We start from the raw sequence: 144,179 nt of genomic DNA, 5'->3' as shown, positions 1-144,179 counted from the left end.
AAAAGAGAACAATTTCTGTTCTTCTGAAATGTCTAATGATACATTAAGTGATTTCGTAGAAAAGAAGGAGCAGTATCCATAACCTGGCCAAAGGCAGGAATTTTAATCTCAGATTTTATTTAGTCAAGCCTCCAAGAATAGTATGCCTTTCCTAGGAACTGAAGTGCATTACACATATTTTATATTTCTATTCTTGTAGCAATTTATAAACAAGAAAAGACAAAAAAGTCCTATAAATGAAGTATTTGTCTGGCATGATATTGTTGCCTGCATTGAAACTTTTGGACTGTCTGGGAAATGGATGTCACTAGCGTATCATCTTTTGATTTGCATTTCACATGAACAAAGAAAGTTATGTCCTTTTTAATGTTCAAGGTGTGAGGAAGGACTGACTGTGAGGAAGCAACATTAGAGTTGCTTTTTGCGTAGAATTAGCCTTGTGTGCTGATTGAAGAAGACCAGCCATCTCCCAGTTTAATGACTAGCCTAGAGCCAAGGTAGAGAGGGACTCAGAGAAACAGTGGGCTGCCAGGAACAAGGGGGCAGTTTGAGTTCAGACAATGGGAATTACACAGATGATAGCAGAAATTCAGTGTTAACTGGAATTATGTAGCTGGTGACCTGTACTACCTTTAAATGAAAAATAAATAAAATTTAAGTAAAAAGAAAAATGCCCCAAGGCAGGTTTTGATTCACTGAAATCAGATATCTGAGTTAGCTTGGTTGGTTGTGTTCAGAGCTGAGTGAAATCAAGGAGCAGGGAAGGAGGACCTTGTACAGGGCAAAGCGTTCAAAAGGCTTTCATACAGCTTGGAATCTTATTAAATTTGTGTCTTTCAAAACATGTTTATGGCAATAACAAGAATGGCTGGAAGAGATGCTAGGTAGGAAGCAGAGTACGAAGGATATAAACATTAGAACAGAAAACAGCAGAGTGAGATTCAGCATACTATCTCAGCTTCATATTAATAACACTGCTATAAGATGTTTCTTGACTGACACTGTACATTGAAAAAAAATCTAAGATTTAATATTCTTTAGGGCAGGTGAGGGGTGTACATGCTAGATACATTTTAAGAGATCTAGCCTAACTTTACACCTAACAAATCCCACTTTGTTATGTAGTGAAAGGCAAACACAAATGCAGTATTACATTTGTTACCCCAAGGTCCTTATAGCTACGTTTCAGTATCTAAAGGGGACCTACAGGAAGGTTGGGGACGGACTTTTTGGAAGGGCTTGTAAGTGATAGGATGAGGGGTGGTGCTTTGAAACTGGAGCAGGGTAGATTTAGGTTGGACATAGCAAAGAAGTTCTTTACAATGAGTGGTGAAATGCTGCAACAGGTTGCCCAGGGATGTGGTTGAGGCCCTGTCCCTGGAAACATGCAAGATCAGACTTGATGTGGCCTGGCAGCCTGGAGGTGTCCCTGCTCTCACTGTAGGAGTGTTGAACAAGATGACCTTTGAGCGTCCCTTCCAACCCAATTCAATCTGTGAATCTGTAAAATTATAACTAACAATTCTGCTAAACAATCCCATTGAGAAAGCTCCCAAGCAGACAATGCAGTCCTCTGCGGTAGGTGTGCAAAAACACTAGGACACCGATGGAAACAGTGAAAATATGTAACTAGCATTTAGCAAGTGAAGGGTGGAGTTATTTGTCTCTTTCCAACCACGTCTCCTTCCTTGAAAGGGTTAAATGTCCCAATTTGAGACCATTATGTCCAAAGAGAATTGCAATCAAACTGTAAAAAAGAAGCAAAATCATAACCAAACAAGCACAACCACAAAAGAGAAAAAAACAACAAATCAGACCAGACTCATTTCTTGAACATTGGGGATATGGTGAGCAGCAGATTTTTCCTGCAGAAGATAGTTCCCTTATCTGAGAGAGGAGGGAGGTGGAAGCCTCTGTAAGGCTGTGGAGAGGTGAGCACGAGCCAGAGATACACCGCCTTCATGAGCTCTACTTGTGACAGAAAACTGGGTTTGCTGGGCCCCTGACTTTCTTGCACTCCACTGCGGGGATGGAGATGTTCCCCCTACAAGAGACATGGAAAGTTGAAGGCAGAAAACTGATGTCTTCGCTTACATCTTCCCTCCTGAGAGTGGATGGGGCTTGCAGAGAGTTGTGGCACTGATGGGACCAGCAGAGGCCAGAAGGCAGGCCAGGAGCAGCCCTTTCAGGTGCTGCCCACTGGAGGTATAAGGAGACAGTATCCTTATCCTGGGTTTCCTAGAAATGGGTTTCTTCCCCGAAGACTGACCTTGGTGGAGAGTGATTTTCTTCCTCAATAGAAACAGCATAAAGAAAATGTTCATGCAGTTGACTCTATGACCTCCACAGTCCTGCTTTGTCTGTGACTAGGGAGATCAACTCACTGCACAGTCTTGGAGGAAAGGACAGAGCTGCCAGAAAGCTCACAGTGAGGGGAAGAAATGGTAATAAAGGGCACAGTAACCTCAGCCATCTGACTCATACCCTGTCCATATTTTCCTGAAAAAGCTCATTTCATTCCATGGTAACAAGCAGGGAAACTGATACAGCTGGGGTGGAGAGTTAGTAAGGCATGGGGAAGGTAGTCACTGCTCAGTGTATTTGGTTTAAGAACCTATTCTATGTTGCACACAAACATGTTAGTTTCACTGTCTGTACCAAAATGCTCCAGCTGATGGTACATCCTGGAAACTGAGGCACAGTTATGAAAGAGCTATCTTTGCACACCTCTGCTGCTGAGGAGTATCTGTAAATGCCCTCCAAAGTGGGCATCCTCAAATCTCAGTGATGCCAAATGAGCAGAAGAGCCAGCAGAGGCTAGCTAGTAGAACTGCTGTTGTTGTATACAAGATATTGTTAACACAAATGCTAATGCCCAAATTAGTTCATTTCTAAGGAACCTTCATGTCCCATCCTTACAGCACTGATTAGAAGTGTTCTGCAATACAATTTTGTTGTCCTGCTCTGCATAATAGATACTGAAGTAAGCTGAGGAAAATTTGAGGTAGAACAGGCAATGGAGGATTTGTAAATGTGGTCAATAAATAAGCCATATCCAGTAGAAGTGAGAAACAGAAGTATCTATTTCTGATTTTAATTGATTGCTCTTTGCAATCAAAGTAAAAAACAACCTTGAAGATGTCTTCTTAATGTAGACATGTCTTTGTAATGATGTAAGAATAGCGTTTTCTGGAATGTGATGCACAGCCTGTGTTAGTCATAGATTTCACATTATTCTAATTTGACATTCATGAACAAAAACTGTGCCTGTCTATAGTATAGATAATTCATGATGTTACTTTAATTACACAGAACCATAGTGGAGGTGTGTGCATGTGTTAATCAGCACAGACAGGACACACCCAAAGAACAGCCACAAACCCCAAGATGAAATGCAAAGAGTAAATTAATTTTTGTTAGTTTGCCAGCCAGTGAAACTCCAAAGCAACACTCAATCAGAAGCACACAAGGGAGGATGAAGGCAGTGCTGAGCTCAGTCCATCCTAGAGGATCCCCTGGTAGATGAGGTAATGAGAATAAATTTACTCTTTGCATTTAGTCTGTGGGTTTGTGTTTGTTCCTGTGTCCTGCCTGTGCTGACACACATTTGTTGTAGTCAGCAGGGTGGCAAAAACATCAGGGACTGGGTAAGCTCAAACAGGAGCTCCTAGAGGCACAGGAACTGGCAGTTCCCACATGCCGTAAGATGAGCCGGCAGGGAAGACGACCGGCCTGGATGAGCAAGCAGCTCCTGAAGGATTTAAGGGAAAAAAAGAGGGTTTATCGCCTTTGGAAAGGGGGGCAGGCAACTAGTGATATGTTTAAGGATGTTGTTAGATCATGTAGAAGAGAAATTAGAGAGGCAAAAGCACAGTTAGAAATTAAACTGGCCGCTTCCGTGAAGGACAACAAAAAGCATTTTTATAAATATATTAATGCTAAAAAGAGGGGCAAGAGGAGCCTCCACTCTTTATTGGACGTGGAGGGTAACATTGTGACTAAGGATGAGGAGAAGGCTGAGATTCTAAACACCTTCTTTGCCTCCATTTTCAACAGTAAGGCAGGAGGACTTCAGGATAACTGGACTCCTGAGCTGATCGGTGGGGTCAAGGAGCAGTGTTGTACTCCTGAAATCCATGTGGAATTAGTTCGAGACTTGTTGAGTCACTTGGATATTCACAAGTCCATGGGACCTGATGGGATTCATCCTAGGGTGCTGAAAGAGCTGGCAGATGAGCTGGCCAAGCCTCTCTCCATCATTTTCCACCAGTACTGGCTCACTGGAGAGATCCCAGAAGACTGGAAACTGGCCAATGTGACGCCCATCCACAAGAAGGGACGGACAGAAGAACCTGAGAACTACAGGCCTGTCAGTCTGACCTCAGTGCCAGGGAAAATCATGGAGCAGATTGTCTTGGGGGCAATCACTGCGCACCTGAAGGATGGCCAAGGAATCAGGCCCAGCCAACATGGATTTAGGAAGGGCAGGTCCTGCCTCACCAACCTGATCTCCTTCTATGATCAGGTGATTGCCTGGTGGACGTGGGAAAGGCTGTGGATGTAGTCTACCTGGACTTCAGCAAGGCCTTTGACACTGTCCCCCACAGCAAACTCCTGGCCAAGCTGTCAGCCTGTGGCTTGGACAGCAGCACTCTGCACTGGGTTAGGAACTGGCTGGAGGGCCGAGCCCAGAGAGTGGTGGTGAATGGTGCCACATCCAGCTGGCAGCCTGTCACTAGTGGTGTCCCCCAGGGATCAGTGCTGGGCCCCCTCCTGTTCAATAGCTTTATTGATGATCTGGATGAGGGGATTGAGTCAGTCATCAGTAAATTTGCAGATGACACCAAGCTGGGAGCAGATGTTGATCTGTTAGAAGGTAGAAGGGCTCTGCAGAGGGACCTTGACAGGCTGGACAGATGGGCAGAGTCCAACAGGATGGCATTCAACAAATCCAAGTGCTGGGTGCTCCACTTTGGCCACAATAACCCCATGCAGAGCTACAGGCTGGGGTCAGAGTGGCTGGAGAGCAGCCAGGCAGAAAGGGACCTGGGGGTACAGATTGACAGCAGCTGAACATGAGCCAGCAGTGTGCCCAGGTGGCCAAGAAGGCCAATGGCATCCTGGCCTGCATCAAGAATAGTGTGGCCAGCAGGAGCAGGGAGGTCATTCTGCCCTGTGCTCAGCACTGGTTAGGCTGCACCTCGAGTCCTGTGTCCAGTTCTGGGCCCCTCAATTTAAGAAGGACATTGAGAGACTTGAACATGTCCAGAGAAGGGCAACGAGGCTGGGGAGAGGCCTCGAACACAAATCCTACGAGGAGAGGCTGAGGGAGCTGGGACTGTTTAGCCTGGAGAAGAGGAGGCTCAGGGGTGACCTCATTGTTGTCTACAACTACCTGAAGGGAGGCTGTAGCCAGGAGGGGTTTGGTCTCTTCTCCCAGGCAACCAGCACCAGAACAAGAGGACACAGTCTCAAGCTGCGCCAGGGGAGGTTTAGGCTGGAGGTGAGGAGAAAGTTCTTCACAGAGAGAGTGGTTGGCCATTGGAATGTGCTGCCCAGGGAGGTGGTGGAGTCACCATCCCTGGAGGTGTTCAAGAGGGGATTGGACGTGGCACTTGGTGCCATGGTTTAGATAGTCATGAGGTTTAGGGTGACAGGTTGGACTCGATGATCTTTGAGGTCTCTTCCAGCCTTCTTGATTCTATGGTTCTATGATTCTAAGCTACAATGGTTACTTCCCATATTCTGGGATGGCCCAGTACTGAGTGCTGAACCTCTGTGGCTGCTTTCTTGGCTACACCGGCCTGAAATAAATGCTAGGGGTGTGGTTACTCCCCAGGCAATTAAAACAATTGGAAACAGCTATGTGCAGATTGGCATGGGAAGTAGTATTGAAATCATCTTGCAAGTTAGCTACTGGTTTTGCAGCTTGTGATGATAAAGTTGTAGGATCCCAGAGTAAAAAGAGCGAGCTGGAAAGAGAAGTCAAGATTTTATGAGATGCAAAGGCATCTTACGCTCAAGAAGTAATTACCATGCTATCACAGTGGTGCCATGGGCTGAGGTACTGTGAAGTGGTTGGTAGCACATCTTGCTAATAGACAAAGGGACAGAAACAAGTAAGGTTTCAATTTCCCAAGTTCATGCTTTCACCACAAAACTTTTTTTTTTGATCCCAAGGAGTGATCTGGAGTGAATGTTTGGACTCAGAAGTTGAATATGAGTTGGACTTAGAAGGCAGGGAGGTGGCAGAAGAATGACCCTGCATATAAATGAGGGGGAATGGGAACAAATGGATGGGGGAGTGCAGATCACAGGTCCTTGTATTCCAAAAGAGTTAACGGAATTTTTAGAGATCCAACAGCAAAACAGAAGAGCTGATGATTTTCCAGCCTGGACTGATCTCAGCAGTGCCTGACTTCTTGCTTGTATGCCCCTGCCTGAGTGACTCTTTGGGGATTCCTGGTGTGCAACACAAAGAAAAGTCCCAGTTCCAGTATCCAGCTCCTGGATCTGGTTCCTGTCTGCCACTGAGTCCAGTCTGGGACTTCCTGCATGCCTGCCTACAGCATTAATGGTGATGGTGATGTAACTGCTATCAGGAGGGCCGAGTTCAATACTGGTTTTGCATATGTTTGTATATATATTGTTTTATTATTAATATTGTCATTAAAGCTGTTTTATTTTTCTTTTCCAATTCGTAAATCTCTCTCCTTTATTGTCTTTCTTTTCCCCTTTGGGAAGGTAAAGGGGCTAATAGCGTCTGCCCTGCCCTAACCCTTGACGCTTGCAAAGGCTACGTGTTTCTTCTATCTTCATTCCAGCTCTCCAGGCAACTTTCAAATGACACATTTATTGCTCCACCTAGTGACCAAAACAACTATCTCCACGCTCCAGGATTCCTCACTTACGGAAACTATTGCAGATCGTGAGGCTCCTGAATTGAAGGGTCACAAGAAGCTTGTTAGCTGTTTAGATGCTCTAAACTGCACAAAACCACAAAGCAAAATTATGAACTTTTTCAAACATCACTTTTGGATTATATAGAAAGTGTCTGCACAAAGGACAGTGGTGAGCAATGAATCTAATGCTAAACTGCACAAAATTGAAAACTCTTTGTTTCATCTCAGTGTGGGATGCAAGCAAACTTTGAGATTCTTAAAAGAGAAGGAATTGTCTCCAGTGGATTTCTAATCCAGGGACAGGATTAGGTTTTATTTGCTGTGTAAACTACTTCTTCAGTTTCTTTCTAGGCATCTTTCACTCCAACCCTAGGACCAGTCTTCTAAATAATAATAACTAATTCAAAACCTGTCATTCACAAGTCTTGTTAGGATCATTGCCCATTACCGTATGGTTAAACTAGCAGAGCCTAAATGTTTGTTCACCTTGGGGTGATTTTTGACTCCTTTAAAGTGTTATTTCTAGTCAAGAGATACCACTTGGTTCTTCTACTACTGCTGCATACTTAGAAATTTGAATTCACATTAGTAGTCCTGGTTCAGTAATAATCTCCAGTTACTGTAGCTTAAACCAGCTGATCTACACTGTCCTCCTCTTTAGAAAGTCTTCTGCATTCCTTCAGATTTTCTTAAGCATATGTAACATATTTGTGCCAGAAGATAACAGCCATACTTCCTAGAACAGTCTTGCTTTTTGTCTCCAAGTAAAGTTAAAGAAAGCACAGTTATTACCTTCTGCTTCTGAACTTGAATTCTCTACTCAGTTCAGGTTAATCTTTTGTCAAAGAGGAAGCCAAAGCTCTGCATTCTCAAGATTCTTTATAAAGTTTGTGTGTCCAAGAAATTATTGCCCATTTCTGGATGGCTCTGTGGTTTTCAGTCTGAGTTACCAAGTCCTCCATCTGTGCACAGATGCAAAAGTGAACACTCTATCTCCAGTTTCTAATGCTGTTCCAAATGCTATGTTTTAAAAGATATACATCATATTCAAGTAAAGCTAGCTACTCTGTTTCAAGGCAGTATTGAATAAGCGGAGGTTTAAAAGCCTTCCCTTCTTAAAACTTAAAAAAAAACCCTCTTGTCTAGCAAACAGGTTCATCTTGTGAATCCTGTGTCAGTGTCTCAGAGAAGAGAAAAAAATATCTTTTATTGCAGTGCTTAAAAATATCAGTTGTATTCAGTTACTTGATGTAGAAGAAAATCTGTGCTGATAGATTTAAGAATAAAAAAAATGGAAATGAAGTGTCATTTTAAAAAGTAATTTAAATTCTAAGTGTAAGTGAAACTCCACAACTGTTAGCTGTTCCAGGCTAATTCATAAACATCAGTTATGGAATTACAATGAGTAAAGAACATCTTTACATGTTCAAAATATTATGTATGCCTGGTATGAAAGTCCTAGAGAAAATACTAGGTCTAAGATTAATGATTCCAAGGAGACAACCATCTTAATATATAGACATCTTGAGAACTATCTACATAAAAACTTCCTACGTATTTTTGGTTCTGTTCCCAGAGTTATCCTAGCGATGTCTTGATTTAGGGTAAGTAATTGCAAAAGGGTAATGGTAAAATTTCAAAAAGCAGAAGCAGATGAAAATGCAGAAATCTGTTTTTGCAGTGATAGTCAAATTGCAGCTTATCAAAAGCAAAACACAGGAAAAGACAAATTAAAAATCTCATCACTCAAGTAGCAGAGAAGGGTTCCCTCTCTTTTATTCCCTTTTTAGATGAGTTCTGCCAGTAAGCACAACTTGCATTCCCTACATCTTTAATCTTTGCCCTTCCATGCTCCCATGGAGCAGACCACCAAGGAGTTTATCTTGACTTGAGTTCATCCTGAAGCAAAAAGCTTCTGAAGCTGGGAAGCTACCCTGATAGATTTCCCTGAAAAGATCTAAATCTTAGTATCTTTAAAATCCAGTATAGCTGATGCTTCCAGGGGCCTGAGGGGCAACTGGGGCAGGGATGACCTGAGTGCATTGTGGTATAGAATCATAAAATCATACTTTCATTGTATTACTTAAGTAAGTACTTAAGTAAGTATTACTACTTAAGTAATTAGTACATTAATACAATATTATTTAAGTAAATAATACATACTTCCAGTTTGTTTAATGACATATTTTTTCCTTTATCCTGAGAAAGTTGTTTAAAAATTACCTTTTGGTTTTGTTTGTTGGTTGGTTAGTTTTTTTGGTTAATTGTTTGACTTATATATGTGAAACGTTAAGTGCAAAAGCATCCATTTGTATTGGGTTAAGTAAAATATAGCATCAACATCCTATTGTGAGAAACAGGAAAAAAACCCACAGAAAACTGTTACTTTGAATACTTGCTAGGTTTTTTCAGACAAAGATCCTAACTGGTGAAACCTGATGGTCACTATGTGGAATAGCCTTTGCCTTTAGGCTGACAAAAACATGGAAACATGCTAGGAGTTGTCTGCTTTAGTGGTTAAAACCTTCCATTTTATCATTCATTACCAGTCTCATGCCTTTTTTCCTGCATTTTGTTGTCCCTCTCCACCCAAAGCTGCCTGCATGTTGCTCGTCCCTTTTCAGACTGAACAGCTCAAAACCTGTCAGATCCTCAGAGAAGAGTAACTCCATCTTTCTTTTACTGATGTTTTACATAGAAACTCCTCCTTATGGCTGAAATGATTGGGGGCTAGCTTCATCAACACGTTCACAGTGAAGTGGGCAAGAGGAATGTCCTACCTGAATGTGTTCTTCAAGTGTCAACTTGTGGCAAAATAAGCAGCAAGGGTTGTGGTGGTGGTGGTGGTGATGGTGGTGGGGAAATGTTGGTGCGACCCGCGGAGAGAGAAACGCCAGGGCAGCGGAGAGACCCGACAGGCGGCTCCTGAAGCCAGGCAAAGGAGGCCTAGGGGTTGCTAGGGCAACGGCGGGAGGTTTAAGCGCTCTGCAAGGGGAACTAACCCTCAGTCGCCGAGAGCGCCTGCTCGACAAGCGGGCCTGCCAACAGCGGAGAGAGAGATCTGGGCCTATAGAGGGGTTCCTGGGGGTTTCTCTCGGTAAGGAAACGCCTGGGGACAGACACCCGTAGGAACCGGCAGCACTCACGGGACAGGCTGAGGAGGCCTGGGCCTTGCCAGGGCAGCGGAGGGAGGCTTAAACGGTCTGTAAACGAAACTAACCGCCAGGCGCGGGAGCAGCTGCTTCGGAGCCGGCCCCGAGATCGATCATAGAATCCCTGAATGGCCTGCGTTGGAAGGGACCTCCAAAATGTCCAACCCCCTCTGCAGGAATCGGGGCCCAGAGTCCTGTCCAGCCTCACCTTGAATAGATGTGGGTGCCCTGCGGTATCCCCAGGGTTTCTCTCGGCTGGGAAACATCAGGGGTAGTAGAGAGCAGACAGCAGCCGACAGCTCTCGTGGGGACTGTCTGAAAAGGGCTGGCCATTGCTAAGGCATGGGAGGGAGATTAGAACGCTCTGGAACCGGAACTAACCACCAGTCGCCGAGAGCAGTTTCATTGGAACCGGCCTGGCCTGCAGCGAACAGAGAGATCTGGGGGTCTCCAGAGGGTTTCTCTCGGTCGGGAAACGGCAGGGGAGCGGAGACCTGCCGGCAGCTGTGGCGGGGACCGTCTGACAAGGTCTAGGCATTGCCAAGGCAGGCCTAGCCGCCAGGCGCGAGAGCGGCTGCTTCGGAACCGGCCCTGTCAGCAGCGGAGAGAGAGATCTGGGTGTGCAGGGGTTTTCTCGAGGGAGGGAAATGCCAGCGGTGCAGAGACCGGCCAGCAGCTGGCAGCTCTCCCGGGACAGGCTGAGGAAGCCTGGACATTACAGGGCAACGGCGAGATTTAAATGCTCTGTAACCGGAATTAACCGCCTGTCGCCGAGACCAGTTTCTAGGGAACCGGCCTGGCCATTAGCGGAGAGAGAGATCTGGGTGTACAGGGGGTTTCCTGAGGGAGGGAAATGCCGGAGGAGCAGAGACCCGCAGGAAGCGCAGCTCTGGCGGGACAGGCTGAGGAAGCCTGCGCGTTGCTAGGGCAACGGCAGGGGAGTGGAATGGTCTGCGATCGGAACCAACCGCCCGTCGCCGGGGCAGTTGCTTTGAAACCGGGGCGGCTTCTGTCTTTCATGTGGGTCCCTCTCCCGGCGTGCCTTACGCCAACGTGCACAGAGAGCTGAGGTATTTTGATTTTATTACATGTTTGCAAATATGGGCACGCAAGGTGCCCTTCCCCTTGAATACGCGTTCATTACTATTCGAGTCTTCTATTGGTTAGTCCATCCCCCGCTTCGACTTAGAGGTGTAGTATAGCAGGCACAATAAGCAGGCGGAGTCTGGTTTAAGGAGGTGGGTATCTTAAGAGAGGCGGTGTATCAACTAGATGTTAATCACATTATAATGAGTGTAGTTTGCACAAGGTTCATCTCTAGCTAGTGTATATGTAACAAGTAAACCTGCTTAGTTATATGCTCTGTTCAAGGCTTTTTTTACCTTGTTGCTTCTGAAGACTTAATGGTCTTTAAGCAATTATTCATTGTTTCTTAAGACCTATGGTCTTTTGACTGTCATTGATTTATTCCTATCCTTGACATTTTCCCCCTTTGAGACTTACAAAGCTTTACATTTTCAATGTGTCTCATTCTTCCTGCTATGAATAATCGATGCATATAATGTTGATGTACAGCAGACAATTACACTTTTAAGACATTCAAATAAAATGCACACAATCAATAAAATAACAAAAAATTACATGGTTTGTAATAAGCTTTGCAAGCATCCAGTTGGGGGTGGGGGGCAAATCCCATTCTGTGTGATATTTTATTTAGTGATAGAATCATAGAATGGCCTAGGTTGGAAGGGACCTAAGAATAATCTACTCCAACCCTTGTGCCATGGGCAGGAGCACCTCAACTAGACTTGGTTGCTCAAGGCCTTATCCATCTGTTTTCTATGCCTGTTCTCAAATCTCAGCTTGATCTGTCTACTTGCTGAATTTTATGAATTTTTTGGTTCAAGTGTTCTATCACATTAAGGATATGAATACAGCATCTAAGGTCAAATGAATTTGAGGGGCCATTCTTGAGGTTTCAGGTAATCATATATTCAAAGCGTGGAATTCTATCCTTGTTGCATTTGCTAGTGCCTCAATCTGTTCTGTTAGATTGTGTAATCATAAGCAATTCTGAAATAATTTGAGGGTTAAAAATTTATTTTAATACCCATCCTACTACCATTCCAGTCAAAGGCCACTGCCACAGTGGTACACAGATCAGTAGTGTCTCTTAATTTTCCCCCATAATTCAGATACTAATAGTGTCTTTCTCCATAAAAGGCACAAAGTTAACATTCCTGAGGTGATTTACCTTCTCAGACTGGTCAAAGGTAACTGTATGGCCCAAGTTCTAGCACTATACAGTATGTCACATTGGAAGTACTATTTCTTTTTCACGGTTTATATGTGTCTCTTTTATCATTGTCTCCTGAATAAGAATTGAGTAATTCTGGCATAAGCATACTGGTCATAAAGCTCTGGCTGTTGGCTCTAGTCGTTGGACTTCAGAAAGGTTAGTGGGAACACAGCTGTAAATCTGTGTACAATTCCAGTTGTAAACTTCAGGGGCTTCTTTCCTAGATTCATTAATGTTCTCTAACAGAGTAATTTGTTTTCAACTGTCCTGTGTTGTTTTTTTCCTATCCAATACACCAAGGTGTAGGCTGCATATAAAGCTATCTGCCATCTTCAACTGTTTTCCATACCTTTGGCAGCTGTATTCCTCAAGGGAATTGGTTATAACATTATGAACTTTTTGTTAGTTCTTTAATGTGGGTATTATTTACATGCCAACATGAATTTTCACTTCCATTTCCAAACATCATTTTTCTACCCAATACAGGTATCTTTTCCAGCTTGAGATAAAATTCTAACATGCCTGATACATTCTTTAAAATTGCCCTCCATGTTCAATTTAGATCTAGGGTTAAGATTCCCCAATCTGTTGGTAAGGGTGCTGCTTGGGGCAATGAGAGACAAGCAGTAAGTGGACTAATGTGGATTTTCCCAAAAGACTGGATGAGTTGCAGTATTAAATTTTCTTTGCTTTTAGCCTGCATAAAGCAGATTATAAAGATAACTACTTACTTCATAGTAACAGGGACAACTTAAATAGCCAAATAGTAAAACAACTGGTAACCAAAATAAGTATTTCTAAGCACAAGAATAGTTGATTCTGTCAACTATAGTTGACTGTCAGGGCACACAAATGGTGGCTGCTCCATCTGGGCTGGAAGTGGAGACCTGGCAAAGGCCAGGCTGTGCTGCAGCAAAGGGGCAGTGCCACAAGCAGTAGAACCAGGTGAGCAGGGCTGGATGGTGACAGCAGCAGGTCTCATCAAGGACAGAAACAAGCCAGGTCAGCAAGGGCTGTCAGTACCCCAGAGCCCTGGTACTAGGCAGAGGAGGAGACATAGTCTGATGTACATAGAGAGGTGAAACACCTTTCACCTTCCATACACAGCTCTGGATCAGTGCAAAGATTAGTAGGTACACATGGTATATTACCCATGAACAATGGGCCGGTGTAATGTCATCAGATTGTTCTGCATCAAATGGCATGGCTTATCCTTCCTTTTTCTCCCAGCATGCATCCTACCTGGCGCCTCCACCAGTTCCAAAGCATGCTATGAAAAGTTTCAGCTTCTTTATCCCATTTTGATATGGCTGAGTAATGTCTTCCTGACTGTAAATTTGGTTTAAAAATTATTATTGCAACACTGTGTCTTTGTTCACAAATCAGTTCAAACTAGTAAATATTGTTAGGAAGGCTTTCAGTAGTCCCAGTACTGTCTTATCAGACAATAAAGCAGATACATGTTTACTTAATAGATCTACTAAGATGTTACAGTCTTTTTCATGTTCCACTAGAGGGTTCTTCTCAGTAAAATAAATTGATTCCTAGCCTATATTGTGAAAATCTCTGGTGAGTTTAACATCAGAAAAAAGGACATTTATTCTTTGGCTCAATCTTTAGGCTATGAGGGCATTGCCTGAGCATTTGCTAGCATGACAATTCTTTATCAGTGGGGAAAGATTTGAGACCTGTTTGCTGATCTGTGATGCTAACTGCTTTGTGTATCAAGCCAGAGTGCTGCTTCGAGTGAAGTTTGGTTTTGAAAGGGGTGTTTGGGGAGGGGAAAAAGAGGGAAGACAGAAGTGGGGTTTTGTGTTTGTTCTGAAGTGCAGATCAATGTTATTGAAATACTGCAATGACAAGATGTCATGGGCTTAGGCCAGATAGAGGTCAAACTATCCTTCAAGCAGAAAAGCACAGAAGAGGGGGATTGATATCACAGTTAATTTTGCAAGGCATGTGATTTTTTTCCATAAGGATTCTTTCCTTAGGATGAATGAATGACATGCTCTATAAAGCAATGGGCCCACACTCTTGTTTAAATCTCACAATGTAATTAGGGCTGATTTCTTTAAAACTGTCTCACTCCCCCTCCCTCTGCCCCATTTTAAGGAAAGTGCCCTGAAGAGCTTGGAACTCCCTTGATTGACATGCAGTTTTGTCCCCTCAGCTTGTGTTTGGAGGGGCTAAGCAGCCTTGTAGCATTTGAATCAGGAAGCAGGAAAAGTAATAAGCAAACCGCATACACAAACTTCAGTGGAGTCAGGTTATGAACTGTTAAGCATCTTGGATCCAAGGGTAGCCATATCTTTGTGACAGAATACATAAGCACAAAGCGAATCAGTCATGGAATTTGTTCTACTGGAATAAATATTTTAAAATAATTGATTATATATTTATAATATAGGCCTTTATATCAACAAAAGTAGTAAAAAACTGTAAGTGCACAGTCTCTGTAGAGCAAATGCTAGTATTAACAAATTAATTACAAGCAAAGCTTAATTATAATAAAATAATTTTCTAGATTGTATTTTCTCTTTCTCCTTTCAGTTTCATGCTCAAATCCTGTGCGGTGGTGGTGGTTTGGTTTTTACCTCTGAAAGTGGCTGTTTTCTCCAGAGCCAGATTGCTTTCTATGTTCAACGTTTCAAAAAGTGTTATTTTCCAAATCGTGATACTGAAATAAGGAAAAACCTGATACAGAAGATTTTGCTGCTGACTTCAGTGAAGTTAATTTTTTTTTCTGAAGAAAAAATCAATTCAGCTTCTTATAGAATTCAACAAATATAAGCATGCATATGCATGCATACTTTTTATCCTCAAAAACACATAAAAATGAAGATACCAAGCCAATGTCTACACATTAGGGTTATTATCTCAGTCATCAGTGAAATACTCTAAGGCAAAATAAAACAATATTACTGCAATGGAGTATAAGTAGAAATTATATTCTGTAGATGGGGCAGAAGTCATAAGCTCCTCTAGAGAAATGAGTGGGGGGTGCCTGGTCATCTTGAGCACTGCAGTTAAGAAGCTATGTAAACCTAGTATCTTAATGGCATTATTGATGTAATTTTTTAAAAGGTACACTGCAACTCAGGAGCATGTCTGGTATTCACCAAACTCTATTAAAAAAAAAAAAAAAGGTTTAATTATATAAATTCATTTATTTTCAGATTTTATTTTTCTTACATACAAAAAACAAATCAACCAAACCAAACAAACAAAACCAAAACCCCAACCCAACAAAAAAAAGGTGAAAAAAGTACATTTTATGGACAAAAAATTATTACTTTCTCTTGCACCGATTTTAAAAACAAGCAAGAGAGTAAAAGCATTCATCACAAAACTAGCCTGAACAACGCTGAACAGGTAACAGTTCAGATGCAGCTGCTTTGGAGAAGCAATGCTACTCGAATCTAGCTCTTGGTCAGCTTGTGTTCTAGTGCCACCTGCTGAAATAACAGCATTTTTCCTCTTGCAGCCAGAGCTAATACTCAGTTTAAATGAATCCACTGTGTTAGAGGGCAGCATATAAAGAAAGATCACAAAGAAGATGAGTTGCTCAAGTAATCTAAGTGCACATCCAGAGTGCCATACACTGAACCCAGTAAACTGAGAACCTTCTCTTGAATGATGTCAACCTGCTCTGAAGGGCAATAGTCATCCAAACTTGATCTGTAACAAGGAATTGAAAAAGCGTTAAGAGTTATCACTGCCATCACAACATTTTGTAATCTTGCAATACTCTGTGTCCAGGCTGAAGCTAATTTCAAACTGTGATGAGTTCTACCTCCCAGTATCCCTTCCAAAGCATACTGTTGTATTTCTCCTCACTACTTGCAGCAGTAAACAGTTTTCCTTGAAGCTGACTAGAAAGTCTGGAGCAGATGAGGAATTTAACCTACTCATCCTTCCAAATCTACTCTCTTTCTGACTGATACAGAACATGTTGGCAGTTGAAACTCAAGCAAATGATCTGATTAAAGGACTGACGGAAAATTAAGATTGAAAAACTCAAATGCTACCAGCAAAATAGGTAGGAAAACCTGAAAAACAAATCTTTACAATCCCTGAGATAGAACATAATTTACAGTATCTATTAATGAGCTGTAAACAGATACTAGTACAAAAGTAGAGCTGACACTTCCTGGATCTTATACCTGTCAAGTCCACATAAATTATTCTGGGGTTTTGGCAGCAGTGGATGTTAATTCTGCAGCTGGCACAGGAAATAAAGCTTTCTTTTATTGCAGGTATTAAGCCATACTATTTCTTGTTGACAAGAAGAATTTGTTTGCTAGTTGCCAAGAGCAGCTGCCTCGGAACCAGTCTGCCCAGCAGTGGAGAGGTAGATCTTGGTGTACAGAGGACTTCCTGAGGGTATCCGTTGGTAGGAATTGCCAGGGAAGCAGAGATCCTCCAGGAGTCTGCAAGTCTTGCCAGACAGGCTGATGAGGCCTGGGCACTGCTTCCTTCCCTAGTGCAGCCCTCAGATTGCTGTCCACTGTTAATCGTTCAGGTAGGCAGCAATGAAGTATCAACAGGAAGTTCAAGGGCAATGAAAAACGATTTCCAAGCCTTGGGATTTCTGGTTAAGAGATCAGGAACACAAGTAGTGTCCTCCTTTATCGTTCCAGTTGTGGGCAGTGATGAGGGAATAAACAGGAAGAGCCAGCAAATCAATGCCTGACTCGGAGCCTGGTGTCAGGAGCATGACTTTACGTTCTTTCATCATGGCTGGATTTACTAGACCCCAGGCCCAATGGCAACAGATGGAATATACCTGTTACAGTGGAAAAGGGATCCTAGCCCAGGAGCTAGCAGGGCTCATGAAATAGCTTTAAACCAAGATTTCAAAGGGTAAGGGCACAAAACTGGCCTTGCTAGAAATAAACCCAAGGGCAGCACACCAACATTTGAAGGAATGTGTGCTAAGTGAGGTCTTTCTGTCTGCTGTGTCAGTGGGAAATGGAGACCTGTGTAGCAGCAAAGACAAAAGGGTTATTGATGGGTCAGTAACCAATCAGTCAGGTAGGAACTAGGACTTACCCCTCCAAAAAGGCAGCAAGACCAACTGAAGTGCATCTACACCAACACACAGCATGGAAAATGGGAATATCTGGCTGGAAGCCATTGTGCATTGGAAAAACTATGATCTAATGGCCATCACAGAAACATGGTAGGATGTCTTACATAACTGCAGTGCTGCAATCAATGGCTACAAACTCTTCAGAAGGAAGGGATAGGCAAGGGAAGAGAAGTGGTGAGGTGGCCCTTTATCTCAGCAAGTGTTTTGACTGCTTAATGATGGTGATGATAAGGTTGAGTATTTACAGGTAATAATCAGGGGGAAGGCTAAAAAGGCAGATGTCCTGGTGGAAGTCTGCTATATACCACCCAACCGGAATGAAGACACAGACAAAATATTCTTTAGGCATCTGGCAGAAATCTCATGATCAGTAATCCCTTGGCCTCGTGGGGACTTCAACATCCCTGATGTCTGCTGGAAGTATAACACAGCAGAGAGGGAGCAGTCCTGGAGGTTCCTACAGTGTGTGGAGGATAACTTCCTGGCACAACTTGTGTGGGAACCAACTAAGGAAGGTGTCCTGCTGGACCTGCTGTTTGTGAACCGAGAAGGATTTGTGTGTGATGTAAAGGTTAATAGCTGTCTCAGCCACATCATTTTTGCCTCAATTTTCAACAGTAAGGCAGGAGGACATCAGGATAACTGGACTCCTGAATTGGTAGTGGAGTCAGGGAGCAGTGTAGTACCCCTGACTTCCATGAGGAATTAGTTCGGGACTTGCTGAGCCACTTGGATATTCACAAGTCCATGGGACCTGATGGGATTCATCCTAGGGTACTGAGGGAGCTGGCAGATGAGCTGGCCAAGCCTCTCTTCATCATTTTTCACCAGTCCTGGCTCACTGGAGAGGTCCCAGATGACTGGAGGCTGGACAATGTGATGCCCATCCACAAGAAGGGCCGGATGGATGAACCTGGGAACTCCAGGCCTGTCAGCCTGACCTCAATGTCAGCGAAAATTATGGAGCAGATTGTCTTGGGGGCAATCACTGCGCACCTGCAGGACGGACAAGGGCAGGTCCTGCCTCACCAACCTGATCTCCTTCTATGATCAGGTGACCAGCCTGGTGGATGTGGGAAAGGCTGTGGATGTAGTCTACCTGGACTTCAGCAAGGCCTTTCACACCGTTCCCCACAGCAAACTCCTGGCCAAGCTAACAGTCCCTGGCTTGGACAGGAGCACTCTGCACTGGGTTAGGAACTGGCTGGAGGGCAGAGCCCAGAGAGTGGTGGTGAATGGTGCCATATCCAGCTGGCAGACAGTCACTAGTGGTGTCCCCCAGGGATCAGTGCTGGGCCCCATCCTGTTCAATATCTTTACTGATGATCTGGATGGTGGGATTGAGTCAGTCATCAGTAAATTTGCAAATGACACCAAGCTGGGAGCAGATGTTGATCTGTTAGAAGGTAGAAGGGCTCTGCAGAGGGACCTTGACAGGCTGGACAGATGGGCAGAGTCCAACAGGATGGCATTCAACAAATCCAAGTGCCGAGTGCTGCACTTTGGCCACAACAACCCCATGCAGAGCTACAGGCTGGGGTCAGAGTGGCTGGAGAGCAGCCAGGTGGAAAGGGACCTGGGGGTACTGGGTGACAGCAGCTGAACATGAGCCAGCAGTGTGCCCAGGTGGCCAAGAAGGCCAATGGCATCCTGGCCTGCATCAAGAATAGTGTGACCAGCAGGAGCAGGGAGGTCATTCTGCCCTGTACTCAGCACTGGTTAGGCTGCACCTCGAGTCCTGTGTCCGGTTCTGGGCCCCTCAATTTAAGAAGGACATTGAGAGACTTGAACATGTCCAGAGAAGGGCAATGAGGCTGTGGAGAGGCCTCGAACACAAGCCCTATGAGGAGAGGCTGAAGGAGCTGGGACTGTTTAGCCTGGAGAAGAGGAGGCTCAGGGGTGACCTCATTGCTGTTTACAACTACCTGAAGGGAGGCTGTAGCCAGGTGGGGGTTGGTCTCTTCTCCCAGGCAACCAGCACCAGAACAAGAGGACACAGTCTCAAGATGTGCCAGGGGAAGTTTAGGCTGGAGGTGAGGAGAAAGTTCTTCATGGAAAGAGTTGTTAGACGTTGGAATGTGCTGCCCAGGGAGGTGGTGAAGTCACCATCACTAGAGGTGTTCAAGAAGGGATTGGATATGGCACTTGGTGACATGGTTGAGTAGTCATGAGTTCTTGGGTGACAGGTTGGACTTTGATGATCCTTGAGGTCTTTTCCAACCTTGGTGATTCTGTGATTCTGTAATAACAAAATGACAGAGTTCTTGATTGTTGCAGAAGTAAAGAGCGGGGTCAGCAGAAATGCCACCTTGGACTCTCAGCAGGCAGGCTTTAGCCTGTTTTGGAGACTGGCTGACAGAGTCCTGAAGGGCCGAGGAGTCCAGGAAGGCCAGACATTTTTGAAGAAGGAAGTCTCAAAAGTTCTGGAACGGGCTGTCCCCAGGTGCTGAAAGACAAGTCAGTGGGAAAGAAGGCAAACCTGGCTGAATAGAGATATTTGGTTGCAACTTAGGTAAAAAAGGAGAGTTTATGTTCATTGAAGCAGGGGCAGACCATTAGGGAGGACCACAAAGTTGTTGTGAGGCTATGCAGGTAAAAAATTAGAGGGGCCAAAGCCCAACTGGAAATTAATTTGGCTTCAGCTGTTAGAGTAAGAAATGCTTTGTCAGCTCAATTACTGACAAAAGTTTGGATGCAAGGAGGAAAACAGTGGTAAAGGATGAGAAAAAGGCTGGGGTACTCAATACCTTCTTTGCCTCAGTCTTTAGTAGTAATACCAGTTTTGGCTGGATACCCAGCTCACTGAGCTGAAAGATAGGGATGGGGAGCAGAATGAAGCCCCCATAATCCAAGAGGAGATGGTTAGCAACCTGTTGCACCACTTAGACCACTTAGTCTATGGCACACAACCAAAGGTACTGACAGCTCACAGAAGTGCCAGTTTTGGGCTCCCCAGTTCAAGAGACAGAGACCTGCTGGAGAGAATCCAACAGAAAGCCAACGAGAATGATTAGGGGACTTGAGCATCTCCCCTATAAAGAGAGACTGAGAGGGATCTGATCAAAGTCTATAAATATCTGAGGGCTGGGTGTCAAGTGGAGGGGGCCAGGCTCTTTTGGGTGGTTCACAGTGATAAGACAAGGAACAATGGGTTCAAACTAGAACATAGAAGATTTCACCTCAACATGAGGAGGAACTTCTTTACAGCGAGGGTGACGGAGCACTGGAACAGGCTGCCCAGGGGTGTTGTGGGGTCTTCTTCTCTGGAGACTTTCCAAACCCACCTGGATGTGTTCCTGTGCAGACTACCCTAAGTGATGCTGCTCTGGCAGGGGGGTTGTACCTGATGATCTCTTGAGGTCCCTTCCAACCTCTGATATACTGTGATACTGTGCTCACTAAGCCACTTTCCATCATTTACCAGCAGTCCTGGCCAGCTGGGGAGGTCCTATCTGACTGGAGACTGGCAAATATGACCCTCATCTACAGCTGGAAAGACTGAGGGAACTACATATCTGTCAGTCTGACCTTGATACCAGGGAAGGTCACGGAGCAGATCATGTTGAGCGCCATCATGCAGCACATAGAGGGCAACCAGGCCCAGTCAGCATGGTTTCATGAAGGGCAGGTCCTGACTGATGAACCCGACCTCCATCTACAATAAGGTGACCCATTTAGTGGATGAGAGAAAGGCTGTGGATGCTGGTTACCCGGGCTTTAGTAAAGCCTTTGACACTGTCTCCCACAACATCCTCCTGGAGAAACTGGCTGTTCATATTTTGGATGGATGGGTGCTTCTCTACCTAAAAATCAGTCTGGACAGTTGGGCCCAGAGAGTGGTGGTGAATGGAGTTAAATCCAGTTGGCGGCCCAAGTGGTGTTCCCCAGGGCTCAGTATTGGGGCCAGTTCTCTTTCATATCTTTATCAATGATCTGGATGAGGGAATCAAGTGCACCCTCAGTGAGTTTGCAGATGACACTAAGCTGGGAAGGAATGTTGATATGCTTGAGGGTAGGAAGGCTCTGTAACTCAAGCACTTGTGAGGCCACACCTTGAGTACTGTGTTCACTTTTGGGCCTCACACTACAAGACATTGAGGTGTTGGAAGGGGTCCAGAGAAGGCGAACAAAGATGGTGAAGGGTTTGGAGAACAAGTCTGATGAGGAGTGGCTGAGGGAACTGGGGCTGTTTAGCCTGGAGAAAAGGAGGCTGAGGGGAAGCCCTTCTTGCTCTATACAACTACCTGAAAGGAGGTTTTAGCAGGGTGGGTGTTGGTTTCTTCTCCCAAGTAACAAGTGATAGGACAAGAAGAAATGGCCTCAAGCTGCGCCAGGGGAGGTTAGGTTGGATATTAGAAGAAAATTCTTCACTAAAAGGGTTCTCAAACATTGGAAGAGGCTCCCCAGGGCGGTAGTTAAATCCCCATCCCTGAAGGTGTTTAAAAGATGTAGAGATGTGGTCCTAAGGCACATGGTTTAGCACCAGATCTGGCAGTTAGATAATGGCTGGACTTGATCTTAAAGGCCATAGTCATAATGACTATGATTCTATTGTTGTTATGATTCTATAGTATATTCTGAAGTGATTAAGTTACAATTTGTGAAGAGATATGCTGTGGTCTTCAAATAAGTTTTCTCAGGACAAATTCCTGGTTCTCCCAGGTCCCTGGCCTCAAACACCATCCTGTTCTCCATTACAGAATACTCTTACAGTCCTGGAAGCATTACTTTTATCCCATCCAAAGCTTTACTAGAGCTTTCTAGAACACAAACCCCTTTCATCTTACTAGATGAAAACCACTTCCATTAGAAGTTTCACTGAAAATAAAAATACTGTCTGTACTACCATAAATCCTAGAGCAAGGGAGTAAGGAAGGTGTGATCTCAGCAGTCTGTGCAAACTAGCCTTGTCTAACTAGCACAAGTAATAAAAGTAGTGGAGATGAACCCCAGTTACAGCTATCCGTATCTACATACACAAGGCCTCACCACAGGCTTTCTATAACCTGTGCTGAAGCTCATTAAATTATCTTTTGAAATCTGTGCTAGCTACTCTAAAGGCCACTAAAAGTGGTCATCAGTGCAGAACCTTCTGTTACCTGTGCAGATACTGTCAGTGCCTTATGATCAACATTTTCAAATGTCTATTTCCACTACACTATGCATGTGCCAACCAGTTGCTATATTGACAGAATCATCTAGCTTCGTAAGCATAGTCTGAGGTTGTAAAGTGAAAGTGTCTACATAATCTTACCGGGCAACTGTCACAAGTGTGGGCTTAGGCAGATCTTTCAGTAGAGCTTTAATGGATTGTATGAGGCCTTCGATCTCCTCTTCAGTGCTAACATGGTGAGGAAGCTCCATATAATCACAGGTCAGACCTGCCTGATGGACCTATATGTAAATTAAACATACTTAATTTCTGTTGATGAATAGTGATGCAGCTCATCTGTGTAAAAAATCTCTTAAGATATTATGCCTAGCCCAGCAGGTAACTTAACACTTCAGGCAGTAAGATGTTTATTTGTTTTCCTAAACTTGTCAAACCCAAAGAATAATATTCTGGCGGCTGTATGGATTGTTTTACTATCTACAGTACACTGGACCTCTCATATGAATTCAGAGCATGTTGTAGCCCTTGATGATAACTCTGATCTTTTACAAGTAGGTTACTTCAGTTCTATAGATTCTGTCAACAGTCCCTCGTGAAATGAAACCTTCCTTCACAGGAAGCTACCTGAGACATCAAAGTTCTGGAAAGATCATATTAATGTTGCCTAAATACAGATAAGCAGAATATAATTTTAGAATATTTAAAAAGAAAAGCTTGCTTAAGTAATAAGGTATTAAAAAATCCAAGAAAACTACCAAAATCTGACAAAGTCTTGAATGAAGAAAAGTCTGAAATGAAGCAAGATCTTTTCCCTCCCTGTTGAAGCTATGCTTCTGAAATCTGTCTACTTTGTGCTTTTTAACCTAGTCACCTACCATTTCGTAGTCTGGGCTTTCCATCCTGGTTTTCAAACTGTGAACTAGTTGAACAAGTGAATTCATTCTGGAGTTAAGACAAAACCAAAACTTGTTACATACGCAGGTGGAAACACATGTATTTACCCTGAGTGATTTTTGAGAGAGAAATTAGAAGTTATCACGGCCCCTCTGTGTCACCTTGCAACAGAGAGCACTTGTTATTATCAACACTGTTGTACTATTTCACTACGTCTTTCGTAGAAAGCCCTACACTCACACCTGCCTCTGGCAAGACCACTTTGCACTGCTTTTAGGGCAGATCTGGAGAGAAGCTGTTGTAGCTCAAACTTGTATGAATGGGCTAGGAAATGTCTGTGTTCACTGTTACCCAGTGACAGTAAGCGCTGCACTTAATGGGGAAAAGGAGTGGATGTCCTATCAAGGGAAAGCTCAGACTTTTGCTGCTGCTTTTCAGCTGAAAACATTTAGTTTAAAAGCATAGCTGATGCTGCTGAGATGTTCTCTGGACACTTGCTCAGGTACAGCCTTTCATTTACTTCCATTTTTCCACAGAAAGAAGAACCTTTGGGAGCACCAAAGATATCCTCCCTATGTTCTTGCTTTTCTGAGAGCTCTGCTTCACACAGATCGGTAAACTTTCAGTCACCAAACCTGCCTCCCTCCACAGACAACAGAATTTGCATGAAGCTGTACAGGGCTGATCTTAAAAGGCTTACCATGGCATGAAGAGAGTAGGCTACCTTTCCTTTTGTTTTGTCTGACTCTCCTCTAGCACTAAAGAAAAAATGCTAGCCTTGCATAGATCCTATCCAGCTTCTCTCCTTTTGTTTGCAAAGTGCTGGGCTAAGCAGTTCCAAAACTACTGTTTTCATTTTGAGGCATTTAGAAATCACCTACCCAGGATATGAAGCCCACTTCTGTAGGGTCTCTTCATCATCATTGTCACACAAATCTGCAAATGCTGCTTCCAGATCTTCTAGCTGATGAACACGGCTTTCAACACAATCCAGCAAGCTCTCCTTTAAAGAAGCACATATAAACCGTGTTAGGAAAAAAGGAGGTAAGAAAGTCATGGCTTACCCTATGATTTGAATTCTGACATGAGTGATCCATTTGGAAGTTAGGAATCCACAAGAACTGATTCATTACTACAGAGTATCTTTTCAAGAGGATCAGAATGAATTCCTGCAGAATAAATGGTAGACCTTCAGAATAAATCATGTCCTTTTGCTTTGTCTTTCCCACAACAAATTTTAAAAAGCCACTGTGGAGAGCTAAGAAACTGTGTAAGACCAACTGCTACAGCACTGGAAGGCTCAGATGAGTATGAGCTTTATATTTTAATATTGAAAGGAAAATTTTATTTTTAATTTTTTTTTACCAAGAGTATTATTAAATAAATATTTGCTGAAAAACAAAACTAATTTTGATGTTTTGAGGTTCTTTCAACTCTGCATGTCTCAAGAGACAAGGAATTAATGTCAAATGTCAGTTATTCCTCTTACCCTGCAAAAGTTTATGTCCTTTCTTAAAAATTCAGACACATAAAGAGGCAGTCTTCTTGGAGTGAGGCTCCATACACTAATACAGTTGTGCATGCAAATATTTGCTGAAAGAGATCCTACATGTCAAATCAAATGCAGTGCTTGGCATATTTAGTATTAAAAATACTGAGGGCAACAGTGTGTGAAGGAAATTAAAAACCCCTTGGGAATAGAGGGATAACAATTAAAAGCATATAAATTCCTTCTTGGGATTTTGCTGGCTGTATCATATAACAGCCACTGCTTCTTTAGGTGAGAGATGTCAGCTTTGGGCCATTTTTACGAGGAGCTCAGAAGGTATCAATCATTCATGAAGTACAACTTTATGATCCTGTCCTGGGGTATGAATAAGACACTTTCCTAAGCATCACCAGCAACTAACCTTGAAGACACTGCTGCTCTCCCCATCTAAAACCAAAAGCAAGCAAAAAATCTCCCAATGGTACATCTTGTTGTATGATTTAACCATGCAGTATATTTAACCATACTCTGGAACTCTAAGACATGTAGGACATTTTCTGAAACTTTGAAAAATAGAAAGTTCACTGTTTTCTACCTTCAAAACCTTTAAATTGACTGTCACTATACAACCATCCATGAATCTTGCCTAGTTCAGTTCTATACCTATCTATTACTGTCTGCTAACCATTTGAATTGGATCCTGTAATTTTTTTGGCTTTTGTAAATAATTTATGCCCTGAACTCATATTGGGAACTTAAATCACAAGTGTTTACCCTTTCCACATTTATCTACCTTTTCAATAGGCAACTGCTTTTATTGCCAACTGAATAAGAAATATGAAAATAAATTTGACAATCTTCCACATATCTCCATTTCTTTATACACACCTTAATTAGGATTACACTGTGATAATTATATGTGTTGAATAGCATTCAGATGAGATTATGACTGCAAAAACAAGGCCATGTTTAGAAATAATTTGCTGTAGTGACCTTCAACATGGCTTTCTCCATGGTATGACTATATTGGTAGTTACAGAAAAACGACACCATTCTGTGATTCAGAAGCATACAATGCATATAAAAATACATTTGGTGGTATAATAGAGGCCTTTCCACACCTAAATAAATACCTAAAATACCAGCTAGGCACTCAGCACAGCTCTGATTATGAAGGAAGAGCAGTTATGGCAAAGAAGGGGAGAGCCTGGAGGGAAGGACAAAAAAACCAAGGCCACAAACCACCCCCCAAAAAATCCTCATAACAACAACAAAAAACCCGCCCCCAAAATCCTATGGAGCTATAAAAATAAGATTGCAAATAACTTAGTGTGTTTTAATTTCTTCCTTGTCAATTACCACTTGTTTACTCAAATTCATTTTCACACTCTTGCTAAATATTTATGTAGCTTAGATGTTTAACTAAAACGTTTAATAGGAAAGAACTCCTAAGATGCAGCTGATTAGCATTCAGCGTGCTACATAGCTTAATTGGAGACCACTTCATTAAGCACCTTTCATAGGTTCCTTCCTTGTTGTAACTCGTTTTTATTGGGTAAATCAAAAGAATCATTCACTTCTACATCCCACAAGGAAATACCATACCTCTGTTGCATTTCTATGAGGCTTCTTGAAATTGTACAACTCTTGCAAAAGCTCATATTCTGCCTTTGAAAAAGACAAAAGAAGGAAAAAATTAGGCTCTTCAAATGAGAAACAAAATCCTCAAAGCCCTCTTTCAAAAATTTTAATCACTAAGACCATTCTACAACTCAATTAATGCAGATAGTTCGCTGTAACTGCAGCTGAGGAAGAGACTGTGAGGCTTGAAAAAGCACTATGGCACGGCCTCAGCCAAGCACTTTGCAGTTGTTTAACTTTAAACCTGACTTCAAACATATAGCTTTAAAAGCTAAGTGCAGTCTGTTGGAGTCTCTGAAATTAACCATGCATTTTGCTGAACTATAGTCTCAGTGAAATGATGAGTTAAACTCAGATGGCAGATCTAGGCAGTTAAAACCATCAGAAGAGTATGATTGTAAACGAAAACCAGACAGGTAAAGACTTCAGGCTGGTTGGCCAAGTTCAAAAGTAAAGCACTATAGGGGCTTGTCATTCCTAGTCCTTGATAATATTCAGGTTTAATTAATCAAGGACAAATGATTTTCGTTATTTATTTAATAGCATTCCAGAGGTGAACACTCATGAATTTTTCAGGAGTACAGGCAGAACGAGTAGATGAGTCAATTTTTAAAGAAATACATCTTTCAGGGCAATGTTTTGGATTTTAGGCTTTTTTTGGGTGGAAAACGATGCTCTTGGTATTGGAGAAACGTATTTGCTTTTTATTTTTTCCTTGTACACTTACATTCCAAGTGTTAACTTGTGAAAAATTATTGGATGGAATTACTGTCATTTACTATAGTGGGAAATACTAACTGCAAATGAAATGTATCAAAAAAAGGTGCACTGCACCACTTGTGAAAGCTGTTCCTAGAACTGAGAACCTATCATAGCACATAACCCCCCAAAAAGGCACAAGAAACAAAACAAAAACACCACCAACCCTAATCTGCTAATTGAGCTTAGATGAAAGTTTCTCCATAGATATAAATGCTAGGACTTGTGAATGCTAAGAGGCCTCTCCATTGTCATGCTTACCTGTGTGTACATTTCTTTGAAAGGATTTTTAACAGAAAAGAAATCTAAGTCAATGTCTAAAACATATGGGTCCCCTTTCTGAAGTACTTGGCAGACATCTTTAATAACTTCCCTTATTGGGCATTCACTGTTTCTGAGAAGGCTTGAGGCTGAGCACTCTGACAATGTTTCTGCCTTGTTCGGGGCACTTGCATTTTGTACATCCTTTTTCTTCAGTCTTGGGGTGCTGTGATCAAGGTTACCAGGAGCCACTGATGAAGAGGCAGAAGAGGTGCTTGCTGTGTCATCCATATTTAGTTTCAATCTCTTAGCAGCTGCTACTTCACCATTTTCATCCTGGCTCTTTGATGCTTCAGTAGGATTGATCAGAATGACATGTAAATTTAAAGGCTTCTGATTTTCTAGCTGGTCAGCAGGGACGTAAAGACCATCACTTAAAAAGTAATGATCTGTACCTGTAACCCTGCAATTGACAATAACTCACAGTTAATATACATAGAATCATAGAATGGGTTGGGTTGGGAGGGACCTCCAAAGGTCATCTAGTTTGACCCCCTGCAGTGAGCAGGGACATTCTCTATTAGAACAGGTTGCTCAGAACCATGTCAAACCTGACCTTGAAGATCTCCAGGGATGGGGCCTCACCTACTTCCCTGGGCAACCTGTTCCAGTGTTCCACCACCCTCATGGTAAAGAACTCACTCCTAACATCCAATCTAAATCTACTCTAATTTCAAGCCATTGCCCCTCGTGCAATCACTACAGGCCTTTGTAAACAGTCCCTCTGCAGCCTTCTGGTAGGCCCCCTTCAGGTACCAGGTATCAAGTCTGTTCAACCTTCTCTTCTCCAGGGTGAACAACTCCAGCTCCCTGAGCCTGTCCTCATAGAACAGCCCACACCTTTGCAAAGAGTTTAGGAAAAAGCATGTACACTTAAGGGAATCTGAAAAGAGCGAAGAGATGATTGATGGGCAAGAAAAGCAATAAACTTGTGTATATGAAATTATTCAGGGCCGGGTTGGATGAGGCCTTGAGCATCTGAGTCTAGCTGAGAGGCATCTCTGCCCACAGCAGGGAGGTTGGAGTAGATGATCTCTAAGTTCCTTCCAACCTAAGCCATTCTATGATTCTATTTATTTTCATACACAGGTTTTTAAATACAGGTTTTAATACATTTAAATGCACTCTTTGTATTTTGATAGCCCAACGAGGTTTCTAACTGATAAGACGAAGGTTCCACATTAGGTATCACTAAAACTAATTTGCCATTGAATTGCATTTTAAAGATGAAATTCAGAATTTAACATGATATTATCAATATTGTGGCATGTGAGACTGCGAAGCTATGGGTATCCTGTCTTGGATTGCCTGTTTCTAAAGGAAAGTTCTTAGTTGTTAGTTGTTCTTGAGAATTAGCCTGAAACTCATGGATATTGATTTAGTAGAAGTAAAATATTATTAACTAAAATGGTAGCATTCCACTTTTCTTTACCACTGATACAGATTCTCTGTTCTAAGTTGCCATGGTCTGAGGCTGGTGCCTTTAAAAAAAACATGAAAGAGTTGAGTCCTCCAGGAGGACCAGAAAGGTCCAGGGATGGACTGGAAAATTCTAAATTGTTTATTCTATCCCATAATTCTGCTCTCTCTTTATAAGCGGACTGTATAATTTGTTCTCTTTTCTCCCTCCTTTCGGCTCTCTGGAGGGAGTCTGACATGGGGATGAGGCCTGTTTGTGGCCTTCAGAGGCTTGGCTAATGTTTCTCTGTGCATCTTGGCCTGCTTAGGCCTAATGGAAGGGAGGCATGGTGGGGGAGAAAAGGAGCACTGGGGCTTGGGGTTTAGTCTGGTGACCTAATTGATGCAGACCTAACTTCAAACCTAGATGAGGATGTCCAAGGCCTTGTCCAAATGAGTTTTGATTTTATCAAAGAATGAAGAACTCTCTGCCTTCGTACCTGTTTCAGTGCTTAGCTAGTAGATTAACTTAAAAGAAAAAATACACAACAAAACCATCCAATCAAACAAACCACCAAACCAGACAAAAACACATACACAAGACAAACAGAATCATTGAGGGAAGGGGAAGAGATTTCACCTCTCATTCAGCACCAGTGAGACATACTCTGCCCAAATCTGGGCCTCCAGAACAAAAGGGATGACAACAAACTGAAGAAGGGACACTAAAGTGATTAAAGGACTGGAGCATGAGAGGGAAGCTGAGGGAATAGGGTTTGATTTGTCCTTCTAAGGGAGGACTGAGGAGGATCTAAATGCTACTCTCTGTTACCCAAATCAGTTGTTAAAAATTACTGCTTTCTGAGATTTTTTACTTTAATGAAGAGAATTAATTTAAAACTTGGGGAGCTGAAGTGAAATGTGAATAGGTAGAATTATCTATAATAAAAAAGAATTTATAGCACATTTTTAACTGTATCCACTCATGCAAAAAAAAAAAAAAAGGAACTCAAAAATACAAAAGATTTTTTTTATCCAAGAAAAGAAAAAAACATCCATTAAAAGCTACAGAAATAGCATATGATAGCAGAGTTTACCTGATTGTAGTTGTTGATATGTCTTTCCCAACTAAAAATTGATGTTTTCCTTCTGAGATCTGCTGAGCCCAGGGTGGGTGAAGCCATAGTACTTGAGAAATATGGCCAGCATAAACAGCAGGCATTATCCAGTTCTCAATACTTAATTCACTGAAATGGAGAAAGACTGGAGATAATACTGTTACTTTTCCTGTAAGCAAAACACAATCAGTTAAGAATACAACGAACATCTTCCACACCTTGAAAGTTCCCAGACAAATCACCTGAAATTAAGACTCTCTGTAAAGTTCACATCAAAGAAACAGAGATGGAAATCTTCATCCACAAGACAGACCAAAAATGTCTACTGTAGAATTTAAAAAGTTAGGACTATAAATTGCTATCAGCTTCATGCATTTTGATTCTAAACTACATTGATGTGTTGTCCTTTTTCTCTCGGTATTTCACACAGAGAAAAGTACAAGAAGCATCACCAACACTGTTATAAATAACGTCAATCTAACCTCAAGGAAATATTTTACTGTAAACTGCTCTCAGAAGATTTAAAATATAATCTCAGCAATTAAACTGTAGAGTCAATCAGCACCTACAGAATAACAACTTTCCTGATTATCCACGTCCCAGTTTTTAGGTGTACGATGTAGCCCACAAAACTTCTTATTCATTCAACAAACTACGAGTAGCATGATACAATTACTTGCATACCAATTACATAATTTTATCATTGCTGTACATCACTATAACACTGAAGTAATCAATACTTATTTTAAAACAGGAAAAGAAAGAAAATACCAACAATCACTCTGTGGCTTGATACCTATCTGAGAAGTTGGGGGAAAATATTGGTCTTAACAGGAAAAGCTTGTTTAACTTCCCATGTTCACTGTTCTCTATTCAAAGATAGTATTTCAATCTTAGAGTCAGTTTTCAGTGTGAAGAGAGAAAAACTGGTTTAAAACAACAGCTCTTCACACAGAAAGCACGCACTCAGGGTGCTGTCCTGCTACTCAGAGGAACTACTAGTTGGCCTAATAACACAATATGCTACAGAACGAGTAAACAAAGTAAACACATCTTAAATGAATTGATATGTGGCTTAAATATTTCACCACAATAGTAAATACAAACATAACCTTTTTCATCAAAAAAAGTGTTCAGCAAAAACGAAAAGACAGAACACAGCTTCAAGCTGACTGACACCTCTTTTGTTCACACCTCCTACAGAGTCATACCAATATCCACTGTAAAGTCTTGACAGGGCTCTGGGGCAACCTGATCCAGTTGAGGATGCCCCTGTTTACTGCAGAGTGCGTTGGACTAGATGATCTTTGGAAGTCCCTTCCAGTCCAGACCATTCTGTGGTTCTACAAATCAAATGCAGCAGGAAGCAGAAGGGTTGAGAGAGACCTCTAGAGATCATCCAGTCAAGTCACCCTGCCAAAGCAGGATCACCTAGGGTAGGGCACACAGGAATGCACCAAAATGGGTTTTGAAAGTCTCCAGAGAAGGAGATTCCACAATCTCTCTGGGCAGTTCTCTGTCACCCTCACAGTAAAGAAGTTTCCCCTCATGTTGAAGTTGAACCTCCTGTGTTCCAGCTTATACTTGTTGTTCCTTGTCCTATCACTAGACACCACCTTCATTTCGACGCCCACCCCTCCGATACTTATAGACCTTAATGAGATCCCCTTTCAGCCTTCTCAAGACTAAATAGCTCCAGTTCTCTCAGTCTTTCTTCATAGGAGAGTGTCCCTTAACCATCCTCATAGCTCACCCTAGACCTAATATATTCTGATACAGTTCCCAGGACTTACCTAAAAAGAGCTTCTTTGTCAAATACAGTGTCTGCAGGCATATTCACAGGAATAAGAAGGTCTGGATGGGAATCAAGATGAACAAAGCTGATGTTACTGGCAGGAAGATGCTTTGAACCAATGGCTCGATAGATGAAAGGCAGCACCTACAACAACACAAATATATCCACTGCAATCAGTGATCTTAAAGATGCAATAGGCTTTACAACAAAATCAGTAGTTCCACTATTATTCCTTTAGAATTCGGGTTAGAAGGAGAAGGAGGTAGAAAACAGTACAAAGGACAAACCTAGTGGCAAGACCTCATGAACTGTAACCATTATGAGATGAAGTGTTCCACATGAGAAGCTGATGAAGAAGCACAGTTCTACTACCACATTCCTTTATAGGAAGTCTTGATGACAGAAGCTCTTCTCACTAATTATTTTACTCAATTCCGACTTTTTTTAATTACAACTAAGGCCCAGGAATACCTTTCTTCTTCAGCAGAACGCTGCCGCTGCATCGCCTCCTCACCATGCATGGGTGCCGTGGAGATAGACATCTTGTGTTTTGTAAGTTAACTGGTAGTGAAAACTGACCCCACCATAGTTTAAACTATAGCTCATCTTTTAATCTACCCCCCTTGAAGAAAAAGTCTTCATTCCTAACCTCTACATGATTTAGTGGCTGTAATATAAAGACTACCTTTCTCAACTGCCCAATCTTATCCCCTGCTGAAGGTCTTCTCTCAAAGTGGGAAAATCGGAGATGAGGCAACTCATCAATTTGCAGTATAGCAAACCCCTGAAGTGCAATAATGTTGGGTGGTAAAATGAGAAAGCTGATGGCTGATTCATACCGTACAGTCAGTTGCAAGGACATGCAGTCCCTCCCACAGGGACAGGATAGTAACTGTCTTAGCTGCCAGAACAAATCCAGCAAGGACTAGCGGGGGGACACTACACCAAAGATCCACCGGACACCTCCCTTCGCTTCCACCTACCAGACTAAGCTTCCACACTGAGGAGAAGGAAAAAGCAAGCAAGCAATGAAGAAACAAAGGAAGCTACTCTACATGCACCACCCAAGGGTCTCCTCATTCCACAGCCCCACCGCCCAGCACCGGGCACTCACGTCCTGATGGTCCTCCACCACCCACACCGGCAGCACCGGATAGGTCCGCTGGCAATCCCTGTGGGACCAGCCCCCGCCGCCAACCACCGAAGCCTCGCCGTTCATGCCGCCGCGGCAGCTACAGACCGGGCAGATCAAAGCGCGGCCCAGCTTCCGCCCCCTCTCCCGGAGGACGGTGCTTCCGCTCCCAGCGCCCTCCCAGCGCTTTCCTCTTCCGGAGCCGGCGCTACGAGCCGGGCCGGCCTCGGCGGCGGGGCCCCAGGTGGGCTCAGGGGTCCGGCTGGCTGCTGGGGGTGCCGCGGGACGGGCGGTGGTTTCCTTGGGGATGTTCGCGGTGCTGCGAATCTTCGCGCCGCGGGGGGGTCTGGAGCCGGGGCGAACGGCGAGGGCAGGTCCCTGGGACGGGGGAGCTCCATAGTGCTGACCGGGGTAGGGGCGGCGGGACCAGGAGGCTGCTGCCAGTAGTGCCTCCTGCGGCAACCGCCTGTCTGGCCTACGGCTAAGCAGATCCCCCTGTGTGGAGCGGCGCCGTGCGGCGGGAAGGCAGCGCGACGGAGACCGCCCCGTCGGATGGCGGGCTCACCGCTGGTTTGGCTCCGTTGTGTTTTCTGCCGACCCTTTGGAGGCCGTTACAGACCGTCGGGAGGCGGTGGTCGGGGGAAGCCGGGTCTCGGCGTGCTGTTGATCTTAGCTGTGTGACAGCAGGGTTAGAAGAGGTTTTTCTGTGTGTCTTAAGGAACGTGTGTTACTTTCGTGTGTGATAGGAACAAACAAATTGCCTGTTCTAGGTGATAGGAGAAGGAGAATTTGTAATTTCCAGTGTTTTAGAACTTATTTCAGTTTAAGTGACAATTGAGTGTGACCGAAGTTTGCAGCAGAGGGAGCTTTTAAGTAATTTGGGTGTTAAAATTCATTTCATGTATTGTTTTGTAGCTGTAATTCTGTGCATTCTGAAACAGTGAAACCAAGGTGATAGAAATAGAGCAGTTCTTTGGTGCTCGAGAAGTCCTAGAGCTCTAGAGCAGAGAAAGCTGCTACACAGGACCTTTTGTTTGAATGCCATGACAAGTTAAAAAGAAACATGCTTTAAGGCAAAGCACAGTGGTACAATGGCCTTTGCTTTATTTAGGGTAATAAGCGTCTAGCTCAGACTGTTTAAATTAAATATGTATGTAAATGTCAAAGTATAAGCCTTTTTTTTTTTTTGTTAGGAGCCTGAGCTATGTAAGATCATGATGGAGAACCAAAGCAAAATTGATTGAGCACCTAATGGATTAGAATTAATAACAGGAAAAAGTTTTGATACTGCCAGACAAAATACCTTTTTTTTTTTTTTGAGGGTCTTTACACAATTGGAGACTACAGCGCAGGCACAGGCTGCTCAGAAAGAACATATCACTTGGGATATGGATCAATGCCCACGGTAATGTTAGGTTGGCATTTGGAGTCAATGATCAAGGAAGTCTTTTTCAACTGAAATAGTTTTGATTCTATGCCTGTTACCTCCTAGAAATGTGGAATTCTCATTCACATTAGCCTTTGGTTACCCTGGAGAGGGAATGAATGCTTCTGCCACCAATTACAGTGTTTTTCACGAAGCCCTGCATATGTAAGGAGAGACTTATGATCCTCTTGGTTCCCCCTCCTTAATGTCAGTCCATCGCCCCTTCATTTCTTTTTTCCTTCTAGTTCCAGAAGTGTTTGGCTGTCTCTCAGCAAGCTACATCATTTGCAGCAGTGGCACTAGAATGCAGCTGAACGCAGTGCTCTGGGCAGTCTAGGTTGGCCATATTGCACGTTGGCAGGTGGGAGAGTATTCTGTGTAAACTCCAGCATCAGCAAAGCCTCGGTAAAAAGGAGGCTTTATTTTCTTTATTTGGTGATCTTTCCAATGACATGTATGTCTCCTTTCTTTCTCTTCCTTCCCTTTATGGAAAACTGGATTTGATTTCTGTGCCTGCTTAACTAATTTGACTAAACAGCACAGTTTACATAATTTTTTTTCTGTAAGATTTTTTTCTTGTAAGATTCTCATTCCACAAAAATATACCTACCTAGCTTAAAATACTTTGAAGTACGTGTTCTGTCATTTACTAAATGGAGATCTCAATTATGAATGTAAAATTTTAAATTTACATGATTTGTTGGATCGGGTAACTTACAATGAGGTAAATTAAGAATGCCTGAAGTTTAGAATAATGTTTTAGAAAGGACTCTTCCTTATGGGACTTTGGATGACAATTGCAGTTGTTAAAGTGAGTGATTCCTTTGGTGTGGGCTTTTTGAAGGCTTTATATCAAAGTGTCTAGATGATACTAACAGAGACACTTGTATCTTTGGCAGTTATTGTATCTGTTATTTGAAATAGACATTGCCGTTGTCAGAGAGTGTGGTTCAATTTTGGTGTCTGGATTAAAGACAGTAGAGTGCTCTCGTGGATTGGAGGCTTAAAGTAATCAAGAGGACATAAATCACCTGTACTAGAGGTCCAAGGAGCACAAAGCTGCCAGTGAGAGTCAGTGGACATTGTTCACTGCTTCTGCTAAAAGAAACTGCAATATCTCAGCACTTTGGGAGCAGTTCTTGCAAATGCATTAAGGATATTCTACAGAAATTGTGTGATCTTTATTTTCCTCATTAAAGGTGAGCCATGTCTTTCCATTCTGGGCGAGGATGTCCCCGTGGTCAAGGGGGACCAGGAGCAAGAACTTCAACACAGACCTACCGCCCTCAGAACCTGCGGCAGCTTCACCCACAACAGCCGTCTGTACAATACCAGTATGACCAGCAAACTGCCCCTCCGACAACCTATTCAAACCCTCCAGCCACAGGTTACATACCTCCCAGGCCAGACTTTGTGCCCTATCCTCCTCCAGTGCCCCCCTCCACACAAAATCCCATCGGCCAGTGTACCTTGAGGCCACCATTTCCAAACCACCAGATGAGGCAGGGCTTCCCGGTGCCTCCGTGCTTCCCTCCCACTCCTCCACCAGTGCCAAATCCTGGCAACACTCCTGTGCCAGGAACTCCTGCTGGCCAAAGCACCTTTCCTTATATGATGCCTCCTCCAACAGTACCACATCCTCCCCCACCACCAGTCATACCACAGCAAGTCAACTACCAGCCTGTGTACTCCACAGGATATTCACAGCAATCATTCCCACCACCTAACTTCAATAGCTATCAGCACAACTCTGGCTCCTTTCAGAGCAGCGCTGCCAGCAGCGGTGGTGGCAGCAGCCATTTCCGGCATACCGGTCAGTACCAGGGAGAGAAGTCACAAGGTGATCGACGGTCCCCAGACAGGAGCAAGCACTATGATGAGCACAGACATCGCGAACACAGTCACATCCATGGCGACCGGCATCGGTCTACTAACCATGGGGATCGTCGGGATCGAGGCCGGAGTCCGGACAGGAGGAGGCAGGAAAGCAGTCGGCACCGGACAGATTATGACAGAGGAAGACTATCGCCTCATCACAGAAGTTATGAACGTAACAGGTAACTTGAGGTGTTTCCTTCCTGCAGAGGGAGAGCTGTCATCATTGTCCTGTAGTATTTGCCTCAGTGCTCTTCCCTCTGCCTTGGTTTTCCCTCTAACTTGGGAGGTAGCCAGTACTTGGGTCTGATGGGAAGAGCTACTGTTTTGGCACCTTTCAGGTAGACTCCTTCTGCCTCACTTTGTGAGCTGACAGACTTGTTGCTCTTGTCTGTGGAGACAGCTGGAAGCAAAGTTCTTGTATGAAAATCAGATTGCTGTGCAGTGCTCTACTGCTTTGATATTTACCATAAAAACTTGTGCACATGTGGCATTTGAGTAGACTTGGCACAACTTTGTGCTAAAGACTGGGTTCCAAGTTGAGCCTTACAACTGCTTAAGAGACAGCACTTCAAGATTTAAGTACCAGAGTTAGGATTCCAGGTTTTGCTTGAATTTGGCCTTTCTTTGAGGAAGTCCTGTGTTTGTAGAGAACCAGCACTTTGTGTTTGTGTGTGTGTTTATAGTCTGATAGGTGCACATACCTAATCCCTGCAGTGAGGTGTTTTAGTGAAAAGCATGTTGCTCAGTGTTCTTCCATCCTGCTCTATGGGAGACCAGCATGGATGTGTGCAGATTTCACAGGACCTCCCAGTGAATGCTTAGACCTACCTGTGTGATTCTGTTCAGCATGAAGACCTCAGCAATCCATCCTGTAATCTCAAGGTGAAAATTAGTATACACCAGGTAAAAGAAATAGACAAATTATAGGCTATGTTGACATCTTGTGATTCTTGTTCTGTCACTTGTGGCTTGGTAGAGGAGACATCCCATCCCATCTCACTACATCCTCCTTTCAGGTTGTAGAGAGCAAGAAGGTCTCCCCTCAGCCTCCTTTTCTCCAGAATAAACAACCCTAGTTCCCTCAGATGCTCCTGATAAGAGCTTGCTCTCTAGATTCTTCAGCTTCGTTGTCCTTCTTTGGATGTGCTTCAGCACTTCAATGTCTTTTGTGTAGCGTTGGGCCCAAAACTGAACACAGAATTTGAGGTGTGGTCTCACCAGCGTTTGAGTTACAGAAAGGCAATCGCTTCCCTGGTTCTGCTGGCCACACTGCTGCTGATACAGGCCAGGATGCTGTTTGCCTTCTTGACTACTTGGGCACACTTCTGGACTGTACTCAGACAGTTGTTGATCAATGTCCTTTTCCACCAGGCACTTCTCTAGTCTCTTCCCCAAGCCTTCAGTTAATTTAAAGTTCTTTTACCCTGGAAATATGTTTGCATGGTCAAGTTCTTTATATGTATGCAACAGAAGAGATTCATAATTCCGGCATGATCCAGATTTTTTTGTCTTGTCAATATTTTTTGTGTGCTTGAGGTGACTGTCAGAGAGGGCTTGCCTGAAACACTCGAGTGACTGGTATGCTTATAAAGCTATTGTGCCATGGAAAAGGTTTGTTTTCTGTTTCCTGAGGCATTAAGAATAGTTAAAGATGCAGTAATCCTAACCTTTGCCATTTATAACAGGAGAAGAGGAGGAATGGCAGCAAGTCCTGTGGTGAATTTATAGGTGTTATGTCTGGGTGGTAGGAGTGAACCATTGCATTGAGATAATTGGCTTCATGGCAAAGGTGGAGAAGACAAGGGACTGTCTTTTACAAATTTCTTGAAGGCCAGCGTTAAGAATGTCTGAGTTTCTAGTGGTCAGCAAGTGTGTGTCATATTTCATAACATAATCTCAGCCTGCTTCTGTGTTCCTTTCAGGTGTGGAATGTATGAAATGCCAGATTTCTCATTTAATTTATGTTTTGAACTCTCCAAGGGAGCGAGAGAGGGAGAGGCATAGACACCGCGACAGCAGAAGATCACCATCACCAGACAGATCCTACAAAAAAGATTACAAGAGAGCAGGAAGGTAAGGAAGATTACATGTGGTCTCTTACATGTCTGAGATTGTGAATCAACACATACGAGTTTTTGCCTATGTGTATGTGCATGTATGCCTGGTTTGAAACTCAGAGAAGATGAGTGTCTTAAATTTATAACCATAGGCTTAACACTTGCAAATCAAATCATTTAGGTTGGAAAACACTTTCGATGTCAAGTCCAATCATTAACCATACTCTGCCAAGTCCACCCTAAGCCATATCCCCAAGCACCACATCTACATGACTTTTAAACACATCTAGGGATGGTGATTGAACCACCTGCCTGGGCAGCCTGTTCCCATGCCTGACAACCTTTTCAGTGAAAACAATTTTTCCTCATGTCCCGCCTAAACTTCCCTGGTGCAGCTTGAGGCTGTTCCCTCTTATTCTATCTCTAGTTACTTGGGAGAAGAGACAAACACTCACCTCATGACCACCTCTCTTCATGTCACTGTAGAGAGCAATAAGATCTCCCCTCAGCCTTCTTTACTTCAGACTAGACAGCCCCAGTTCCCTCAGCTGCTTCTTATAAGACTTGTTCTCTAGGCCCTTCGCCAGCTCAGTTGCTCTTTGGACCCGCTCCAGCACCTCAATGTCTTTGTTCTATTGAGAACACAATACTCAAGATGCAGCCTCACCAATGCAGAGTACAGAGAGACAATCGCCTCCCTGGTCCTGCTTGCCACATGAGGTCTAATACAAGCCAGGATGCCGTTGGCCTTCTTGGCCACCTGGGCACACTGCCGGTTCATATTCAGCCACTTGTTAAATAATATCTTCAGTTGTCTTTCCACCAGGCAGCTTTGCAGCCACTCTTTCCTAAGCCTGTAGCACTGCATGGGAGTTTTGTGGCCCAAGTGCGGGACCTGGCACTTGGCCTTGCTGAAGCTCGTGCAACTGACCTCAGGCCATTGATCCAGTCTGTTCAAGTTCTGTAGAGCCTCCCTACACTCAAGCACATCAACACTCCCACTCAACTTGGTGTTGTCTGCAAGCTTGCTGAGGGTACACTCTATCTCCTCATCAGGATCATTGAAAAGATGTTAAACAGAAGTGGTCCCAATACTAAACCCTGAGGAATGCCACTTGTGTAATGTCAGTTATCTCAAGACCTTGTAGAGTTAGAAACAGAATTAGTCTCTGGAGAGGGCTTCACTGTGTATCCTTAAGACTTCTTTTTATTCAAAGTCATTATGGTTAGATCATCTTTGGGAGCCTTTTTTAATATTGATGCTCTTTTCCTTCTGAGTCCTGGATAGTCAAAATCAGAGCAACATTATTTGCTTTGTAGGTATAGGAAATAAAAAGTAGGTTTCCTACTTTCAGCTTTTGAAAGCATTGATCTTGCATTACGTGTTTCACAGATTGTGTTGTCCAAAGAAATGCCAGAGGCAGAGTAGCATGAGCAGGGTGGCTTCTGTGGAACCCTTCTATTAAAACCCTAATTATTTTCTCATGCAATTAGTTTGTGGGTTATGTATTAGAACTTTATATTGGAACTTCTAGTTGTGGGTGATGTGACTTGTAAATTTTAGTGCTGAGCTTCCAACTTTGGAACAAAATTAAAAGAAAGTCACAAGTAGGGATTTTAATGTAAAATACTGTTTTTTACTCTAAAATATTTTTTCATTTTACATTTAATTCTTGACTAAATTTTAAAAGCAGTTTCAATTTTAAGTTTTATAGTAGGTCAAAGCTACTAAGTGCTTTACTCTCTATCGTGCAAGCTAAAAGCAGGAAGAGGTAATTGGATTTTGCTGCAATTTATGTGGTAAAATGATTTACTGATCTGAAGGAAAACTATTTGCTTTTCATTACAAAACTCTCACTGTTGAAATAATGAAGATAATTGCTCTCATTTGCTTTCTCCCACTAAGCCGATCTCCAAGCAGAGAAAGAAAAAGACCTCGATGGGAGGAGGACAGGGAAAGGTGGTCTGAGAACCAGAGCTCCACTAAAGAGAAAAATTACATTGCTACCAAAGAGTCAGAGGAGAATGCATCTGAAAAAAATGAAGAGGAAGATGAGGAATTACTGAAGCCAGTCTGGGTTCGCTGTACCCATTCTGAAAGCTACTATTCCAATGACCCTATGGATCAAGTGGTACGTTTGTCAGGGAACTCTGCATTGCTGTACACAATCTTTTATTGATTATTTGATTAATATGAACGTTTCAGCAGGATCATGTTTCACATCATTAATCCTTCTCTCCTCGCAAACATCTCAGCCTTTCAACCCTCTTAAGAACTTTGATTTTTTGGTATTCTCTCTTTTCATCAAATTCCTCTGTCTGCATTCGGAGCAGTGGTATATGGAAGAGGGCTACTTTTTAGTCTGTAGGAGGGAAGGGTGGATTCTTTCCATTATACCTGTAAGTGAGCAAAGATGCCTTGAGCACCATCCATTCCCACAGCTTTGGAGACATTTTGGACAGAAGCAGGAAGTCAGGATTCGTTGTACTTTAACATAATACTTGGTGATGGAGTAGTGATAAGAGTAAAAAGTTTCTGGGATCTTGTGTGGGGGTTTTTTGTGTTTATGCCTGGTTGTAGGTATGTTTTTTTGAGAATAATATGGAGAATTAATTCATGGAGATTCAAAGCAGGCAACAAAGTGAACTGGGTTTTGTGTTTATTGTGTATGATAAAATTCTTTTTAATTGCAGAATACTTTCACAGATGTCCTGTTTCTTGTAAACCTTGTTAAAATACAATGCTGAGCTGTACTAAATTTGCTTAGCTGTAGTTCTGCTTCATTAGGCCAAAGGTCTGATGATAATGCACCAGCAAATGAAGTAATTTCTCTGCTAATTCAGCTGGTGGAGCAATGTAATGGTATGCTAAAGTCTTCCCAAGTATTTCCATGTTCTGTGAACTACACAGATCCGTCTTTTCCCCCTCTTGCTTTTCATATCACAAAATGTTGGTACATTGTGTTCATGTGTTGTTTCAATGCTGTCTTTTTGTTGTTGTTTGGCTTTTAATTAACAGGGGGACTCCACTGTGGTAGGAACAAGCAAGCTCCGAGACCTGTATGAAAAGTTCGACGAGGAGTTAGGAAAGCGACAGGCAAAGGCCAAAGCAGCCAGGCCACCATGGGAGCCACCAAAGACCAAGCTGGATGAAGATTTAGGTGGGCAGAAATTACAACAAATCTTTGAAATGGAATAAGCTATGTGTATTTAATAATATTGGTGGGTTAATCTGTATTTTTTAAATCTTCCTTTATATTGCATATCCATGGAAGTTTTCCTGTTGATTTTGACTGATGTGGAGATAGATTCTTTACCCAGAAAGCCCAGAGGAAAATGGAGAGTGTCTAGCACTGCCTTATGCTGAAGTCTCTTCCATAGCATAAAAACACCCTAATTATGGTCTGATAGGTCAAAGCCTAGATCATAGAAGTTTGGATTGGAAGGGACCTCCAAAGGTTGTCAGACCAACCCCCCAGCACTGAGCAGGGATGTCCTCCACTAGATCAGGTTGCTCAGAGCCTTGTTGAGCCTGACCTTGAATATCTCAAGGGATGAGAGATACTACCTCCCTGGCAAACTTGTTCCAGTGTTTTGCCACCATCATGGTAAAGAAGTTGTTCCTAACATCCAATCTAAATCTGCTCTTCTCTGATTTCAAACCATTGCCCCTGGTCCTATCATTTCAAGCCTTTGTAAACAGTCCCTCTGCAGCCTTCTTGTAGGTACCCTTCAGGTACTGGTCTCCACACTGGTGACACATGGGTTTGATGGGTGGACCACGAGATGGATAAAGAACTGGCTTGATGGCTGCACCCAAAGAGTGGCTGTCAATGGCTCCATGTCCCAGGGGAGGCCAGTGACAAGTGGAGTCCCTCAGGGATCAGTCCTGGGACCAGTCTTGTTCAACATCTTTGTTGGTGACATAGACAGTGGCATTGAGTGCACCCTCAGCAAGGTTGCTGATGACACCAAGCTGTGTGGTGCAGCAGACAGGCTGGAGGGAAGGGATCCATCCAGAGGGACCTGGACAGGCTGGAGAGGTGGGCACAAGCCAACCTCAGGAGGTTCAACAAGACCAAGTGCAAGGTCCTGCATCTGGGTCAAGGCAATCCCAAGCACAAATCCAGGCTGGGCAGGGACTGGCTGGAAAGCAGCCCTGAGGAGAGGGACTTGGGGGTGCTGGTGGATGAGAAGCTCAACATGAGCTGTCAATGTGCACTTGCAGCCCAGAAAGCCAACCAGATCCTGGGCTGCATCAAGAGAAGTGTGGCCAGCAGGTCGAGGGAGGTGATTCTCCCCCTCTGCTCAGCTCTGCTGAGACCCCACCTGGAGTACTGTGTCCAGTTCTGGAGCCCCTATTACAAGAGGGATAAGGACATGCTGGAATGTGTCCAGAAAAGGGCCACCAGGATGATCAGAGGGCTGGTGCACCTCTCCTATGAGGACAGACTGAAAGAGTTGGGGCTGTTCAGTCTGGAGAAGAGAAGGCTCCGAGGTGACCTTATTGTGACCTTCCAGTATCTGAAGGGGGCTACAAGAAAGCTGGGGAGGGACTTTTTAGGATCTCAGGTAGTGATAGGACTAGGGGGAATGGAATAAAGCTGGAAGTGGGGAGATTCAGGCTGGACATGAGGAAGAAGTTCTTCCCCATGAGAGTGGTGAGAGCCTGGAATGGGTTGTCCAGGGAGGTGGTTGAGGCCCCATCCCTGGAGGTGTTTAAGGCCAGGCTGTGTGAGGCTCTGGCCAGCCTGATGTAGTGTGAGGTGTCCCTGGCCATGGCAGGGGGGTTGGAACTGGCTGATCCTTGTGGTCCCTTCCAACCCTGACTGATTCTATGATTCTATAAGCTTCTGTAAGGTCTCTCTGGAGCTTTGTTCAGGCTGAACAACCTTATCTCTTTCAGCCTGTTGCAGACATCTGCTATCCACAGCATTTGCTGTCAGTTGTAATTAAAAATGCAGTTGCTGTCCCTCTTTTTCTTAGGGTGAGTGTCACACACAGTTTTAATAACTTCCAGTATGCGCTAGTTAGCTATGTCACGTTAAAGAAGGCATTCCTGTTGGATAAGGGTGTGTGAAAGGGGTTTTCAGCTGAATTTATTTTTCTTCTGTGAATCAGAGAGTTCCAGTGACTCAGACTGTGACTCTGAAGACGACAGCAGCTGCTCCAGCAGTTCAGATTCAGATGTTTTTGACGTCATTGCAGAAATTAAGCGTAAAAAAGCACACCCTGATCGTCTCCATGAAGAACTATGGTACAATGATCCAGGACAGGTACAGTGCAAGGAAAAACTTACTGTGTGTCTGAGAGTTTTCTCCCCTGTAGAATATAAATTCTGTAATGTTGTCAAACATACTGAGTGACATCTATTCCAATATGCCTTTTTCTTTTTTTTCTTTTTTAACCCCCCCCTTTTCCCCTTGTCTCCCTCATCTGCTTAAATCACTTTTTATTTCAAGGATGTGCTTTCAGCTCATGAATTCTGGGGGTTATTTAGCTGGAATCCTGTCTGCCAGTGTTAGTAAAACCTGAATTGCTAGCAGTGTACTAGTGCTGTCCTCTTAGCCCTTAGATAAAGGTACACAGATGAAGTCTGGAATGGAGAAAGGCTATGTATTTACCTCCTTTACAAATTTATCACCTAAAAGCTCATAATGATAAATAACGTTTTAAATATGCAGTTAATGGTCCTAATTTCTTGTCTAATGGTTCTTTTGAAATTGCATGGAAGCTGTGGTTCTCGTTAAATGTAATTGCTAATCTTGTGAAGTGTTGTTTTGAATGTATACATTGCACAGAAGACTAGATCGCGTTTGCAAATTTGCCATCTTCATCTTTCTTACTTAAATATTTTACAGTGTATTCTAACTCATTGTCAAATGGCACCCCAGCAAATTTATTGTTCTGGCACTTTGTGATGCATGAGTTTAGCATGCAGCAAATCATGGTGTGAAGACCTACTGAAATGCTTATGGCCACTGTGGTAATTCAAAGGTCTGTTGAATATTCTATTACAGAATCATTGGTACTTCTAGTTTAAAAAAAAACAAACCAAACAACAAAAAACCCCAAAAAACTGAGCATAGTTAGGTGTTTGTAAGGAAAACAGAATTAGCATACTTGGTATTTAACTGAATCAATTGGCTAGCTCCTGGGCACACTTCAAAGTCACATTCTAGGGCAGAATAGCAGCTAAATAAGACATAAAATAACTGTAGGATTAATAGATTTAGGAATGTGTGGTTTATGAATTTCCTGCTGAAAATCTTTCTTTACTGAAACCTTCCTTGAGACTGACTCTTCATCTTTCTTGAAGGGGCTGACATGAGATCATGGTGAGCTTGTCAGTGCTGTACTGAGTAGGTTTTATTTGAAAACGTTTGAGGTTTTTCTAGTTATTTATCTGCTATGCCAAAAAGCTCTCTAACTATCACTACATAAACCAGGAATGATTGCTTTGCACGCTGGCATGTACAAGTACACAGTCTGACACAGAACTAGATTTTTAGGATGGATCTTCCCAACCCCTCAGTCTAAGCAGTATGTTTCTTACTTTGGATAATCTCCAACAGTGCTGGCAGTTTCTAGAAAATAAATTGTTAAAGCTTGATGCCACTGTATTGGCCTTTTCCTTACAAATGTTACCTGTTTGTGTTGCCCTGTTGGACCGAGAAAGTTAGAAGCCACTACCTATGTAAAATTGTGGTCATCTAACATTTTATCATCACTTCATGGTTCTTTTTCTGCAATTGTTTCCAAGACTAGTGTCATTAGGGACAAGGTAGGTACTTGTTTCTTAAGTCCTGGGTTTCACAGCTCTCGCAGCTAAAGCCTGTGCATTTGATGTAACAGAGGCAGTATTAGTGCTCAACTAGTGCTCTAGTGCTTAGTTAGAGCTAAAGATTAAGGATAAGATTTTCAAAAATAAGTGGTGATAATTTTAATAGCCACAGTAGGCCTTTATTTTGGGGGGAGTCATGAGCAATTTGCCATTGATTGCATTTTTTAATTCTTTTTTTGGTTTGTGACTGTGGCAGCCAGTGAAGAAGTATGCTTTTACCTGTAAACATGGTTCAGTGTCATTGAGCCTGTACTTTCCTCAAGGAAAAAAATGTCTGAACAAAATTCCATCATGCCAACTCTGTTAAGATTGCATGACTAAGTTCTCCAAGCAGTAGAGAAGTGCCCTACTTGTTACAGTCCTTTGCCAGGATGACAGCATTAACCTAGTATGAATACAGAAAATTAGCAGCAAATCTAAAAAGTTGCATTCCTCTCCAAACTGTAGACTACATTAGCAGCAGTTTGGTGGCTTTTGCTTCCTGAGATATCTTCATATTGTATCTTTTGTGTGGTGATACCATTTAACCCTAATATGGATGCTGTTTACATTTTGAAACTTCTTGTAATGGCATGGAAAGTTCTGCTGCTTTTTGTATTACACTGCAAAGTTGTTTGGTTTTGTGTGGGTTTTTTTGTCTTTAAAAAAATGTTTCATTTCTTGGATTCAGACTTCAAAAAACTCCATTAAAGTTGGGAATTCTACTTGTTTCTCTGGGCTTTTAGTTGCATTTCTATGATGGGCATGATGTTAAGAATTGTAAGCTTTAGGGTATTGCAGTAATTTATAGTCTGCATTGAATTTGTTGTAAAAGTGAAAAGAAAGACACTAGATTTATATTATATGCAATGGCTTTTCTGGGTATAGCTACTTGATGTACCCTTACAGAATACTCAAGTGGATATCTTGATATTTTCCCCCCTCTTCCCCCCCTCCCCCCCCCTTTTCTTTTAACTGATCTGTTAACCAGGATGGACTTAAAGTGCTGCTATTAGTTCTTTAAAGCACCAAGTGAAATCTTCGAATTATCTGCTTTGCATCCTTCTGATAATAGCCTTGCTACATGGCAGAGGGGTTAGGATTTCAGCTGCTGAACCTAATGGAACTTTTTGCAGCATGAAAATACTTGTTAGTGCATGCTTAGGGCGTGAATTTCCTTAGGCAAACAACCATGGTGGTTGTATGTATAAGAAATAGAAAAGATGTATATGATAGAGTGGTACAGTTCTGCTGAGAGTTTTTCCTTCTTGTGCTTCTGGAACAGTGCTGAAGTTCTAATGCTATTGTGCATTTTTCTTACATTAATCTATACTGTTTTCAGTTTTGTTGGTCTAAGAACATCCACTTAATCTAAGCATGACAGGCTTTTAGAAGCATCAGCACTTCAGGCATTAAAACCAACATACTTTTCCAAACCTATTTCTCAATAGAAACAGAACCCTATTTTGTTTTCCACAGATGAATGATGGACCTTTGTGCAAGTGCAGTGCTAAAGCCCGACGAACGGGAATAAGACATGGCATTTATCCTGGTGAAGAGGTAAGTAATCCTAAGAATTGCAATTATTAATACAAACTTGCTGCTGTAAACTCATACTGTGGTTGATGTGAGGATTTTTTCCCCCATGATTTACAGGTTGAATAAAAACTCCTGCGCAACATTAAATCACTTAGTTCTGTAACTTTGCATTTAAAACGCGCTACCAGTAATGAAATCCACCTGAAAACTATGGAAAACTTTTGCCTGCGTTTGGTTAGTTCTAGATACTCTTTTAAATGTTCTTGAAATACAATGACATTAATAAAAAAGAACTTAAGGTCAGAGATCTGAAGTGGGTCCAGAGGAGGGCCATGAAGATGAACAGGGGGGCTGGAGCACCTCCCCTGTGTGGGGACAGAGAGCTGGGGCTGCTCAGCCTAGGGAAAAGGCAGCTTTGGGCAGACCTTAGAGAGGCCTTCCAGTACCTGAAAGGGACTTACAAGAATTCTGGGAAGGGACTTTTTACAAGGGCCTGTAGTGATAGAATGAGGGGCAATGGCTTTAAGCTTGAGGAGGGCATATTTAGACTGGAATGTAGGAAGAAATTCTTTACAGTGAAGGTGGTGAGACACCGGAACAGGTTTCTCACAGAGGTTGTGGATGCCCTCTCCCTGGAGGTGTTCAGGGCCAGGCTGGATGAGGCCTTGAGCAACCTGGCCTAGTGGAAGGTATCCCTGCCCATGGCAGTGCAGTTGGAACTAGATGGTCTTTAAGGCCCCTTCCAACCCAAACCATTCTGTGAATCTTGAAGTGACTGAGTGTATGATGGGATTGCTTTGAAAGTAAAAGCAAAAGTAAAGAAATAGTAATTCCGCTGCTGACAGGAGCAGAGAGCTTGTCAGGAGGTGTTCTTGCCTTAGCACTAGAGCCTATCTGCACTGTGAACTGTAAACACTGTTCAGTTCTCCATGTCATCAGAAAAAATTACTGCATTTTAGAATGGTAGTGCCTTTCTTTTGAAAACCATTTTTGAAGTACTGTTTGTTTATTCTCCTTAGAAATATTCATTTGTATAGAGCATGCTTGATGATCAGTATTGCTTCTGGAAATAAAAATAGTGCTCAGGTGACCTCAAGCTTTTTTTTCCTAAAAACCTTTGTTCTTGTGAAAGAATCAGAGAACATAAATACATAGGGTTTACAATTTAGCTTTGTAATTTTTCTTAAATAATTTTATTTTTCAATACCTTTTTTTTTATTTATGTACTGAAACATTATTTTATTTGGCTGCATCTGAGGATTTATGAACATTTATGGAAATTATTACAGTTCAGAAAAATGGCTTTGGCCTGAAGCTTACTGTAAATCACTCCACTTCATTATCAATGCCTTCCTAGATTGTCTCTATTGGTTGTGGGGTTTTTTTGCAGGGAGAAAATTTAGGAGGAAAAAGCTGATATATCAGACTTCCTGCATGAATGCAGCTGCTTCCTGGTGCAAAGCCAGTTAGGAATTTGAGGTTTCAGAAAACCTCCTAGGAATTGTTCTGTGTAGCTTTAACTAGCTGTTTTGTAACTGTCTTGTTGCAGCAATGAGAAGCTTAGCTTGGGGTTGACCAGCCAGAGTAATTACCCTACTTATTCATAGATTCATAGAATGATTTGGATTGGAAGGGATCTTAAAGATCATCTGGTTCCAAGCCCCCTGCCATGGCCAGGGACACCTTCCACTTAGACCAGGTTGCACAAGGCTTCATCCAGCATGAACTTGAACACCTCCAGGGAGGGGACTTCTATGACTTCCCTGGGCAACCTGTTCCGGTATCCCTCATCACCTTTACTGTAGAGAACTTCTTTGTAATCTGCCCTTCTCAAGCTTCAATCCATTCCCTCTCAGCTATCATTAGAAGCCCTTGTAAAAAGTCCCTCCCCAGCTTTCTTGTTAGGCCCCTTTCAGGTACTGGAAGGCTGCTATAGGTCTCCCTGGAGCCTTCTTTCAAAGGCATTATTGGATGGGTTTTGCAAAGTATGCAGTTGCACAGCAGTGTACTGATCTTGCTGTGGCAATCAGGCAAATTTTCATGCTGCTGTTGGGTGTAGTGCACTTCTAGCTGCTGTGATTTTTTTTTTTTCGTGCAGACAAATCTGTTCTGAACAGACTTGTGACAGCCTTTGAACTGCAGCAAATTGGATGTAGGGCATGTGAGAAACTTTTGTCTGACTGTTGAAGATTTTTAGGTCTTTAAGATGGGCTGCTTCAGAAGAAGCTAAGTGAAAACATGAACCCCAGGTGTTTGGTGTTGCATCAGAGTGCATGGAGGGCTAGCTGCCTTTAGATCTCACAGGCAGGCATTACAGCCTGGCAGACAGAGCAGAGTTCCCACAGCTACCTCAGAATGTTAGGGGTTGGAAGGGACCTCAAAAGATCATCTAGTCCAGCCCCCCTGCTGGAGCAGGATCACTGATACCAGATCACACAGGAACTCATCCAGGCAGGTTTTGAATATCTCCAGAGAGGGAAACTCCACAGCTGTTCCAGTGTTCAGTCATCTTCACAGTGAAAAAAATTTTCCTCATGTTTCCATGGAACTTCCTATGCCTCAACTTCCACTCATTGCCCTTTGTCTTGTCATTGGGCATCACCTGGCTGCATCCTCTTGGCACTCACCCTTTACATATTTATAAACAGCCTTAGTCTCCTCCAAGGTAAAGAGCCCCAGCTGCCTCAGTCTCTCCTTTTAAGTTCCACTCCCATTTTTGTGGCTCTGTGCTGGACTCTTCCAAGCAGTTCCCTGAGGTCCTTCTTGTACTGAGGGGCCCAGAACTGGACACGATATTCCAGATGTGGTTTCACCAGGGTACAGTAGAGCAGGAGGAGAACCTCTCTTGACCTACTAACTACACCCTTTCTCATACATCCCAGAATGTCATTGGCCTTCTTGGCCACAAGAGCACATTGCTGATCTATCACCTCCCTGTGGGTAGAGTAATCCCTTCTCTTCAGGCCCCAGATTTGCCCCAAGCAGATGAGCTGATCCCTGTCTATCTTGATAACATACTTTGAAATCTCATGTGAGCTCCAGGTTGGTTTTTGTAAGCTTTTAAAATCAGTTTCCTGAAAAAAATTTATATAAAAGAGGAAATTATTCTGATATGTAAACAACTACGTACTGTGTCTAAGAAAGACTGAGAGTCAAATGGAAAAAGAAATCTCTACAGCAACGTTTTTCATTTTTTTTTTCCTTTTGAATAGCTTTGAAAATATTTCTGAAAGCACATATGTAGATAAAGCCACACTTCCCTTCTTCCCAGAATGCTTAATTATGACTACCTGCTTTTATTTAATTTTTCATAGTGCATATTTCATGGCTATTAGAAATGCTTTATTCTCTCTTTTAATCTAAATTTGCCTTGACTTTACACAGAATTCTACTTTATCTCTTTCTTTAAGCCCATTAAACCATGTCGCCCCATGACCAACAACGCTGGCAGACTGTACCACTATCGAATCACTGTGTCGCCTCCCACAAACTTCTTAGTAAGTACTTTATAAACCTTTTGAACTAGAACTCTGTCATGGGTTAAGGCTTATGCCTTTAAAAATCATGGAGTACAAGCCTCTAGAGGATAGATGGATTCAGGTAGTGGACAGGAAATTGTAAACTTTTCGTGTTTCATTCCCGTAATTTTGTTATCTTACCCTATGTAAGCTGGTAGCAAAGCTGGCTCTTCCTCTTTCTTTCGTCTCTTCTCCGAGGGAGGCACCTCTCTTATCTCCTGGCATTTTTACTGGGCAATCGTGGCTTAGGTAGTGCAGCCCTAATGGGCCTCAGGAGGAAGTAAGCAGGGGGCAGTTCAGGCCTGGCTAGCCCTGAACTAGCCTAGCAGTTGAGGGGGGACAGGAAGAAAGAGAGCTGGAAGTTATGGTATAATAGCACCTTCCATTTAATTTTCAAATAATATTCTCTATTCCTATGCAATCCAATCCTGTGTGGATTTAATCACTTTAATTAATTTTAGAGCCTGTCTTCCTCCACTACTGAAACTACTGCTAAACCGCAGACAAACTTTTGTTTTCAGTGATGGAACTAGTACTGCTTCTTGCTTACTTCATGATGGTTTTGTTTGCTTTTTTAAGACAGACAGACCTACTGTTATTGAGTACGATGACCATGAATATATCTTTGAAGGGTTCTCAATGTTTGCACATGCTCCACTAACAAATGTAAGTATGCCCATTGCTACAGATACAAAGTTTGTTTGGAAGGTAAGATGGTTCTCCCCCAAGCAGAGTTCTAAACCAACCTTACAAACATCTTGGTAGCATTGAGGTCAGGAGAAGGACGTTTATGTTTATGAATGTTGGTCTATGTCTTCACTTATGCTGGTAAGTATTGTCTTCAAACTGTGACTGAGACTGTGATGTGTGTCAGAGTACTTCCTTTACATGTTTCACAGTTTGGAAGTGAAATAAACCATGGAATAACTTGTTAAAACTGTTAATTGCATTTAAATTGAATGAGGAGGTTTGTTAAGTTGGAAAAATTTTAAAAAACAACAAATTTTTTTCCCTTTAAATGACAAATGGCTTTTCTTCAGAGGATGTTTCAGGAATTTTTCTCTTCTAAAAACTACCTAGATGTATCTAGTACTTTCTGACATCTGTTCAGCTTCTTTAGGAGCTAGGCAAGTTTTTGTTTTGTTTTTTGTCCTAGATATTTAAAAGCAAGTAATTTTATGCTTTGAAAGCAAATATAACAAGAAAAGGATATGATTGGTACCTGACTGTCCTGCTTTTCAGTATAATCATGTTTGAATGAAAAATGTTCAAATAATTTCTGGTTTTGGTATCTTGATATTTCAAGAACTGTTTTCAAATATTGTAGTGGTTGGTTGGTTGGTTGGTTAGTTTTATAACTATTACTGGCAACACCACCAATGCCAAAACCCAGTATAAAAGTGACCCAGTATAAAAGTGTTTATCAGTAGTTGGTTACTGTTTGAGGTGATTTTTTGGCAGCATAATTGCAGTTTCAGCGATATTTAGGAATGAGTTTGATAAAAGGGAAGTGATAAAGAGTAGTGAAAACAGAGATCTGAACACCACCATCTTTGAACCAATACTGGAACTGAGAGGCACGAAGAAGACAGTATTGTGTTTCCTGACAGTTTGCTTACTTAATATATAGGACAAAGCTCTACTGGGGAAGGAGGTCTTGCCAAGAAAGAGTGAGAGACTGAAGTTCCCAAGTGCTAACCTGAATAATCACTGTGAAATCCTGCCCGTTAAACGTTTGTGAAAGATGGAAGGTTGTAGATCAGATGTTGCAGATCACATGTAGTTCACCAATTCCAATACATGGGAGGAGTGTGGCATGCTGATGGGGGAGAAGACAGTGTTCACTATGCCTTTCAAGTCTACACTTTCTTATTTCCACACTAAAAGAGAACAATTGTACTAATGTTCGCATCTAGAATTGCCTCAAAGGTGGTTGGAGCAAGGTGGGGATCGGTCTCTTCTCGCATGCAACAACAGGACAAGAGGAAATGGCTTCAAGTTATGCCAAGGGAGGTTCAGGCTGGATATCAGGAAAAATTTCTTCACAGGAAGGGTTATCAGGTGTTGAAACAGGCTGCCCAGGGAGATGGTGAAGTCACCATCCCTGGAGGTATTTAAAAGATGCATGGATGTAGTACTTGGGTATGTAGTTTAGTGGTAGGAACTTAGTGGTGGGATTGATTGTGAGCTCTAGACGAGTGGTTGGACTTGATGATCTCAAAGGTCTCTGTGGTGTCACAGTGTGAAGCACTTCAGCCTGGTAACATTAATTCAGCCTTTTTGTTCCAGGCAGGTTTGTCCTGGGGCATTTGTGTTTCCACTTTGCAAACAAGCAAAAAGAAATGGTTTTATTAAAAAGTTAGAGCCTATCTATAACTTTTGTGTCTACTCCATGACAGGCAGGCAGAGTTGTGGAAATCTTTAATATACAGAGAACAAGGAAACCTTTTCTGGTCTGACATTGAGTTGTTAATGAAGCCATTGAGCTGCACTAGATAAAAAACATATAAAGCAATATTGTGTTGTCAGTTCCTGCTAATAGTAGGTATAAAGACTCCTTTGGAAGAAGTCTCATGCTGTTTTGAGGTCATTTTTTTGGCAACATAACTGCTCTTTGTGAGAGATTTTTGGAAAATAATAAAAGAGAAGTGGTAAGAGGAGTAAAACTAGAGATCTGAACACCAGCATATTTGAATGAACTAAATTTCTGGTGATTGGAAGTCATGGATTTGCACACTTGAGCAGGTCAGATGTTAGGGAAATGGTTAGTAGAGTCATAAGAAAAGTATAATTTTGTTAATATCACTATCAAAACAATTTTACAGTTCCAACCACATATTCCTTTGATATGTGTTTGCTTCTGTTTGTGGAATTTTAGTCCATGCAGATTTTAGTCATGGTCACGTGTCTAAAATACTCATTTTCTATTCAATACAAAGAAAAATACCCAGACTACCGAGTTTCTGAATCAGAATATCCTCTCTTGGTTGATCGTACATGTTAAAAAGTAAGAAAACGATACCTGCAATTTCAATTCTTTTTTTAAAGCCTTGCTGATTTAAAGAAGGTTTTTTTTTCTACTCAGATTCTAAACAGGACATTTGACTTCCAAGGCTTTTTGTATTCTCATTTAATATTGTAGGAAATGCAGGGTTTTGTTTGGTTGTTTGATGTAGATCCTTAGTTTATTATGGAGATATCAACAGATTTTGTAGCCGGATAGTCAAACATTTGGCAGTGGGCTGCAATAAGATGCAAGCTGGATACTGCAGCTCTGCTGAGTCCATATATTTCAGTGCAGCCCCAGCACTTTTCAGGTATTTATTTGAGTGTTTATCAATGCAAAATAACCTTGGGTTGCCTCACTTTGACGAACTACTGAATTGTTCTAAAATTCTTTTATGCTTGCAAGACCAGTGAATAGTAAAACTTGCTAAAAGCTGTAGATATGTAGGATAGTATTTAGCATTTCTGTAACCTTGTAGAAATTTAGCTTTTTTTTTTTTTTGCTTTAAAAAATCCTATTTATAAATACCTGCAGCAGTCCATGGATTTTGTAAACAAAGAAACCTTTTCTCAAAGATTGAAAAAAATTGAATTAGATGTTTCTCTTACGAGTTACCTGAGTTGTTTATTGGATGAAATTAGTATAAACATCACATTGTGTTGCTGTGCCTTAAAGCTGTATTTTAAGACAGTATAGATAGTATAGATAACAGGATTGGCAAGGTGCTGAAAACGTCTTGCCTTCAGGCCACTGTGTCAATCTGACATCTTGTTATCACCAACAATAAATTCACTTCCAAATAACACAAATGAGAAGAGATACAGGTTTACTGAGCTTTGTTTTTCCTTTGAAACAAAATTTCATCTCCAGTAGATGGCATTATTTAATCTTCCTTTACAATCCCTCCCTGTCAGCTCTGTGTTATTACAGAGGTGGAGATTAGAACTGTTACTTCTCTTGCACTTGCTTGTCTTTTCATGATTCCCCAGAGCAGCTGTTTTAGTAAGTGTCCTTTTCAGCAGACAGTGATGCTTTTGCATACAAAACGGTATTGAGTGTACGTTCAATGCTGTATAGTTTTCAGTGCTATATTTCTCTTTTCCTTCCAGATTCCTCTATGTAAAGTAATCAGATTTAACATTGACTATACAATTCATTTCATTGAGGAGATGATGCCTGAGGTAAGAAGGATAATTAGTCAAAATGTCAGATTAGGTAATGAGTTGTTGGTGTGCTTAATGGATTAAACTCTTCAGAATTCCATCTTATGAAATGTCTGAGGCAGGCCGTGTTCTGAATGAATGGCTGAAAAAGGACTTGTGCTAACAGGTACCAGCATAAATCCATCTACCTAGGCTATCATATATTAAAACCAAATGCTAAGAGCTGCTTATATCCCTAGCTTCTTTTCATTTTAAGTTATATACAACATACATCAGGTACTTTTATCCACCTTTTATGGGTGACAAAAATAAGACGTGTGGAGGTACCGGTTTGCCAGGATCGATGGCAGAGCTGGAAATTGATCATGAGTTTGAAGCTCTGAAGATTGCTTATCAATAACTCATATAATCTGTTACTCAAACAAATTTCCAATGAGTACAAGCAAAGCACGTTCAGTTCATCATTTTCTTTATTTTTTTTTATATTACAAATTCATCCCTAGTGAAGCTCATTTGTGAAGTGAATTGCTGCAGTGGAGCAGCATGTGTACAGAAACACCCCTGCATATTAACTACAGATAAGATCAGTGTTTAATTTAGTCACATATATTTACATTTTTTTCTTTCTATGTCTGTCTTTCTATATCTTTTCTTTCTATATCTCTCTTTTTGTTGCTCAACAGCATCTAAATATATACAATAACCCTGAAATTCCTCAGCAAGATGTGTGTGATCAAAGCAATTCATTTCTTGTTGCTGCATCTCCTATGCTGACTTCAAATCTTCTTCTAAAATAATAAATAGCTTCTAAGAAAATGGAATTCTGCTTTTTTTTTTTTTTTTTTACTTCTGTTCAATTGGCTACAGCACTACTTGCAGACTATCTACTAATGCATTCTTACACAAAGAGATTGTGTTGATGGATTTGGGATTTATGCCCAGTATCATAAACATACAATTTGTATCAGCCTGGCCTGATTTTGTTCATTAACGAAAGCTTTTTAAGTTCCTTCCTTTCTGAATTAAACTTTGTTTTTCAGGAGCTGTTTCCCCACTTAATGAGAAGAATCTCGTTTTTTTTATATTGGGGTTTTTTTCCTCCCCCCCTTCCTCTTGTCTTTAGAGGTCAAAATCTTCAATTTGCATTGCACATTGCTATGGAAGTGATCATGGTATCACAGGTGGTGATTTATAAACTTTGAACGTTTAAGGAAAAAGTGACTTAGGGGAAAGCCTTCTCAGAAATAATTTATCTCCTTACCTTACTTAGCTGAAAGGGGATTAGTGCATGGTAAATTAATGCAAATTTCTGATTTCTACCTGTAGTTTTGGTTTTGACATTAACTAAAGAGTCTTCATCACAGTGCTTTCTGAAGAGGTCACCGTTATGTTACAGTGGATGATTACCAATATATCAATACTGTTTCCACAGCCCAGTGTCTAGCAGTTGGAAAATACGAAGACACTGTTTTATTAGTTGTTCTATTTAAATGGATGTGAGTGGCATTATTTGTGCTACAATATTGACTAATTCTGGTTGGTTGATTTGTTTCTTTCCCCAGAATTTTTGTGTGAGAGGTCTTGAGTTGTTCTCTTCATATCTGTTCAAAGATATTTTGGAGCTCTATGACTGGAATCTTAAAGGTAACTTCTATTTAGGGGGAAAAATTGCAAAATACAATTAATTGTAGCTTTGGTAATAAAGCTGGTGAAGAGTCTAGAGAACAGGTCTTGTGAGGAGCAGGTGAAATAACTTGGGTTGTTTAGTCTGGAAAAAAAGAGGCCTAGGGGGGACTTCATCACTCTCTGCAACTACCTGAAAAGGAGGCTTTAGCAAAGTTTGGGTCAATCTCTTCTCCCTAGTAACAAGTGATAGGACAAGAGGAAAAGGCCTCAGGTTGCACCAGGGAAAGTTCAGATAGGGTATTTGAAGAAAATTCTTCACTGAAAGGGCTCTCCAGGGAGGTAGTTAAATCCCCATCCCTGAGAGTGTTTAAGGAAACATAGATGTGGTGCTGAGGTCGTGGTTTATCTTCAGACTTGGTAGAGTTAGAGAATGGCTGAACCTCATCTTCTTAAAGGTCTTTTTCAATCAAAATGATTCTATGATTCGACCTCAAAAGAACAGAGTCAAATTCTGGGTTACATGAGAGGGAGGAACTTCCACTTTGTTCTTCAAGAAGAGATCTATCAAGAGTTCATTATTGCAAGCTGTAGCAATTGAAGTGGACAAACATTGTACTGTGTTCTTGCAGGTGAACTAAATTTCTTTGTTGATCAAACCCTATTTTTTTATCAAACAGTAAATATTATTGTATGTTTAATGTTGCACAGTGTCCTCTGTACCTTATCTTGAAAGCCAAGGTGTCAGGTAAATGGTTCTCTCTGTTTTTACAAGCTAACAGACAAGTTAGTATTTTTCTACAGTCAACCTGGAAAGCAGTGTCCTACAGATAACATCAGAGCTGAATGGTTTTGACTTGACAAGATACAAATACGTCTCTGTAAAGACCATTATGACAAAGGACAATTTAAGGGATGATCCTTCCCATGGGCTGAAAGCAAGCTGAGCATGTCAGAAGAATTTAATTTCAGAATCTGTAGGTGTGCTTTGGTATCTTGCTTTTGTCTGTGGAGGTGCAGTCCACACTTACTGCAGTTAATCAGAGAAGCACACACGTTTCATATAGTTTGTGTAGCCTTCTGTGGTTTGATACAGAATGTATTCTAATATCACTGCTATCAATCCTATCACTGGCCCTGATTGTTCTTTCTGTTTTATCACTGGGTACTTACTGGTTTTGTTTCATGTAAAGCTTTAGATGATGAAATAGGAAATTAAAAAGCCACAAAATAGCATCATGGAAATTTCCTTGTCTTTGTTACTATATCCAAAAAACAGCCCACTGATTGCAAGGGAATAATAAACTGGTGCTTGTGTCTGTAAGGCTGTAGTGAATTAATTATACAAAACAATTTTTTTTCTATATCACAGTTTTAAATAAAACTACTGTGGCTTTCTTAGATTATTTTTATTTTTAAGGTATTGTAGCTTTCTTTTGAAAGTAGCCATTGGAAGGCTTTCACTAGAAACTGAAGGGTCCCAAAAATCATTAGGGAGCTGGAATACCTCTCCTATGAGGACAGGCTTAGGGAGCTGGAGTTGTTCACCCTGAAGAGAAGACTCCAGGGAGATCTGATGGAGGCCTTCCAATACCTGAAGGAGATCTACAAGAAGGCTGCAGGACTGTTTGCAAAGGCCTCCAGCAATAGGACAAGGGATGATGGTTTGAAATTAGGGAAGAGTAGGTTTAGGTTGGATGTTGGGAAAAAGTTCTTTATCATGAGGGATGTGGAACACTGGAATAGGTTTTGCGGGGAGGTAGTTGAGGTCCCATCCCTCGAGATCTTCAAGGGCAGGCTCAATAAGTGTCTGAACATCCTGATCTGTGGAGAATGTCCTGTCCAACCCATGCCATTATTTGATTTTATGATTCTAAATTGTTACTCTATTCCTTTCTGGTGTGCATTTTGTTAATCTTTTGAGTGAAACTTAGGCCTGATCAAATGTAATCACTGTTAATTGATTTCATCTGCAGCCAGGTTACTTTTATTTTTTCCTCCTTCTGCAAATATGTTGCTGTTTATAAATATTCCTTTTTTTTTCCATATTTAAGGTCCTTCGCTTGAAAGTGATTCTGTTTGCTGCCCCAGGTTTCACTTCATGCCGAGATTTGTGAGATTTCTTCCAGGTAATATTTGTATTATGTAGCTTTGTGGAAATGAGATCTAAAAAATCCCCAAGAAAAACAACAAATCCCTCCCCAAACACCCCTACCCCTATCCCCAAAAAGGAAAAAAAAAAAAAAAAGAAACAAAAAAATTCAAACCCCAAAACACCTCACCAAAGAACTCCACACAAATCTTATTGCTAGTTAAATGGTTCAGTCATTGTAGAGATCTGGTGCTTCCATCTGCAGTCTGGATGGTTTACTCAGAACTGGATTTTGCATGAGCAGGCCAAGTCTTGCTTCCAGCTTTTGTCTCTGTCGTGGTAATTTTGGGCACCTCTGGGTTATTGCTGTCCTACTCTGCAGTAGACCTGTGGCATTTGAGGAGTGCTATTGCCTCATCTCACACATGAAGCTGTATTTAATGTCCCCTCTTCCCTTCAGGACATCAGGTGATTGTACTAAAATTCTTGATGTGTGGTTTTGAAGGTCAGCATGATTTGCACCTCTGGGCACATGTTGTTCTGATTGTTTATCTTAATGTAAGCTTAAGACCTTTCAGCAAACAATGAAAGACAGAAAAGCTCCTCTGCAGTAAAATTCAGCCCTAGCTTGCCAAGCTTCAGTGTGGAGCATTATGCTCATGTTGGGTGAGCAGCCTATGCAGGCATTTAACACATCGTAAGATGCTGGGGCAGACTTTCAGTTGATGTAGCTGTCATGGCTCCATTGATGGTGTCCTGCTGAGATCCTGCCAGTGATTGCTCTAGAGGGGTTGCATGGACAGGAGGATGCATTTCAGCTGCTGGGCTAAGGGTGCAGATGAGACATGGAATGATCTTCATCAAGAAGGCTGTGGCCTGGAGGTGCTCTCTGCTCTGGGCTTTGAAACTTAGTTGGGATATTAATTATAGCTGTAGCTAAATGAGGTTTGGCTCATTACTGTGGAGAATACTGATGGCTAGATGACTATGTTTGTAATTGTTGTTCCTTCCTGGATACACTACACTGTTCAATCAGAAGCAGAGCTCTGAGGCTTGCTAGCAAACATTGATTTGGTTCTGCTGAAGCAATTTACAAAATAAGCCATCAAGCCACATGTGGCTGATTAACTTGACCTCATCACAAAGTGAGAGTGTTTGACCTGCCTGGTTTATATAGCTTGAGGGTGTTTTCCTGTTACTTTGGAATTTTTTGTTCTCACTTGTTTTAGTTTAGTTTGGAAGTCAGCTCTGTCTGCACTCTTGGATTGCTTACTGATAGGAAGAGAAGTCTCTATATTTGTATGTGCTTCCTCTGTAGAGTTCCCAGCCTTCTAACTCTTTAAAAATATCTTTTTTCTTGGTATTTCTGCATGTGTAGTTGCCTTTAGCATCTTTATGACAATATAGTTATTTTTTTTCTAATCATGTTTGCACTGTGTATTATTTCCTGAGATGTCCTTGGATATTTTTTTAATTTCCTGAGAGTGGGAATTTAATTCCTTCAGGTATGTTTGCAGAACATTATATATCTGTGTTTAATCAAAGAAGATACATTGGTGCAACAGATCTCCAGACATCCATCAACTGTCTCTTTAACAGCAGAAATGAATTGCCAATTCCCCATCCCCTCTACTTGACTTTTCTTTCTAATTTTTCTAATGTGGTCTAAAATTATGAGGTTTGGGATTGTGAGTTGCCTAAAGACAGGCCTCTGAGCTTTGAGCTAATCGTACCAGGTTTACTGAGTGCCAGAGGTGCATAGCATCTCTGGAATAGTTGCTGTAGTGTGTTCACTGTTACAAGGGTCTGTCCTGGGTCCAATGCTCTTCAACATCTTTGTCAGTGACATGGGCAGTGGCTTTGAGTGCACCCTCAGCACATTTGCTGATGACACCAAGCTGTGTGGAGCAGTAGACTTGCTTGAGGGAGGAGATGCAATCCAGAAGGATCTTGACAGGCTTGAGAAATGGGCCCATTTGAAACTGCATGAGGTTTAACAAGTCAAAGAGCAATGTCCTGCATCTGGGTCTGGCCAACCAAGGCAAAGACTTCGTTGAAAATTCCCCCCCAACATTAAATTTGCCAGACCAGCTCAGTTGGAAGCAAATGAAAGCTATATTTACAAGCTTAAGGTCAGATTGGATGAGGTTTTGGGCAGCCAAGTCTAGTTAAGAGGCATCCCTGCCTGTGGCAGTGGGAAGTGGAGTAGATGATCTCTGAGGGCACTTCCAGCCTAAGCCATTCTGTGATTAAGAGACTAAAATACTAGAGGAAAAAAAAAGAGGGAAAAAAAAAAGAACATTTGAGGTCTCGAGTACTGTATGCTCTGACCCAGGAAAGTTCAGGTCTCTTAACTGCTGTTTAGCACAGCTATAGCAGCCTGTACACAGTCTTCTGTGTACACTACACTTCTTTTATTCTTTTTTTCTTTCTTATTTTATTGATTCTTGCACATGGGGTGACTCTTGTATAACAGTATAATCTGGTTGTTCATAAACACAAAAGTCTTGTAAACTGAGCTCCTCTTTAATTTGAAGGAAAACTTTGTGCATTGCCTTTGTAGCTATTTGGAAGTACTTTATGTTCCCAGTCAGGTTTGAGGTGTATTTTCCCCATTTAAGTTTCCCTCTTGGAATTTGAATGGGGTTAATTGTTCTAAAAGGCCAAATTATATCATTCACTCTCACCTTTTCTGCATTAGAGTGCTGTAATCCCTTCTGAAGAGAAGCTCGTGCTGGTGAGGCCTTACCTGGAGTTCCGTGTCCAGTTCTGGGCACCCCAGGTCAAGAAGGACAAAGAATTACTGGGGAGAGTCCAGCACAAGATGACAAAGATTAGGGAACATCTATCATACGAGGAAAGATTGGGAGAGCTGGGGCTGTTTAGTCTGGAGGAGAGGAGGCTGAGGGGGGATCTTATTAATCCTTACAAATATCTAAGGGGTCAATGTCAGGAAGATGGGGCCAGGCTCTTTTCAGTGGTCCTCAGTGACAGGACAAGAGGTAATGGGCATAGGAAGTTCCATCTAAACATGCGAAAGAACTTCTCCACTGGAACAGGCTGCCCAGAGAGGTAATGGAGTCTCCATCTCTTGGAGACTTTAAAGCCCCACCTGGACATGTTCCTGTGTGATCTGCTTTCGGTGATCCTGCTCTGCCACAGGGGTTGGATGCAATCTTCAGAGGTCCCTTCCAGGCCCTACCATTCTGTGATTATTGTTCCCTCGCATGTCTTACAGAAGGCATCATCTTATGCAACACTGCTGTTATGAAGCAGTTCTGTGAGACTTCTCCTGTGTACCTGGGATCACATTTCTTGTGCTGCAGCATCATCCCCCACATTGCAGCACTTGTAGTGATGGAGAGAATGTACTCAGTGGCAGGACCAGATTGCTCCTGCTCCCTGGGGAAAGCAACGTTCCACAGAATCACAGAATGCCAGGTTGGAAGGGACCCCAGGGATCATCTGGTCCAACTTCTCTAGGTGATAGTGTAGATTAAATTAGATGCCCCAGCATCCTTTCAAGCTCAGTCTTAAAACTGTCCAATGGAGGGGAATCCACTGCTTCCCTTGGGAGAGTCTTTCAGTGTCTGACTGTTTTCATGGTGTAAAATTTTCTTCTGGAGTCCAATTGGAATCTCCTGAGGCCTTCCAGACCTCTGATTATTCTGTTGGCCCTTTTGGACACTTTACAGCCTGTCAGTGTCTTTATTGTATTGCGGGGAGCAAAACTGTATGCAGTGCTCCAGGTGTGGTCTAGCAAGCACTGAGTAGAGCAGGACAATAACTTCTTTATCTGTGCTGGTGATGCCCTTGTTGATGCAAGCCAGCATCCTGTTGGCTTTGTGGGAATGAAATTGAAGATGCCTCCATACCTACAAATACACTGTGTTGAAGAAGGAGGTTGGAGAGACATGTCACAATTAATGCACTGCAGTAATATATGTGTCTTCTTTCTCATATGAGCAGAAACACTGAGTTTGAATGGTCAGTGTCTTCTAAGTGGTGGTTTGTCAGGACCATCAGTCAACTTCCCTATTTGCATCTTCACATCTATAACTGGCTGTGTGGAGCCAGGCAGATGTTTATTGTACCCTCCTCCTTTATGACAAGCAGCCTTTGCTGCATGTGTTTCCTGAGGTCTCAGAAGTATTTTAACAGTTTTGACCTGCTCTTGATTCATTTAGTGACTGAGGCTGGCATGAGGTCATTTAGTCTTGATTACTGCAGGAACGGCATGCAAGCACTACAGATGATTGTAAAACGCAAGGATAACTTGCTGCATTCAGACAAAAGTGTCCTGTTACATTTGGAGAGTTAAGACAGCTGCATAAGGGTTGTTTAACTGCCATTCTGAAAAGGATGATAAAAGTGTGAAAAGGAAAATATAACTGGACAATGGAACTGATTGTTCTGCCTCCTCCTTTCAAAGGTTTTCCAGGCGGGTTAGAAACTTCAGCTCTACAGTGTGATGAAACTGACGTTCTCACCACCACTGCCATTAGTGCTCCCAGTTTACCAGAGTGTTTATGCATGTGCAGTATTCATCAATAAAACATTGGCTTTCACATTTGTCAAGTCACTTAAGCATTTTGCTGTTTATTTTGCTCATCCAAACAGTCTGTGTTCTGCATATCTTCTCTTTTGCTCATGCTTTAGGAATGACTATCTGAAGTGTGTTTATTTATTTATGTTTTTAAGATGGAGGAAAAGAAGTACTCTCGATGCATCAGATTCTTCTCTACTTGTTACGATGCAGTAAAGCCCTGGTGCCTGAAGAGGAGATTGCCAACATGCTTCAGTGGGAAGAACTGGAATGGCAGAAGTATGCAGAGGAATGCAAAGGGATGATTGTTACCAGCCCTGGAATGGTAGAGCAAATACTTCTGGTTTATGAACAATGCAATGGCATGTACATGAGCCAGCAATGTGCCCTTGTGGCCAAGAAGCCAATGGTATCCTGGGGTGTATTAGAAGAGGAGTGGTTAGGTTGAGAGAGGTTCTCCCCCTCTGCACATCTAGAGTATTGTGTGCAGTTCTGAGCCCCTCAGTTCAAGAAGGACCTCAGGGAATTGCTTGAAAGAATCCCATGCAGAACCACAAAAATGCTGAAGGGAGTGGAACATCTCCCTACTGAGGAGACTGAGGGAGCTGGAGCTCTTTACCTTGGAGGAGACTAAGGGGTGACCTCATTAATGCTTATAAATACATGAAGGGTAAGTGTCAGGAGGACAGAGTCAGGCTTTTCTTGGTGATGCCCTATGATAGGAGAAGGGGCAGTGGAAGCAAGATGGAGCATAGGAGGTTCCATGTGAACATATGAAGGAGAAGTGTGGCCAGCAGGATGAGGGAGGTGATTCTCCCCCTCTACTCTGCTCTGGTGAGACCCCACTTGGAGTACTGCATCCAATTCTGGAGCCCCTATTACAAGAGGGATATGGACATGCTGGAACATGTCCAGAGAAGGGCCACCAGGATGATCAGAGGGCTGGAGCTCCAAGGTGACCTTATTGTGTGGCCTTCCAGTATCTGAAGGGGGCCTACAAGAAAGCTGGGGAGGGACTTTTTAGGATCTCAGGTAGTGAAGGACCAGGGGGAATGGAACAAAGCTGGAAGTGGGGAGATTCAGGCTGGATGTGAGGAAGAAATTCTTCACCGTGAGATTGGTGAGACCCTGGAATGGGTTGCCCAGAGAGGTGGTTGAGGCCCCATCCCTGTGGATGAGGCTGTAGCCAGCCTGATGTAGTGTGAGTGTCCCTGTCCATGGCAGGGATGATCCTTGTGGTCCTTTCCAACCCTGACTGATTCTATGATCTTGTTTTCTTTTCCCTGACACAAGACCAGACAATTAGTAACTATTTGATGGTTTCTTTCATCTTCCTCACTTGAGCCCCTTGCTCTATTTAAATTGCTCCATCCTGATTCTGCTCTAAATATGGAAAAGGTGTTTCCTGCAATGTGATTTTTTCCATGCTGTTTCTATATTTCTCTCAGGCACACTGAAGAACTTTGTGTAGTTTAATGAATGCATCCATAAATTTTTAGTGCCAAGCTTGAAACCCCTATGGCCTTATTATTTTTGGAACAATTAGCATTTTAAAGCATATTTTCTCTGAACACAGCTCCTTGCAACTCCAATGTTTATGTGAATTTATCCCATTTTTCTGACTTAAATATGGGTCACAAGAATAGATGATGTCCACTAAAAGCTGCAGGGTTCTGTTTACACAAAGTGGTATCTCGGTAGTAAAAGAATGATTCAGACCTGGATTTCAGATGGCCATGCAGCTTTCTTGGTTGTAATATCTTTCTTTGATTTAATTTTCCTCCTTTGCTTGTAGTTCAGCCTGTTAGCTTGTGCAGCAGAAATGGGACTTGGTATCCTGCCTAAAGGGAAATCTGATCTATTAACTGAAAAACCTGTCCCCAAACTGCAGGTTTGAAGGTGACTTCCCAAATACATTTTTCAAGTTCATATTTTCAAGTATGGCAGCATTGCATTTAACAAAATATAAGCTAAATAAATCCATCCAATTGGCTTTATATAAAGTGACAGGAAGGTGATTTGAATCTTCTGTCATACGTAGAAGTTGTGCTGTTTTGCTTCAGGTGCCTCCAGAGTCGTGTTGTCCTTTGGTGGGGCAAATGGCTTCCTTCAGCTCTGTTTTGCCTCCTTTTTCTCTTTCACCTCAACAGACAAGCATGCACATAGTTGAGAGGGTCTCTAAAAATATCTTGTGTTAGCTAAAAGGAGTGTTAATATGAGGGAGACGGTGAAAAAGAAAGTGAACAGAGAGAAGGAGAACAGGCACACAGTGGGCTAAGGTTTAACTTCAGTGGGGGTTAGTAGATACTCTGGGCAGAAATGGCACCAGAGGAGGCTGACATTGGCTATTAAGAAGAATTTCTTTACTGAAAGAGTGTTCAGGAATTGAAACAGGCTGCCCAGGAAGGTGGTAGAGTCATTGTTCCTGGAGGTGTTCAAGAAACATGTGGACATAGCACTTTGGGATATGATTTAGTGGCCATGGTGGTGTTAGGTTTATGGTTGGACTTGATGATTTTAGAATTGTTTGGGTTGGGAAAGACCTCTGTGATTTCTATCATAGCTTGGGCAGCATAATTTTATTTTTTCCTTGTTTTCATTCTGAGTACTTTTGTTCTGGATAAGACTTTCTAAACCAAAAAGAAAACAAGATCATCTGTGGGATACATGAAATACAGAATACAGGTGAGCCTGAGCTGCTTAAAACTGAGTGGTAGACCAGAAGCTCATAATAGAAATTGTTAGACAGTCTTAACTGGTAGACTTAATATGGCTTGTGGTTTCTGTGATACCAGGTACATGCTAGTGCACAAGTTGTGAGCACTGAATGGTGTACACTGACGTAACATCAGGGGTTTTGCTGAAGGTATTCTGGTGTCAGCTAGCACAACCCATGCTGTTTTTGTTTAGCATAAAGGAATTCATACAGGCTCCTTCCTTGTGTCACTGTACTGTAAATGTACAAGGCAGTGCAGGATGTGCCTGGTAGTGTTAATTTTGAGATTTTGTGTGAATTGTTTTTTTTTTTACTGACAGACCTTGCATTTTACAAGACAATGGTTTTGAAGTTGCATGTGGACATCAAAATGTATAAGCATAAAAGAAAAATACGCAGCAGTTTGAAATGTTGTCATGTTCCAATGCCATCATGAGAATATTTTTGTTCTCTCAAGATTACAATAACCTTCTTAGGCTGGGATTTTTTCTGTTCATTGCAGTGTTACTATTGAGTATGAAAGCAAGTGAAGAGAATATGAAAGTATTTTGTGTGCATTTTACAAGGTTAAAAGATAAAACAGTTCTGTTACAGACATAATGTGAAACTGGTTTAGAAAATGACAGCTCTTCAATTCCATTTTATCTGCTTGACACAACAAAGTGAAAACACTAAAGTTCATTTTGTTGCTTTCCTCCACAACATCACTTCAGAAATAATAATTCCTCTTGTGAGCAGATGCAGGTTTTATACGTGTTTCATTTTTTCAAGGGAGGTGTGTACATGCATGCTGAAGGGACAATTTTGATGGGCATATAAATCACATTTACTTTAACACTTAACGATAGTTCAGCATTATTTAAAACCATTGAATTATTAATGGTGTTTCATTAGTTTAGTGAGACTTTGTGTTGGAAGAGCTTTAAAGGCTCACAAATGCTAATCCTCCTTAATACTTCACTCTTTTTAAAATAGTGCTGCTTTTCTCAGTAGCACAAATGTAGATATGTTTTAACATACCTCTGTACTGCATCTGCAACCATCTCCTGTCTTCTGATACCAGCAAAGCCTTGACTGGTGAGTTTCAGAGTACGAAACAAAGACAGTGGGCTTGGGTTCTGTTAGAATCTCCTTTTTTAATGAGATGTCAAAAGCAAAGTTGTGATAATTGAATGGTCTCTCACAGCACTTCTAAAAGAACACAGGAATAAAAAAAAAAAAAAAAAAAGGAAGAATAACAAATAATTTGCTTATGTCCTGTCTGCTGGTGTGCAATTTCTGTTTCTCTATGTGCTACTTGTTCATTTGACTTTAAGAAATGGCACCAGAGAGGAAGCTTTGTGGTCACTGTGCCACAGGGAAGAAGCACAGCCTAGTTGCATCCCTCTCAATAACCATCAGTGAAGGAACAATTGAGATGAAGTCTTAAGGAGTTCTTTTGTCCTGGCTGTTACTAGGCAGATATGAAAAGCTGTGTGACAAAACTCAAAAGCAGTGGCATGTTTTTGAGTGATCCTGAAGCCACATGTTTCACACAGACCCTGCTACAGGTATATTGAAAACTCTTCTGCCTTTTGTACTTTCCAGGATCACACAATGTTAGGGTTTGGAAGGGATTGTGAAAGTTCAGAGTCCAACCACCTTTCCAGAGCAGGACCATTTATAGTAGATCACCCAGGAATGCATCTAGGCAGGTTTTGAATGTCTCTAGAGAATCACAGAATCAACAAGGTTGGAAAAGACCTCAAAGTTCATCAAGTCCCTATCACCCAGCACCTCATGACTAACTAAACTGAAGGAAACTCCATGACCTCTGTGGGCAGCCTGTTCCACTGCTCTGTCACCCTCACAGTGAAAAGGTTTTTCCTATGCTCCAGCTTGCACCTATTGCCCTTTGATCAGATTACTTTAAGTGTCTAAAAGTGAAATGTTTGAGTAAGAAAATCTTGTCTGTGGTTTTTTTTTTTTAAGCATACTGATTATAATGAATGCATTGTTTCATGTTTTATATTCTGTTAATCACATTTTCCTGCCTTGGTTCTCAGAGGAGTTGTGTAGCAAGTCTCCTTTTTTGAGGGGAGTGAGGATGAAATAAGTTAAGGGGGGAGAACCGGTAAACTTCTGTGAAGATAAAAACTTTACAAGTTGGCTTTGTGCAAACCCCTCAAACCCAGATAAACTTAAATTTCAGGACTTTAAGCTCTGTTTAAGAGAAGAACAATCTGCCTGCCACAGATCCTCTCTGTGTTTTTCATTAGATTTTGTTGTCCTAATCCCTTTTGATTGGAAATGCTGTAGGGAAAACCTTTTCTTGTCCTTTTTTCTTCTTACTTTTGTTTTAAAACCTGGCAGCATGAGCTAACTTTAGGGTTTTTTTTATCTTTTTTTTTCCTTGGCTGGGGAAATATAACTTTATGTTCAGTCATCATGTGCAAAAGGGAAGCCGATAAGCATTTTTCCCTTGGAAAATGTTTCTCTATCTGAATGTCAAAGTTTTAAGTAAATTTTTGTTCTTCCAGAATAGATTGGAAATGTGGCCACCTGATGAGGCTTACTTTTATTTATAGAATTGGCTTTGCTTATCCATGCAGAAAGTGATTCTTGTGAGCAGTTCTACCAAGGTGATTTGAAGGGTGAAAGCTTTTGGTTTTGACATGTTTTTTGTTTTGTGAAGAGAATGGTAGGAGCTGTTTCTGCAACTCTGGAGCTCATCTTGGAGAAATTCACAATGCTAAATTAGAAGGTTTGAGACGCAGGTAACTAGAAGTAATGCCCTTTTTCTGAAACCTTAGACAAGCAGAAAATATTGGCCTCATCCAGCTGATTGTGAAGTGGGGGGTAGGCAGGCACATAACAAAGCAGCTTGTGAGGTAATGGCACAAGTGTTTACTCGGAGGCAAGCTGTGCACCTTCAGGTGGGTTTTTCAATGTGCTGGGAAAGTGATGGAGAGCTCTGCAAGCACCTTGTCTTCTACAGTGATCTGCAATTGCTCATTTTTTGTGGGCTTTGGAGGTGAAGCAAAAGTTGCCTCCTTCTATGCTGCCCTTTTTAACTACAAAAAGAACTTGTGTTCTTTTGAAGTGTAAAAAGGCCAAAAGGCTCCTCATTATACCAGGCTGTTTTCCTCCTTGTACACATCAGCCTAGGAGCCTTTGTTAAGAGTAGTGTGACTTTTTTTTTCATGCTGTTTAGTTGGTGATTGAATGGATCTAACAATAGCTTCACTCGCTTGGGGAAATCAGGAATGGAACTAAAATTAGCAAGGTAACCTGATCTTAGTGAACTGATTGGGCATGTGGGAGCTTGGACACCAGAATGCTAATCCTGCTTTTATTTCTAGTGTGATGTTCACCAAAGAAAGATGCTTTAATTTCTCACAAGTAATAAAGAGAGAGAGAGCGAGAGAGAGACAGTATATATGTATATATATAGTGTGTATATATATATATGAGAAAATAAAATGTGTTACAGAGAAAAAAATAGAGAAAAAAAGACAGAAAAATATACATTATAGAGAAAAGCATGCATTACAGAGAAAAGCATGCATATTATAGAGAAAAAAATACATTATAGAGAAATTATGTGTATTATGGAGAAAAAATACAGAGAAAAAAATTTATATAGGGAAAAATATATATTAGGGGGAAAAACATATTAGAGAAAAAATATATATACTAGAGAGAAAAAGTATATATTAGGAAAAATATATTTATTAGAAAATATATGTATTAGAGAGAAAAAAAATATTTCCTGACTTGTAAAATCAAAATAAAAATATTTTTTTTTACTTGAAAGAGCAAATACCATTAACTTGGTTTGAATCATTGTCATTGCCAAATACTTATTATAATATTAATGATGAGTTTTATTTTTATTTTAATAAGTTTGGAATATTGCTGCTTGGTGGTTCCTGGATATTGTGGGCTGGAGGCAATAAATATTCCATGGAGCAGTTGTCAGTTAGGTGTGTTGTTTGTTTTTCTTTCTCCTAGAAGCCCAGCTCAGTTCGTATTGATCAACTGGACCGTGAACAGTTCAATCCTGATGTCATTACATTCCCCATTATTGTCCACTTTGGGATACGACCTGCTCAGCTCAGTTATGCTGGAGATCCTCAGTAAGATGCTTTTCCTTCCATCATTTATTCAGCAATGCATTACTGTTGTAACCTGTGGCTTACCTAAGGCTTGTTTGTGTGCTTAATTGAGTCCAATATAAGGCTTGGCTTTTATGACAGTGAGCACAAGCTCCTGTATATTACAGGATGTAAGGCAGAACTCATTTTTTTCTGGCATGATTCAGGGTCTGCAGAAGTCAATGTCAATGTGTGTGCAGTGTGAAACTTCTCAACCTAACAACAGCTCTTCTAGGTCAGACCAAGGGTTCACAGAATGGTAGGGGTTGGAAGGGACCTCTGGAGATTGAGTCCAACGCCCCTGCCAAAGCAGGAGCACCTATGGCAGGCTGCACAGGAATGCATCCAATTGGGTTTTGAAGGTCTCCAGAGAAGGAGACTCCACAACCTCTCTGGGCAGCCTGCTCCAGTGCTCTGTCACCCTCACCATAAGAAAGTGTCTCCTTGTGTTGAGGTGGAACCTCCTGTGTTCCAGCTTGTACCCATTGTTCCTTCTCCTGTCACTGGACACCACCAAAAAGAGCCTGGCACCTTCATCTTGACATCCACCCCTCAGATACCTCAGATATTTATAGGCATTAGTAAGATCCCCACTTGGCCTTCTCCACCCTAAAGAGCCCCAATTCTCTCAGCCTTTCTTCACAGGAAGTATGTTCAAGTCCCACAGTTATCCTCGTAGCTTTCTGTTGGACTCTCTTCAAGCTCCACATTACTTCTCTGGGTTGTGGGATTTTAGAAAGAGAACAGTGTAACAAGAAGGTAGAGTGGAAGAAATTTTTCCCAAGGTTTCTGAAGTTCTGTAGCATATGGTCTCCGAGCTAAAGAATGTATTTAGATCATTTTGTTTAACAGCCCTGAATGGACCTTCCTTCTTTACATTTCTCCAATCACTGTTTGAATCTGTTTATGGTACTGACAGGGAGAAGATGGCAGGAAGTCACTTTCCCAGTAACAGAGTGCATTCTGTGAAAAAGGACTGACTTCTGTTCCAGAGCTGCTACTTAATCATTTAATTAAATGCTCTTCAAGTCTTGCATCTGATAAGAAAGAATATAGCCATTTTCCATTTGCTTTCTTAGGATGTTTCTGTTGCTTGCACCCTGGCATATCCTACTTAGTTGTCTCTTTCTGTGCCTTGAAGGATCAAGTCTAAGCACTGTTCCCTAACTTGGAAGCTGTTGCATCCATGCTACTTTTCTCTGTACCTTTTATATCCTTACTAGCTAATGAAGGAGTGGAGAGGGAGTCAAAACTTCAGTCAGAGCAAGAAATACTGTTTCACTGTAGATCCATACTGGATTTTGTTCACCATGCTTCATTTCCTACAATTTCAGGGAACTCTTCCAACCATTTGGAAGTCTGTTTTCTGAATGGTAACAGCCAGTACAGAGCCCAACTCTTCTGGGCACATTCCCTCGTGCATTTTCCTCCAGCATCTTTTAAGGACATTGAATTTGACCTGCAGCTTTCAGGGCCAAACACTTGTGTACATGTATGACAGACAGATTCTTCTACAACTGCTTACTGAAAATTTTAGATTAAGAATGCTGGGAAGTGGGAAGAGTGAGGGATTATCCAGATAGTGCATTTTCTTTTGTCTTTGAGCATGACTCTGATCCTCCTCATCTTTTAACTTTCTTGTCCATAAAAAGAAAGTAATTATACCAAATAATAGAAGAACCACTTCTGTTCTGATGCTGAATTTCTTAATGTTTGTAAAGTTCTGCACCTTGCATTGAAAACAGTATAAAAATACAAAAATTAATCTTGCCACACTTTTTTTATTTGAGCTGCCTTTAAAATTTCCATGGCTTTTTGGGTTTGGTTTGGTTTCTTTTGCCCAGAACTGTGTACAGAATTTAGATGTGCTTCTTTTTATCCAAGCAACAAAGACATTTTTGTGAAAGACTTCTGTGGTGCCATCATAAATTGCAGGTTTAACTCTGGTGTATGTGTGAAAGGGGTAATGCCCCGAAAATATTTTCCTCAGACTTAACTACAATAACAGAGCTTATTCCATCCATATTAATGCTAGTAGTAAAATTTATATTGTAGATCATAGTTTTAAGTTCTTGGTTTTGGGTTGAAACCTTCTCATGGCATTTGCATGTTTTCTGATTGGTTGATCTGTTTCTTATCTCATTTTTCTTCTTTGGGTGGGGATTTATCAAATGTGTTATTCTACAGATTGCAGTAATAAGGAGAACAGAATGTAAGAAAAATCTATGCATTGATGATTTAGGATGTGTTGACAGACTTAAAAATATCAGCATCTCTAGAGACAGAGCAGACATTCAAAAATGCTGCAGAGAAATATCTATGGGGAAAATTGCTAATAAGAAAAGATGCTTGCGTGCCTGTGAATGTGGAATGCTGGAAAGATTAGGAAAGAGTGAAAGAGCTGATTCTTCATTTTCTTTTTGCCACTGATGTGGTAGCTTCCTGCTAAAACCATTGCCCCAAATTGGTGCTGAAGAGATCTTCTTTTAGAATGTAAATATAAAAACAAATTACTTGGGTAAACTTTTTCCATTTGTCCTCTAATTTCCTGCTTTCTGCTAAAAGTCTGATTTTATAGGTTTTCTTGAAAAACTCTACAGAGGTGATAATAGTTTGAAGATAGCATTGTTTTCCTAAGGACACAAGGTCCACATCATGATTCTCTTGGTTGCTCCTCCTATGGTGACTTTTGAACCTGTTGGTCAGTTGCAGTTGGAAGAGGCTGCCCAGGGAGGTTGTGGATGCCTCCTCCCTGGGTGCATTTAAAGCCAGGTTGAATGAGGCCTTGAGTAGCTGAGTCTAGTTGAGAGGCATCCCTGCCCATGGCAGGGAGGTTGGAGTAGGTGATCTCTAACATCCCTTCCAACCTAAGCCATTCTGTGATAATGGTAGGATGTTGTCTACAAATGGAGTAAGCTCTTACAAGCTTTGTGAAAATCTGCTAGATTCCAGAGGGGCTCCCATCAAGGGAAAAGTTCTGTTATTTGAAGTTCATGTGTGACTAGACAACCCCAAAATAGGAAAAGGTTAGATGGTTGGAGAAAACCAGAAACCTTAAGTAAATGCTAACTGCAGAGAAAACTTGACTTGCTATTTCTGTTCAGCACAATGCCACAGGGAATGAAACTTTTATTGCACTATTCACACAATGACTTCAGGTTGTGCATGACTTGGAGAGGCTTCTTCTTTCTCATGTGCCTCACTAAAACATTTCAGCTAGTGGAAGGACAGACATTTCTTGGGAAAGGTTACTCCTGCTTTTCAGTGAGTGATAGGCAAACCCTGTGGAGAAAAGGGAGTTTTCACCTGCTTGAGCTGTCATGCTACAGGCAAGTCTTTTCAGCATGCAAAGGTGGCCCAAGCGGGTATCTGCAGACCTGAGTTCTGCCCTGAGCTTTGCCATTCACCTCATACTGTGCACTAATGGCTCCTCTCTGCTGCTGTGTCCACTCTCCTGGAAAACTTTGAGATTTCCTTCTGGAGCAAAAAGATGCTTGTGGACAGTCTGTGTGTGTATGGTTGCAGCTGATGTGTTTGTAAGGATGAATGATGAGAGGCTTTAGTTGTACTGACCAAAATATTTGTTTCCTGGTTTTGTCCTTCAGGTACCAAAAGCTGTGGAAGAGTTACGTGAAGCTGCGTCACCTGCTGGCTAATAGTCCTAAAGTCAAACAGGCTGATAAACAGAAATTATCACAAAGAGAGGTAGGTCTGCTGGGCCTCCTGATAACTGATAATTGAGTAGAGTATTCAGAATGGAATGAAGCAATGTGACTGCCCTATGTATGGAAACAATGGAAATCCTTCACAAAAGATTTTCTTTTCAGGCTGTTAACACTGATTTTATTTTTATCTTTGCTTTTTACTGAATGGGGTTTTTTTTCCTTTTTTTCAGCTGTCAAACTACTGCAAAATTTTAGCCAATTGTAGAAATTATCATTATAGAACCATATCTTCTTTATAGCTGTTGCCATTTATGGTTTCAAGAGTTTGCATAGAGAAGAACATTTTTATTTTAGGGTGCACTTTTTAACTGGCTCGTAATTTTAAACATTCCTCTTCTGAGGTAATGTAAAAACTGAGGCAGTAAAAACTGCCACAGTTGTTGACCATAATTTATTAGACAGTCTTAGTGACATTCCTTGGGATCTTTCAGTTCAAATAATTTAGTTGTTACTTTCAGTAATCTTTAATGACAAATGAGGCATTTGTCAATCTTTTGTCTTTTCTCTCTTTTCATTTCCCCAAAGCGATGAGCAATAAGCATTTTCAAAGTGCAGATACTCAACCAACTGGGAACTCAAATCAGAAACACAGTCATCTAAATATAGACTAAAGCATCCTGCTCTCAGGTTTCTGGGTTTTTAAGATTTTAGTCTAAAGATTTGAATCTGTCTGGTGCATGTCTACCAGGCACTTTTAATTGGACAACTTACGGAAAGAATAGAATCATAGAATGGTTTGGGTAGGAAAGGACCTCCAAAGGTCATCTAGTCCAACTCCACTGCAGTGAGCAGGGACATCCTCCACTGGATCAGGTTGCTCAGAGCCTTGTCAAGCCTGACCTTGAATATCCCCAGGGATGGGACCTCAACTACCTCCCTGGGCAACCTGTCCCAATGTTCCACTACCATCATGATAAAGAACTTGTTCTAACATCCAGTCTAAATCATCTGTTCTCTAATTTCAAAGCATTGCCCTTCATCCTATTACTACAGGCCTTTGTATACAGTCCCTCTGCCACCTTTTTGTAGGCCCCCTTCAGGTACTGGAAGGCCTCCATCAGGTCTCCCTGGAGCTTTCTCTACTCCAGGGTGAACAACTCCAGCTCCCTCAGCCTGTCCTCACAGGGGAGGAGTAGAGAAAAATGAACTTTGGTACTGGTGGAATTTAATGAAGTGATGGTCTATTTTTATTTATTGATCAGAAACTCTGATTTAGAATCATAGAATGTCCTCACAGGGGAGGAGTAGGGAAAAATGAACTTTGGTACTGGGTGGAATTTAATGAAGTGATGGTCTATTTTTATTTATTGATCAGAAACTCTGATTTAGAATCATAGAATGTCCTGAGTTGGAAAGGACCTATGAAGATCACTGAATCCAATTGCTAAGTACTCCCCAGTTTGCTAATTGTATAGCTTTGGTTGAGGCAAATGCTTGATATATTTGACATTACAACTGATTTTTATTATTACTGCAAAGCATAGTGTGCTGTTGTATGAGCAGGAGTCTTAGTTAACGTTTTACTGATGCTGGTATTAAATAATCCCATAGCTTCCTTACTTGTAAATGGGGAGGGGAAGGGGGAAAGACAAAATTGTGACTTAACCGTGCCACAGTTGTAAGGAAAAAATAAATCTGTCCCTATTGGAGATGATTTTATTTGACACAGCTTTCTACAATCAGAGCAAGTAGAAGGGAGCACTGTTGTTTTATGGGCATGTTTTCATTAGAGACTATTGGATGACTGATGTGTAAAATTCTAGTGGATGTAGGGGGGTGATTATGCTTTGCTTCAAAAGATAAAATGCTCCTTTAATATTTATCATGGACTATGTGGTGTGCTGATTTTTGTTTCTTGATGGTATTATCTAGGATAATGAGTTTACTAGGTAGTTTGCTATCAGAGGGCTATATGGGGCTGAAGCAACAGCTTTATGTGTGGATAACTGAATGCATTTTGCCATTGAAGGAGTCAGTAACTTAGAAGGAGCCATAGGGCTGCCTGTTACTGGTACATGCACTTGTAGAGATTATGAATCATATAGAATCATAGGATGGTAGGGGTTGGAAGGGACCTCCAGAGCTCCTCGAGCCCAACCCCGCTGCCAGAGCAGGATCAACTAGGGCAGGTCACACAGAAACACATCCAGACGGGTCTTGAAAGTCTCCAGAGAGGGAGACTCCACAGCCTCTCTGGGCAGCCTGTACCATTGCTTCATCACTCTTACAGTAAAGAAGATTTTTTTCCTCATGCTGAGTTGAAACTTCTTGTGTTCCAGTTTGTATTCGTTGCCCCTTGTCCTGTCACAGGACACCACTGAACAGAGATTGGAACCTTCTTGACACCCACCCTTCAGATATTTATAAATATTAATAAGATCTCCTCTCAGTCTTGTCTTTTCCAGACTCAACAGCCTCAGATCTCTCAACCTTTCCTCATCAGACAGATGTTCCAGTCCCTTAAGTATCCTCATAGCCCTCCACTGGACACTCTCTAGTATATCTCTGTCCCTATAGAACTGGTAAGGCCAGAACTGGACACAGTGCTCCAGATGTGGTCTAACCAGGGCAGAGTAGAGGATTATAAGTAACACTGGAGTGCTCCTGAGCCCATCAGCCTGAAAGTATAGCAAGATCTAGAAACACTTGAGCAGTTGTCAGAGAAACCACTCAGGGACCCAGCTCCAAAATGCAGATTTTAGAGAATCCACAAGGAGTGCGGTGCTATAAGCATCTCAGTTCCTCCTGCCATGCATCATTCACTGCTATGAGACTGTACAATATTCCTCTAACATTACTTGAAGCATTTACAGCAGGTGCATAAATTGGCACCTGAAGGCTCACTTTGAAGTCGATGGAGAACGAAATGCCTTTTTTGTTTGTTTTTGAAGCTTTTTATCCCACTTCATTGAATATAAGAGGAACCAGGGCAAACTAGCCTCATACCCTAGATGCCTCAGTACAGAGATGTCAGAGGTTTGATGAATCTGTGTCTGGACAGAGGCACCTTTTGGAATCAGCCTTGAATCTCTGCAGAACACTAGACAGAACCCATTCCTGCCAGAGATGCTCACAGGCTTCACACTGGAACCTGGGATGAGACAGCTTTGAGCAAGTGCCCTGTAGTGAAAAGGAGAAGGAGAGAGAGGATGGGTTGCAGCTTTGAAAAGTTTTGTGTTCTGAAAAAGGAAGAGCAGTGAGAGAATTTTTAACCATTAGTGCATGCATGCTGGTTGGGGGAGCTTGCACACCTTGGGGGCTTTGCAGTACTGAAACCAGGATATCCTGATCCAGGGATGATTTATTTTAGCTATTTTATTTTTACAGAAAATCTTTTCTTTTAATGATTCTCTCAGTGTCTTCTAATGGTTCTGTCCCTTTTGTAGTTCCTAGAGACAAATTGTTTACATGACACCAAACAGTCAGTGATTGAGGCAAAACAGATTTTGTTTACGTTTGGTTTGGTTGGGTTTTGTTTGTTTGTGGGGGTATTTTGGTGGTGGTGGGGTTTTTTTGCAGGTTTGTTTGTTTGCTTTTAAAAAGAAAAAGCAATATTCATAGATATAATTGTAATAGGCTTCAGGACTATTGTACTCCCAGACTTGGAATACTGACAGTGTTGAACAGGAGCTATTATGAAGTAGCTGAGATCACAAAACAAGGCCTTTCTTTTTACTTAGGTCTGTTTTACTCCTCCTGAGTACTTCAGGAGTACTTGGGATTCAATGAAGAGGTTGTTTCGCAAGAAGGGTAAAGAAGGTGCTTTCATGCTAAGGACCTTAACTTGCTTATGTATCATCTTGGATGTATGAGTTGGACTGGTTTGTTGTGTCATTTACAGTAAATAGTGTAGCCACTTCTGTTCTCCTCTTGGTCTACCAGAATCCTCTGTCTACACTGTACTCCCAACATGTCCACCACAGTGTGTGGCTGGCAGTTAGAAGATCTGGACTAGTCTTATGAACTGCTTACCAAAAGCAAGCCTTAAACTATGGTGAATGCATTTGTGTGCATTGAGACTGCTTTGCTATAGGAAGTTCTTCACAGGAGCTCTCTTCTCTTCCTGTCTAGGAAGCACTGCAGAAAATCCGTCAGAAGAACACTATGAGACGTGAAGTCACTGTCGAGTTAAGCAGCCAAGGATTCTGGAAAACAGGGATACGCTCTGATGTCTGCCAGGTGACTGAACCATGGAGCTGTCTGATGTAGTTTTCCATCCTCATAGCTTCCATTTACCTCTTGCAAGGGTTTGCTGTGATGGAAATTAATACCTTTGCCTCAGTAAGATCTAGTGATATAGGGAATTGTTCTAGTGTCCTGTCCACCTCCTCCACACACACAAAAAGTTATTTTAATGCTTTTATTTTTCTTGCCACTGGTTGCTGAGTTCTAGGGAGAAGGGGTAGGAATGGCCAGCTTGAGGCCATTTGGCTGGCTCTTCAAAAACCTGATTTTTCAGGGAAACATGAAGAAATACTCTTTTCTTGAAAGAAAAGAAAGAAAATAAGGCCACCACAACTAAGTTTTGGATTAAAACAGGTGACGCTTAGTAGGAAGATGTCTTTCAGATACTCTGTTTTATATGCTTGACTTCTCCAAGGTACAGATCATATTCTGAAGCAGTTGACGGCCGCCAGCTTTATGATATGATAAAAATCAGTGCAATTTTCCTGTATTATTATATTAGTAAAGTTCAAGTAGTTATAACAGCAGAATAATCTGGAGGTATATTTGATTCTTTTTAGCTGTTGTGTTGGGGATGTAATTTAAGAATTAAAATGCTTGGGTTTCTAAGGTGTAGGTAGAAACCCCATTGTGGTAAGTCTGATAAGGCCAAAGGGGAGCTTCTGATGGGAGAGAAATGTTAATAACTAAAATTGCTGCTCCTCTGTCTGGAACGTCTCTTTTGATTCTGCTGTTGCTTCTGAAGTCAAAAAGAGTAGCTGAACAGTATCTTCTCTCATAGCTGAGGAACATTTCAGCCCTTTTCTATTTTTTTTTGTTGTGAAGTGTATTTTTACAGGTTAAGAAAACAGTCTAAGCTTCTAATTTAGTAGCTTTGAAACAATTCTGTGTTATTCATAATATATCTCCTGTGATTCATCTTACTGTCTTCTTGGATATTCCTGTTTTGTTTTGTTGTTGAAGGACAGTAAAACACCAAAGAACAGTGGAAGTAAAGCTATTTCAGGGTTTTGTGCCCGACTGCAGCCATAACATGTAAATCAGTCAGTTGTGGTACAGAGGTTCCTTGATTTGATTTCTTTGAGAGGCCAAGAGTATGCAAACAGTGTCTGTAAAATGAAAGATTGCTGCTGTTGCTGTGTATTTTCTCTTGGATTAAACAAAATACAAATCAACTCAGTAGGCAGAGCTAAAGTGCAGTTCTGTAAAGTTAATGCTTTTAAAAGCATTAGTTTATAGGAGTGAAACTCTTTTAGGTTGCTCTGATAGCTTATGGATACTGTAAGTTCCACATAGCAGTAATGACACTGGTCTTTGCAGTCTCAGAAATGAACCACCTGGAGGGGGAGAAAAAGGGTGAGGGAAGTGTTCCCAAAAAGTAAACCGGCTTTATTCTGCCAGGCTCACTTGAAGTTACCCAGCAGATGAAGTGCACTAATTTGCCACTAAGCTTGGCAGTCTGGCAGGATGGGGCCAAGGACATACCATCCCTCCCCTTCTCCTTCCCAAGCCAATATCGTTGCCTGTATTGCTGCTGGTGTGCTCTCACCAGCTGTGTTAAGTGTTCAGGGTGGAAAGAAATGATGCACTTCAAAATCTTTCAGGTAGCCTGGTTCCTCCTTAGTAGATTCAGGTCAGGAGCATCTGCCAGCCTGGTGTGTGGTGGCACTAGCTAAGGGCATCTGGGAGAGTTCCTGCCTTGGTATGGCAGCTGCAGCAAGAAAAGAACATGCAGCATCAATAGAATAATATATATTTTTTAAAAAATAAGTTCCTTGTATGTTTATAACCAGATGCAGCTGCCGAGGCCGCACCTCAAATATTGTCTTCAGTTTTGGGCTCCTCACTACAAGAAAAAACATTGAGGTGCTGGAACGTGTCCAGAGAAGGGCAACAGAGCTGGTGAAGAGTCTAGAGAACAAGCCTTATGAGGAGCAGCTGAGGGAACTGGCATTGTTTAGCCTGGCGAAGAGGAGGCTGAGGAGAGACCACATTGCTCTCTAAAACTACCTGAAAAGCTTGTAGAGAAGTAGAGGTCAGTTTCTTCTCCCTAGTATCAGTGATAGGATGGGAGGAAATGGCCTGAAACAGCCAGGGGAGTTTTAGATTGGACATTAGGAAGAATTTATTTATGGAAAGAGTGGTCATAGGTTGGAATTGGAATAGGTTGGAATAGGTTGCCCAGGAAAGTGGTGGAGTCACTGTCCTTGGAGGTGTTCAAGAAAAGTAGACATGGCATTTGAAGACATGATTTAATAACCATGGTGGTGTTAGGTTGACAGTTGGACTTGGTGATCTTAGAGGTCTTTTCCAACCAAAACAATTTGATGATCCTGTGGTTCCAAGTACCAAGGTTATAGGATAACTTATGTAGCCATATAATTTCAGACCTTTTTTTAATCACTATCCATTCTTTAACACAGTTTGTAGTGCTTATGTTTTATTTCCTTATAAGGAAATAAATACATAAAACATCAGTGTTACTATTAGTGTAGAATTCCTGCTGAAAGACTTTTTATCAAAATATTCCCCAACAGAAGAACATTATCTGCTTTCTAGATGATCAAGTAGCAAACTTTCTGGGTGTTGGGGTTTTTTTGGCACATTATGCCAGGAACTGCCAGCATTTCAAAAAGTCCTTTATTCTTCTTCATAAGAAAATGAAGCAGGGTACTAATAACTGTGCTTGAAAATCCAGTAGCTACTGTTGCTTGGTGAAAGCTGGTTCGAGTGTGTGGTTTAAGTTTAATGTGATGCACTGTTTAACATCTTTGTTGGTAACCTGGATGGAGGGATCAAGTGCACTCTCTGCAAGCTTGCTAAGGACACCAAGTTGTGTGGTGTGGTTGACACGCTAGGGGGAAGGGATGCCATCCAGCGGGATGTTGACTGGCTTAAGAGGTGGGACCATGCAAAACTCATGAAGTTCCACAAGGACAAGTGTAAGGTCCTGCACATGGGTTGTGATAATCCCAAAGCACAAATACAGGCTGGACAATGAACTGATTGAGAGCAGCCCTATGGAGAAAAACTTGGTGTTGGTGAATGAAAAACTGTAAGGCAGCAATGTGTACTTGCAGCCCAGAAAGACAGTCACATTCTTGTCTGCATCACAGAAGCGTGGCCAGCAGATCAGAGGAGGTGATTCTCCTCTCTATTCTGTTCTCATGAAACCCCACCTCAAGTACTGTGTTCAGCTCTGAGGCCCCCAGGTAAGACAGACATAGACATGCTGGAGTAGGTCTTGAGGAGGGCCACAAAGATCATTGTGGGGCTGGAGCACCTCCCCTATGAGGACAGGATGAGATTTGAAGTTGTTTAGCCTAGAGAAAAGAAGGCTCTGGGAAGACCTTATAGCAGCCTTCTGGTACTTAAAGGGGGATGCAGGAAGGATAGGGAAGGACTTTCTATCAGGGAATGTAATGATAGGGCAAGGGGTAACAGTTTTAAACAGGAAGAAAGTAGATTTACATTATATACGAGGAAATTCTTTACTGTGAGGGTAGTGAGACACTGGAACAGATTGCACAGAGGTTGTGGATGCCCCCTTCTTGGAAGTGTTCAAGGCCAGGCTGGATGAAGCTTTGAGTAACTCAGTCTAAGTGGAATTTGTCCCTGCCCATCATAGAGGGGTTAGAACAAGATGATCTTTAATGTCCCTTCCAACCAAACCCATTCTGTGAAGGTGCTTCTTCCCTAAAGTTATGAGGCAGAGGGGAAATGGTTGGTCTTCATCTTTGGTACTAGCCTAAAACTGCAGGGTGTTAATGAAGAGGTACAAACAGAGAGCATCATATTCAGTAGTTTAGTGAAAGTTGATGTTTCTGGTGACCAGCCATTTTTTTAACCTCACTAAAAATACAGAAGACTGGTTTTATGTGTTTTATTTAGTCTCGGTGGGGCTGTCCCCACTGTGGTTATGCAGTGGGACAAATCTAATTTAATTGATGATAAAGATTCAAAAACTGTGATTTTAATTTTTTTTTTTAATTTTCTCATCTAAACCAAACCAGTAAAACTCAGTGTGACAAATGGAAAGTGTTTGTATTTATAGCTTAGTGAACGGAGTGCTCAACGGTGAATTTGAACGCTTTTCCTTATTGCAATTGTTTTTTTAGCACGCAATGATGCTCCCTGTCCTCACCCACCACGTCCGCTACCATCAGTGTCTGATGCATTTGGACAAATTGATAGGCTACACTTTTCGGGATAGGTGCTTGCTGCAGGTAAGAGAAGGAAAAAAACAAACTGCTTTCTGGTTTGTCTTCTTCATATTATTGACTTCATCCTGTGCAAACCTGAGAAACGCACTGTATTGCTACAGCTTGGACATACTTGATTCCTTACTGCAGATCTTGTTCCAAAGGTTAGTTATCAGTGACCAGACAGTTCTGGGTTAGCAGCTGGATTTCAGGCTTTGGAATAGGTTACCCAGGGAGGTGGTGGAGTGTCCCTGGAGGTACTATGCCTTCTTTGTCTACAACTACCTGAAGGGAGGTTGTAGCCAGGAGGGGTTTGGTCTCTTCTCCCAGGCAACCAGCACCAGAACAAGAGGACACAGTCTCAAGCTGCACCAGGGGAGGTTTAGGCTGGAGGTGAGGAGAAAGTTCTTCACAGAGAGAGTGGTTGGCCATTGGAATGTGCTGCCCAGGGAGGTGGTGGAGTCACCATCCCTGGAGGTGTTCAAGAGGGGATTGGACGTGGCACTTGGTGCCATGGTTTAGATAGGCATGAGGTGTAGGGTGACAGGTTGGACTCGATGATCCTTGAGGTCTCTTCCAACCTTCTTGATTCTATTCTATTCTATTCTATGTGGACATGGCACTTTGGGGCATGATTAAATGGCTATGGTAGTCTCAGGTGGAAGGTTGGACTCGGTGATCTTAGAGGTCACTTCCAACCAAAACAGTTCTATGATTCTGTGATCCCAAGAGACTTCTAAACAGAGTCCTCAATCATACATGTAGGCATACACCTACCACTGCTCCAGAGGTAGGTCTGGATTCGCCTGTAATGTGTAGAAAAGCAAACATGCCCCCTGAAAAGGGCAGCTATATTGCTCATTTATTTCTGTGCAGGTTATTTCTGTAGCTATTTATAAAGAATACCGTGTTAGTCTGCAGATGAGTGTGCATGCCTTGCTACTTCATTTTTAGTCTGTTGTTCCAAACAAAAACAACTTGAGCATTGCCTTTTTAATTTTACATTTATAGCTAGTGAAAAGGAATTGGCAAACTTCAGCTCTTCATTTCTACAAAGATGTGATGAAATTCTTGTGTTTAATAAACAAGGGCAGGTACTAGGGAGAATTTCTGCATTTATGTCACAGAACTGGTCATTCATGTAAGTGCACATTTCGAAAAGATCATCTCCATTGCCATTTTTCTGAAGTTACTGGAGGGCATTGAAGATTTCTGTTCATGATTTCCCTCTGAAATAAGCATCATTTCTCTGGGAGGTGAATTTTCTTTTAAGTTCAAAACATGCAGTTTCTGTATGTCTATGAAAACTTTACCTCCCACACTATTTTCATAGCTTCTCTGTTTTCCAGAAGTTGGTTTCCAGGGCTCGTCCTACAGAAACTTAGGTTACCCATTAAGCATCTTGTAGGATATGGTTTTTAGCAGGCTACTTCAATATTAAAGATAAAAATGCAGTGATGGAAATCTTCAAAAAGCAAAGTGCAATTGGAAAAGAGAGAAGGTATAAACTCAAGTGTGTCAGCATTAGTCAGCTGGAGAGAGTCCAACAGAGAGCTACAAGGATGACTGGGGACTTGAACACCTCTCCTATAAAGAAAGACTGAGAGAACGGGGGCTGTTTAGCTGGAGAAGAGAAGGCCGAGGGGGGATCTTATTATGGTCTATAAATATGTGAGGGGTAGGTGTCAGGATGAAGGTGCCAGGCTCTGTTGGTGGTATCAAGTGATAGGAGAAGGAACAATGGGTACAAGCTGGAACACAGGAGGTTCCAACTCAACATGAGGAAAATCATCCTTATGGTGAGGGTGATGTAGCACTGGAACAGGCTACCCAGAGAGGTTGTAGAGTCTCCTTCTCTGGAGACTTTTGAAACCCACCTGGATGTGTCCTGTGTGGCCTGGCCTAGGTGCTCCTGCTTTGGCAGGGGAGTTGGACTAGATGATCTCTGGAGGTCCCTTCCAATCCCTACCACTCTGTGATTCTGTGATTAATATTTAGTTGTACCAAAAGGACTTCTTAATGCTTAATCCCTATGCAAATTTTTTTTAAACTTACAAACTTATTCCAGAGGAGGAAGCTTTTGACAAATCTATATAGCACCAGTCACCTACTTAAGCATAGGCAATATTAAATGTTTAATTTTGCATTGATTTTTACCTGTTTCAGCACGAGGTCTGGACAAGAAATATGACTCTAATGTAACTACCAGAGAAGTTGTAGTACTTCATCCAGTTAGGTGAAGCAGAAGTTGAGACTGCAATTATGACAAACATTTTTATTAGCAGGGAATTAAAAATGACTTGGAGAAAGTTTCTATCGATGGTTAAACGTAATTTTACTCTCTGACATAATTCAAATAGACTTTTCTAAGCCTTGTGTTTGGAAAGCCACAGAAAACATTTGAATGAACTACTGGAGTGTCTTTGCTCATAGCCTGCAGTACCATCCTGCAAGTCTTTCAAAAGTAACTTTCTGTAGCTTGAATTTGACACTGTATGTCTTGGTTTATGTACAAGGAGTATGCACACATACATTTTTACATCCATAATCTTTACTATATACATGCATATAATACTTTTGGATGTATACAGGTAAAGAAAGACAAAATGTGTGTGTTTGTAGTGGTGGTGGCAGCAGCAGAGTAAGCTTTTGATAATGCTAGATGGTACAAATGTAAAACAGAAGATCATAGAATCATAGAATTGTCAGGGTTGGAAGCGACCTCAAGGATCATCCAGTTCCACCACCCCACTGCCATGGACAGGGGCACATCACACTACATCAGATTGCTCAGAGCCCCATCCAGCCTTGCCTTAAAAACTTCCAGGGATGAGGCTTCTACTACCTCCCTGGGCAACCTGTTCCAGTGTCTCACCACCCTCATGGGGAAGAACTTCTTCCTGACATCCAATCTGAATCTACCCACTTCTAGTTTTGCTCCATACAAAGACGCAGTCTGCTGTTGCTGTTCACTTTGAGTGGAAGAGTGGCCCTATGTAGTTAGGAGTTCTTCTGTGAATAACCATGCCAGAGATAATTGTTTGTTTGTTTGTTCTGAAGTAGGAAAGTTTTATAGATACTTAAGCAGCCTAAATCAAATAAGTGAGTGGTTGCGAATCTCTCTAAGTTGTTTATGTATTTTTAACATGAATATTTATGCTGCAGTGGTAGGGTGGATATGTGTTTAAGTAAATGTATCAAAATCAGGTCAGCAAAGCTGGTAAGCAAAACTCCTAGGGCAAATTGACAGTTCATGCTTTTTCTCTTCTAAACTATTTTTATTTATTTAATTTAAGAAAAAAAGACCATTGAAACTTAAATTAGTTGAAGTGATGATAAGGCATAAATGTTGCTTCTTTCTGACATCTGAAAAAGAACATCCTACGTTGAAATTGCTGGAACCAAGCTGCTAATCACTTTGTAGCATTTCTTCAAACTAAAAAAATAATTTTTGGCTACCAGTCTAATATTTTTTTTATGTTTACAAAAATACATCTAAGACTTTTTTCTCTGTATTTGCTACATAGCTTGCCATGACTCATCCAAGTCATCACTTAAACTTTGGAATGAATCCAGATCATGCCAGGAATTCCTTGTCCAACTGTGGGATTCGACAGCCAAAGTATGGAGATAGAAAAGTTCACCATATGCATATGAGAAAAAAAGGTATGCTTCTGCACCACTACCATTTTTTTCACCTCACACTTAATCAGGGAGAACACACTTTGTTCAGCTGAATGAGCCAGCAGTGTGCCCAGGTGGCCAAGAAGGCCAAGAGCATCCTGGCATGTATCAGGAATAGTGTGACCAGCAGGACCAGGGAAGTGACTGTCCCGCTGTACTTAAGCACTGGTGAGGCCACACCTTAAGTACTGTGTTCAGTTTTGGGCCCCTCTCTCACTGCAAGAAATACATTGACGTGCTGGAGTGTGTCCTGAGAAGGGCAGTGGAGATGATGAAGGGTCTGGAGAACAGGTCTTAGGAGGAGCAACTGAGGGAACTAAACTATTTAGGCTGGAGAAAAGGAGGTTGAGGTGACAACTTACTGCCCTCTGCAACTACCTGAAAGGAGGTTGTAATGAGGTTGGAGTTGGTCTTTCCTCCTAGCAACAAAAGTGATAGGACAAAAGGAAATATCCTCAAGTTGCATTAGGGAAGTTTAGATTGGATACTAGAAGAAAATTCTTCACTGAAAGGATTATCAAACACTGGAATAGGCTTCCCAGGGAGGTGGGTGAATCACCATCCCTCAAGGTGTAAGGGACGTGGTTTAGCAACACACTTGGTAGCATTAGGTAATAGTTGGACTCGATGATCCAACCAAAACAATTCTATGACTCTATTATTTTGTTGGCCATTGCTCTTCTGAAAGATCCCATCAGTGGAGGATTTTAATGTTATACACAGAGACCAGTGATATCTTTCTAAAAGACTGGATTTTGTAAATTAATCAGCAAGTATGGGGCTGAGAAAAAGCAAGCACAATAAATGAGAGAGTGTATTTTCTGTGGGTTTGGCAAGTATTGTTTTCTTAATTTGATGCTCAACACAGTGAGCAAACGGGAGGGTATTGTGTAAAAATGTCTTATTAATGTGAAAACATGTGGGCTGTCTGCTGCAAAGATTCCTTTGCCCTTTAGAAGTATATTCAGCTGTAATGAAGTAAATGATTTTATTGTTTCTGTAATGTTAAGAATGTCTTTTTCATTCTCTGGTGGGATTTTTTTATCTGGCTCTCTGAATGCAAAAATACAAGAGTATCGTGATGGGACTGCAGTCAGTTAGGCAAAGAACATCTGTAAGGATTATACTTGCTGTGAGTAAAACCTGTAAATAACAGCATGAGCTTGTGTGCAGCAATTACAGAGTAACGGTTTGAATAATTATTTTTTAAGCCTATTCAAATTAAATTAGTGCTTGGTTATTTGATAGTGCATTGTTTGTATTTCTAGGGATAAACACCCTGATAAATATTATGTCACGTTTGGGACAAGATGATCCAGCTCCTTCCAGGTAATGAAAATAACTCTTTGCAAGTTGGGAAGCTGTTTAATAGAAACAACCAACTTACTGGCAGCAGCAGATTTGGCAAATAGTTGAAATGAAAAGTTGTTTTGAATTGACTTTTATATTATGAAGATATGCTCAGCCCCCATTAGCAGAGACATGGAAATGTTTGGTCATACTTGCAGAAAACTCCTGAGGAAGGCTTTTAACTGATAATTCTATCATTTTTTGTTATCTTTGAAATGAGAAGGACTAAAAGGCCTGCAAAATAACAAATAAGATTTATTGTGGTTATTATAATTGTTTTAAATTGGGTTCTTCATCACATTTCCTCACAGTAGTACCTTCCTGGCATGGCACCTCGTTAACATGAGTGTGGTATTGAATGTGGGCTTGGCTGATTTACTGGTCCAATTTAAAGATATATGTAAAAGCTATTGATGTTGTAATGTAAACGATCCTTAAATGACCACTAAGAATTCTGTGCAAATAAAGAATGTTTTAAGATAGGGTTTATAGCCACAGGCACTGTAGTTAGCCAAAGTGAATGAAGAAAACTTACAGGGCTAATGCAAGAAAGTCAGTCCTAAGTGCAAGAACTAGAGGGCAGAGTGTATTTTAGTTAACTGATGCTATCACTGGGACTTTCAAGAGTCATCATTCTGGAAGATGCCTGGGAATATCTGAAGGGACCTACGGGAAGGCTGGGGAAGGACTGTTCAGAACAGTCTGTAGTGATAGGATGAGGGGCAATGGTTTGAAACTGGAGCAGGGTAGATTTAGGTTGGACATGAGGAAGAAGCTCTATACAATGAGAGCGGTGAAATACTGGAACAGGTTGCCCAGGGATTCAAGATCAGACTCAATGTGGCCCTGGGCAGCCTGATCTAATTGGAGGTGGCCCTGCTCACTGCAGGGGGAGTTGGAAAAGATGACCTCTGAAGGGTCCCTTCCAACCCAGTGCAATCTGTGAATCTGTGAACGGGAGAAGCTGAATTCTGAATAAATTATTACAGTGTACCTCAAATATTATTTCTTTACACCACACCCCTTTCTTTGAGAGTCACCCTGAAACTCATTTCAACCCTCTTAAAATAACGTGAGACTAGGCTAAATTGCATTAATTCTCACAAAATAACACACAAATATCAAATCCCATTTCTGAGAGATCTATGGAATTTCACTTTGTTGCTATACAGAGGAGTTGTAGCTTTACCCACACTTTGTTTTACGCACCAGAGATAACTGATTTCCTTCAGCCTATAACAGAGGCCTGCTATAGCAGAAATTAAATTACCTCTGTAATAGTTGGGGGAATGCAAATTATAATAAAAGCTGTCAGACACTTGAGAAGAATCTTCTGGATTCAAGCAAAAAACAAAAATCCTGTAGCATTGGCCTTGATTTCTGTTGCAGTGAAGTCAAAACAGTGCTATTTATATGCTTTGATGTTCACTGAAGAAATGAGTATGTATTTGAAGGCAAATTCATGTTCTCAGCTGCTGTGTCCTGTTAAGAACAGGAGGAAATGAAACCTTATGCAAGACAATGGAAAATTAGAAGCAGTGATAAAAGGAAAATAAGAGAAATGTAAGATTCTACAGGCTTAATGGCATCTTCAAATGCATCTCCTTGTACACCCGTTTTTTCTTTTGAGCTCAAAGGAAGTTCCAGAAAATGGTTCATTTGAAGGTGCCATGAAGTATCCAAGTCCTTACTCTCTTGTAGTTCTGCCATATGAAAGAATGTGTTGTAGTCATCACACCCTGCAGGTGTTGATGTTAATTACATACACTGCACTAGTTGCATGCACAGGACAGGCTGTTTGCTTCAATCACCTGGTGCCATCTGATGGAGAAAGAAACCCGACCTCAGCGCCGATGAGCAGTGCAACTTTCCTTTCACCATTTGTTAAGCTCTGAATGGAACATATGAAAATTTCAAGGGTGATAGCATCAGTCCTGAATATCGAGATCACCCTCCCAGAGTTTGGGAGAGGCTGCAAGAATGTCTGTCCTGGCTAGGTAACAGTCAATTCTGCTTCGTTCTCTTTTGGTTGTACTTTGTAAATAACTGGCATGAATTACTTAGCCAATGGTAAACCTTCAAATGCCTTTTTCAGGATTAACCACAACGAACGTTTAGAATTTCTGGGAGATGCTGTGGTGGAGTTCTTGACGAGGTAAGTGGGCAATTCTTCAACACTCCTCACCTTTGTATGTTATTGGCATGTGGTTGGATTTATTAAGCTTTGTGCTGTCTGCTTTATGACTGCGTGTTTACAGTCCTGCCTGATAATTAGAGCTGCACACAGCTCCTGAAAACTCCTTCAGTGCGGATGATACCACAAGGAAGAGTACAAAATAAAAAGCTAGAGTTCCTGTTTCATGGAGTGTAATACTAAGTTGATTCAGGTTAGAAATTCAACTACAGACAAGTTGCACTTTTTACTCTTTTTTAAAGGAAATATTTAGCATGCTATTCTGTTTCCCTTGGTTCTTTTTCTTTACTTACAAGCTGAAAAGCATTTACTGATTATACCAAATGTGATGCAGTTCCTATATTTCCAGTTACTAGGGTTGGAGCCTCCAGAGTGTCAGTTATTAGGGCAGGAGCTTCCATGGTGTCAGTTATTGGGGCAGGAACTTCCATGGTGTCAGTTATTGGGGTAGGAGCCTCCATAGTGCCAGTTATTGGGGTTGGAGCCTCCATAGTGTCAGTTATTGGGGTTGGATCCTCCATAGTGTCAGTTATTGGGGTAGGAGCTTCCATAGTGTGTGTATGCAAATGCACAAATGTAATTTATTTAGAAGTAATAACAAAAAAGCCCATGGTTTATCAAAAATTGTTTCAGTTTTGGTCTGTTTTGAGTATCCTGCAATCAGTGAATAATACAGGGAGGACGTGATCAGTTACCTCCATTGGCCTCTCTTAGCTGAGTACTAGAGGCAGGCAGTTTGCACAGAATAAAGATCCATTTTTAGCTGCTTTGTTCTACCCTTTCAAATAGGGGACCAGGCTTGTTTACTATAAAGCTTCTCTTTAAGCAAGTTTGTTATATGAATAACAAAAGTGCCCTTATCTCCATTCTCTGCTAGCCTCTACTAGTTATTAGCTACTCACTATTAAAAGTATTAGTCCATAAAGGTCTCCAGTGCCCTGAAAACTCCTGCCCTTTTCTCTCATAAAGCACTGTAGGCTGATGTAAGCCTTGCTGATTGAATTGTCTTGCATTTTTCATTGTCATTGTTCATCAACCATCAGCTGGCTTTCTGAGCTAACTTTTGTCTCCATCTGAAAAACCTCAAGGTACATAAGCTACATTTCTGTTCAATAGAGCATAGAAGCACCTATTTAAGTCTTTTTTTTTTTTAAAAAAAAAACATTTCTACCTCTCAGACTTCAGCTTTTGTGAATTTTGTGATGCTTGATTTGATTGCCTCTGTGTTTTATAGCAGGTCTTCACCTTAAATAATCTTTCAGCCATCTGCACTTTTCTTCCTGTGTACTGAATGAATAAAATATTTTAATAATTAGTGCTATCCACTGCCTTGTGGGATGTTGAAAACCTCTGTGTTAACTTCTTTCCATCATGGGTTAAGTGGTCACATGAAGATAATCAGAATCATTTGTCTGTTTCTTAGATCACTGAATTGGATCACTGAATTACTTTTTGTTTCTGTTTTATGAAGTATCTTACTTGCATGATGACAAAACCCATTAAAGGCAGTTGAAAGCCTGGGATTTTTACACTTTTTTTTTCCTGTGGTATTCATGACTTCACACGGTTGATGAATACAAGTTGTTGGCTTCTGTTCTTAGGTGCTATAAGCGTCTGTTAAAGTACTGTAAGAAACTTGTAAGCCAAATATTCTGAATGGTGGTCCAGCCTGAATCAGTAGTGTCACCTTAAAGCACTGCACACCTGCAGGACTGAATTTCTCAAGGCTGGCAGTTCCCTTGTGCTTTATTCCTCAGCATCCTCTAAGTGTCAATATTGCTGAACCCACTGCTTCTGACAGAAACCTTCAGATGAGGAAACTGCTTCTGGTTGTAGGAATTTAGAGACTATGCACTGCCCAGTAGAGAAACAGCACTCTTCTCCTGCAGCCAATGTGGCCAGTGCTATCCTGTGAAATAATCACTGAGCATTGTTTTAATGTTTCGTTACCTTAATTCAAGCCTATCTCCTACCCTGAAAGGGTCCTGTGTTACCAGCTAGGACCTGAGGGAAGGGCATGGTTCCCTAGAGGCATACATCTTTAACCAAATCTGATTGGGTTTTTGTTTTGCCAGTGTCCACTTGTACTACCTGTTTCCCACACTGGAGGAAGGAGGATTAGCTACATACCGCACTGCCATCGTACAGAACCAACACCTGGCCATGCTGGCTAAGGTACAGTTTGATAGGTCTCTGTGTTTGACACCCATAGGTGGCATACTATTAACACATAGATTGCTTCCCGAGGGATCCGCTTGTTGGGAACATCAATGTCTTTACCAAGATTTGTGTATGATATTTAGATTACAGGAATTCCTTTGAATGTAAAAGTGGATTTTAAAGGTTAATTGGAACTTAGTGTTTTCTCCAAAACATGGTTTTGAGAGGACTAATTTTTGCAGGCAGAAGGATAAGTTTTTAGGATGCCTGTGTTGAAGGTGTGTCTATACACATGTGCAAGGATGATTCAGGAACAGCTCTTGAACAGCTCTTCTGTGAAGAAAGACTGAGAGAACTGGGGCTGTTTAGGCTGGAGAAGAGAAGGCTGAGAGGGGATTTTATTAATGCCTGTACATATCTGAGGGGTGGGTGTCAAGATGAATGTGCCAGGCTCTTTTTGGTGGTGCCCACTGATAAGACAAGGAACAACAAGTACAAGCTAGAACATGGGAGCTTCCACCTCAACACAAGGAGACACAGACAGAGCACTGGAGCAGGCTGCCCAGAGAGGTTGTGGAGTCTCCTTCTGTGGAGATTTTCAATGCCAACCTGGACATGTTCCTGTGTGGCCTAGGTGACCCTGCTCCAACCTCTAACATTCTCTGATTCTATATTTACCTTTAAATAGTACACATAATGAAGCTGATAATTTAATAATGAAAAAGAAACAAAATGTAGGTTTAAAAGAACTTGCTGATACTGTGTGGGGGAAACATAGCAGCAGGTGGTAGAAAAAGTGGGGGGAAAAGTAATTTTTGTCTACTCCCTAACTCATGCAGTAATTTTCAGATTGACTGTGAACTATGACAGAAATAGGTTAGAAAGGCTTTTGGTGCAAAGTTGTATTATCTCATGGGAAAAACTGAGATGTCTCTGAATTTTATTTCATGTAATAGCAGCATTTTACATTTCTACATGATACTGGGGGTGGGAATATGATACAGAAAGTTGTTGAAGTCTCTATTCATAGGTAATTTGGTATTGTTCATACTTGATTTTGTTAGCATGTATTTTAAAATCCTGTCTGAGACTTACTGATGTAATGTACTGTGCATGCCTGCCTGCATGTCCACTGCTGGTGTACTGCTGATAATTTTCAAGTGCTCTTGTAATCCTCTTTGTTCACATTCACACAATAATTTAAAGAAGCACATCCATTCAGGAGAGTTTGGCATAGACTGCATGATTTCATCTCTTTGCTCAGGAAAGGCATAGGGTAGGGAGTGAACACAATCACTTTGCTGTAAAGCTTTCTTTAATGTGTTAGATAAGCATAAATTGATTGAAATGTTTCAGATAGGAGCTTTGTTTACAAATACAGTATTGAATTGCCTGACATTTGAATTCGTCTTACCATTCACCTTGACAGGCTGGTCAGATGGGCAGAGTCCAAGGGCATGAGATTTAACACATCTAAGTGCTGGGTTCTACACATTGGCCACAACAACGCCATGCAGTGCTATATGCTGGGGACAGAGTGGCTGGAGAGCAGCCAGACAGAGAAGGACCTGGGGGTACTGGTTGACAGTAGGTTGAACATGAGCCAGCAGTGTGCCCAGGTGACCTGTATCAGGGATGATGTGGCCAGCAGGAACTGGGAAGTCATTCTGCCCCTGTACTCAGTGCTGGTTAGACCATGCCTTGAGTACTGTGTCCAGTTCTGGGTCTCTCAGTTTAAGAAAGATGTTGAGTTGCTTGGACGTGTCGAGAGAATGGCAAAAAAGCTTTTGAAGGGTCTGGAGCACAGCCCTGTGAGGAGAGGCTGATGGATTGTTTGGCCTGGAGAAGAGGAGGCTCAGGGGAGACCTCATTGCTGTCTACAACTGCCTGAAGGGAGGTTGTAGCCAGGTGGGGGTTAGTCTCTTCTCCCAGGCAACCAGTGACACATCGAGAGGACACAGTCTCAAGCTGCACCAGGGGAGGTTAAGGTTGGATGTTAGGAAGAAATTCTTCACAGAGAGATTGGCCATTGGAATGGGCTTCCAGGGAGGTGGTGGAGTCACTGTCCCTGGAAGTGTTTAAAATAAGACTGGATGAGGCACTTAGTGCCATGGTTTATTTGATTAGATGGTGTTGGGTGATAGGTTGGACTTGATGATCTTGAAGGTCTTTTCCAACCTGGTTAATTCTGTGATTTCAAAACTTGCATAAGAAAAGCTCATGTGTTCTGGAAATCGTCTTCATCATAGCACATGGACAAGTCCTTTAAAACTACTGCAATGTTCACAGGATCACAGGACGTTAGGGTTTGGAAGGGACCTCTGGAGATCTTCAGGTCCAAACCCCTGCTAGAGCAGGACCATATAATGTAGCGCAGGTCACACAGGAACACATACAGACTGATCTTGAAAGTCTCCAGAGAAGGAGACTCGACAGCCTCTCTGGGGAGCCTGTTCCAGTGCTCTGTGACCCTTACAGTAAAGAAGTTCTTCCTCATGTTGAGGTGGAACCTCCTGTGCTGTAGTTAACATCCACTGCTCCTTGTCCTTTCACAGGGCACAAGTGAGAAGAGGCTGTCCCTTCCTTCTTGACACCCAGCCCTCAGATATTTATATATATTTATTAGATCCCCTCTCAGTCTTCTCCTCTCCAGACTAAACAGCCCCAGGTCACTCAGCCTTTCCTCATAAGGCAGTGCTCCAGTCCCTTAATAGTCCTAGTAGCCCTAGCCCTCTGTTGGACTCTCTCGAGCAGATCTGTCCCTCTTGAAGTGAGGAGCCCAGAACTGGATGCAATATTCCAGGTGGGCCTCAACATATTCAATATAAATATAAACATATTCAATATTCAATATAAATATTGAATATCTGTACATTCCTGATTTCTCAGCTTACCCTTTTGTATAAGAGAATGTTCCTGATTTCATCCCCCTAATTATCCCTTGCTTTCATTTTACTTAGCATAATTCTCAGCTCTCCCAACTTCTTTTGTGCATCTGGAATGCTGTTTTAATTGAGGATGAAATGATAACATTGGAGATAAAATGGGGATGGGGGTGACACAGCAACACAAAAACATCAGCTGTTAGTGTGAACAAATGACAATAATCTGTGAGAAGTTCAAATTCAATGTAGAAAAAAGTTTATGCTGCCTCTTAACAAGTGTTCCTGCACTTTATAAAATGTGATGGAACATTGTAGGTGGTAATTCCCTATCTTCTGGGGCTGTCATTCATTGAAAAATGCAAGACTTTTTTTTTTCTTTTTTGCAATGAAATGTGTCTAAACCACACACCACAAACTACTTGGTCTCCACTTTTACCTCTTAAATATACTCCAGAAGGATGAAGTTGAAAGTTAACAAATATTAGTCAGTAGAAACTAACAACCAGTTGGGAGGAACATATTTGCATGCAAACTTTGCAAGATGCATGAATCTCCTCTTGAAAAATCTCAATAATGGGTTTGTGTCAAAAAGATGAATACATAAAGAGACTGTAGCAGCTCTTGCCTGCATTTCTATAGCAGAATTATCATGTATTATAGAAAATACCTGACTCACTACCTGGGATTGTGACTGGCAAGCAGAACTGTGGTTTAGGCAACGGAAGAATGTTAATGATGCACACCTGAAAGAAGCAATCAAGCTAGGTGGCACTGCAGATTAAAGTATCAGTCTTCTGCTTGCAGTGCCCAGAGGCTTTTGTTATTGCCACCTGTTGCCACCCTTAGAGGGAAAAGCCAGATGTTCAGTGGATTACCTCTGTCAGAGTTGGAGCTCCCATTCCTCTCACTGTTCTACTTTATCTTCATCTTGTAGGCAATTTTTTTCCCCTCAGTGTTGGCTCCTCTCCCTTTGAATGTCCCTTTGGCATTTCTGAAGGCAAGTCACATGAGGGCAATCTACCAGCAAAAACTACAGCACATTGCACCAGCCAGTCAGTATCAGGCCATTTTTCTGTCACATCTTCAGCCCACCTTTTGAACTCACTTCTAAATCTCAGTAGTAACATATTTTCGTCTGGCTTCTCTTGACAATTTGACAATCCTGGCTTTCTCACACTATCACATTCCATTTGCTTCCCTCTAATAAACAAATTTGAAGTCTTCTAATTCTAGCCTATGACTGAACCAAAAGTATGGAGAAAATCTTTAAAGTTCTCTCAGATTCAGTTGCTGCATATTAGTGGAATTGAACTCGACTGAGGAGAACTGCTACTCTTACATTTCTAAAGCCAAGGTTTTAACTCTTTCCACATATTCTGCAGAAGCTGGAACTAGATCGATTTATGCTTTATGCTCATGGTCCAGACCTTTGCAGGGAGTCGGATCTCCGCCATGCCATGGCCAACTGCTTCGAAGCCCTAATAGGTAAAGCATATGTATTTGTGTGTGTTGAGCAGTAGTAGTAAGGGTAGGCAATAGTAAATCTTAAATCTTCATCTCTTTTCATCTCCTGCACATATACCACGTGTGTAACATGATGAGTGTGTCGTATTACAATGAAAATTTCATCTTCTGTGTCCTCCCACACGCTGAAAGTGCACCTATTTCATACTGTTGTCACACAGCACTTCTCTCCATTGCTGTGTAACTCCATCTTCATGTGCCACCATGGCCTGCCACCTGCAGTCGTCTAGGGGGAGTAGTTCAGTCACCACAGCCTGGCAGGAAGAATGCAGCTTTACTGCTTCCCATAGTACTTGCACAAACCTGCAAAGAGCCTGAATCTTAAACTCTGCAGCTTGTTTTCTGAGTGCATCGGGCACTTCCAATGAAGTCACCAGCCTGCTTCCCTCTGTGCCCTCCTAACCTTCTCCTGTGACTTAAACCTGACATTCGCCAACTAAATATTTTTTGATCTCTGCATTTTCCTTACAAATAAAACACATGGCAATATGCCATAACTGGTGTCAACAAGCTACCAGACCCCTCTAGCTGAGGATGAAGCAGATTTCTGTCAATTTTGCTGCTGGGCACTAAGATGCTGATTAGTGACTGTCTGCACGAGTCGATATGTTGGAGAAGAAATCAAGAGAGCCTGCCCACGGTTAACAAATAAGCAAGCAGTAAGGCAGAAATCTGATCCATTATATCCACACAAGCTCTATTTTAAACAGCATGCTTTTATAAAACTGTCCTTGTTTGAATACACAAAGCAAGCAAAATCTCACTGATTTGGCTTTATATTCATCCAGATGTCCTGTATGTGATATGAGCTATGGGTATGGTTTAGCCCTGATCCAGATCTTTACATACTGCACAAGCTCCTAAAGCATTTTATCCTGTTTTCAAAAATAGATGATAATTGGCTTAGATGTCAACTGTTCTGTGCAGTCTGCCTTGGGCCAAATTGCATTTCATCTTATCAAGAAATAAGAGGTTTCTTTTCAACTCTATTTTGCTTCCATGAGTACTTTGATCTTTAAAAAACAATCAGAAAAGGAACACTGATCTGTATATCTGTGGCTTTGTTTGTGTGCTTCAGCTTGTCTGGGATGTAATGATGAGGATTATTTGGCAAGCGCTGAGATTTGCTAGAAGAGCAGGCTTGCTGTTTAACCTCCAATACAAAAATTGTTCACAAAGTTAATTGAGCAATAAGACTTTGGCAGGGCCATAGCTAAAATGTGGGAGCTTCTTAAGGGACAATAAAAGTATATGTGGGGTCTCAAGCTTCTGCTCTTGAGAACCATTGTAAAAGTCTGGTGCTCTTTGAAATCCTGTGCTCCCATAATGTGCTTCTGGCAAGATGTAAACCCCCAAACTCTTCTCCAAAGAAAATAGTTGACCCTGTGAGAAATTAAAAGGAAAAAGGCAGGGAAAGGCACGGCAGAACAGCCCGTGTTCCTCCTTTCATGTGGGAACATTGACTCTCTGTGTTCATGCAGCTGTGTACTCCCTCTGCTTTTATACAGATGTGCTTACAAGAACTAGTTTGAGGCTTTGAGAAGCCCTCCTGTAAAGAGTATCAAAGGACAGAATGTTGACACTGAATTCATAAAGTGCCTGTACAGATACAAGAATGTATGTGGTACACACAAAAAGTGTAATATGTTGGTACGAGTTTTGCACAGCTTCTTACTAAGGGGGGTGTGGATGGCTAGGGAAGGCTGTATATGATTTTTGTTTGTTTTTAAGGCAGTTTTGAATAGGCCTGCCACATCATTTATATGCAGAACATAATGTTCCTGAAATTACAGAATAAATAAAAATTATTTGCTAGCTGTTGAAAGGTATTTCATGGTTTTCACCATTTACATATATGATAGAGTTAGCTGTTTATTGTGAACTGCTTTTAGAAATGGATTGCTTCTAGCCTCATTTGTTTAAACTTTGCTCTTTGGACGTATCCTTTTCTGTCTCTGATTTTACTCTTTCAGGATTTTTCTGTGCACTGTATGCTGTTGATTTATGTTGGTATTTAAAATGCTTTCAATTTCTCAAAAAGTTAGGAATTATGTCAGAAAGCACACTTTTAAAACATAAATGTGTTGGAGATGAAGAAGGCAGAGATCTGTGACTTTCCTGCTCTTTTGACGTATTGGTCTCCTCATGTAGGAGCTGTTTATCTAGAGGGGAGCCTAGAAGAAGCGAAACAGTTATTTGGACGTTTGCTCTTCAATGACAAGGTATTTATGTATTTCTGTGATTTGATTTTCATTTTAAAAGTTACATGTCCATTGTTTTACTTGAGAATCACAAATTAATGAGAAGGCACCTGTTGTACTTATATCCTGGAAACTGCACTGGTTCAGGCAAAAAAGTCATGGTTCCGTGGGTGTGCTGTTTGTTGGTAGGCTTAGGTAGGGAAGGGCAGGTGATGTAGGAAGCCTGCAGACATCTATTGAAAGTGTTGCTGTAACCACAGAGATGAGTGCTGTGAATCTAGGTAGCATGCTTTGGGGAAATGATGCATGTGGAGATGGTGACCTCATCAGTGTTTATAAATCTGTAAAGGGTGAGTCCTAAGAGGATGGAGTCAGGCTCTTCTAGGTGGTGCCTAATGACAGGACAAGGGGCAATGGGTGGAAGTTGAGGCATATGAAGTTTCACATAAATATGAGTAAAAATTTTTTCACTGTGAGGGTGACAGAACACTGGAACAGGCTGCCCAGGGGGTTTGTGGAGTCTCCCCCTCTGCAGATACTCAAAACTCTCTTGGATACGTTCCTGCGTAATCTGGTGTAGGTGACCCTGCCCTGGCAGAGCGGTTGGACTAGGTAATCCAATCTTTCAAGGTCCCTTCCAGTCCTTGAAATTCTGTGATTCCTGTTTCATGGTTAAATTGGCCTAGCCCTAAAAGTTTTAAGCATCTCTTTGGAAAAAAAAATACAGGGGATTTCATCCAACAGCTACGCAATCACATAATTAATCAATTCTTCCATATGGTTTTTTAGGTCAGTATTAGTTAATCAGTACTAAGATGATTAGGGAACCAGAGGTGTCTCTCTTACAAGGAAAGGCTGAGAGACCTGGGGCTCTTGAGACTGGAGAAGAGAAGAATAAGTGGGGATCTTATCGATGCTTATCAATATCTAAAGGGCGAGTGCCACAGGATCACACAGGATGTTAGGGGTTGGAAGGGGACCCCTGGAAATCTTCGAGTCCAACTCCCCTGCCAGAGCAGGACCATAGAATCTAGTGCAGGTCACAAAGGAACACGTCCAGATGGGTCTTGAAAGTCTCCAGAGAAGGAGATTCCACAACCTTGCTGGGGAGCCTGTTCCAGTGCTTTGTGGCCCTTACAGTAAAGATGTTCTTCCTCATGTAGAGATGGAACTTCCTGTGTCAAGAGGATAGGGCCAGTCTCTTTTCAGTGGTGCCCACTGATAGGACAAGGGGCAACAGGCACAAACTAGAACACCGAAGTTCCACCTAAACATATGGAAAAACCTTTCGATTTTGAGAGGGATAGAGCACTGGAACAGGCTGCCCAGAGAGACTGTGGAATTTCCATCCCTGCAGAGTTTCAAAACTCACCTGGATGCAATCCTATGCAGCTTGCTCTTGGTGAACCTGCTGTAGAAGAGGGGTTCGACTAGATGATCCCCAGAGCTCCTCTCCAACCCCCATCATACTGTGAATTTATCCCACCTAATGGCTAAGGAAAGTAACCAGTACCTACTGCTGGGACAGCATGCATGGCAATGAAGATTAGATATATTAAACAGTTTTTCCTTCTTGAATGTCTCTGAGTCTGTGAAATGACAAAGCTTATTAGAAATAAAAGTATTTAGAAACCTATTGCAACTCAGTGTTTATTTGCTGCTCAGTGCCTCTAGTGAAGGAAGCCTATATTAAATAGAAGAAAATAAGTGGGCTTTTTTTTTTTTTTTTAAGTCCTTGCCTTTGGTGAAGTCAAACTTGCTACTGAGGAGAGTACATGCAAATAGAGTTAGTCCTGAGGCTTAAACAAATCTTTTCCTTCCTTTTAACCACTTTTTATTTGGTTCAAGGATTTTTCCACCTCTTTGACATAAGCTAATTGGGAGAACTACAGGCGGTTTGAACAGCAAATACATGATTTTAAAAATTAGTTTGCCAGCACTATTGAATTTGCAATAAGCAGAGTCAGCATCTGAAATAGTTCAGTATTTCAAGCAATGACATTTTATTTAGTACTGTGGAATTTGTTAAATGACTCCCTTGAGCATTAAAGGCATCTCTCGATGTTTGCAGGACCTGCGGGATGTATGGCTTAATTATCCACTACACCCACTCCAAGTAAGTGTATCCCTTTCTGTAATAAATTTTATAGCTCTCTTTTATTTTCAGGGATGCTTTTCCATAGCTTTCCATTGTAATGACATCTCAGAAGCCATGCTAAAAAGTAGGCAAAGGAGCATATATATTTACCTTTGTGTTTGATTTTGGGTTGGTTGGGGTTTTTTTTAATAAATAATGAATCTTCATCTCTCTAAAAGATTAATCACTCCCCTGTCCTTGGCCCATGTCTGCTATATAACTGTGTTTATATGATAAATCTAGTGAGGGTTAACATTTTGGCAGCTTCCTGTTCATCTTCTTGAAGTTGGGAGAAAAGGGTACAAAACCAATCTTTGTATTTTTTTTTTGTCAACATGAAATTAATACTGAAAGTTTAATAGCAGGAAGACACATTAATTAAAATCAATAAAAATGTGAGTCTGGGTTATTTTTATTTTGTGCATATGTCTGAAATCATGAAGATGTCTGGAGGCAAATTTATCCTCCATGGATACAAGTTCACACATTGTTAGTTTACAAGGCTGGGAGCTGGGAAAATGGTTGCCCAGTCCTTGTTCCCTGACCGAATTCTGTGAGAGATCTAGAGCAGATCACAGAGCCTTTCTGCACTGTAGCTCCTTGTCTTCCCAGCAAACATGGGAGCATTTTCTAAGTGTGCAGGAATAGCTGTATTCAAATTCCAGTCAGTAAGGTTTTCAGGGTTGTATGAACATCTGAGAGGTTTCTTTAGTCCAGCCTGCTGTTTGGTGCAGTCAGTTCAAATCCTTTGAAATATTTTTCTGAGTACACCCATCCAGCAGAAGGTCACTTTGAAGTTTCCATCTGGAATGTCTTGTATATTTGTATGGATTTTGCAATGGGTATATAGACAAAATCTTCAGCAACAAATTGGTGCACATGAAGCACTTTTACAACCAACTCTCTGAGTGTCAATAGGAAAGAGTCTTAATGGGAAGATAAACTTCGGAGCTTCAGCAGCAGCTATCCTGCATGGTTGCACAAGCTCCCAAGAAAATTCTTCTTACTCAGGATTTCTTTCTTTTCTCTTACTTTATTTTAACCTTTTTATTCCTGTTTTCACAAAGAAGACTTGTTCTGTGCTTAGAAATTGGAGACAGCCAATGTATGGAGCTTATATTTTCTTGCTACTACCTTAACTTGTGTGATATAAAATTATTTTCTTCCACGTCCCAGAAGCTGTCCTAGCTCTCTACTTGCCAGTGGGGGAAACACAGTTATCCTCACAGTACTACAAATGAGATGCCAATGAAAAAAGCTCTGTGTAAGATAGGTAAGATATACAGAACTGAAGGCCTCTGACCCTGTTATTTGCAGTAGTCAAGCTAATACAAATAGTGCTGAAAAAAATTAGTAGTCACCTGAATAGTGTGAGGTTTTTAGAAAGATAAATCCTGCCTCACAAATGAGTAGGAGATTTTGGAGGAGATAAAAAAGCATGTGATGATGTAGGTAATACTGTCTGCTGGGTTTCCAAAGAAGCTGTTGGAAAGGCACTCCTAAAATGCTTTTTAAAAAACCAAGCAAGGAATAGTAAATAAAATAAAAAAGCAACCCCAGTGAATACTGTCAGTCCTCACAAGATTTAAAGGAATGGCTGAAACATATGAAATGGAGAAAAGGAGTGAAATGACCACATCTTTACAAGGGATGGAGATAGCTGACAGATTTCCCTAGGGATCTTTGCTGAAGTACAGGCTGTTCATATCCACAGCTTAGGGAAGAGGATGAGCAGTGAAGTGGCAGTTTGTTGACAATACCAAATTGTTCAGGGTAGCAGGGACAACAGCAGGCTGAAAAATTGCAGTCTGATTGTGAGAATGCAAGAGTGACTAACTATGGAGCAAAAAGCCAGATGAAATTCTGTGTAGATAAATATAAAGGACTGTGATGAGGAAGCAAAAAGCACTCTCAGCTCCACATGCAATTTGAACTCCAAACTGACCATTATCACCCAAGTGTGGGATTTTGGTGTTGGGATATGTAGTTGTATGAAACTGTCAAGCTGAAAGATCAGTGTTTAAGAAAAAAGACAAATTGAATGTAATCAAGAAATAGAAGAGGGGCAGGCATCAAACTGAAAAAGTTCTTTTCTTCAAAAAACTGTGGCAATTCTTACTGTCTTTTAAATATCCTCATTGGGATGATTCCTGCTCTAAGGCATTGCTATACAAGAGAGATGCCCAGAGTGGCTGGGCAAAATGTTTATGCTATTTCACAGCTCCAGAAGGCCATTTAAGTGTCACATCAAGGACATCAGACAAGAAACTGATAAAAAAAGATACTAACCCAAAGTGATAAACTTTAATTTTCTTGTGTTATTGTGCCCTTTTGAATGTCATATACTAAATATATATTCTTGATTTTTTTGATACTGAAGGAGAGTGGAAGAAATAGATTTGGGTTTTGTCTCATCTTGACATACTGTCAGTCAGCCAACCCTATTCTAAATGTCTGAGTTTGTTTCTCAGTTGCAAATAATGTGATAACATTAGAAAACTCAGACATGTACAATTGTGCATGTGTTATGAAAATAAGTAGGCCATGCAATCCATGTGCAGAGACAAGACCATGTAGGCAATGTGTTACAAACACCTCACTTGTTAAAAAAGCATATAACATCTTTGAGAAGTACTTATCCAAGACAAAAAGCCAGAAGTAGCTTGGTTTTCTCAGTTCAGCTCTCCACAGAACAGCTCATTCACTGTATTCTTTGTCCTTGGTTTACAGAAGGCTTGCTTATCTCTGAGAAGTTCTAAAACACCGTCAGCTTGTCATTATTTTCACCTCTCTTTATTTAGTTGCAGGAGTCCAATACTGACAGACAACTCATCGAGACCTCTCCAGTTCTTCAAAAGCTTACAGAGTTTGAGGAAGCAATTGGAGTCATCTTTACTCATGTTCGACTTCTAGCTCGTGCATTCACTCTGAGGACAGTAGGCTTTAACCATCTGACTCTGTGAGTACATAGCAAGAGCCCTCATGTAGCTCTGTCAGTCCTTCTGTTAGCATCTCAGATTGCTTTATTTTTAAACAAATTCTAGCTAATCCATCTGTTCTCCAGAGAGAATAGAGAAGCTATGTTTTCAAGCCCACGTGGCTCAGTATCCCATCTCTGACAGTAGTCGGTAGTGGATACCTTGTGCAAGACTATGCAGTGTGTTAGAGAGCCATCCCTGTGTTTCTTCTGAGCTTCCTGCAGTATTTGATACTTGCATACCACTTCTCAGACAGTAGGAAGACATACTTGGAGGTACATATGGGCAGAGAAAAGAAGGAAAACCATGCCCTTTGGTCTGAGTGCAGCCCTGTTTTATGTAGAGCTGCCAGGCCCTGTTTCAAGGCAAACAGCAGAGCCATAGCAGTTGTTCCCTGGTCCATGGTCTCACATGAGTTTAAACCCTGATCTTTTTAATTCTCATGACTGGACAGACCTTCTTCTTTGTTGAAGTCACCATATTCACTAGTTCACTTTCTTACAAGAAGTTGCAGGTAGAGACCTTATCCCAATATAAACTTGGTGTCAACTGCCCTTCTTCTTCAATTAGAAGACTCAGATCTGTGATCTAGTAATTGCATTTGTATTAGATTTGTGATCTAATAATTGCACTATTAGATCTGTGATCTAATAATTACATCTGTGATCTATTGCATTGATTGCATTGATCAATTGCATTTGCATTATTTGCTTTCTCCCCGCAAGTTGGTGTCATGAACTGTGTTTTCATCCCACCTGGTTAACACTGGAAATTTGCTTTAAATGCATTTGGAAATCAGCAAGGCTGAACTCAGATCACTTTGGTTTAATTTGTGTGTTCATCCTGGGGTTTTTTCCTCTCTGAGTGCTTATTGATTTTGCTGCATTGATGTCTCATTTTTCAGAGGCCACAACCAGAGGATGGAATTCCTGGGTGACTCCATAATGCAGTTGGTAGCCACAGAATATTTATTCATACATTTCCCTGATCATCATGAAGGGCACTTAACGGTGAGACTGCCATCAATCATGCTCTCCAGAAAAGTAGGAGTGGGATGGAGACTGAAATTATGGGAGCAGTTAGTGAATTATTTTGGATTTGATTAATAAAAGAAACCTCAGCAACCACTGATCTTAATAAAGCTTTGTTAATTTTAAGTCATGTGCACTGCAATGAATAGGAAATGGTGTTTTATGAGTGCAGGGCAAAAATTTTTATTCTATGAAATGGATCAATAATTTGAAGGATGTCAGTGACAAAACTGGGAGATAAGACTGGTTCTTACTTAAAGATGGATGTCTTAAACCATTTATTTAAATAGGCACACCACATGGCTTGTATTATTCATGACGTGTAGTCTGCTGAACCTGCAACCAGGCAGGGTTATGTTTCCTAATAAGAAGATCTATTTTACTCTGATTTTCTTGTTTTCTTCCACCTGCAGCTCCTGTGGTAGCCTTTTGAATTTAATGTTAGTATTGTTACAGTCATTAGTTTTTATTTGCCATAGTCTTTCAGCCTCTCTTATTCAAGCTATGAACAACCCAGTTTGAGGGTCTTATGGCAAATGATGGTACTTTAAGAATACGGTGGCAGTACATGTAGTTTTTGTCCTGAATGACTCCTTTAGTACTGCAGCTAGACAGCTGTGGGTTTGTTTCTGAGGAAGAAATTTTCTTAGGCTTACTAAATATTTCTTAGTTTTGAAGTACTGACTAGAATAAAAAAGTGATACACATATCAGGAATGTGAGTCAAGTCTTCTGGTTAAAATTAGGAAGTAGGTTTCTTAGCTACTTGGAGCCATTTTCTCAAGTCAATAAAAGGATGACAAAGCTAATTATCAGACATGTTTTGAAGTATATGCTTCTTGTGTCTTTTGGGCTAAAGCTGTTTACAGGAGAAAAGCACATGCTCTGACTGAACCTAATTGTAATGTTTCTTCACCAGTTCTTAAGTTTCATTTACATTTTTATGTATTTTTCTGCACCTTTAAAGAGACAGAGTAGATAAGGCCTGAACTTTTGAAGTAAGTCGTATTAATCCTTTGGAGAAACAAAACCAGGGCAAAAATCCAAGACTGCTGGGGTTTCTTTTGTGTTGTAGGCAACTTTTAAGAACGTAGGCATTAATGTTGTTGAAGTAAGATAAACATTTCAAGAACTATTTGGCAGAAAGTATATGAAGTGTTGCTATTAACTGAGGCCAATGATCAGAATGTCTCCATGTTTCTTAATTTAATGATCAGTGAGTAGGCAAGTAAAACAAGTTGCATAGCCCATGTTTGTAGTGGAAACCTCAAAGTTAGTGGAATGAACGCTGAAAACACATAAAGATACGGAGAAGCAGGCAATACTTGGAATGAAATTTCAACTCTGATGTGCATGCAGTAAAAATGAAAATTGTCTTAGAATGGTTTTTGAGGATAAATGAAATGAGACTTGTGAGAAAGGAGACCAATGTGGGATCTGAAGAGGAACAGCAAATACTGAGCTCTTGTCATCTGGGAAGATATAGTCAGAATAATAACACCAGCTGGCTGGTATTTGTCAGTTTTGAGGATGATTTTGGTCAAGGATGGGAAGATTCCACTTGACTGGCAATGCAGTAGCTTCCCAGTGTCTTATGATTACTCATGGAATCTCCCTGGCAGAGAGGGACCTGGGAGTGCTGGTTGACAGCTGGCTGAACATGAGCCAGCAGTGTGCCCACATGGCACGAAAGGCATCTGGAACAGTGTGGCCAGCAGTACAAGGGGTCTAATTCTGCCCCTGTACTCAGCACTGGGGAGGCCTCACCTCGAGGCCTGTGTGCAGTTCTGGGCCCCTCACTGCAAGATATTGAGGTGCTGGAGTGGGTTCAGAGGAGAGCAACAAGACTGGGCAAGGGACTGGAGGGAAAGTCTTACAAGGAGAGGCTGATGGAGCTGGGGTTGTTTAACCCGGAAAGAGGAGACTCAAGGGGGACCTTATCACACTCTACAACTACCTGAAGGCTCTTCACCCAGGCAACTTGTGACAGGAGGAGAGGGCATGGCCTGAAGTTGTGCCAGAGGAGGCTTAGGTTGGATGTTAGGAAGCACTTCCTGATGGAAAGGGGAATTAGACACTGGAATGGACTGCCAAGGGAAGGGGTGGAGTCACTGTCCCTGGAGGTGTTTAAGGAAAGACTGGATGTGGCACTTAGTGACATGGTCTAATCGATACGGTGGTGTTGGGTCACAGGCTGGACTTGATGATCTTAGAGGTCTGTTCCAGCCTTCATAATTCTGTGTGATGTCTGAAAATTAACTACGTTTAAGAAAAAGAAAGGAGAACATAGTCTTGTCTACATATTTTGAAACAACCAAGTGATTGCTGGCTGTTAGAAGATGAGGCTTCTGCAGTACTGGCTTATACTACAGTCCTAGGTAGTAGCATGTTATGTGAAGGTGGAAGAATTTAAAAAATTAATTGCTTTGTAATTGGAGTTAAGCTCCAGTTGAGCATCCATCACACATTAGAGCACCTGCAGTGATGAAGATTATGTGTTGCCAGAGTGGAGACTGCCTCTAAAATACTGCTGGGAAGGCAGAGGTACCATGTCTTCCCCATATCATTAAGGGGAATTGTGTTTCTTGCTAGGCCATACCTGAAGAGGAGGCGAATTCTAATAAATAGCAAGTTGATTAATCACAGTGCTAGAAGGATAACTGAGGGGTTTGTTCATCTCTAATTCACTGTGTAGTGTATAGGTTCCTCTTAGTTTTATGATACTGCTACTCATGATTATGGGTTCCATCAAAATAAATACTCTGCGAAAACAGCAAAAAAGATCCTTCTTCTCCCATTATCAGAAACAACTTGTCAGGTGATGCTGTGCTTCTGTCCTGTAGGTTGCATGTTGTACTTAGCATTTCATGGGGGAAAGTACTGTTTCTTTATCTTAAGGACATAAGAGGGAAGAATTTGGGAATGGAGCAAGTAGATGACTTTAAGCAGATGTTAGGGAGCAGGTATTAATTCTGTCTGCAGTCTGTCAAGATTATGAAGATCAAGTTGTGGGCATTTGCTTCATATGTCACTGCCAAGCAAATTATGAAGAGACTGTTCATGTTTTGTCTGTTGTCAGAGATGAAGTATCAAGTTCAGCAAATAAATCTTAATTTTCATAGGCTCAGTTGACATGCTGGAGCCAGGTTGCATATAACTTAGATTTAATTAGCTGAGCAAAAGTGATCTGGAAGACAAAGAGAAAAAATATGTATGTAGCTTCTCAACTCTGGATTACACAGAAACAGTGGGGAAAAAGAGAGACATTCTTTCTCTCTCACCTCCACCTCCTATAATAATCTTAACTTCTTAAATTAATGCTGTTTCATTTAAAGCAAAAAAAAGGGGGAAATCTCAGCTTAACCAGGGCTTCAGCAAGTTGCAGGAAATGCTTTAAGCCCCAAATACTCCCTTAAGATATACAGGATTGTATCTTTGGCAGAGCTCTGTTTATTTAAGCAATCAGCCTAGAGCCAGAATTAATCATTTCAGGGAACTCTACTGGAGAACCAGGTGTCCTAGATATTGTTTACACTGAAGAATGCTAGAGCCAGATGTTTGTCAGGGATGCATTGGCTCAGCCATACTGCCTTCAGTAGATGCTGTCTCACTATGCACTTTCTTCTCTGGCAAAAATGAATGGAGCAGCTTCCTCATCAGCTGGTTCTGAAAACTAACCTGTCTTGCTTTAATGTGTACTTGTTTTAATTACTGCCTGTTTATTTCTTATTTGGTGGACACTGCTGCTCCATAGACTCCAGAACATGGCATGTTTATACTTTATGTGGGAAAAGGCAAATAACTCTGTATTACATACACTGAAATAATGCAGATCAGCTGAAAAAGTAAAGACTGAAGAAGAGCTCACAAACAAGCATTTTAAATGCAAGACATATCTGCAGAAGTAATCTGTCCATAGAAAAATAATATTTGGTGAGAAGAATTGAAACAGAAGGAAAAATCAGTGTTAGAAAGAATGAGTGTGTGTGTTTATGCAAATCATTTGAGGTGTGTCAATAAACTGAGAGAAGGAAGAGGCTACAAGGATAAAAGTAACTTTTTTTTCCCCTCAGCTCTCTATACTTTTCATAATTTGATATTGCTAATTGTTGCCACTGAGTAGAACTTCTTTCTATTGCAGCTGTTAAGAAGTTCTTTGGTGAACAACAGGACACAGGCCAAGGTGGCAGAAGAGCTGGGTATGCAAGAATTTGCCATTACTAATGACAAGACAAAAAGACCTGTAGCTCTTCGAACCAAGACTTTGGCTGATCTCTTGGAATGTGAGTTAATTTGGTTTTAACAGCTTAGTACTTCTGCAACTTGTTTTTCCTTAGATCCTGTTTTTAAAAGCCATTAGCAACCTCCCAAATCAAAATTAAAAACATGATATTCAGGTTTTCAATTTAATTATGCCTATACCTCCAAAAGCCAGCTTTTAGAACACTAGCCTAGATTTTAGAAGTCTGTATGAAAGCATGAAGGAGATGTAGCTGCAAAGTTGTAGGCTTAGAAATCGCAGGGTCATGATGACCAGGGTCAAAAGCACATCCAGAAAGTTAAAGTTTATAACCCAAGGTGAGCTGTTTAACAACAGTTTCACTGTTTCATTAATATGTTCATGTCACTGTTGGAAAATAAAAGTAGTTCCTTCAGTAGGTGCATATTTCTGTGGTTCATTTGAGTGCATTTTAGGAGGTTTCAAAGTGGTCGTTTCACAAGAGGAAAAGGTATATGGAAATTATCTTGAGTCCATTTATGGAAGTTTGTGATACCTCCTTTTCAAAGAAAGTAGATATGGTGATAAATATTCTGCCAAGAAAGTTAATCTGTATCTTGTATATTTTGATATACTTTATGAGGCATTCAGAACTTCTGCCTTTTGTCAATCCACTGAGAAAATAGAAATAGCACACAAACAGGTGTGATTTATATCTAAAATATTTTATGGTACCCAGTAGTGATTTATTTGTAAGTATCCCTGGTCACCTGATTAAAATGTGAGATTAGGAGCCAAGTGTCGTTTCTAGCTCTTTAAATGACTCAGTGGATTTGGGTAAGTCACTTGAATCTCTTGGCCAACTTTACTTTTTCCAGTGACGCAGGATAATAACACCCTCCTCAGATCACTGCTGTGAAACATAATTGACTGTGGCTTTAGAGTACTAAGAGATGCTTGTTCTAGAAGTGCAAGCCATTAACGTTCTCCTTGGATGAGTGACAGTACCTTTTTTGTTCCTCAGCCTTTATTGCCGCTTTGTACATCGATAAAGATTTGGAATACGTTCACACTTTCATGAATGTATGCTTTTTCCCACGCTTAAAGGTAAGATCAGTCAGGTTACTACTTTCCTGCCTCTGTTTTAAACATATTATTGTTTGAGACTCATACCACAATCTCTCAGCCATAAAAGCATCTTTGTGAACTTCTTACAGGAGTTTATTTTAAATCAAGATTGGAATGATCCTAAATCTCAGCTTCAGCAGTGCTGCTTGACTCTGAGGACAGAAGGAAAAGAGCCAGACATTCCTCTTTACAAGTAAGAACTGGCATCTTGTTGGATACAAGCTAATTATCAGTCTTGTATATGGAGAAAGATGTGATAACATCACCCTACATTTTTCCCATTGTTTGGTTTTATTGTAGTTATTCAGGTGCTCTTTGATGATGAAAAATACTGAAACAACATTCTCCAAGCTTTTGTTCTTCTAAGCCATTAAAAGAGAGAATTAGTAAGCATTTTACCTTGTACAGGTGCAAGGGAAAATATAATTTTTCTATTTGAATGGAGTATTTCATTGGCATCATTCTCTCTAGCATTGGCATCATTTGCTCTTTTAATGTGAGGTATGAGCCAGCAGTGTGGTCAGGTGGCCAAGAAGGCTAATGGCATCCTGGCGTATATCAAAACCAGCATGTCCAGAAGCGGGAAGGAAGTGATTGTGCCCCTGTGCTTGGCCCTGGTGAGGCCACAGCTCAAATACTGTGTTCAGTTCCAGGTGCCACAGTATAGGAAAGACATTGAGGTCCTGGAGTATATCCAGGGAAGAGCCGCAAGGCTGGTGAGGGGTTTGGAGGGCATGTCATATGAGGAGCAGCTGAGGGAGCTGGGGTTGTTTAGTTCAGAGAAGAAAAGGCTAAAGGGATATCTTATTGCCCTCTACAACCACCTGAAAGGAGGTCATAGTGAGGCTGGTATCGGTCTCTTCTCCCAAGTAACTAGCAACAGGATGAGAGGAAATGGGCTTAAGTTGTGCCAGGGGAGGTTTAGGTTGGACATTAGGAAAAACTTCCCTACTGAGAGAGTGGTGAAATATTGGAACAGGCTGCCCAGGGAGGTGGTAGAGTTGCCATCCCTGGAGGTTTTCAAGAAACGTAGATGTGCTTCAGATATAGTTTAGTGGTCATGGTAGTTGGGTTACGGTTGGACTCGATTCTCTGATTCTGTGGTAGTATTTTAAATGAAATGAATGGAACAACAGCTGTGTGGAATGAAGTCAAGGTACTTCCATTGTGTCTGGAGTAATAGGATCAAGTTTCTCTCATGATTATGCAAACATAAATGCCTTGGTTTACACATCCTGATTGTTGACTGTGTTTCTGATCCGCAGTCAGGCACTGAAGAGCAATAGAACTTCTGAATGTTTTCCTTGCACTACTCAGCCCACGTATGTCATCCTGGTTAATGATAGAAGAGTTCAGGACCATGAACCTCTTGTACACTTCATTAGATACATGAAGCTGGATGGGATGGATCTCCCTTCTCTTTTTCAGTTGTAAAATAGCTGCTTCAAAAAAGCTATAATAAACTTAAGATTGTGTATTGCTTGCATAGCCTTTCTATTAATACAGCAGGTGCAATGTTATCCCCCCCAGATAAAGGCTGTGAAAGTCCAAGGCTTGTGTTGTTGGAGTTATATACAAAAACTATGGAAAATGAAAATCTTAAGTGCATTTGTCACACTTAGCAAAGTTTGCAGTGAAATGTAGCAGTTCAGTTATGGTGACAAAATGCACTTAAGAAATACGATTGCTTCAACACTGCAACTGATGCTCTGCAAATCTGACTCCTCCTTGTCCCTGTATGAGGGCTCACAGCTTTGTCCTGAGTGAGGGATGAATACAGTAAAACCAATTCCTGATTCTTGTAAAACCCATTGGGTATCAAGTTCCAAATGTTTGTTTTGTTTTGCTGTGATGATAAATTGATTTTTATAGTTCAGCTTAGAGCTAGTAATATGCTGTTATCTTCCTATTATCTTGTTAAATTCCTTTTCTTGGAGTTATCTGTTTCACTGCAGTTAGTTCTATTGCTTTTAAATTCAGGTTGGGTTTTACTTGCTCTTGTCACAGCACACGGAGACAGAGTACTATAGTTAGATACTTTAAAAATTGATGGGAAATTGGTGCTCTTTCCAAAAAGAAGAGAGGTGGTAGACAGAACTTTAGCTGACAGTGAGGAGACATTTGGGACAGCAGGAAAAAAAAACAGCAGAAGCAGAAATTCATTGCATGTCTAGGGAATTATCTTTTTTCCCCTTTAGATGGTTTTTGGTGCACACCCTAGACTTCAGCTCAAATGAAAATTTTTGTTTGTGTAACTTCTAAGCTGACTGAAAATTTATTTGTCCTGTGCTAATTTACTATGTACAGAATAGAACAGTATAAAGTCCTTTTAAAACCTTGCTATCTGCACAACTGTCAGGGACTACAATTTTTGTGCACACAAAATGGGTGTGATTCTTTGCAGCTGCACAGCTACATAATATTTATATGACTATTACGAGTGTTTTCACAGTGCTTAAGCACTTTGTGTTACAATTTGCATTTTTGTGTAAATTTTTTAATTTTCATATAGTGCTCCTGAATGAACCTCAAGGAGTAAATGTAAGGCATATAAACAAGGTGCATTTTATATAAATTCCTCCTTTTTATTGTCTACCATAGTGGTAATCCCTGGTTTAATGTGATTTATAGAGGCATCTTTCAACCCTTGCTCTGTGCTTTGCACTAATTCCATTATATGTATTGACCAGACTGAAAGCTTGGTAATATATGTGCCACAAACAGATTCTGGTTTCTAATGCTTCCTGCTCAAATAGAATCTCTTTCTTCTTTCAGGACTTTGCAGACAGTGGGACCATCTCATGCCAGGACATACACCGTAGCCGTTTACTTCAAAGGGGAAAGGATAGGATGCGGTAAAGGCCCGAGGTACAGTGAAAAACTAATCATGGGGTGTTTGAGTGTCCAAAATGACACTGGAGCTGTGGAGACAGAGAAGTGTATAGTTTGCCTTAGAAAAGGACAGCTATGGAGCCTTCTTCAGGCTATGTGTTTCTGCCTCAGGAATACCTGGAAGGGTTCACCAGGTCTGTGTAGTTTGGGATCTCAAGCTTTTTTTGGTGAACTTACCTACAGCGTGGCAAGCAATGCTAACCAATTTGCAGTGCTATGACTAGAAGCTGCAGAAAGATTTCCAGGATTACTGTCCAGCTCAGGAAGGCAAGTTAAGGGTTGTTTTTTCTGATGTTATTACTTCTAGGCATTTTTTAATGGTTTCTAAAGTTGCAAAGACCTCATCTTACTTTCTGCTACCAAATCTGGTGGTGGCTATAAAAACATCATGGTTCACACCATTGTGACTTTGTTGCTTTTTCCATCTCAAGTAAAAGCAAATGCTTCAGTGAGGATTTGCTTCAGTGAGGAATGGACTAAAATATTCTGTTATTGATCCAAGTTTAAAAATATTCTACTGTAGCTGAGGTGCTGTTGCTCACATATTTATGGAAAGGCTGATACATCACACACTCGATGAATAACTAGCTACTGGTTATCCAAAAGGTTTTATTACAAAAGAGCAGCTAGTGTTTCACTTTGTCAGAAACTTGACTTTATTCTGGACAACTTCCATCTCATGTAACATGGTTTTGTTTGGCTTTCACAGTATTCAGCAAGCAGAAATGGGAGCTGCAATGGACGCACTTGAAAAATGTAAGAAATTCGGGCAACAAAGAAAATAATTTGTAGTTTACATCCTTGGTCTCTATTGAGCTGAGGTCCAGGTTTTCGGGGGGATAAGATTTGAACAGAATGTATATGCTGAATGCTGTCAGCTTCTAAGCAGCAGGTTTTCCTTTTAGTACTTTCAAGGTGATTTTGTAACAGGTGAAGTTAACACAATACCAACAGATCTCTTTTTCTCAAAAGGGAGATATCAGCTGCAGAGGTTGCAACTTAGAGGGAACTCTGTGCAGTGAAATCTCAAGAGATTTTTCCATGCTTAAATATGCAGTGGGATAAGATTGCTTAGTGTCTGATGGTGTGATTGCCTCATCCTCTATTTAGGGGAGAAAGAAAATTATTTTTCAGTTGCCAATTTAGAAAACAAAATTTAATCTCATATTATACGGAAGGGGAAACTAGGAAAACAACAGGAAGATCTCAGCCAATGTAGGTCAATATTTATTTTAAGAACAGCTGAGGGCTCAGTATGCATCTCCTGAAATTATGCACAGGATATCCAGCATGGGAGCAGTCCTTCATTGCAGTGGGGTCTTGGATATGAAAGGAATGAGTGTATGCAAACTTCTTGCATGAAAGAACTTCGGTCATCTGAGTTAGTGCCAGGTGTGAACACACTGTAAACAAATAGATGACAAGTATTTTGCGCAGCAGAAGCTCTATTCAGAAGAAAACAAGGAGGTACAATTTTTGTCATGTTGGATTCAAAGGAAAGACAGGTATTTCCTCTGATGCCTGGAAATCCCAGGGCTTAAAAATTTCAGAAGACAATAAATCCCTGTAATTCAGAAAAAAATTGATATCCATCTGCTAGGCATAAACTTCTCACCATCAGTAAATTTGACAAATAGAAAAATGTAAGTCCCCTTCTCAGATGAACAGCTTCAAAATTTTAATGAAGTTTGGAGTGTTTTCTTCTTGTGACAGTATCAACATTCGGAGAACTGTGAGCTTAATCTCCTATCAAATCCAAGGACTTCACAGCTCTTTCCTGGCATGTGTATTTGATTGAATACAATGGATCTATAGAGATCTTTAACCACCCCTCAAAACAGAGCCAATTTTCAAGTTAGGTCATGTTTCTCATTGCCTTGCCGGCAGGTTTTCACTGGTTTTCAGGATGGAGGCTCCACAGCCCTTAAGGGCATCTATTCTGTTATGTATGTTTGTGGAGTGGAGTTGGGAGGGTTTTAATGCATAAATAACTTCAAGTAAAAACAGTTTTCATGTACCTATTTTTATATATATATATGATGGCCATTAATAAGTTTATTACATAGATTTCTTTTTCAACATTTTAAATGGATTATAAACAAATGAGTTCTTACCAAGGTGAGTTCTTAAAGAATCATGTTACAGGCACACTGCTGAAAATCCCATTTTCATTTTGCGGTGCACATGAGCAACAAACCTCCCAGAACTGCATTAAACAAAACACTACTGTTTTTAAAAACACCACCAATTTCAAAACAATTTTCTTTTGGTGAGATTGCTTTCTGGTTTAAATAAATACACCCTCCTATGCCTGACTAGTAAATGATGTATAAACCCTTTATTACTGTAGTATGTAATAAAAGGCAAAATTTTCACCAGCCAATAAAATAATGCAGTAGAAGGTCATTTTGCTATACTAGAATCATAGAATCATAGAATCAAGAAGGTTGGAAGAGACCTCAAAGATCATCGAGTCCAACCTGTCCAACTAGAAACTCCTGCAGATTGTTGCTTCTGCACCATGTTCTGTAGCTGAACAAATCTGTGCTGCCTGGGATGCAGAAAGAGAAGGAAAACGCTTAGTGCCAAGAGATTCCTTCCTGAGGAGCCTCAGTGGAATTCTCTCGGTAGCGAGCCAGAGAGAAAGAGCAGTCCTTTGCCAAGTCATCTCCCAAATTTGTTTATGACTTTAAAGGTCAATGTAGAGAACTTTTGCATTCTTCTCAGACATAGATAGCCAGTGCTGATCCCAGAGCTCTTTGTGATCCCAGCAAGATTTACTGCCAGCTACAGGCTGCCACATACTCTATCATCTCTTCATTTTCTGACCAGCTTGAGGGTCGGTCTCTGCAGCACAGAGACACAGAAGAGTGTCAGCACCCTGGTCATGCAGAATGTCACATTCTGTCAACTGTGTACTAAATTAAGAGCAATTCTGATCAATTATATAAACTGATTTGACAGCCTTGGTTTTAACTAGTGCACACCCATAAGCAGCCACTGGACTAATGTCTGAAATCAGAAGCATCCATCCCCCTAGCTATTTCTCTGTCACCTCAGCCTTGTCTAGTCTGTCTTAGATAGTCTTCACTCATGCTGTTACACTGTGCTAAGGCTGTATTCTAGTACGTAGCCAAGTATTAACTTTTAGGAACAAATTTTACTGCCTTCCATTTTACTGCACTATTACTTTGCCATTGGGAACCCTGGCATAATGCAGGGCATCCAGTGCATTCTGTGTGGTCTAAAATAGTAACAGTAATGGAAGCATCTGTACAGTGCTTTGAACCAGTGGTTCATACTTTTTGACAACAAGAGAAAAAGCCTTGACAGCATTGACAGCAGCTTCACATTTGGTTTTCAGTATTGACCACCTGTTGCTAAGGGAACTGAATGTAAAATCCAGGTAGCACCTGGCCATGTTGCTATACCAGGATTTGATTTTATTTTTTGAGTGTATGAAATTTAGCAGGGGAAATCATAAAGAAACAAAAACCTTGGGACACACAGCCCTGGTTTATTGTGAATATTAGAAATAAATGAGTAAAAAATGAGTAGTAACATTATTCCCTCCATTGCCTCTAATCTCATCAAAGTTTTGGGGGAGTGGGGAAAGGTTTTCTGTGTTGTTAGTTTGTTTATTAATGTAAAATATTTCTCCTTGTGTCAGATAACTTCCCCCAGATGGCCCATCAGAAACGGTTCATTGAACGGAAGTACAGACAAGAGTTGAAAGAAATGAGGTGGGAAAGAGAGCATCAAGAGAGAGAGCCAGAAGAGACTGAAGAAGCAAGGAAATAAAAGGAGGGCACAGAAGCAGTGGCATGTTTACTTACTCCAACAACTCTGACAGTGGCCTATGGAGACCTAACCTAGTTTCTTGCTGATGATGAATGAAGAGTGCCTGTTGATATCAAATAGAAAATTGTAACCTCTCCTTTTAAAAGTGTGTGTATATGTAGTATTGCTTTTGTTTTGGTTTAAGTGCAAAGTTTGGCTTTTTAATATGATTTGTTTTAAAATCCTTCTAATTTTTCTGAAAAGCTGTGGGATTATTTTAATTACTTTACTGTCTTGTGTGAAGTAATAAAGTACTAATTTCAAAAGCCTGTAGGAGGAAAAGCTGTTTAACAATTGTCTCCAATGTCTAAATGGTGTTTTGTCAGTGACCAGCAAAGTTATTGTATGAACTGCACTGTGGAGGAGGAAAGTGTTATAAGAAAATAATTCAGCAGAGCACTTCAGCATGTACCTAAGTTTTGCAGCTAAATGTGCTTCTTGACTCTGCTAAACTAGAGCCATAATATTCAGGTCCTTTTACAGTAACTTACGCAAAGGAGATATTCCAGTTTGGTTTCAACAGTGGGTTCCACATCTGGAATGTGACACAGCTGTGTGTGTGAGGTTGGGGATTTTAGTCTTTACATCAGTATTGTAAAACTCTAAGAAAAAGAGAAAAGGTAATTATGAAGCAAGAGGATGACAGCCTTTTTTGTATAAGAATGTACTGAGTCTGTACTTAAAAATGTAATTTCATTCTCAACTTCTTGCTCTACCAAACTGATGGTTACTTTAATGGATTTCTTTGTCCAGAAGATACCAGTGTCACCATAATAATCAAATAGTTTATTAGAAACTCCATACAGGTGCTCTTTCACATAGGTTCACTGCAAACTGTTTGTATCCAGAGAGCAGAATTTGTCACCGAGGTATAGTTCAAAGGTGGGGTACAGTTTTAAGGCAGCCAGTTTCCTTGATGTTTGGTGTCTGTGGTTTGTGTTAGAAAGACAGTTGTTTCCTTTTATAAAAGCTCTGAATTACATCCAAAGTGGAACATCCACTGTGTCTGTTGGTGATTTTTCCCACTGACTCCATTTTAGGTGTTGGCGCATTGTTCATACTTCTAATTTGCTGGCTTCAAGCCATTCAGTTCTGTTACACTGAGTTCTGAGTTAGAACAATCCCATAGTGGATACTGTGTAGTCCATTTCTCTCTTTTCTGATAACTGAAACAGATACAAATGTTATTTTCCTTAACTGTGTATTTTCTTCTTGTTTCAGATCCTTTTTAGTGAGTCATTTTTGTATCTTTTCTGATGTAAGTAACATGCATGCAATGTCAGGCAGCTTCATGAACGTGGATGCACAAGTCTGGCCCAAGAATTCTTGCAGACTCCTGCAAGAACTTCTTCTTCTCAATGACCATATTATGCTGAGCAACTAATTCAGCAGTTATCTGAAGCACCTTTATGTAAGTGTGCAACAGGCATCCATGAAAGCACTTTATTGAAGATACCAAAGTAGACACAAGTGTAACTGAAAAGTTCACATTACTCAAATAGCTTCTTAAAGTTTCACTTGTGAGCCAATCAATATGTGTATTTTCATAAGCACAGTTTTGTACACATGCAACGTGAGATACACACTTAAATGTGGGGTATTTTTTTATTTTTAAAACTTGACCCTATAGCACTACCTCACTTCTTCCAGCTTCTATGATTGCCTTTTCTTAATGGATTGATGCTTTAAATCTATTTCAGAGGATGAGAATCAAAAACACATTCGCTAATTTGGAGCATGCTAGTAAACCATTAAAACATAAAGAAGGTTGTAAAGCAATAAACAAACCCAAAAAAATAAACAACAAAACACCAACCAAGATAAAGCCAAGGAGCTGCTTTCTACTGGATGCAGCTGTTGACTTTTGAGAAATGATTGTACCTCCTTAGAGATTCAGTCTAAATAAAAAGCTGATAGGCCTCTGAACAGCAGCAAGCTTGATAAGCAAGCACCAACTCCCCTGCCCTCATCTTTTGTATTTCAAACTCTTGTATAATTGCACATCTGCTTCTAGCAGTAGTTGAAATGGTGCATTCGTAGAGGGTTAAGGGTAATTGTGTACACCAATTGTTTTATTAATCAAAATTATTTTTTCCCTCTTAACTGTGACTCAGAGTCATGTGTTTAACAAGTAGAACATGTAGTAACTTAATTTTGGGGTGTATGGTTGCTTTGCAAATTTCTCTCATTGCATCTGATAGCACCAGAGTACCCCTGTGGGATCACTGACTCAGTTTAACATTACTTCCATTCTTGCTATGTATCATTTCACTTTTCAGCTGCAAAAAAACTCTGAGCTTACTCATAAATATTGGCTTAAAAATAGATTGAATTAATCAGATATGCTGTTTGGGAGGAGGAACCTAGAACTATTCTCTTTTCTTCTTTGACCCAGAAATTGCTTGAAAACAAACTTCTAAAATGATTTCTGCATTCCATTGCTATAGTTAATGAATTTCAGGTCATCCTCAATAAAAGGCAGACGATAAGCCTTTTTTTTAAAATGAGTGGGCTATTTTCCCTTGTTTCATTGTATAAGCATGAGCTACCAAGATTGCCTGAATAAATTTTGTTTTCCTTGTCTTGAGGGCAGAAAACAAATTCACATTTTCTTTGTCCAAGTCAAAAATCCTGGTGTCTTTCTGTGTAGGTACTGCCTAAAAACAGGCTGTGAACATTTCTGATAATTTAGAGAAATGTACAGAATGTGTGATTTGAGCACAGTCGTTTATAACATTAAGAAGAGAAAGTTGTTTCCTTAAGTTGTCTTAAATTTGAGGAACAGTTGCCATTTATAAATAGGCAACTTTGGCTGCTTGCTTGGAAATGTGAAGGTGTCTCTGGCTTATTGATAACATAAGGCCCTTTTTGGATTGCTCCAGAGCCTGATCCACTCTAATCTAGAAGTTCTCATGCAGGATCTGTAGACGTGTTTTGGATACAAGTAGATGAAAAAAAAAAGAGATGGTTTTGTTTATTTTTAATGTGCATATGATACAAAATTGTCTCATCACTGATTGCTGGCAATTATTCTTGGCCAGTAAACCAGAGGACAGGCATTCTGGCTCCTGCTGTCTGTTTTTTCGTTCTCTGGTTATATAAATACGGTGAATAACCTGGAAAGCAGCTGCAAAATGGATTTGTTTACTTATCAGACAAACAAACCCCCACAACTACCATAACAATATAGTAGGTGGAACAGGGAATTGGATCTCTCATCTGTCATGAACATACTTCAATACCATTTATTCTTATTGTAGAGTTGCTGATTAGACCTTCTGCCACAGAAAAATAGGTCAATTCCCTGTGTTTTGAAGCTGTAATTTCTCTTTGTATGAAGATGCCAGTTAAAATGGTAACAAATCTGGAGGGGTATGGCCATCTCAAATTATAGGCAAGGTGGCAATTTTTATTTTAGTGAGAATGGTATTTTCAAAGTACTTAATGACTTTTTTCTTCCCTCATATGCTGATATATTTTGTTCCCAGTGTGTGTTAGGTACTGTGTTTCTTAGCAAATTGTTCATGTTTGTGGACATACGATGTCTACCTAGCAATGAAATGTTAGGTAAGACCATCCATCACATCTCATTAGTTTGTCTAAATTCCCCCTTTAAAGCAATTCTGTGTCTGGAAAGACGGGTCAATAATTTTGCACCGGTCTTCCTTATTTTCTCATTGCTGTTGCAGTGAGTTGCTCCTCTAGACCCACTCTCTGAAGCTTGCAGAAGAGAAGGCCGAGAAGGCTCTTGTGTCTGTGCTTTCTCTGCGTAGGCACACACTTGACCTGGAAGGTCATGGGCAGAGGGAAAGGAACATTGCTGACTGGAGTGCACTGACTGATAGCAGCATGTTGGAAGATCTGCCAGGAAGTCACCTAAGAAATGCAGAGAGGCCGACCCTGCAGCTGCGGCTGTCAGCCGGAACAGTTAGGCTGAGGATGTGAAGAGAAATTGTAGGAAATTTCTCCCGGTTTTGAACAGTCCAAAGACAAGGACTGTTCAAAGACAAAAGTAACTATCTTCTCCAAGTGTCCTGGATTTTTTTTTTTCCATGCCTGGTTTTTCAGGCCCCCTCAAATTTCAGATTCTTTCTGGAGCTCTAAGATGAAACAGGATCTGTGCTCCAGCCACTCAGATTTCCATGTCAGGCTTCCCTTGGAGGCCCTTTTCTTCACCTACCAAGGTAACAAGGGGAACACCAAATTACATCCAAAACTTCTCTAACTAGGTATATTGTGCTACCTGATCTAGGTGACCCTGCATTAGCAGGGAGGTTGGACAAAATGATTTCTAGAGGTCCCTTCCAACCCCTACCATTCTATGAACCTGTCATATTTCCCTTTGTCTAAATCCTCACTGCATTCCTCAAAAGGATTCCAAAGTCTTTCATTACTAATGGTATAGATGATATATACCCGTGATTTACAATACCTCAGTGCCTCAAGCATGTGATTCTGTTGCTCTTCACATCAACTGAGTGGAAGGAGCCTCAGGAGGTCTGTGATAGGACAATAGATGCTTCATCTAGTGGATGCCTTAGCCCGTGAATTAAGTATCTTCTTTGAAAGCCTTTTACGCTTCCCATTCCTGAGAGTCTGAGAAAAAGAGAACTTGGCTTTGCCAGCTGGGCACTATCACTCTCATCCTTTATTCCTGCAGAGTGTTGGGTAACAATGATTGAGAAAGTTTCTTTAATTGGAGGCTCTACTCAGGGAAGCCAGAGCCACACTGTGTTGCTTGTACACATTTTTAGAAAAAGTAAAGAAATGAAAACTTCTGTTTAGACCAGGTATTTCAAAGTAATCCATTAGCAAAGGACAGACTCTGGAATTGACAAATTGTGAATTTTTACTGGTGGCAGAAGCAGCTCATGCATCAGTGAGCCAGACATGATGCAGCAGTGATGGGTGAGTGATGCTAGAAGTAGCTTGTTATTTTAAATAAAGATGGGGATGGTGGTCATGGGAGCCCATGGGAGCCTACTGATGCAAGCTGAGCCAACATTACTTTAAAAATAAATAAATAAATAACTTCCCTGCAGATTTTCTGATGTTACTTCAGCCACTTACTCTGTCAGAACAGCTCTGACATAGTGACCAGTTTCTGCTGCCAACTAAAATTACAACTCAAATACTGCAGCTCTGTTTCCAGAGGGATACTGGAACTGGCAAAGCAGCCATCTCCCAATTCTGCATCACTTGAAAATGTTAATGTCAATATCATTTTTTTTAAAATTAAAAAAAAAAAAAGAATAAACTCATTACAGTTCCCTACAGTAAGAATTTCTAATGAACTCAATGGACAAGTCTTCCAAAAATGCTGCTCTTCTATTCCTATGATCATAAATATTGTCCAATACATGAGAATCTTTAGCTTTGTCATCATTAAGAAAAAATAAATATCATGCCATCCAAAGGGAAAAAAAAAAAACCCACCTGGTTTAATTTTTGACACTTATAATTCCTGTCATTCAATACTGTTGTCTTCTTCCAAAACTCAAGCCAAGTATTTTAAGTACCTTTTTCCATCTGTCACAGTATGTTACGTATTACAACCACTATCCTGTCCCAGTAGGTATCTGTACATTAGCAAGCAAAAGCAATCTATGTTATTGCTGCCTTTTGAATCAGGGCTTGACCAGACATCCGAATTGATGCAACACTGCCAACCATATGAGCCTTCAAAACTTTAAGAGAATTCAACGGCTCTACCCAGCAACTGATTTTCATGACTTCCCATTCCTTATGTTCTCATTCCTTTCAAAGTTGTCTGGCTTTGGGGTTTTTTTTTGTTTTATTTTGGAGGCTTTGTTGTTTTGTTTATTTTCCCTTCATTTTTCAATGTTTTCATCTGTTTGTGTCTTATTTCAGTGTTCTCTAATCCATACTTTTGGTTAGCAGATACAGCATCAATTCCTTGCCCACTACAAGAAAAGAAATGACCTTGAAATACTTGCCCTTACAAGTCATACCTCAGTGCTTAGAAATACATATTAAAAGAGCTTGTGATGTCTGCAGGCGTGTAGCGATGTACTTTTTGCACCTTATGTTTGTGAATTTATGCAATTGAATTAAATTTGGTCTGTTTCAGCTGCCAGTTTATAAATGGACATTTATACATGTAAGCAAGAGATTGGGGAAAAAAAGGCAGAACTGTTACCTAAAACACTAGGAAACAGCTTATTTCAACACTGCTGAGAACAAGATTGACTTTGCAAGAAAAATGTTGACCACTTTCAAATATGTACTGAAAACCTCTGAGTTTCATTGTAAAACAAATAGAATTCTGTGCCATGTGTTTCGAGATAAAGATGGCTTTAAAAAATGAGCTGATTTTTATACAAACCCAGAGTATAAATCTTAAAGATGTAGAAAATCAATAGTTTTTATTAGAAATAAAAGTGAAGTGATAAAACTTGTAGGAATATAGCAAAACTACTAGACAAATAGACTTTAATTAGGAATATACTTGAATATGTGTGTTTCAGGTAAATGCGTATTAAACATATTTCATAGAATCATAGAATGGTTTTGGTTGGAAGGGACCTCCAATGGTCATCTAGTCCAAGCCCCTTAAGAAATGTTTGAAATTTTCACTTAAAATTGCAACATGGTATTTTTTTGCCAAGAAAAAGTCTCCTCTGTGTTCATTTAAATACTGTTGATAGTGTAAACACTCTTTCTGCTGCAGCCAGAGATCTTCACTGGCACTCAGGCTTTTCATACCAGCCACTATGAACACAAAATGACAGAGTTCCTGACACAGAAAAAAAAATTAAACAAAAATTTTCAAAAGGAAAGGACAAGTCTAGTGGCAGGAGAGGTTCAAATTAGATATCTTTAAGGTCCCATCCAACCCAAGCCATTCTATGATGTTCTCAGTCACCAAATAGGTCAAGGGTAGAAAAAGAGAACCAAACCTGCACATGTGACTTTCAGCTGAGATTTGTTTCATCTTCATACCCCATAGCTCCTTATTTACAGCACTTCCGTATTCATGTGAGTGTTCTAAGTTTTGTGCACAGCAAAATACAATTTGGTTTTAAGGAATCTCAATCTTACTGAATGCTCATAGAAATAATTATAGAAACTGAAAATTAAGATACCGAGGGTAAGGGTTCCACTGCGGATGATCGCATGGGTGGAGCGTTCCCAAAGTACCAAACTCGCGAAGGCAAAATACTACGCGAGAGACTTCTCCGGCTCGCGCCGCAGCGGGAGCAGCGAGCCTCGTGCCGAGCGGGGACCAGAGGGACGGCGGCAGTTCAAAACTTGGGAAAGCCGCTGAGGCGAAGGGTCGTCCCTTCGGACCCTTCCTAAAGAGGCAAAACTGTGCAAAATTGCAAAGCTGAAAGCGGAGGGAAGAGAGAGGGCGCCTCACGCTCCGGACCGACTGGGAAAAGTGAGCTCCCTGCCGAGCGACAGCGCGGGCGCGGCCAAGAGGGACGGCGGCAGTTTAAAACCCGGTGTAGCCGCTGAGGAGAAGGGCCGCTCCGCAGACCCCTCCTCCAGTGGCAAAAACACAAAAGCAAAATCAAAGCTAAAGAGGGGGCGCTCCACGCCCCAGTCCCGAATAGGAAAAGAGCGCTCCCTGACGAGGCAGCGTGAGCAGGGACAGGAGGGACGACGGCAGTTTAAAACCCGGCGCAGCTGCCATTTTAGCAAAGCTATCGAGGCGAAGGGCTTTAGAGCTGAGTTGTCCCGCAGACCCTTGCTAAAGCACTAAAACCGCTGCAAGCGCGCAAAAGCAGAGAGGGGGTCCCCAGTCCGAGCGGCAAAAGCGAGTTCTGTGACGAGAGTCCGCTGGGAAGCGGTGTGAGCGGGGGCAATAGTGACGGTGGTACCTTAAAACTCAGCGTAGCTGGCATTTACGAAGTCGCGAAGGGCTCCAGAGCTGAGGGTGAAGTTGCAGCCGCTTTCTAAAGTAGCAAAACCGCGGCACAAGCGCCAGGGCAACAGCGGAGAGAGAGAGGCCGCTCCCCGCCGCGAGCGGGAAAGGGAGTTCTGTGACGAGCAGCCGCTGTAAGGCAGGACGGGCAACAGTGACGGTGGCAGTTTAAAGCCCAGTGGCAGGTTGAAGCCCGGTGTAGCTGCCGTTTCAGCGAAGTTACAGAGGTGAAGTGCTCCAGAGTGGAGAGTTGTGCTGGTGGACCCTAAAGCAGGAAAAGTGCAACAGAGATGGGGGTTCTCAAGCCCTGCCCCACGTCTGAGCAGGAAGGGTGAGCTGTCTGATGAAGGGCAGCTGTGAACTAGTGTGGACAGAGTCAAGAGTAATGGCAACCAATATCCTCTCATTCAAGAGTCAGTGTGAGCTCCTAGGAGAGCAGCGATGAGGATGGGTAAGCAGGGCATGACTCTGCTGTCTGCGCACTGCATTTTCCACTGGCAAGGCATGCAGGGAAGGCACTTAAACTGGTGGTCATTGCCTTCCCAGAAGAGGTCTGATCTGTGGTTTTCATTCATCCACAAGCCATCACCAGAAGGAATGTGATGACCCTGATGAAATCTGCACACAAGCACATATCTTGTCTAAGTCTCCAGCCTTTCATTCTTGATCAGGTTTCCCTGGAATCAGTTATCTTACTAAGGTAGGCAGTGTTAATATAACTTTGTCAATTCCTCTTTCTTATCTAAGGCAAGTAATGTCGGCATAACTTGTAAACAGTCATCAACATGGGACTTCAGGACATGATTTAGTGGGTATGGTAGCTGTGTGGGGTTGACAGCTGGGGTTGATGATCTTCAAGGTTTTTTCCTAACCTTATTGATTCTATGATACTATGAAAATTCAAGTGGCTGATGGCTGCGTGGTAGGAGTCTCTCTCCACAGTCAACCAGTTTACGCTTGTTTGCTGTTGAGCTCTTGCTGTGGTAGCTTCGGCTCAAGGTCCAATGCTCAGCATGTTATGAAGGTGCATGTGACAAGCATCACTTGAGTAGTAACAAGCATTGTCAATGTGCTGCAGAAGACCTGGCATTGGCTCTGTTATACACAGGACAAGGCAGGTTTCTGTTGTGAATTCAAGGCCAGGCATTATGGATGGTTTTTTTTTAATGTTTGATCATATGCTCACCAAACTTGGTGGAGGTTGTTATGGCTGTAAGCATGCAAAAAGGCATACAAACAGCTATGTTCCTGTGTATGCAAAGTATGTGATTTTGAAGTGACCAATTTCCTTGGTTCCTCAAAAATAAAGTGCTCAAGAACCATTTGCCTTCCAGTAACAGCCACAAGTAAGTAGAGGGGACCATGGGTTAACACTATCAGAAGAAAAGAATGTTCTTTCTTCTTGGTCTTGTGCTGCCATGTGTATTTGCTCCTGTTGGAGGATTAAGTGGCTGCCAACCCCCATGGCAGTAATGAGAGGTGGATGTGGGGTTAAGACTGCTTACCATATGCTTGAGAATGGTTCCCAAGCCAGGAATACTGTGCACCAGTGCTGAGGCACGCTAGTGGGAATGCATCTAGTGCATTATTATTATCTCATAGCCAGTGAGAAGGCAGACAAACATGGGGTTTAGCTCAGCCTTGACTGGCAGAAACTGGTGAGATCAGAGTGAGAGCTGAAAGTAGAAGCAGCACCTGTCTTTAAGGTCTGTGTTTAATCTCTGATCAAGACAGTATTTCCTGCATGGTGTTGAGGTGGAAGACAAGAGGTCCAGAGGACAGTATGCATTGCAGAAACCTCTACTCAATGAGCTGTTGTTTCTGTACTGTTTGGTAATGACTCATCTTGCAGCTTCACACATTTTGAGGGGATTTTTACATGCTCTTACATGTGCACACATTGTACAGATGTACATATGCATACATGTGCCTATAATGAAACAGATAAGAGCATATGTGTGGATAAACAAGTCTGGGACTGTGCAAGTGTGGGAGTGATAGAGGTCCAGAGAGACAGCTGCATGATTCCTTTGCCTGAGGCAGATCTGTTATTTCTGATAGAATTGGTTTGTTTATTCTGTTTAATGATACTGACCTTTGTGTTGAATAGGTTGGCTTGTTGCAAAGGTAGGATTTCTGGTCTTTTGGGACTTCAGTTGTTTGGAAGAATGGGGATAGTTTTTACTTGCATTAGGTCCAAAGAGAACAACTTGTGATGACCAAGCTGCCCTTATAACTCATTTGCCCTTTACCTTTTGACAGACAGTGTGACTTCAGGTTTATTTATATGTTAGAGACTATCTAAACTTGAAGAACATTCTGGTAATAAATGGTGTCTTATGGCAAAGGGAAATTGAAAAATATTTTGAATTTTATATTTTAATGCTTTTTGTGTACTGTATTGGAAAACTAATTCTGAATTTGTACCGTAAATTCTTGAAATTACTTACCTTGAAAAGTAGAAGGAAAAAGTCTTTTTGATACATTGAAGGGAGTGTTCCCCCAAACTGCATCATCTGAGAGATCTTATACCAATGCTACTTTGTACCATTCTGAAGGAGCAATCACTTTCTCTCTTAATGTAAGAAATTGTCCCCAGATCTTACCTGATCTTGGCGTTCCCAAACTGACTTCCCCGATCTCTTTTAGCTATGTGAACCCCTCAGATTTGGCACAGAAAGCGTCACACCTGAGGTGTTGTGCAGCACATCAACAAATAGCCTCTTTTGGTTTTCAGTCCCTAGACTCATAGGGGCCCTGATCCTGCAGTAATTCTGCCTAAGATTAATTTTAAGTCCTTGACTGTCTCTGAGTTCAGCACTTCATCTAGAATTGGGACCTTGTGTTGTTTTGGCTTGCATGCCATTACTGGCAATAGCTTTGCAAGCTTTGCTTGTATGTACTCTCTGCTGTCTGTAGTGGCAGTGTAGTGGTGGTCATAGTCCAGAGACCCACAGGCTGCCCAGGTGATCCTGGAGTTCGGTCGATAGTCAAAAATCCTGTCCTGTTTTCTTTCTCTCAGCTGTCTAGTTCTTCTGGAAACAGGGAGGCAGGGGGAAAATGGGTTTTGTACTTTGTACGGTAAACTAAGCAGCACTCTGACTGCACACAGGAAAAAGGCATCTGCTGAGTAAGAAAGTGCTAATTTCACATCGCTGTTTTCGCAGCAGAGCTACGCTCTAAGTACCAAGCCCGAGAGGAATGAGAGCATAGTCAAATTAATGAAAAACAGGTTATGATGATAAATTATTCAAATGGATAAAATTACTTTGTATTAAGAAGACACTGAAACTTAAAACCTGATCCTTTGGTATAAAAAGATTTAGCTTCCTCATTTTCAGGATAACAGTGGGAATGTGTATCATTCATCTGAGAATCTGACTATGATTGGCAGCATAAGTAATCATTTGAAACTTGGTGGCACGTATTTCATCTACTTTATGTGACAGCCATAAGGTGAATATTTTTTATTCTGACATGGCATAGCCTTTCTTTTGAGTTCTGTGGTGTGATTTTAAAGGATGTGAGATAAAAGCTGTGCCTCTCCAAAGGCACTCTCTCTCTGATGTTAAAGGAAACAATGTAAAAATATGCCCACTAAATAAATCATCAGGGATTTTTGGAATAGGTTACATCCTCTGTCTTAAAAACTGTAGTACAACTCCTGATATTCACCTTAACTCATTTTCTTTTGTTCAGCAATTTTTCTGTACAAGGAGGCATATGCAGTGAAGGCAAATCTGGAGGAGACATCCTATCAGAAGAGGTTCCAGTGAACAGAGAAAAGCTCCTCTTTTGAGTTTGGTTATGGCACTTTCAGAAGTTTAATCCTCTTTGATCCCTTGCACATTTCCAAGAAGGGGATAGCAGAAAAAAGGCTGAGGGTTGTTACTTTACTACAGGTGAAGGCCAGCACCCAGTGAATGCACCTGGCTCTGCAGAACAGTCTTTGATTTTTAAGTACCTTAGCTTACATAGAGGAGGAAGGGTGCTGATTTGGCTCCTGCTGCTCTGAGATGTATTTTCAGTGATGGTTGTCATCAGCTTGCATGCATGTAAGCACATGGAGCAGTGGAGGGAAGCGTAAGGTGGCACAACAAACTTTTAAGGACCATATCTGAAGTTAGAACTTGCAGCATGTTGCATCTGTGGAAAAAGAAAATGCCCCAAACTCAAGAACTCTTGGCAGGTTCATCTGGGGGTTCCCAGTGTTAACAGTGGCTGCACCCACACCATTATAGGAAGCTCTGAAGGAGCACAGTGACCAGGTCACTGCACACTGAGCAAGTTTACAGGGTGTGTGAAGTGATCTGGGGTGTGGTTGGGCATAGCACAGCAATTCTCACAGAAGGATGTCTAAGGAAGGTGCTAAAGCTTGCCCACTTTGACCAGGGAGTGATGCTGTCCCTCCAGCAGAAGGCCATGGCATCCCCAAGCCCTGTGCCAGCCAGGTCTGATGCTGCTTTTCAGACACACCTTGGATGAGAACATGCTACTTACCTGCTTTTGGGGCTGTAGAGTCTGCCCCACTCTTACACCAAGGTCAGGTGGGAGCAGTGAGCACACCTGTCAGAGGTGTGCTCAGGTAGAGGAGTACTGTGCTTAGTGATGGAGCTTCAAGAGGTAATATGAAGATTGAAGACCATCAGGGAATGTGGGAAAAAGGTAGACTCTTGGAGTCACACCCTGCCCCCCATGAGAGAATGCCAAGAGGCAGACAGAGCTCATGTTACTGAGAGCTCCCTGTCCTCATCTCCCACTAAATGTGGTGACTCACAAGATAGTGGGCAGGGGCAGCAAGGTCCTTGCCTGGCACAGTAGGCACCACAGGCTTGTCCCCCTGGTAATTACCTGACCTTCCAGGTGTCCTTGCAAAACCCGTGCGGTGCTCTGCAAGGGGAAGCAGACAATGACAAGGAGGATGGGTCACCCAGACTGGGGGAGTTGTCAAGGTTTAGTCAGTCTAGTCCCAGTATCAAAACCTCTTCAGTTAAGAATCAAAGATGGGTCATAGTCATAGGTGACTCACTTCTGAAGGGAGTGGAAGGCCTGAGATGCAGACTGGACCCACATCTTCAGAAAGTCTGCTGCCTCCTGGGGGCCTCTGTTAGTGATGTCAGGAGAAAGCTTCCTTTCCTAGTGCAACCCTCAGACTACTATGCACTGATGATCTTTCAGGTAATCTGTGATGAAATAATGCCAGGAAGTCCAAGGGCAATGAAGAGAGAACTGTGGCTATTTAGTCCGTAGAAGAGGACTCTCAGTGGAGACTCACTGCTATCTGCAGCTACTTAAAAGGAGGTTGTAGAGAGGCAATGCCCAGTCTCTTCTGCATGGTATCAACTGACAGGATGGCCTCAAGTTGTACCAGGGAAGGTTTGGATTGGATATTAGGAAAATTTTATTTACTGAAAGAGTGGTCATGCATTGGAACAGGCTGCCCAGGAAGGTGGTGGAGTCACCATCCCAGGAGGAGTTAAACCCATGTAGACAAGGCACTTCAGGATATAGTTTAGTGACCACTATTGTGTTAGGTTGATGGTTGGGCTCCATGACCTTAGAGGTCTTTTCCATCTGGAACAATTCTGTGATTCTATATACTCTTGCCTGAGAATTAAAGGGTGATAGTGCTTTTATCTTGGATTAGTACAACACCTGTAGTTAGATGAGTTGAATCTAGACTTAACTTTTGTGGCATGTAGTTGTCATAAGACACAAGTGCTCAAATTGAGCTGGCATAGCATTGCCTCCTTAACACTTTACACAGCCATTGCTGTGAGGAGGACACTTGTCATCCCCAGATGACTCCTCCAGCCACCCCCTTATGTGCAAATGTGAGGAGTGACCGTTTCTCCAAAGTGAGAGTATTTTCAAACGTCAAGAAGCTTTATTTTTTTGTGTTAAACTATCAAACCCCCAGATAATATACCTCATAAATTAAATGAGACTCATTAGTGGGAAGGTAATGAAAGAGCATTTACAGAAGTTACCTGCCAAGGTCTGGTCACTGATATGGAAAATGTGGAAAAGGGGTAAAAGCAGCAGTCTGGTTTGTTCCTCCACAACTGTTAATTAACCCCAGAAAGGGCAAGTTTAGAATGTCAAAATGAGGCTAAAAATGTTAAGAGATTATGAATTTTGTGTTTCCTTCCTCTCTCCCCTTTGTCTTTCACCAGTGTCACTGGGCTGGCACCAACTCCTTACTACTCCTGCATCTATAGCAGTGCTGTGGCTCCATCCAGTTTTCCTTGTGTTACTGCTACACACTGGAAAACTCAAGTTCAAGTGTTTTTTCCAGGAAGAGCTTTTGTCATAGGTCATCAAGGTTTTGTAGGTGCTCAACTCCTTTTTAACTGAGAGTTAATTGCACATCTGCAAAGGCAGATAATTGCACATCTTGACTTAAGTATTAGAAGTGTAAGTCTGTTAGGTGGTTACACCTTGCTTACAAAGGTGTGGAGAGTTGTGTGAGGACTTAAAACAGACTGTTGAATTAGAATGCCATCTGCAATAGGAGAAGTGGAAGCTATTGTACTGACAGAATTAACCAACCTGAAGCTTTATTTTTTGATGTGTTAAACTATCAACCCCCCCAGATAATATACCTCATGAGACTCATTAGTGGGAAGGTAACCAACCTGGTTAATTCTGTGACTGCATGGTAAAGGATCCCAATGGCAAATTTACCTTCTGGGTTACTTAAGCTTGAATAGAAAAATAAGTTCTCATTCTAAACTCATCTGAATTAATAGGGGTCCTTCCCTTGACATTAATAAGCTTCTCTATTGAGCTGGAAGTTAAGCCTTGAAATGCAACCTTGGCATACGAGTAACCGAGACTTTAAAAGCAGGAATTTACAGTTTGTCAAAATATTAAGGAGGTAGTGCTGATGAAACAACATCTATGCTGTGTACTAAATCATAATGTACTTAGTGAAAAACAGATGTCTCTTGAGAGACAAGACCTCTTGAAAACCACCTCCATGTTGAACAAGGGTCGTCCATTTGCATAGTTTTTAGCAGTTTCTACTTACACCTGAAAAGCTCCAAGCTCTCTTGAAACATGACAGAAATCAAAATGCTAGAGGTAAATGCAGCTGAAGGAATATACAGTCAAATCAGCCCTAACTGCAAAAGAAGTACCTGTATCTATATACTGATTGAAGAAGCTAGATGGAGAGAGCACAAAATTATGAGCTGTGGAGATGCAGTGAATGAAATTTAATAGATGAGAAGTCAAATAAGATAAAAAGAATAGCACTGCTGTCACATAAGTAGTTATGAACAAGCAGGTGCAATGAAAAAACAGGTATGTTGCAAGTAATGGAATTTGAATGCTGCCAATTTGAAGTTGATCAGACCATTGTGTAGAAAAGTCATGGACAGGCTGCCAGGGAAGACTCTTGTCATAATTTTATTCATGGACCAATGTTCTTAAATACATGCAGTAATTGTACCTCAGCTACCTTTGAATTTCTCACTAGCCTAATTACTCTTAGATGTTTTGCTCATGCTTATCCTAAATGTTTCCTTCCTTTCCTTATGGCTATTATTTCTTTTTCTGTTTTCTTCTGAGACTTGGTGTAATTTCCTTCATTTGTTGTGTTACCTCAAAGATGTTTACAGGCTATGTTCAATTTTCTCCGGAGCTTTTTTTTCCCCTCTGTTGCTCTTTTCGATTCCTTTCTTTTTTTGTTGTTTTTTCCCTAATTTATATGCTCTCCCTTTCTGTTTAATATCAGTACAACTAAGTATTTTGATTAATTTTCTATCTAATCTTTCTCTCAGATGTCAAAGTGTATTGATTTGAGCTGGCTAGCCCCACTAGAAGGGATGGGGCTACACCACCCCCACTCCCACCCCCCCAACGCCGTCCAGTGTCACAGGTTGTATATTCTACATCATGCACACTGCATGACAGGAAGGGGTTACCTGGGGCTTAAGGTACTTGAAGTATATTCTATAGCTTCTGAAGTTTCCTGTTCTGGATTCTCCTGGTTTCTTCCCCACCTTCCGGGCAGAGGTGTGGCCCTTTTGTTCCGTTTTTCCAGCTTGTGTTGTTTTATTCTGTTGATTTCCCTTGCTGCTGCATATGCTGCCGGTATTTCTTGTCCTGTTTTCCCTTGTGTAATCTTATATCCCTGCAATAGAATAGTAAAAAGTCCTTATCTCAGCTAACACCTCTGTTTCCTGAGCCCTTTTTTACTCTCTCTGTGTATAGGGATGGAGGGGCTTGTGGGAGCAGGCTGTGCTAACCCAGGACACTGCTGACCTTAAGATGCTGTGAGGCACATCTCTACAAAAAACTGCTCTATAATGATCTCTGTTTCATTACTTAGTTCTGTGCATTTAATATCCAGCAGCAGCAAACGTCTTTGGATGCTTTTCCATTTAAGAAAGGCTGGACCAGGTTTACAGCTGTATTTAATCGCATGTAAATGTCTAGCAGGATTTTTGGAAGTGACTAGGCAGGCTCAGTTCCTAATCCTTAATTTCACTGTATTACACCTGTATTCCTTCAGACATCTGCTACGTGTTCCTGGTAAGTTTGTTGGTGTGGAAACTACTGTTTCCTCTGTCCAGTGCTGAGAACAACATAGGTCTTGCCCATTTACTCAGCAGTACGAACCTGCAAGTGCCTAACAGCAGCATGACAAAACTAGGGGTGATTCAGTAGGAGTTAAGATGAAGTAAAAGGAGCCATGCGAAAAGGCACCACACAGTCAGCTCATCTTGATGATGAGAGTGAAGAACTGATAATTGGAAACACTATCGTGGTAGTTTTAGACCATGCCTTTAAAATTTTTTCACAGATCTTGAACAGAAAGTGGTAAAATGTAAATAAATCACTATTGGTTGTAAAAAGTAAAATAATGATAGTTCTAAACAATCCCATTGGAGAGGTATCTACCATAAGATTTAGTTTGCAAAACAATCTTTCTCTCTTTTCGCTTCTTCGTCTGTGGGTGATGCTTCTCCTGGCTTTACTGACCTTGGCTGCATTGTTTTGTTGTGACTGGTATTAAAACAACTTCTCTGCTGTTTTCTACTGACCCTTTTGTGTACAGGGGGGTAGGGAGAGGAGCAGGGGGAGGGGAGAAGCTGTTGAGGCTCCCCTGGCCTTTGGCCAAGGGGGGTCCTTGTGCTGTTTGTTAATTGTAAATACCTGTAACTATTGTAAATTCTGCATATTTTGTTCATATTCATTGCATTTCATTGTAGATTGTAGTTTTGCTTGTAAATACAGCTTTCATTTGCTTCCAACTCAGCTGGTTTGCAAATCTAATGTTGGGGGGGAATTTTCAACCGACCATAACTATGCTTATCAATTCCAGATGAGGCGTTGTTTTTCTGTTCTTTGCAAATAGAATTATTAGGTTGGATGTATACAAAGTGGAAGCATATATTTTCTTGCAATCTCTGATCCCATATTTAATTATAAAGATTATCTAATAGGAGAGCAGCTGTAATCTGAGAATGTGCTTGTGCGGTAACTGTGTTACCAGAGAATAGGAATCTTGCGTCTGTCAGAAAACGTGTATAGGAACCCATGAGCTCCTTCACGCTGAACCCCATGTTGTCACTGGCTGCTGTCAAGCAGAGGATTTAGTTTCAGTGTTGTGAGAAACCTTAGGCAATCTCACACAATGCAAGTGAGAAAATGACAGCTCTCTGATGATGCAGCCAGTTTTCCTGATCAGCGTGATTGTATGAGAGTGCTGTACTTAGTTATATCGATTTGTCTCTGAGAGCTCTTTCTGCCACATAAATCTCATCGAAAATCTTTAAAGATTTTGCCCCAGAGTGCCACTATGTTTTCTTTCTCCGTAAAAAAGAAGCAGAGCCAGAAATTCATTTCTCAAGTTTTAACTAGAATAGTCCATTTATGAGGCAGGCCTGAATGCATCTCCATTTTACATTTTGAAACATTTAAAAAACAGCACTACACTTTACGATTAACCTTCACATCTAAGCAGTATTACAAAGAACTGTCTCTATCTCTTCTCCCTTTCCTAGTTTCAGAGGCTTGAAGAAAGAAAATCACCTTTCTTTTATGTTGTTTCAGATGGAGGAATTTGAAGGAGCACTGTGCTTATTATAGCTCAAGCCTTAAGTACTATAGGCATCGTATTATAAAGATACTATTTGTTCTCTTCGGGTTAAAAAAACCTGAGCGTGCTTCTCTGCTGAATTTTTGTGTAGAGTAGCTAAAATTATGTTTAAAATAAATATCTTAAGAATCAATTTTTAAACTCAGCCACTGCTATGTTATCTCGAAATACAAATTCATAGTAATTCTCTTTAGAATTATCCACAAGTCTGAGTGTGACTCTGTGTCTGGCAATTCATTTTTTTCTAGCATATATAAGTAAATGAGATGGGGGGAAAAAGTTTTACCTCTTTTTTTCTGACAAAAATGCTTTTTAAAGAAAAGAGTCTGAGTTTTCAGTACACAAAGACCCTGTTTGTGTAAGCACATACACTGGTGGGTTTTAGGCTGTTCAGGTACAGAATAGCTTATATTGTGGGGCTCTAAATATTTTTGTAGTACTAAATGTTTGGTAATCTTATTTTATTCTCTTGAATAAGCTACTAAATTATTCCTTGTCTTTCTCTATCACTCTGCACAAATGCAGCAGTCTGTCCACACACTGTATTAGGAGACTGGGGACTTCATTACCTTTTCCTTTTTTCCTTCTAAACAAACCAACTTTAAGAGTTTTTACAAATCATATATGCCAAAATGTCATTTATTCATTTAAACTATGTGGCCCAGTGCAACTTAAATATAATTACCACACAGCACAATAAAGCTAACTTCATAAAGCCATGAGATGGCTAGCAACATCTGTCATTAGATGAGCATCCTCCTACAGGTGCAGAACCATTTTCAACAAAGGAAGGTATTGCCTTAATTCAGAACACTATAGGAAACTAAACCAGGTTATCGTTGTTCATTTATCGCAGAGGGATACATCACTACTTTGTATGGAGCCAATTTTAAAGAAGCCAGTGCTGTACCTATGGCTTCAAATGGATCAAGTTTGTGAATATGGCATTACTTGTGTTAATGAACCCTGGCCTAGACTATGGTCATGTTTGTGAGTTCTCTCCAAAGGGGAGGGAGGCCTCTAACTCACTGTTGTGCCGAAGAGATTGAGCCATGGAAAGGCAGGCTTAAGTGGAAAGTGTTTTTCTTTGAATAATCAAAATATCTTTTGGATTTTCTCACTTCATTGCAGTATTAGCTCCAGTGATGACAGGAGTAACTCGTGTGCTGGCATTACTGCACATACAGAAAAGAGCTTTTGGACTTTACCAGTGATTAAAAGGTACCTAGGGAGTGCCCATAGCTGTGTGCATCAATGAAATGGCAATAGTCCCGTCACCAAATCATAGCATAAATACCCACCAGAGTTTAAAGAGACAAGATGTAGTAAGATGGTAAGACTGAGCAATCACTAGCATGAGAGCTTATGATATGCATATTGTTAGTATATAATGTAAATATTTATGAATGTATCCAGAGAATAAAAGAAAGGAGATGTAAGAACAAGAGCTGAATGAAATAAAAGTTTGCAGTTCAAGCTTTGGTCCGGTTAGTCTTGATGCTGGACATGCAGGAGAGGTGGTCAGAGCTGGCAAAAAGCAAGCACTGCATGCAACAGAGATATGGCCTTCCAGAGGAGAGGAAAGAGAGGAAGGAGACGGGTGACAGGATGATGTCTCAGTTGACAATACAATGAGAGTTGTTTATTTTAGTTTTGCAAGGCAATTGTAAATGGGCAATAAAATGAAATTCCAAAGTGTTGGCACAGCTATGTTGTGTTGGTACATTATGATACTCACATTAGAGATCTTTGCTCTAGTCCTCAAGAGCAACATCTGTAGTCTAAGTCTCTTTGCCCTCTGCTGCACTTCATGCTGGTTATCAAACAGTTAACCTGTATAGTCTTTCAGGAGTCCCATTTCACCACTGCCAGAATCAATGATAAAATTCTGACTTCACAAGCAAGCGAGCCCATGGGCCAGATGGATGTTTGATAACAAAACATTTGAAAGGCTCTTTCTGCAATAAAGAGCTCTATGAAGTATTTGTCTACAGGGCATTTGAAATCAATATTATATTACAGGTTGATTAAATACCAAGATATTAGAATGGTGAATCTCAAAGTGTAGTTTTGACTTCTTTGTTGATCAAACACAAATGTAAAAATTGTTTAGAGAAATGTTGACAATACTGGAAAACAACAAAATCAAAATTGTGTCATAGTTACTGTTTCTGAACATGGGAACTTGGCAGGGAGAAAAGCTCATCACTGGATTGGTATCTGGCAGATGCTGTAGGTGGGCAAAATATTATACCCTTGTGTGCTAAATATTTTGCCTATTTATCTTGTGCTCCTAGCAAGTAGGTAGTAGAACATGTGGAACATTTCTGTGCATAGCTTTTTAGGTTAGTATCAAATGCATGCATGAAAGGTGGGTGTCTCTTAAAAAGCTGGTGGCATGCATGGGAAGCCAGATAGAAAAGCTGAAATCTTTCTTTGCAGATACATAATAAGGGGTATGTCTGGTATGGGAAACTCCATAGATTGGATGGATTTGAAACTGTGACCAAAAAAATAGATAATCAAGAGAATGGAGGACATACAAAGAGGCATAATTTGCAGCAGTAATAGGTGGTTTGGCCCTTTTTGTCACTGAATTCTTTTTCATCCCTTTAGGCGTTTTGTCTTTGGCAATACGTATTAGGTTCATAGGTACCTGAACATGAATAATGAAGTCTTAGACTGGTGTGAGAAGGAGGAAGTTGAGACAACCTGGTTCCATAGAGTTTAACTATAAAAGAGCTGAGCAATCAAAATGCCCAGTAGTGGCAAAACAAAGCTCTGTTTTTTGGCTCTGACAGGGATGCCTTGGTATGTGAGAGGAGAAAAGTACATGAAATGAGTAACAGGGTGAAGAGTACACCAACAGGAAACTGACACTGAGCCAGTTGGCCCTCCACTTTTTTATTCAATCCCTACATCAGCTTCCTCAGTATTTTACTTACCAGAGCTCTTTTATTCGTTTCTCTTTTCAGTGACTTGCTACCAAAGTTTAGGTTTGTTCTATGGGGACGTTTTTAGTTTTATTTTATTTTATTAAAGGAGGTTTGAGAGTTTGTTTGTTCTAATAAGCTAGTGCTATAATTGGGAAATGGGTTAAGCTTGTTTCCAATTAAGATAATTGATGTGAAATACCCAGTTGCATCCTGAGAGAGAAATAAGTTCCCCAGCTGAGCTGTAGAAGAGAACAGCTTTGTCTAACAGTGTAGGTAGAAGCAGATGTTTAGGAGGGGGGAAAAAAAAAAGTAAAAGCAATCAAAAGGGGATTTATTAATTTGTTTATTAATTAAGATGCATGCATGAGCAGACAGCCAACAAAGTTCTCAGTTAAGAAAAACGAAGTTGCAGCAGGGTGTACAGGGAAAGCTGTATCTATGGTTGATTGGGTTTTTTTGGTTTGGTGTTTTGGGTTTTGTGGATTTTGTTTGTTTTCTTTGGGGTGTTGGTGTTTTGTTGTTGGTTTGTTGCACTTTGGGGCGGGGAGTGGCTGGGGCATTGGGTTGGGTTGGGCTGTTTTAGTTTTTTCTTTTTATAAATGTGAAAAGGCTGCAAAACATTTTGGAAGCTTCAAGTCAGTATGTCCCCTTTAATATAGCATTCCTGTCTCTGTTCTCCTGATTTTAGAAAGCTCTCCCTCCCTCCCCATCCCCCTACTTTGGCCATATCGGGCCACGAGTATCTCCATAGCTAGTAAAAATATGCAAGGTTTTGTGAACATTGTGATTTGCCAAGGTTAAAAATGGCATAAGGAATACTAGAGCAATGGGTTTTGTTTGCTTTCTAATTTGTGGAGAATAAGGAAAGTAGGATCAGCTTTTTTGATTGGAGGGACAGAAATGCCTGTGGATCTTGATGTGGGATAGACCTGCTTAGAACCTGTTAGTTGGTGCAGTCAGTGTGGAGAAAAGAAAATGTATTTGCTAGATAGCTGGCAGTGCTGAAAACAGGGAAAGATGTACTAGTGCTGGTAAGAAAGAGGAAAGGCTTCAAAGGTTTTGGTTAAGAATATGTACTCTTCCTTTTTTTAAAAAAAAAAAAAAAAAGTCTGTACCTTATGCAACGAACTTGGATTTATTTACAGCATCAAAATTATTATTATATGAGATCAAAACTGGAAGGACACTGAATTCCCTTGGTTGCTCATGTAAGTGGTCATTCCTGCATTTTTTATGCAAGTATTAAAGAAGTAGTTTGAGCTGTTACTGAAATTCAGCAACAGTTAAACTTTTATTTTAAATGAGACTGTAGGTTTTAATGGCTTGTCTAGCTCACTTGTCTCTGTGATGACTTTGTTAGTATTAATGAAAGATGCATACTGAGGTGGTTGTGGTTTGTTGCTTATTGGAGGGGTGTGGTTTTACTTAGATAAACCTAGTAAATTAGTGTCTGAGAATCAGATATGCTTACTGTCTGGAATGCTAGCCTTTAGCTGAATTTTCTTTGTGATTGAGGTGCTCTTCAGTATAGCAAAAGAAGTAAGACAATCACAGCAGATTCATGCAAATAAAAGTGGTAGGATCTTTCTTTTGTCCTGGTACTCTGAGCCTCAGTACATGTGGAGGGTTGCAGAGCTTGGACCACCTCTCAGGTGGACAGTATGAAACACTTCTAATTCCTGTGTAGACCTATGTATTTATAGCCTTATGATCTATTACTGAGTGTCTAAAAAAAAAAAAAAAAGCTGATTTCTTAGGCCTAAGAAAGTACACCAAAGATTGCAGGTGGATGTAAAGGCTAATTCCTCTCATCACTTAGAGAAGTTACTCAGTTCTTTCATAAACTACATAGAGATTTCAGTGTTAAACTGCTTGGGGTTTGTGGTTTTGCTGTGACTTTTCCCACTCTTTTCTTTGGCCTTGTATTTAGGTAGAATTTTAGACATTATAGAATTTCTGGAGATGTAGACAGATCTTTTGTTACGGAAGTGTTAAAATGAATAGAATTCTCTGCAGGTTTTCCTCCTTATGTGAAAAGATACTGCAAATGACATCTGGACTCTCCATAAATGAACCAAGCCTTTAAATCTTTTTTTTGACCTCACACAATGCAACACAAATAACAAAACACTGCTATTAATTATATGCTTCAAGGAGGGTATTCCACGTGTTTTATTTGACAAAGGTTCTGCTGAATTCTGGGAAACCTTGGCTAGTCAAGGCTTGTAATCATAGACTAATATCCTCTTCATAGTAAGCTTCACTAAATGATGTCTTCTGAAATTGTATCACTCTTTTGAAAGGCCTCATTGATCACATAATAGTGATCCTTCTGCTCTCAGAGTGTGCTGCAAGCCAGACATAAATGGCATTTGAAAGACTGAGTCTGTTTACTCCTGTGTCTTAAAGTGATTGTAGAATCTTTATAAGGCTTATCTTTATGATAGTGTTGTTAAGAAAAAAAAATCAAGTTAGGAAAAAACTATTTATTAAGTAATATATAAATAGCTTGTTACAAAAATCAATTTGCAAAAAGGCAAATTCACTGTGTGAGAAATTGCTGTTCAAATTGGTTTCTCATTAAATCTTTAAATGTCATATCCCACTGTCCTCCCCCCAAACCCCTCCCCACCAAAAACCAAACAAAAAAAACCCTAGTACAGCGAACAGGAAATATCTTGTAACAAATTGCCCATCCATGCTGCAGAAGAGGTAATCATTCCAGCATGGGCCCCTCTGCAACACAGGGAGGCTTCTAGGTGTAAATCTGTCAGGTAACAAAAATGTTAGCACCTGCAAACGTTCCCCTGTGCTGAGCGGTGACCAGATCCATCTGATGCTAAGGCTCCCTTGGCATTACCAGAGGATGACATCACAAGAGACTCTGTGTCTGGAACATGCCAGCAAGTGAATCTTCCTAGGTGGTGGCATCAGTTGGAATTTATGCTTGGAATTATTTATAATGTAAAAAATAAAAATAAAATAAAAATTAATACTGAAAAGCATTTATTTTAAGAGTTTAAAAATCACAAATCACAATAGGAGTTTGCCAGATTGATTTTGCTCAGTAACACAGTTAAGATGCACATAGCATTTATTATAAGGCCTTTCATTTCAGTTTAATCAAAGCAATGAAAGTAGTCACAGAACTCAAACAGTACAGTTATTTTCTAAAGAGTTTTTTTGTGTCAAAATCCAGAACAATTTTGTGTTTGCAGTGTTTTTTCTTTGTTGTGTATACCTGAATGCATAATAATTCTATACATTTGTTTCTTTAATAAACACTAAAGTAATAGATCATAGAAAACTAAAAGCTTATAGAAAGTGTCTCAAGGTGTATTTACATAAATAGTGCAGTCTCATAGGAAAAGTCAAAACCCCATGGAATTGGAAAAGATTTAAAGATTTCTCTGTATGCTGAACTTATGCCTTATTTGTCAAATTGACTTTGTGGAAGGAGAAATTTGAAGTTAGCAGCTCTTGTTGTTTTTTTTTTTTTTTTTTTTTTAAGAAAGCAAAAGACATGCAGAAAAACAAAATAAGAGCAAGTTTGTAAAAACTACTTTGAAATCCAGTTACTGTATGTATAATATGACAGCTTTGTGGCTTTTAAGTGCCATGCACCTGCTTTGCATGTGACTGATTACCTCACCCCCAGCCCCCATGCAATTAACGTTTTTATTTCTACTTCCTGAAACTCGTAGTTCTCTAACTCCTGTACTCCCTGTAACCCCAGCCACCCCTTTTGGATACCTACCATTGAATCTTATGAACTGTTAAGGATAAAGTGTTTAGTGTACATCAAATGCAGGTCTGGGCTGGAAACTGTAATACTACAAAATGAAGAGCAGGATCAAGATCGTTTCAGCTGGGCCTAAATAAACTACTGAGGGGAGAGAGTAGCATTAAAAGGTTGTGTTGGCTGCTGTGTTTTTTTCCTTCCTACTGGAGCAATCATGAGGCTGTAGACATCAAGTATGCTTTTGTTCCTCTTCTTTCTTATGTACAAAAACAGCCTCTAAGGAAACCAGTCTTTTTTATTTTCACTTTAGACTTCAGAAAATGTTATGTTTTTGACATTTATTGGAGGAGACTGCCGTTTAACAGGTCTAAAGGGGTTGCATAATGACTGTTAATTTGTTACCTCTCATTTGACAAAGGAGCTCAAGACTGCAATGTTAATTGAAACACAAATAGGCAGAGGATGACAGCATCCAGTTGGGACACTGGTCTTCTGAAATGTTTCAATACTACTTACAGCCAAAGGAAACATGGAAAGATTTAAAAGAGATGGGTGGCAGGAAGAGCTAACATTGTGTTTGTAGAGCTACCTGCTCAGAATTACTGTCCACAATTCACCCTGCAGAAGCCATCAAGATAAATCTGCTGCAGAAATACAACATGTTTTAATAATAATCACAAGGGACTTTCTTTCCTTGCGATCTGCATGGAAGTCTCCTGAATTTAGTTTACTTAGTGTGAAAAAGATGATGGCTGTCTTCTATCCATGCAAATCTTTCTCTGGATGCTGCAGGAAACCTGGAAGTGTTAGAAGTGACTGTGCACTGTTGGCCCTGCTCAGCACAAATCTCATAGAATCATAGAATCAGTCAGGGTTGGAAGGGACCACAAGGATCATCCAGTTCCAACCCCCCTGCCATGGGCAGGGACACCTCACACTAGATCAGGCTGGCCAGAGCCTCATCCAGCCTGGCCTTAAACACCTCCAGAGATGGAGCCTCAACCACCTCCCTGGACAACCCATTCCAGGCTCTCACCACTCTCATGGGGAAGAACTTCCTCACGTCCACTCTGAATCTCCCCACTGCCAGATTCATTCCACTCCCCCTAGTCCTGTCACTACCTGATATCCTAAAAAGTCCCTCCCCAGCTTTCTTGTAGCCCCCTTCAGATACTGAAAAGCCACAATAAAGTCACCTCGGAGCCTTCTCTTCTCCAGACTGAACAGCCCCAACTCTTTCAGTCTGTCCTCATAGGAGAGGTGCTCCAGCCCTCTGATCATCCTGGTGGCCCTTCTCTGGACACCTTCCAGCATGTCCATAGCCCTCTTGTAATAGGGGCTCCAGAACTGGATGCATTACTCCAGGTGGGGTCTCACCAGAGCTGAGTCTCTACTCAGAATCACCTCCCTTGACCTGCTGACCACACTTCCCTTGATGCAGCCCAGGATCTGGTTGGCTTTCTGGGCTGCAAGTGCACATTTCTGGTTTTGGAACATGGCCGGCTGCATCCATTTCATGGCCAGATTATTTTTTCCCTTCTTTTTATTCACCCTGTACCTGTATGGACTTACTTTCCCAAAGCCATTTCTCCCTGCTTTACTTATTTATGATTATTCTGCTTGTTACGGTACTACAGATAGCCAGTTGGGTTTTGTGGGAGTTTTGGTTTTGTTTGGTGTTTGGTTTTGGGGTTTTTTTGTTTGTTTTTGGTTTTGGGTTGGGTTTTTTTTTTTTTGTGACAAAGAAATGAAATGTTGTGCCATGTAATGTAGCCTGCTACTTACTACAAACCAGGATCATTTATATGTTGCCTTTCCTATTCACATTTAAGAGCTAGGAAATACGTGCCCATAGAATGAAGTAACATCTGACAACTAGCGAAATAAAAAATGTCAGAAAAATGTCTGTGTTTCTCAGGACAAATTTCGAAAATAATGATGCTGGTACAGGTGCAAGTTTCTGCCTCATCTCTCTTCCAAGTGCTTGTCTACACGGTGAGGAGTCCTAGCACAACTGCATTGGAGGTACATGCTGCTGTGTCTCCCCATACTAGTGCTGCTGTGGGATAAAATCAGTCTAAACCAGAAATAACCATTTTTATGGAGGAAAAAAATCATTTTTCTGGAATAAATGTGCTCTTTTGGCAGCTGGGATGAAATAGCTATACTAGAAACCTTACTCCATTTCAAGTGTAGCAGTGTTACTCTTCTGCTGTAGCATGACTGGAATAGTCTCTTAAACACAGCCATGTATCATGTTAACTCCACTGAATTCCTTGGAATCTTTTAATAGGTCCCTTGTGCTTTTCCAAATTAAAACTCAGGTGCATTGCTCATCTCTACACCTGCCTTAAACTTCCTAATATTTCTTCTTCTCAAATATGTGTGTTTGTAAAAAGAGCAGGCTTAGAACAGCCTTGAGCCCCACTTCATAGCGCACAGTCTAACACTTGTTTATTACAAATCTAGCACTGTGTGAAAGCATTGGTAAATACTAATTTCTGTCATCTGGCACGCTGGCATGCAACAAAGTGCAAAGAAATACTACTGCAAAGTTTTCTATTCACTGCAATGTGGCACTTTAAATATTTAGTATGCAGTAGTGGTTTTATAAATTGCACTTTGTGGTACTGCCAAGCAAGAAGAGAAGATAGAATTGGACCTTTCTTGCTGTGTGAGAGATGCCAAATCTGTCTGGTTTGCAGGAAAAAATAGAACTTAAAACATAGATGCCTAAATAATAATTTAGATGCAACTTTGCCTTGAATTTTCTGACAAGAATTCATTTGCTATTCAGGCACCATATTTGTGGTGACATAACATGATTTTATATATATTTACACAATAGGCACAAGTAGCCACTGTATTATTTACTGTATCACTGAATGGACAAGATAAAACCAGCTTGCAGTTAGAAAAAAAAACAAAACAAAGCAAAAAACAACTCCAAAAAAACCAAACCCTAAATCTTCTGCATGAACTGCTACTAACAATCACTGAATCAGACAAAACCACTATACAACCATAGAAGAGTAGTTACAAGGAGACTGATGATTCTTGTTTATTCCACCCCAAAGAGATACTAGTGCAAGCTGACCTGCAGTGCAAGCTGACTGGCACTTTCAGGATGCAAGATCTGTCTTCCATCAAGTGACAGTGACACCCTCTTCCTGGTGAGCTGGGACTGGCTTGCAGGACCAAATCCATGTGCGGTATTGCAGCCATTTCTGCCACCATCTCTGCCACCCCCTCTGCTCACAGATCTACATCTGTTTCCTTTGGGCCTGAGGGGCGGAAGGGACAGCTTCCTAGCTTTACTAATTTTAAGCTCATCTGGGCTCTGAGCTTAAGGCAGTTTGCTTGAGGCAGCTCCATGCAGTGAGACACAGGCTTGTGTTCAGGAGCAATTCTGAAGAGCTCCCTGAGGGATATACTGTCTCCACTGACTGTATGAGGAGAGCAGCCTGAAGTGAGGGACCTGTGGCAGGTGGTGCTGGGCATCTGCTGGTCCTTCAGATACCCGAAATCCAGATGGTCTG

General features: G+C 41.2%; 2 protein-coding genes across 2 annotated transcripts; one reads left to right on the top strand and one right to left on the bottom strand.

Annotated features, from left to right (window-relative positions):
- Nucleotides 1-15,853: 15,853 nt before the first annotated feature.
- On the bottom strand, nucleotides 15,854-33,192 carry C6H5orf22 (chromosome 6 C5orf22 homolog). Its single transcript, XM_054381948.1, has 9 exons — nucleotides 33,088-33,192; nucleotides 31,972-32,117; nucleotides 30,158-30,307; nucleotides 27,603-28,065; nucleotides 26,547-26,609; nucleotides 24,334-24,455; nucleotides 23,434-23,500; nucleotides 22,700-22,839; nucleotides 15,854-16,031 (listed from the first exon to the last, which is right to left on the bottom strand). The coding sequence occupies exons 1-9, from the start codon at nucleotides 33,190-33,192 to the stop codon at nucleotides 15,899-15,901; spliced, it is 1,389 nt and encodes a 462-aa protein (XP_054237923.1). The 3' UTR covers nucleotides 15,854-15,898.
- A 2,545-nt stretch (nucleotides 33,193-35,737) lies between these two features.
- On the top strand, nucleotides 35,738-115,924 carry DROSHA (drosha ribonuclease III). The gene is made up of 31 exons (XM_054381792.1): nucleotides 35,738-36,588; nucleotides 38,390-38,482; nucleotides 40,373-40,598; nucleotides 41,486-41,627; nucleotides 43,588-43,742; nucleotides 46,769-46,849; nucleotides 50,239-50,325; nucleotides 50,926-51,012; nucleotides 54,463-54,534; nucleotides 56,079-56,160; nucleotides 58,194-58,268; nucleotides 62,933-63,102; nucleotides 69,487-69,611; nucleotides 73,235-73,334; nucleotides 77,426-77,533; nucleotides 81,658-81,765; nucleotides 85,269-85,407; nucleotides 86,694-86,754; nucleotides 88,871-88,930; nucleotides 91,045-91,144; nucleotides 95,397-95,499; nucleotides 97,690-97,760; nucleotides 99,811-99,855; nucleotides 102,678-102,835; nucleotides 103,759-103,864; nucleotides 108,026-108,167; nucleotides 109,128-109,210; nucleotides 109,321-109,424; nucleotides 112,007-112,099; nucleotides 112,833-112,879; nucleotides 115,794-115,924. Exons 1-31 carry the CDS (start codon nucleotides 35,738-35,740, stop codon nucleotides 115,922-115,924), a joined length of 4,005 nt encoding a protein of 1,334 aa, XP_054237767.1.
- Nucleotides 115,925-144,179: the final 28,255 nt, after the last annotated feature.

The sequence above is a fragment of the Indicator indicator genome, chromosome 6 (genome assembly GCF_027791375.1).
Source record: "Indicator indicator isolate 239-I01 chromosome 6, UM_Iind_1.1, whole genome shotgun sequence".
NCBI classification, from domain to species: Eukaryota; Metazoa; Chordata; class Aves; order Piciformes; family Indicatoridae; genus Indicator; species Indicator indicator.
This window is presented reverse-complemented; position numbering and strand designations above follow the sequence as displayed.

Coding starts and splice junctions, on each gene's coding strand:
- C6H5orf22 (XM_054381948.1), bottom strand. CDS start 33,192: ATGAACGGCGAGGCTTCGGTGGTTGGCGGCGGGGGCTGGTCCCACAGG. Junction 32,118..33,087: donor TGGTGGAGGACCATCAGGAC/GTGAGTGCCCGG, acceptor GTGTTGTTGTAG/GTGCTGCCTTTCATCTATCG. Junction 23,501..24,333: donor AAGTGGGCTTCATATCCTGG/GTAGGTGATTTC, acceptor TCTTAACTCCAG/AATGAATTCACTTGTTCAAC.
- DROSHA (XM_054381792.1), top strand. CDS start 35,738: ATGTCTTTCCATTCTGGGCGAGGATGTCCCCGTGGTCAAGGGGGACCA. Junction 69,612..73,234: donor AGTTATGCTGGAGATCCTCA/GTAAGATGCTTT, acceptor TTTGTCCTTCAG/GTACCAAAAGCTGTGGAAGA. Junction 97,761..99,810: donor GTTTGCTCTTCAATGACAAG/GTATTTATGTAT, acceptor CGATGTTTGCAG/GACCTGCGGGATGTATGGCT.